General features: G+C 35.9%; 17 protein-coding genes, 1 non-coding gene and 1 pseudogene across 33 annotated transcripts; 10 read left to right on the top strand and 9 right to left on the bottom strand.

Annotated features, from left to right (window-relative positions):
• Positions 1 to 8630: 8630 nt before the first annotated feature.
• Positions 8631 to 42554, top strand: LOC105210682 (uncharacterized). Of its 10 annotated transcripts, none has more exons than XM_054233027.1 (9): positions 25058 to 25241; positions 32501 to 33057; positions 35019 to 35264; positions 36781 to 36911; positions 36978 to 37221; positions 37279 to 37393; positions 38375 to 38516; positions 39469 to 39542; positions 39726 to 42554. In XM_054233027.1, the coding sequence occupies exons 2-9, from the start codon at positions 32868 to 32870 to the stop codon at positions 39922 to 39924; spliced, it is 1341 nt and encodes a 446-aa protein (XP_054089002.1). In that variant the 5' UTR covers positions 25058 to 25241; positions 32501 to 32867; the 3' UTR covers positions 39925 to 42554. The 10 variants fall into 10 exon arrangements, with proteins under 10 accessions (XP_028895148.1, XP_054089002.1, XP_054089006.1 ...); XM_054233031.1 differs by having other exon boundaries at positions 25058 to 25311; positions 32566 to 33057; XM_054233029.1 differs by having other exon boundaries at positions 25058 to 25311; positions 32506 to 33057.
• Positions 42555 to 48655: 6101 nt separating this feature from the next.
• LOC105210681 (sodium-dependent nutrient amino acid transporter 1) lies at positions 48656 to 57142 on the bottom strand. 2 transcript variants are annotated; one of them, XM_011181778.3, is made up of 11 exons: positions 56947 to 57142; positions 52954 to 53130; positions 52577 to 52889; positions 51806 to 52034; positions 51635 to 51750; positions 51413 to 51567; positions 51247 to 51350; positions 50189 to 50418; positions 49836 to 50072; positions 49484 to 49755; positions 48656 to 49417 (listed from the first exon to the last, which is right to left on the bottom strand). In XM_011181778.3, the coding sequence occupies exons 2-11, from the start codon at positions 53062 to 53064 to the stop codon at positions 49271 to 49273; spliced, it is 1914 nt and encodes a 637-aa protein (XP_011180080.1). In that variant the 5' UTR covers positions 53065 to 53130; positions 56947 to 57142; the 3' UTR covers positions 48656 to 49270. The 2 variants fall into 2 exon arrangements, with proteins under 2 accessions (XP_011180080.1, XP_011180079.1); XM_011181777.3 differs by having other exon boundaries at positions 48661 to 49417; positions 52954 to 53133.
• A 2131-nt stretch (positions 57143 to 59273) lies between these two features.
• Cgnl1_2 (ELKS/Rab6-interacting/CAST family member 1) lies at positions 59274 to 64579 on the bottom strand. 5 transcript variants are annotated; one of them, XM_011181773.3, is made up of 16 exons: positions 64332 to 64579; positions 64047 to 64249; positions 63856 to 63906; positions 63567 to 63792; positions 63155 to 63502; positions 62944 to 63095; positions 62449 to 62550; positions 62240 to 62383; positions 62042 to 62178; positions 61640 to 61916; positions 61517 to 61575; positions 61069 to 61135; positions 60771 to 61016; positions 60502 to 60704; positions 59735 to 59876; positions 59274 to 59658 (listed from the first exon to the last, which is right to left on the bottom strand). In XM_011181773.3, exons 1-16 carry the CDS (start codon positions 64381 to 64383, stop codon positions 59641 to 59643), a joined length of 2427 nt encoding a protein of 808 aa, XP_011180075.2. In that variant the 5' UTR covers positions 64384 to 64579; the 3' UTR covers positions 59274 to 59640. The 5 variants fall into 5 exon arrangements, with proteins under 5 accessions (XP_011180075.2, XP_011180077.2, XP_011180074.2 ...); XM_011181775.3 differs by having other exon boundaries at positions 59747 to 59876; XM_011181772.3 differs by having other exon boundaries at positions 59274 to 59876.
• Positions 64580 to 65934: 1355 nt separating this feature from the next.
• On the top strand, positions 65935 to 71120 carry LOC105210683 (spondin-1). Its single transcript, XM_011181785.3, has 8 exons — positions 65935 to 66110; positions 67711 to 68005; positions 68061 to 68452; positions 68520 to 68726; positions 68792 to 69046; positions 69108 to 69279; positions 69343 to 69707; positions 69768 to 71120. Exons 2-8 carry the CDS (start codon positions 67837 to 67839, stop codon positions 70920 to 70922), a joined length of 2715 nt encoding a protein of 904 aa, XP_011180087.2. The 5' UTR covers positions 65935 to 66110; positions 67711 to 67836; the 3' UTR covers positions 70923 to 71120.
• Positions 71121 to 72766: 1646 nt separating this feature from the next.
• Positions 72767 to 76081, top strand: LOC105210685 (spondin-1). Its single transcript, XM_011181786.3, has 7 exons — positions 72767 to 73191; positions 73265 to 73644; positions 73820 to 74020; positions 74072 to 74329; positions 74381 to 74546; positions 74608 to 74945; positions 75009 to 76081. Exons 1-7 carry the CDS (start codon positions 73020 to 73022, stop codon positions 75960 to 75962), a joined length of 2469 nt encoding a protein of 822 aa, XP_011180088.2. The 5' UTR covers positions 72767 to 73019; the 3' UTR covers positions 75963 to 76081.
• An 849-nt stretch (positions 76082 to 76930) lies between these two features.
• Positions 76931 to 81744, top strand: LOC105210686 (spondin-1). Its single transcript, XM_011181787.3, has 6 exons — positions 76931 to 77168; positions 78847 to 79238; positions 79300 to 79512; positions 79575 to 79829; positions 79886 to 80048; positions 80112 to 81744. Exons 1-6 carry the CDS (start codon positions 76988 to 76990, stop codon positions 81623 to 81625), a joined length of 2718 nt encoding a protein of 905 aa, XP_011180089.2. The 5' UTR covers positions 76931 to 76987; the 3' UTR covers positions 81626 to 81744.
• A 71-nt stretch (positions 81745 to 81815) lies between these two features.
• LOC105210687 (uncharacterized) lies at positions 81816 to 82959 on the bottom strand. Its single transcript, XM_011181788.3, has 3 exons — positions 82655 to 82959; positions 82536 to 82601; positions 81816 to 82478 (listed from the first exon to the last, which is right to left on the bottom strand). Exons 1-3 carry the CDS (start codon positions 82951 to 82953, stop codon positions 82178 to 82180), a joined length of 666 nt encoding a protein of 221 aa, XP_011180090.1. The 5' UTR covers positions 82954 to 82959; the 3' UTR covers positions 81816 to 82177.
• Positions 82871 to 86816, bottom strand: LOC105210689 (protein HID1). The gene is made up of 2 exons (XM_011181791.3): positions 85288 to 86816; positions 82871 to 85231 (listed from the first exon to the last, which is right to left on the bottom strand). The coding sequence occupies exons 1-2, from the start codon at positions 86603 to 86605 to the stop codon at positions 83958 to 83960; spliced, it is 2592 nt and encodes an 863-aa protein (XP_011180093.2). The 5' UTR covers positions 86606 to 86816; the 3' UTR covers positions 82871 to 83957.
• A 484-nt stretch (positions 86817 to 87300) lies between these two features.
• Positions 87301 to 97155, top strand: LOC105210688 (Golgi-specific brefeldin A-resistance guanine nucleotide exchange factor 1). Of its 2 annotated transcripts, XM_054235015.1 has the most exons (10): positions 87302 to 87702; positions 87794 to 87992; positions 88062 to 89179; positions 89247 to 90218; positions 90288 to 90496; positions 90889 to 91115; positions 91793 to 93098; positions 93177 to 94282; positions 95472 to 95722; positions 95800 to 97155. In XM_054235015.1, exons 1-10 carry the CDS (start codon positions 87601 to 87603, stop codon positions 96898 to 96900), a joined length of 6591 nt encoding a protein of 2196 aa, XP_054090990.1. In that variant the 5' UTR covers positions 87302 to 87600; the 3' UTR covers positions 96901 to 97155. The 2 variants fall into 2 exon arrangements, with proteins under 2 accessions (XP_054090991.1, XP_054090990.1); XM_054235016.1 differs by lacking the exons at positions 95472 to 95722; positions 95800 to 97155 and adding an exon at positions 94365 to 94609 and having other exon boundaries at positions 87301 to 87702.
• Positions 97156 to 101556: 4401 nt separating this feature from the next.
• LOC105210763 (uncharacterized) lies at positions 101557 to 103248 on the top strand. The gene has a single exon (XM_054232759.1). The coding sequence runs from the start codon at positions 101557 to 101559 to the stop codon at positions 103246 to 103248; it is 1692 nt and encodes a 563-aa protein (XP_054088734.1).
• Positions 103249 to 103548: 300 nt separating this feature from the next.
• On the top strand, positions 103549 to 104997 carry LOC128922418 (uncharacterized). The gene has a single exon (XM_054232758.1). It carries the CDS (start codon positions 103549 to 103551, stop codon positions 104995 to 104997), a length of 1449 nt encoding a protein of 482 aa, XP_054088733.1.
• A 1486-nt stretch (positions 104998 to 106483) lies between these two features.
• Positions 106484 to 107365, top strand: LOC128922417 (uncharacterized; annotated as a pseudogene).
• A 2038-nt stretch (positions 107366 to 109403) lies between these two features.
• LOC128922735 (uncharacterized) lies at positions 109404 to 111443 on the top strand. The gene has a single exon (XM_054234274.1). It carries the CDS (start codon positions 109420 to 109422, stop codon positions 111259 to 111261), a length of 1842 nt encoding a protein of 613 aa, XP_054090249.1. The 5' UTR covers positions 109404 to 109419; the 3' UTR covers positions 111262 to 111443.
• Positions 111444 to 111894: 451 nt separating this feature from the next.
• LOC105210764 (uncharacterized) lies at positions 111895 to 112953 on the bottom strand. Its single transcript, XM_054234275.1, has one exon. It carries the CDS (start codon positions 112913 to 112915, stop codon positions 112127 to 112129), a length of 789 nt encoding a protein of 262 aa, XP_054090250.1. The 5' UTR covers positions 112916 to 112953; the 3' UTR covers positions 111895 to 112126.
• Positions 112954 to 114621: 1668 nt separating this feature from the next.
• On the bottom strand, positions 114622 to 116508 carry LOC105210765 (uncharacterized). Its single transcript, XM_011181907.2, has one exon. The coding sequence runs from the start codon at positions 116506 to 116508 to the stop codon at positions 114622 to 114624; it is 1887 nt and encodes a 628-aa protein (XP_011180209.2).
• A 2859-nt stretch (positions 116509 to 119367) lies between these two features.
• Trnah-gug (transfer RNA histidin (anticodon GUG)) lies at positions 119368 to 119439 on the bottom strand. Its single transcript has one exon. It is a non-coding gene; the product is annotated as a tRNA-His (tRNA).
• A 2989-nt stretch (positions 119440 to 122428) lies between these two features.
• LOC105210766 (uncharacterized) lies at positions 122429 to 124294 on the top strand. The gene has a single exon (XM_011181908.2). The coding sequence runs from the start codon at positions 122429 to 122431 to the stop codon at positions 124292 to 124294; it is 1866 nt and encodes a 621-aa protein (XP_011180210.2).
• A 221-nt stretch (positions 124295 to 124515) lies between these two features.
• On the bottom strand, positions 124516 to 126354 carry LOC105210768 (uncharacterized). The gene has a single exon (XM_011181909.1). It carries the CDS (start codon positions 126352 to 126354, stop codon positions 124516 to 124518), a length of 1839 nt encoding a protein of 612 aa, XP_011180211.1.
• Positions 126355 to 140163: 13809 nt separating this feature from the next.
• LOC105210769 (uncharacterized) lies at positions 140164 to 142470 on the bottom strand. The gene is made up of 4 exons (XM_054232757.1): positions 142144 to 142470; positions 141907 to 142074; positions 140634 to 141606; positions 140164 to 140177 (listed from the first exon to the last, which is right to left on the bottom strand). Exons 1-4 carry the CDS (start codon positions 142468 to 142470, stop codon positions 140164 to 140166), a joined length of 1482 nt encoding a protein of 493 aa, XP_054088732.1.
• Between the last annotated feature and the right edge of the window lie 293 nt (positions 142471 to 142763).

Raw genomic sequence — 142763 nt, 5'->3', positions numbered from 1 at the left:
GAGTTAAAATAAAAGGATTTGAGTAGTTAGAAATGAAAAAACAAAAGCAATTGATTGCCCGTTGTATTCGCGGTTTTTACTGTGTTGTATGAGCGTGCTCTGACCGCTGTTTGTTGGTGTTGTTTGGCAGTTGCACACGCGCATGCGCACAACGAATTGCATTTCAGACGCATAGCAACAACAACTAAATATGCCTGAGAAGAGTGTGATTAGTGTGAATTTTCTTTGAAATTTAGCAGATAACACGAAAATTTATTGCATACCTTAAGGCGCTGAAGCCGCAGTATGCACCAACGCCACCTAAAAATTGGTTTCATTTAGATGCAGATGTTTGTGTGGATTGATTTGTTGTAAATTTAATGGAAAATATGTAAATTTGTTGCATATCTTAAGGCGCTGACGCTGCTTTGTGCTCGAACAGCGCCTGAAAATTGGTTTTATTTAAATTTATTTTGCAGCCACTGATTTTTCAGCGTCAGCATACATGGAATTGCAAGCGATTGTCGGTTGCACGCCTAAAAGTAACCAACACACTTAAGTATTTTTTCAAAATTGAAATTGAATTTTAAAATTAAACATTTGTTTTCATTTATAGTGCGTGCGGCAAACTACCGAAAGCAAATGGCGTTGATTTTTTTTCGTGATTGGACAACTAATTTAATGGCAAAAACAAAAGCAAAATCCAAAGTATATTACTGTTAACACAATCAACAAACGCTTGCGACTGCTCTGCGCTCGGCATAGAGTTTGTGTGGGTGTGTGTGGGCAAGTGGCATGTTTCGGACGGAGACGCCGACTTGGACGACAGTTAAAACAAATACTAAACAACAACAACAGCAGCAAAAATATATGTACATTTCCCATTGTACCTACATAAAAATATAAAAAAATGCACACTATATATTAAGTAATACATAAATACTTATATATATAAAAAAGTATGTATTCAAAGCAAAGCAACAACAACAAAAGGCGAAAACAAAACAAAAAAATTCAAAAAAAATTAATCAAATGTGTGCTTTAGACAGCCAGTCTCAGTACTACAGTCTTAGTCTGTCGACAGTAATAAAAACAAAAACAACAAAATATATGTTATAAAAAGAATTATAAAAATCATAAGCAAAAAAATTATAAATTAAATATATACATATATGAAGTAAACAAAAAGAAAAAACAGAGAAATCAAAAACGACAAAAAAGTCTCAAGCAACAGCTGTCTGTCATATGCGTTTCTATTATTAATATTACTACAATTATTATTTATAAAAATTCTTATTTAAAAAAAAAATATATAAATATTGAATATGAAAATCCATAGTTTCTTTAGATAAATGATAATTAATGATTTAAAAATAATGAAAGTCAAGACTCTTTGTACTCAATTGCTAAATGCATACATACAGACATACATAAATAAAAAATTAATTAATTATGCATTTGAAGTAAAGTGTGGTTTATATATGTACATATATAGCAACACAGTAATACATATATATTTTACATAAATATGTAATTGAATTAAATTTACTAAGCAACTCTGTAATGCTGAGTTTTTTTCCTCCACTGCGTATAAAAAATACAATTTAATTTGCGAAGTAAGACAACAAGCGCTCGAATGTAGTCTAAAATGCTGTCGCATAACTATAGCTTTAATATAAAAAACACTTTAAGCGCAGCTTTATATGAGGACGCTGCAAGCAGCGTGTGTTTTTGCGCGCTTTTTAAGCCGGCAAGCGCGTTTAACAAGCAGCTTAAACCGCTTAATAGCGTTTTCCAAGTTGTATAGTACAACATAAACACGCAGCTGTTGCTAGCGGCCGCACATAACGGTTGAGTAGCGCTGACAGCTTTGTAGATGACAATGACTTTTCGAAATTCCAAACTGAAATGACACATTAAAGACTTGATGTAGTCAAAAATTGATAGAAAAAAATCATTGTGGCTACTACTTTCAAAAAATACCGCTAAGGCACTAACACTAAAGTTCAAAATAAAGTTGTCAGCAGCAAAATAATTTCCATATAGTGGGTTTTCAACTAGTTTGTCTTATGTGAAAATATATTTAATATTCCTAAAAGCTTTAAGAATTTCGTCAACAACAATGACATAGCAACAAGTATAAGCAGTTTTCGAAATTAGATTTCGAACTTCGAAAATTATATTTATTAATTAAATTACACATCACAACATTAAATTCAGAAAAATATAAAAAATATATTTAAAAAAATCACAAAATCTTCGAATACACACGCTGATGTTTCAACAATTGTTGAAGTTTTTTTTAACAAAATTTTACCAAACATATTAATTAATAGAATTGCCAACATGAATTAAAAAAAAATATTAAAACCAATTTTTCATCATTATAATTACGATTCATCCGGCTTCTTATTTATGTATGTAAACAAGAAATATATGTACAGTAAAATTCTTTTTTTTTTAACTCTCCGACGATAAAGTGTGTTTCTACGTGGCAAAGCAAAAAGAAAAAGAAGTAGAAGAAAAAGCAAATAGTGCAAAACCTAAAATGTACTTCAATGCCACAAATCTGGCTTCCGTTTAGCTGGATTTCCTCAACCGACTCGTGCAATTTGTGTTGGCGCCTACATAAAAATAAAAAAAAATAAAAACAATTTTTGAGACAAACAATTTCAAGTTACACTCACAAAAAACACATATTACAGTTTATATATAATTAAAAAAAGATATTGTAAAATTTGCAAAAAACAAAAACTTTCTTTAAAATACACAAACAGTTATTTAAAAACTGAAAAAAACAACAACTATTTGATATGTCTTTTATTTTTCAGAGGTTGGGTTTTAATTAGGGCGTTAAGGTTTGAAAGAAAAAATAACTTTAGTATGGTATGTTGGAAGTTCGAAAATCGTAAACTGAAAATTAAAATTCGAGTTTTTTGAAGTAAACAAAATTGAATATTTCTTGCTTGCCAATTGAAAATTCTAGTTTTTGAATACACCTTTCGAAATTTTTAAATTAAATTTTGGGTTTTTGAAATGTCAATCGAAATTTTTAAATAATTATTTAATTTTCAGAATTTAATTTCTAATTTTTTTTTTAATAAAAATAAATATTTGTAACAAAAATATTTTTTTTAATACTAATCGAGTTTCTGAAATGAATTTGAATTTGTAAAAAAATTCGAGTTAATGGGTGGAAATTTCGAAACTTTTAAATAATTTTTGAATATTGTTATTGAATTTCGAAATTATATATGTGACCCGAAGAAAAATTTTTGTACATATTTTTTTTCACTGTTGGCTTTATGCATTCTATCGTTCAAAATTAACATTTTGTGCGAAAAGCTGCCTTCCTTCAAAACTGTAAAAATAAAGTTTTGCCAATTATTCCCTACCAAATTTTTCAACCTAAAATGCTTCGTCAACAAATATATAATAAATACTAGCAGCTCTCGATGATTTCCCTTGTGTGCTGAAATGTATGCTACATTTTTCATTTTTTACAATTTTCGAAGTAAACAGACAACTTTTACACAGTTTTTATTTGTGGTTTGAAAGATATGTATCAGTTATATATTTTTATGAATGCGACTTGCAAACATAATTTTCATAGTCATTCAAGTTCATCCCTCATAACAGTGTAAGTATTTATATTGTTTTTCGAATTTAAAAATAAACTGATGACGTAGAGGCCTTCAGTTCAATGCGAATCGCGTGTCAAAGTATGAACGTACATATAAAAATCAAATCCAAAATAAACAAAGCAAAGTACTGAAATGCTAATTTATATTGCTTTGCTTTATTCAGTATGAGGTACTCAGAAATATATATATTAATATATTTCTAAATATTTACACATAGATATTACATCTGCTTCCACCTATTCGAATATATTTATGTATATTTATTTATATCTGTGTGCAATTGAACTGCAAAACAAAATTGACGAAACTAGAATGCAAATTATCGGGTGGGCGGTTGAACGAAGCGCGTGGGTGCCGGCAGACAAACGCGCCACTAAAATCTAGTTCACTTGCACGTACTCGTATATCATCTATCTTCATACACATCCGTTCGTATAATAGTTTTGTTGGCATCGAGAAGCAATTTATGAAGCGTTGAGTCGAAGAAAAAAAAAACTTATATCTAATTGCTTTGGCAACAATAATCGATGATTAATGTGTGTAATCAACAATTTAAATGATGTGATGAAAGCGTCGATTGGAAGACCTACGAGTGGCGGTAAAGGCAAATAACAACAACAACATATTGTAACAAATTGATTTGAAGCAGCAATAAACAGATAAATTGATATACGAGTTGGCGGTGTGAGATCGCTGCAGTGTGAGCATTGTGTTGCGGAATGGAGGAATACAATATCGTAAATTGGACCTAGTGATTGGGAGAAAATCATGGCATTACCGGAAGAAATTAAGTTGAACAATCCTCTCAGCGAGGTTAGCTTCGAATCAGAATCTCTCTTTTCTATTTGTTCTCAGGTGTAATCTCAGTTAGCCGTACTAAAGGCTGATAAAAGTATGAAGATAGCGGTATTGTCTTCTTAATGGACATTTCTGACAATTTCAGTTCAGTTTTAGATTCAACAATGTATCGTTCCTAATGATCTGATCTAAGAGAAGAAGTGGAAAGATTTTCCATAAATAAATAGTCTTTAAGCTCCGGTTTTGTCTCCTTAATCACTATTAAAAACAATAACATTGGGGTTAGATTTCGTAGCTTCTCTAGGTTGGATATTCATAGCATCTCTTTCAGACAATTGAAGCTAGAATCTTTTCTGTAGACTGAAAAAAGAAGAGAAATAATTCTAACAATTTGTTAACTGCATCCTCCAGACCCAGAAGTATTTAACTGCCGATTTTTGATATTCTAGATTATAGATTTGATCTGGAATCGTTTATATATTAAGCCTTCTTTCAACAACATTTCTATATTCATGTCTCTCTCGTGAAACTCATGTGAATTAGTTTCGTCCAGGAAACGGTTTTGTTTATGTCGGATCTCTCTAAACCCTCGAAAGCGAGGTTTGTGTTCCTAGGTCAGTGGGATGTTTTAAAAGTGTAGGTCTTAAAGCAATATACTATGAAAGGGCCAATAACGCAGTTTATTTATTTGTCTGTATTCCTATACATTCGTTCGGATCATCACGACTCCCTGAAGGTTTTGGATTTATGGTTTATCGATTACTGTACGGATCATCTCAGAGTGCGAATTCAAAAAAGCGATTTCGATTAAGGTATATAATAATAGTTAGCGAAGTTTTGACTTTCCTTCCTTAGATTTCTTAATGATTAATCTAAAATATTTTAAATCTGTGTGATAAGTAAGTAATGAAGTTTTGACTTTAGTGGAAGATTCCTTCAAATTCAATATTAAACCATTCAAACCTGTAAGCATAACTGCCGTCGCTATAAAAGTTATTAAAAGCTCTCCACCAGTGTTGTTAAGTGACAAATCAAATCAAAGCATTCATAACGAAAGCACCGTTAAGTTTGCCGGTAACTCACCAAGAAAAACAAAAACTACTACAAAAGCACTTGTCACATGCTTGCAACCACAATAAACCGCAATTTCTCAATGAACTGGCTGCTCGGCTGCACAACGTGCTAGCCGCAGCCGAACGCTGTTGCTCGTGACTAGTGTTTTTTTATTTATGTGTAGTCATCTGTAAGTGCTCACAAACATGACTGCAGTCCGCGAAAGCTCTGTGGCACGCCAACGTAGTAAGCTTTTTGTGCATCAAACACTTGCAAGCGGCTGGCTCGTTGACTGGCACTTTGTTGACTTTAAAGCGTACTTTTTTTAATTCGCTTGGCTTTGCACGTGTCCTATACCGCTTTGGCGCTCGTGTCGCCAAACGCCGAGTGCCGCCGCCAGGACTCCGATGCATATTTCGCGAAGCTGCTGTCGGCAGTTGGTGACAGGACACCGAGGGCAGCTGCTGTGCGCCTTGTTGAGAGTGCTTTGTGCGTGCAGTTAGTGGCTCTACGTGGAGTATCGTCGCGTGTGTGTTTGTAGCGTCCGTAGTCGTTGGATACTAGTGGCAACAACTGCCACAGCGTTGAGTATAAAGGGTCATATAATATTTATAGTATTTTCCTTTCTTTTTTCACAACTCTTGCTTTCTTTCGTCGATTTTTTGTTGTTTGTCTGCTATTTGCTTAGCACGAGATGGCTGCATTATGTGGAAGGCCAAGTGAAGTGTCGGCAGTTAATGGTGTTAGTGTATTTTAAGCTTCACGGCCAAAAGGATGCAAATCACTATGCGCCTATGCGAGTCGGTCCTTTCATAGTGTTTTAATAAAACAATCAGACGCGTCGCAACCGTTACATTGTGTTCGTTTGTAGTTTACCGTTTGAATGCGTGTTCGTACGCGGTCGTGCCTTGGCATTGCCAGCACACACGATATGTACGTATCGTGAGTCGTGTGAAACGTGTTTCAAATTTGCACGTGTGTCCTTGTGACGCTTCCGTCGCATCTGTTTTCACACAGACACAACGCGCTTTACATATATGTTTTGGTTTTTGTGTAAGACAGACATCACAATTGAAACATTTGTTTTAAATTCATAAAAATCGTCGCGTTGTGGAATTGTGTTGCGTTTTGTGCGGAAAAGAATATGTAACCGTTATATGGTGGGATATAACAGGTCGCACGCGATTTAATTCTGAATTAAAATAGTCGTTAGACGTGTAGATAAATGGAAGTGACTGAATGAAACGATGATCGAGTGGCATTAAAGAATAGCGGAGTTCCAAAGAACTTTCGTTTTGCTGAGGAATAAAGTTTATGAGCTTAGAGTAAACTTTGGCTTGAAGCTTTGGAGATTTCAAATGTAATTTCTTAAATATGCAGAAACGGCATTTAAGAGTGAAAAAAATGATTATCTGAAATGATTATAATTCGCGTCGGTTTTCTGGGTCTCATTCAATATTCTCATTTGAAGCAGAACGAGTATAAAAAATAATACGCAAGGTCTTTTCCATGTTCGTCACTACTTTGGAGAGTGTGCGGTTTAATTACGATCATTTAAAAGCTCTATTCTACTAATCAAAATTACTAGAATCCGGTATAAAGCTCGCATTCTTGGTATTTTTGAAGTCTCAAATATCACATCAAGTCCGAAAATGGGTACACTAGCCATACTAAAACGATATCTGCAACTAAATAAATATCGAATGAAATATCTGGAATTTCATCGTACTAATACTTATATGAAACTATCGGTTAGATTTAGTTTATTAAATGATAAATTTAGAAATCAGATTTAGAATCTAGATATACATGTTTAAAGTATCAAAGCATAAAACATTAATCTTCACCTTCAAAACAGAAACTCAAAGAGTTGATATTGTCTTATATGAGAGGTTCATATTTCTATTATTTTCCATATGATTTTTTTGACTTGCGTACTCTCTATGATTTCTTTTATATTCTCCGACTGGAAAAAAAACTTCTAGAAATTTTTCAGCCATTTGGAGGCCTTTCTGTCAAATTATGGTATAATGGCATCTTCTAACTTGGTCCTCTTAGACAATCGTATCCGTGGATCTAGCATATCTATCATTTCTACTTGACCCCTCTATATCCAAAGATTAAAATCCGTTTTTTTAAAGAATTTATTTAATTCTATACACAATCGGCAATCCAAAGTTATATAGCGTAGTAGCCTGAGTAGCCTTCAGTTCTTTCTGTGTTGTGGAGCTTTCTTAGTATACCAAACAGAATCTGTGTTATATTCTGAGCCATTTAAAGTATTCACGTTATAAGCAACGTGCAGAGTTGTATTCGAAGAAAAATGTTTCTTATAAATATTCCGGAAGTGCTACTTCCAGCCTGTCGAGAAGCATTCACAATAACAATCCGATCGGTTACAGCGATTGGAAGCTCTAGGGCAGCTTTTACTTCTGTGGATTGATATTAGAACGACTCTCTGGTACTTTTCTGGTTAAAATTAATAATATTTTGACTTTGTTAAGTAAATCCAATGTTGGCATTGGAACGTATCATTAGACGTTCTTCAAACAGATTAAATTAGATTAAATGAATACAATGACATACGAGACACTTGTTCGAAATTATGTTTACCTTACCAGCTATAGAGGAAATTTCCTTGATTATTTTTTTCAATATCTACCAGGTCATAGCATTAATAACCCCCAACCCCCAACATAAAGTAGCAAACAAAAAAATTTACTAAGTCAATTATGCAGAGTCATTTAAAACAATTTCTTTTTGAACTTGTGCTCCCGTTTGGCCACTCAAGGAAGCGCACAGAGTGACTGTAAGCCAACCACGATAAAAAAAGGATATCGCTTTATCGTCTCTTTGGGCAAAGAGCCAACAAGCAATCAGCCACTGCAATTTGGTTGGCATTTAACACAATCATTAAATAATAACTCGCTGGCATATGCATTTGCATGTCACATTCCTGCTCACTTCCCTCTCTCTACACATTTGAATTTCGTAATTATGCCAGCTGGACTGGACTGAACGCACAATGCAGAGTGGGACAATCGTTAATGAGCCGCTTAGTGACAGCACTATCTAGGTATCTACACAACCGCAGAACAATGAGTGAATGCGCCTAAAAGTGTGCTATAATATTTGTGAGTGCGTGCATTTATTACGTACAAAAGTGTAAATTGCACATAAATAAATCGATGTTCGCGCGTGTGTTGCGATAGCAATGGCAGCACACAGCATCCGCGCGATTGCATATGTGGCACAATTAACTCGACTCGCCGCTGTGAGTGGACCAAAATAGACGTGTGTCGCGATGGGTGAACGCTTAGCAGCAGCAGCGGCGACGGCCGTGAGTTCTGGTGCACGCCACTCGCGCATTAGTCCAACACCCGGACGTGGCAGTAAGGTCGCCTATACGCTGTGCCCGCGCATGGAGCCGCCCGATGAGAAGGCAGCATTGCAGGTGCAGCGACGCACGTCGGCCGCGAAGGCGCCACCAAATTGTATGGCCATACCGATGTCCTCCATACAGACCAACTCAAAAGGTGAGTATCCATTTCGTATTCTATAATGTTCATGTTAATAAATATTTATTTATTTTTAAATGGGTGGACTGGATGGTACGAAATGCTTGTAACGCCAACAAAGTAGACCGTAGAATAATAAAAATTAATTGCTTTTGTAAGTTGTAAATTCAACATGTGGAACACAATTAATAGTTTGTGTTGTAGTTGTCTAAAGTCTCATTGATTTCCGATACCAGAGTGGTTTGAGTAGTCCGTGGTATTGTATCGACAAGTAGTATCTTTCAATTCTAAATCTATTTTTTTTCTCTTCGATAGATAACATTAAATGCCTCTTCATTTTTAACTTCCAAAATCATTAGGCCGAGCTGATAGTCACATCAATACTATAAAATCTCCTTAGGTTACTCAGGCTTTATAGCCACACTATAAATGCAGTATTTGCCCAAAGTTCTGTTCCGATATCTTCATTAGTGATTACTTTATATATTGTAAAGTAAACGATTCAGATCGACTTCAAAGTTCTGGTATATAGGAATTAGGCGTGGTTGTGAAAATATTACAAACTGAGTTTCATTAATATTGGTCGATTCATTCAGTAAGGAAAACGAACAGAAGCCTTAAATTTCATTATGAAGAAGGCACAGAAGAGCTGCATTGAAAATTGTACACAAAATTTTAAATGGGCCTGGTTCCGCCCACTTATGGGTCAAAAACCATATCTCCGAAACTACTCGACCAATTTCAATGATTCGTTTTGTAATATTTCCCTTGCATCCCAATTATATGTTGTGAAAATAGGCCAAATCGGTTCACAACCACGCCTACTTCATATATAGCAGAACTTTGAAGTCGACCTGAATCGTTTACATTACAATATATAAAGTAATCACTAATGAAGATATCGGAACAGAACTTTGCACAAATACTACATTTATAGTGTGGCATCGCCCTTCTAAAAATCGTCGAAATCGGACCATAAATTTTCAAGGCCCCATGTATCGAACATGAGGACCTCAGGGCTTCTAATTCTTTTTTTTACCGAAAATATAGGTAAGTCTCTCAGATATTTTCAAGAAATTCGGAAGGAATATGTTTGTTATATTAATATAATTAAATAAATAAATTGCGGGAGTATAAAATTTTCGGTTACACCCGAACTTAGCTCTTCCTTACTTGTTATAATCCTTGCGTGGTTATAATCCGATTTCTTCCATTATTAAACTTTATAAGGAAGTAGCTAAAAGAAACTACTTTAGAGAGTTTATCACTTAGTTACGTCACTTTATGTGTTTTCGGTTTTCGCCATTTTGTTGGCGTGGCTCGAAAGGTGGAATGTCGATCGCTTTCCAGGGAAAGTGTGCCGAGGTAATGAGGGCCTTGGCTGAGAAACTCTGAAAGACAAAATAATTTAATGTATTTTCTGAAGACTACACAAAGTCTGGGTCTTTCACTAGAGAGGTCCCATATTACATTATTGTTTTTTGCGATGAGGACACACATGCCTTTGAACGCCCATGTCTATTGCATCAGTAGGGTACCCAGATTAACCGAAATGAACCTATCCGAGATGACACCCGACGCTGCCATTGCTCGATGCAGGTTCACCAGGGCTACAGTCATATGTAGGCTTCTCTTTGTGGAGTGGTTCCTCTCCTACGCACGACTAATCGTCTTTCGTATCAACAGGGGCCAATACTTCCAGGAGTTCTAGCTTTTTGGACATTATTAAAACTACCGTATTGGCTTTCTCGGTAGTTTTCATAGGAGACACGCTCACTGAGATAGCTGGTAGGGAGACCTCTTTCTTCTTCTTCTTTTCCTCTCCTTGTGCCTTGTGTTTCGCCATTGACTATATCGCTTCTTATCACACTACATCGTATATATAGTATGTTGGCATGTTCAACATACCGTGTAAATAACTGTAGACCATATTATTTACTTCAACCAATTTCCACTCAAGTCTGCCTGAGCCATTGACGCCACATATTGCGGTAAAATGCTGCATTTACGGTTGAATTTCAATGTCGCACAATAAAATAGTTGAAAATGAAAAATAAAAATAAAAACAAAAAATAAATACACAAGTGTTCGAATAAATTGCAAGTGCCAGCAATAATACAAAACAAAAAATGAAACAAAGAAAAAAGTAAAAGCCACTAGGCATTAAGTCAAAGCTCCATAAAGTATCCATTTGACAGCATTTTCATTCACTCGTTTTCCTTCATTTGGCAAGCGTACATTCATTTTCTGAAATAAGTACTCATCTGTGCTGGGAGGATCACCGGGGAGTGCTGCGGCGGCGTGGCGGTTTGTTTGCCATATTTTCTATTGTTTACGACTCGGTCACAAGAAAGGTTGCATCTTGGCCAAAGATACTTAAATGCGCCTTTGTGTGTGTCTGTTCTTATTCATTTCTGTGGCTTGCCCTAAGCGCCAACAGGTATTTAGCCTTGAGCTTGTGGTTAGATAGACAAAGACATGATGCTTACGATAAAATCGTGGTTGCACATATATTTATGGGTTTAATGCGTGTTTTTAAAGGTGTGTGTGTGTATATATTGCTCCCGAGGAGAATGTACTCTTATATAAGTAGTACATGTAGAAAGTAGTTTTGAGAGCATAAACTGTGTGGCTCAAGAAAGTTATTAAAATCTGTATGGCAACATATGAGTTTTATGTTTTATTGACTGCCATTGTAGTATCTTCTATCTTTAAGTTGGCGTAAATTCTATCACGTGTAGATAAGTGTTTTTAAGACACAGTTACAAAATTATTAAAGAATATAGTGATTATAGATTATTGATAGATTTTTCGAGTTATATTTATTCGAATAGTACATTCTTTACTTGTTATCTGGAGTATCTTTATATTTACCAATATCTTCAACTGTTCATCAGCTTTTAATTCAGTGAGGTACATTCACGTTCGCTTATGCCATTACTTAGGTCGTCTGCCAATACTAAACTTCACAAGTCCATGATCCATACATATTTTCATCAAGATAGTAGTTCGAGTAGTAGTACATTCATATCAAGATTCTAGTTAATGTGGAATCGCCCACGTTCGTTTTGTAAAATTCGTTCGTTCTAAAATTTATAAAGTCTCATATTGAGGCACTTTTGTGTTCAAAACAATGGATCGGTGGTCCAATTTTCAATCTATGCTGGAAACGTACGAACAAATAGCTCACCTGAAAAATTCTTCAAATATTGTACTTGCGGAGCTCAAAGGCATCTTCAAAACAGTTTTATAAAACGTATCTCGATCTTATCTATTAAATGTAAATCTTTCAATATGTTGTTCTTCCTGTGTTCGAAGACAAACAGTTTTTTTTTAATTTATGGCGAGATCTCGATATTTTTGTTCACGAAAATTCTTCATAAGCTAATCATTATTTTTATATGGTAATGCCCTGAATTATGCCTGAAATATCGGATATACATTTATTAAAAATTCAGATCCTGAGGTGAAGTGGACCCAGAGAGCATCCTTAAGGTCATGGGAAAGGAAAAACTGTAAAACGAAATTAGATTAAATGTAATATGAATGGAATACTTTTTCTCTCTTAAAGAAGTAATTAAAAAATAAATATTTTAATTTTTAGATTTTTTTTGTTTTTTTTTTATGTTTTTTGATTTCAATAATATTTCCAGATTTTTTGTATTGAAAAAGTAATCTACATTTGAACCGCCTTGTATATGTGGTATTTTAAATATTTTATTAATTTTTCCGAATTTTCCTTTATGTTCTTATATCTCTAAAAATCACTTGATATTTGTCAATTAACAAACATTTACGAAATATATACTACAAGCATAACACAGAGCTGTCGGAGTATCCATTTGCTAGCAAAAATTATATTTCATCTTTTCTCATACATTTTTATTTTATTCACATTTGCTTCTAAACGGCTTGGAATATTTTATTGCTCAGAGTTTGAAATCTTTTCAAATAACAAATAAAATTCTTTGAAGAGTTTAACGTACCTGAGTTATTAATGGTGCCATGGGGCGTATGAGTAACCTTTTGGAGCTATATATGTATTGTTGTAACTTGTGGTGTGTCTATGGTTTTATAAATTATTTCGTCTTATTGTAAAGTTTGGTAAAATTTATTGAAATTCATATATATACACAAATATACATCTCCCTATCTACATACACTATATACTATCCCTATGTATAGAGCTTTGTCATTATTTATATTAACTATTTCGCAACGATAAAAATGAATTTTAATTGTCCCAGACAACAAAAAGAAAATTGAACAGGTTTATAGTTTTCTTGAAATTTAATACGGATCACATAAAAATAATCTCAAATTTTTTTTTTTTTTTTTTGTTTATTTTACATTGCAACTAGTTCTAAAATATTTACAAAAGAAAGACTAACAAGCAACTTGAGTATGATATAAAATATTACAAAATTACAAAAATACTCTGAGAGTATTGGCTAGTTTAAAAGATCGCTGGGTTTTATGCGTTTGAGTCGTCTTGGTGGTCCATCTCTAGAAGTTAACATGACTACTTCTTCGTTACAATGCATTAGCAACCTGGCTTCATGTGTTGCTGCAATTTTTAATATTTCAGCGTTAACTGAGTTTACGTTTAGATCACGCTCTATGTCAGCACATCTACAATACCAAGGCGCTTTGACAATAACTCTTAGTATTTTGTTTTGGAATTGTTGGATGACTTTCTTATTATTTGCGTTAGTACATCCCCAGAGTTGTGCACCATAGCTCCATATCGGTCTGAGTACTTGTTTATAGATAAGTAACTTATTTTCGATGGATAATACTGATTTGTTACCAATTAGCCAATTAATATTCTTGAGTCGCATGTCTAGTTCTTTCCGTTTGTTTTTTAAATGAATTTTCCACCGTAGCTTAGAGTCAAGTGTCATTCCCAAGTATTTAACGGAGTTGTAGTATGGTATTCGTACACCGTCTATGAAAATTGGCAAGTACTGTATTTTATTGTACGTGAAAACAATGTGTACAGACTTAGCTTCATTGAGTTTTATCTGCCATTTCTTTGCCCAATGTAGGACTTTATTTACAGCTTCTTGGAGATTATTAGTTGACTCATGTTCACTGCTACCAACAGCAAGCAACGCGGTATCATCTGCAAATGTGGCTGTTGTGTAATTGTAGTCTACTGGCAGGTCATGCGTGAACAAAATATAAAGAAGAGGGCCCAACACACTACCTTGTGGAACTCCTGCTTTTATTTTCTTAAGACTAGAATACTCGTCTCCTTGTTTAACACGGAAGTAGCGATCTGACAAATATGATTTTATGATATCATAATACTGTTTCGGTAAAATTAGTTTCAGTTTCGAAAGCAGTCCTTTGTGGCAAACTTTATCGAACGCTTTTGCAACATCCAAAAACACGGTAGAACAGAATTTCTTTTCCTCAAATGCTTTTTCTATAGTATTTGTAATTCTATGGATTTGATCAATCGTAGAATGGTTAGCTCGAAACCCAAACTGATGAGCTGGAATTATGGCTTTTCGTTCTATGATTTTATTGAGACGTTTTATGAGAATTTTCTCAAAAAGTTTCGATATTGTCGGTAGAAGTGATATGGGCCTGTAAGAAGATACATCATATCCTGGTTTTCCTGGCTTTTGAATCATAATAACTTCCGCAATTTTCCAATAAGTTGGCACGTATTTAAGATTAAAAGACGCATTAATAATGCTGGTAATTTTTACTATACCTACGGGAGGAAGCTGTTTTAGAACCTCGGCAGTAATCAGGTCGTAACCGGGGGATTTTTTGTTTTTCAGGTTTTTTATTTCCTCACTTAACTCACTGCTTGTACAACTTGAGATTTCCTCGCTTTCCTGACTGCAAACAGTAGGATAATCTACATTTGTTTCGTATGGGCAGAATATTTGAGCTAAATAATCGGAAAATACTTCCGCTTTTTTTGAATTATCTCTGGCCCAAGTATCAGCGCCTATTTTAATGGGACATACATGAGTTTTTGGTGTTTGTAGTCTTTTACAGCTTTTCCAAAGAGAGTAATCGGAATTTCTTTCATTGGTTAAGGACCGAAGATATTTTGCGAAACTTGCATTTTTGAATCTCTTAATTTTCCGATTAAGATCTTTTGACACTTTATTTAGAATGGATTTATCAACAGGGCAACGAGTTTGATGCCACTTACGTCGTAGCTTACGCTTTAATTTTATTATTTTTCTTATATCATTGGGATATTGAGAGTTCACAGCAAATTTCCTTACGTTCGGTGTACTTTTCCAAGCGGCATGTTGCACGCTTGTTGTAAAATGTAAAATTTCAGATTCCAGTTGGTCTATATTTGATATAGAGTCATTTTTGCTTTCATAACATTCCATGATCTTTCTGAAGTATTCCCAATCTGTACGTTTATTGCACAAGGCCGCTGTATTGTCTTTAAAAATTACAGTTTCACTATAGGTTAAGTAGATTGGCGAATGATCCGAGTTTAGGTCATAACCCTGATTAATCGATAGATAGTTCCGGGATATTTTCCCGACAATGAAAAAATCTATCAGGTCTGGAATTTTTTGACTATCTGTTGGCCAATATGATGGTAGGCCCGTCGATAATGCATAACTTCCGGTTGACTGCAGTGCTTTATAAAGTTCTCGCCCCTTTGTAGTCGTAAGCCTCGAACCCCAGTACGTATTCTTTGCGTTGAAATCTCCACCCATTATGAATCTATATCTGTGTCTATTTATTAAGTTTTGGTACTCTTCACATTGGATTTGATGTCTTGGTGGACTATACACTGACGTAAATGAGAGTGGACTTTTAGCTCCGTAAATAGTCACTGTTGTAGTTTGAAACTTATCAGTTGTAAGTTTTTCTTCCTCAACATGTTTAATCGTATTTTTAATTAATATTGCACTTCCGCCGCGTGCGCAATTGCTTGGATGAATTGTATGGTAAGTTTCATAGTTTTTAATTTTAAAAAAGGTTTGTGACGTAAAATGTGTCTCCGATATCATACATACGTCAACATTTTCCGAGTTCAATATAATTTCGATTTCATCCTTATGATTGATTAACCCATTTGAGTTCCATAGAAGAATCTTTATGGAATTAGACATCTTTGTTGTTAAACAGATATTTTTCAAGTCTACATAAACGACTTTGTAAGGAGGTGTTGAATTCCTCTTGCTTATTGAGTTTCTGTAAGATCTGCGATAAAATGCTGTTATTAGAAATATTCTCGTTATTATTAGCTTTTAAAACATGAGCAAAAGTAGATTTTTTCAATGTTTCAGCTGTAATTTTAGGTCCTTCCTGTTCATTGGTTTTCGTTTTGAAATCTGCAGGATCTTCTACCTTTCGAGTTATACCGTCAGTTTTTTTGTGGCCAATTGTTTTTGCTCGTAGCTTTTGTAATTCTTTGGCGACAAGGCACCCTCTATAGTTGGCTGGATGCGCTTCGCCACAGTTGCAACATTTAGGCTGCTGTTGCTCTGGTTTTGAGCATTCAGAGGTCTTATGCTTACCGGAACACTTAACGCATCTTGGTTGTTTACCACAATAATTTTGTGTGTGACCAAATGACTGGCAATGTTTACATTGTGGTATCAGCTTAGGCAATTTGACTGGTTCAATAGAAACAATTGAATTTAATATAGTTTTGGTCTCATAGATCTTTTTTATATCTTCCATGGGAAGTTTTGGTCTCATAGATCTTTTTTATATCTTCCATGGGAAGATTTAATTAATATGGATATATGCATATTTACCTCTCATGTGCACTAGGCATATTTTACCATCCATATATGAGTATACTAATGCATATGCATTTATTTATGTTATTTTGTGTTAAACTGTTATCTGCCACATATGTGTTTTGTAAATACTTAAAATTTCTTATAAACACATATACACATATGCTCACATGCTCATCTGCTCATCTGCTCATAAGCTCATATAGTCATATATAGATGTTTACACATATGCATATTTATGCGCCTCTATGATTTCCAGTAATTGTCTGCATTGCAAATATTGCGGCCTCATTAATATCACATTCACATAAATCAGCAAGTGTTTCCTTTATGACTAATAAAAATGTATTATATCAGCACATTCGTGTGTATGTGTGTGTGAGAAACCAGTAATGTGCGGTTATTAAAGGTGCTCCATAAACTGAGTAATGTTTACAACAGATATCGATACGAGTTTTCGGGATTACGTATAAACAAAATCCACTTATATGAGAACTATAAAATATGAATATGTTATAAGAAATAATCTCAGATGGAAGTTGTTGTAGTGAAAAGGTAGATGTCACTGTGATAAAAACTAGATAAAGACCAACAAAATTTGGTTTCATAGTGAATATGACTTATAGAATTTTTTATATATTTGATTTGATGATTGATTTGAAGCCGAGATTTTTTCCTTCGTATTTCTGCAATTTTTTTAAATCTATGCCAAAGTCCATTGATGAGAAGAATTTTCCGAAAAGTTGTAACTTACTCTCTTTTTGAATGATTTTTCGCGAATCCAATTCTCTAGACACATCTTAAGATTCATATAGCAAAAGAAATATGGGACTGTTCAGCTTCTAGAGCTTGATAATAAGGGAAGAAGGCTGTATACTTTTCTTATATAGAGTCTTTTACCGACCGCATAAAATTTGGTTTAGACATGCCGAAAACTAAAGTTAAAAACCTCATTAAATCATTTTGCATTCAAGTGTTACGAAAAGTTTACAGAGAGCTTGATATCACCTAGTTGAATAGTATCTGATCAAATACTATATAAAAATACCAGAGACACTAATTATAGAACCACTCGATATGAAACCACTCGTTATAGAACTACACTTACAGATGCTTTCGCTACTGAATCATTCTTTATAGAACAACTCGTTATAGAACTCATCGTTGTAAAACCAATCGTTTTAAAGCCATTCGTTGTAGAACCACTCGTTATAAACCTACACTTACAGAAGCGTTACCTATAAAATCATTCTTTGTAGAACCATACGTTATAGAATCCCTCGTTGTACAGCTCGTTATAGAACCACCAGTTATAAAGCCATTAATCATTCGTTATAAAGTCACTTTTTACAAACCCGATCAATTCGTACACAATCCCGAAAACAACTGATTCTCTTCAGAATTCCGAAAATAAAAGTAGTAGCACAATTTATATACACACGCCCCTACAGACACATAACGATCCACATATAAAATTTTATTATCATATGATTAAATATTTGCACCGGAATTTATTGTGTGCTCGGCAGCGCACCGCAGCATCAGCAGCAGCAGCATCAGAGATTTAATCACATCAACAAATGCACAACATATATAATATAAAAATTATTTGTTTGTGTCGTTCGGCTGCTTGTTAGCGAAAGCAGCAACAATGTAACGAAATAATTTTGTAGGCCTCACAACACACACTCACAAACACTCTACGGTTTGCAAAAACGACCAACCGCGAATCGGCAAAGCAATATAAATTGTAAGAGTCACCTGACATACTGTGGGAAATTGAATAAATTCTCGGCGCAAGGACACATTTCTGTTGTTGTTGTTGTGTAATTTTTGTACTTTACTCTCGTTTGCCTCTTTTCTTTTACTCCTCAGCATCCTTTTTATGGTTGTTTGGTTTGCAAAAGGTAAAGCAAATTGCCGAAAAATAGGCTTCTTTTATTTGTGCTTGGCAGTATTATGTTGTTGTTGTTTTTGTAATTTTTATGATGCTGATGAATGATTTGTAGAGCTTTCTTTGTATTATATTGCATATGAGGTAGTATAAATGTATGAATGTATAATTTGACTGGCTTTTTATGGCAAACACTAAATGAGGTTAGTCAAAAAGGAGTTGGATACGTTGAAGGGGTTTTGAGTGATCTTGGCTAGTATTTCAAGATTTGGAAAGGCTTTTTGAAACTTCTTAGATCAAGCTTTGGTTAATTTTAACTTTTTTCTTCGAGATGTCGATAATTACATATGTACATACATATCTTTTTTTGGTCGAGCATACTCTTAGTGGTATAAGTCTCCTCAATATCGCATATAAGGTTTTGTCGAGCGTATTGTGTGAAAGAGTAAAGCCCACCGTCAACGAACTGATTGGACCTTATCAGTGTGGCTTTAGACCTGGAAAATCGACAATGGACCAGATATTCACCATGCGCCAAATCTTGGAAAAGATCCGAGAGAGAAGAATCGATACTCACTATCCTTTTATCGATTTTAAAGCTGCCTTCGATAGCACGAAAAGGAGCTGCCTTTATGCCGCGATGTCTGAATTTGGTATCCCTGCAAAACTAATAAGGCTATGTAAGCTGACGTTGAGCAATACCAAAAGCTCCGTCAGGATCGGGAAGGGCCTCTCCGAGCCGTTCGATACCAAACGAGGCTTCAGACAGGGTGACTCACTATCGTGCGACTTCTTCAATCTATTACTGGAAAAAATAATACGAGCTGCAGAACTAAATAGAGAGGGTACAATCTTCTACAAGAGTGTACAGCTCCTGGCGTATGCCGATGATATTGATATCATCGGAAGCAACAACCGCGCCGTTTGTTCTGCGTTTTCCAGACTAGATAAAGAAGCGAAGCGTATGGGTCTGGTGGTGAATGAGGCGCTGAAGCGTGGACGATGACAACATCCGATGAGACGACTCTTGGGGTTTTCGAGAGAAAGGTTTTGCGCAAGATTTATGGTCCTCTAAACATTGGCAACGGCGATTACCGCAGACGATGGAACGATGAGCTGTACGGTTTATACGACGACATTGACATAGTTCAGCGAATAAAAAGACAGCGGCTACGCTGGCTAGGTCATGTTGAACGAATGGATGAAAACACTCCAGCTCTGAAAGTGTTCGATGCAGTACCCGCTGGAGGAAGCCGAGGAAGAGGACGACCTCCACTCCGGTGGAAAGACCAAGTGCAAAGTGACCTGGCTTCACTTGGTGTTTCCAGTTGGCGCCAAAAAGCAAAAAGGAGGAACGAGTGGCGCGCTCTGGTGGATTCGGCTATAATCGCTTAAGGCGGTTTCTACGACAAATATACACGTTTTTGTGGCTAAGGTATTCATTAAAGTAAGTTGGTCCAATCTTGGCTTCGGCGACGATATTGATTACTCGAGGCTGATTTATGTTACGCAGCATGATGACAACTCACACTACTTTTAATTGCAAAGTGCAGGCAATTTTAAATAGTTTGGGCTAATTGACTACGTCATCCTGGTTTGTAGCTGTGTCAACTCTCTTGCACCGAAATTGTCACATTAAGATCATCGATATCTTTTTTTACCACCAATATAGGTCATTCAATCAGTCATTTATGGTTATCATATTGAGGTTTCATGTCAGGAAAACTTCTCTTTCGAGTCAATGAAGTGACAGAAATCTATTGGAAATGCTACTAATCCATCGAGGTGTCAACTGCCAACTGCTTCTACAATCGCAATTTGATATTGTTGGAAAAACACTCATATGTTAGTTGTGTCGCCACAAATTAAATGATGCGATTAGCCCGTCAGTAACAGTTGATCCAGGAATAATTGGAAGAGGCTGGCGTAAATCGCCTGCTAACAGAATCCTGGCTCCACCAAAAACGTTCATCGACAATCAAGATCTTTTAAAATTCTGTGCAGTACCTCCAGCGACTTCTTTAATATTTGGAAAATCTTCGTTAAAGCGCTATTTTTGGCGATTTTGCCGATTGGTGTTTCGTTCATTTACAATTTAGGAGTAATTGTTTGCTTACTAACAGGTGCCAAATTGGTGGTGAAATTTAGTGTAATTGGTTCTGGTATTACATCGGTCCTCATATACTATATACGATGATTTTATATTGGACTCTATGCCGAATATATAGGTCAAATTGTGTGTTATCTTAATAAAATTTCATCAATAAATTGCGAGAGTAACAAAGCAACAATGACAACCTTCAAAATATTATTTTTTGCTTTCTCTTTTTATATTTTTCTTGTCAACTCGAATAAAATTCTCTTATTATTATCTTCCTCGCAATTTTTCCATATTTACTCACTTTCTAATCTTTTTCTGGCCTTCCACGAATATTTCAAGACTCAAATTAGCCAGATCGTTTTGGCCGTTCTCGGCGGATATTTTTCAAATTTTTTAACTCGTGATATCTTTTGAATGGAATGTCAGAATCTAATAATTCCAAAAGTTATATGAAGGTTTTGAAGCGATCTTAAATAAATCATTTATTAAGGATTTATACTAAGGTACAAATAAAGAGCCTTTTCAAGTGTGGTATTTCAATTAATTTTTTATATAAAATCGCTAATTGTGACAAAACTATAATAGTTGGAGATATGATATGTCATATCTTTAATCGTTTTTGCCGCATTCGCGATTAAAGAAAGTTTTTTGGTATTTTTTTTATATTATCGGAGTTTTGGTAAGGAACCCTATTTTTTTTTATTGAAAGAATTTTTAAAATCTTTACAGTAGTTTCGGGGCCTATTCGAGACAAACAAACAAAAAATCAAACCTTTCCTCTTTATAATATTAGTATAGATATACGCTTATTGGATGGTTCCCCAAATGAATTACTGTAATGCAATTATTTGACTGGACATAAAATGGGGGACGTAAATCGGACTTTAATGAGGGAAGTTGCTTAAAAGTCTGACCATATAGCTACCATAGCTGACAGACTTGATCATAAAGGTCTTCCCAAACTTCTTGAACAGGTGACACTCGAAACCGCTTACTAATCGAAGTTCTTTGTATGTAATAATTTTAAACCCAATTTTAAATTTTAACCAAATTTATTGAAAACTGTTCTGAAGAATGAAAGCCAGGGCTTCAAAATATATCAGGCCTGAGAAGAACTCATTATTGAACTAGCACAAGTTACAGAGTCAAAAGTTAGAGAATCATTCATTATTGAACCACATTTTACATGGCAATTCATTATGTGATCTCTCGTTATAAAGCCACTTGTTAGAGAACCACGCATTCGAAATACAATCATTAAGTAGTTAATATTTGGAAAATATGGAATGAGGTGTTTTTAAATTCGTTTTGTGGTACTTGTAGGCAAGGAAGCATGTTGTTCAACTATTTCATTGATATCTGTTTACAGGTTTCTCTAAAGCTGAGCTAAAGTGGAAGTTTTAGCTACATATGAGTCATCTAGATAATAATCAATGTTGTCTAAAAACTACTTTAAAAAATGTAAGAGTGGGGATTAAAAACTTTTTTAAGCAATTTAGCAATAAGCTGCACCTGGGAATTATTGATGATAATATCAGACTTTCTACATAATTTGTACAGAGCATAGACTCAAAATTCGACTTCTTTTTATCTCTCATAGCGAAAAAAAACCGTTTTACTTCATCCTATTACTAAATCTTACCAAGGAATTAAATTACCTTAATGAAATTAGTGAGTATGACGTGGCGTATGAGTAACCTTCATCATTCTAATTCATTCTAATGTTAATACTCCGTTGTTTTTTCATTCAAATCAGCTTGAAATTACCTTTTGGTCTATAACAGCTTGGAAAATGCTTGTAAATTTTATTAATACACCATTTGCATTTTATTTTCAACGAACATCGACTACTTTCTAAAAATAAATAAGTAAAAAAGTATACGAAAACAGGTACAAATAAGAACTCAAACAACAAATTTACATTAGTGAAACACTCAATTAACATTTCGCCGGCAAAGCATTCCAATATAAGTGGCTAATGCTTATGCATGACGACGCCGCCCTTGCCCCTGCGAACCAAAGCGACAAATAAACAAACAGATAGCAGTTGAAGCAGAGAGGCATACTTTCCGGCGCTTGTGCCAGGCAACATATGTGAAGGTGCACATCTGCATTAGTACACAGAATTCTATGCACGATAGAGTGTGTATGTTCACTTTTATTTACTTACCTTAAATCGATGTCCTTGTCTTCTGCGAGCGACCTTAAAAAGTCGAGGTAAACAAACAACGGCACGAATTGCCAGCGTAACTTAGCAAGTGGCTGTACATGTGATTTTGTATTCGCATATGCTCGTATATAAATGTGTGTGTGCTGATATGTTTACTATGGGTATTGACGCTATCGGTACAAGGAGATAATAAAAAAATATCACGACATTAACGACAAATAAATGCAGTCGTCGACTTTTAGTGTAGTCGTTAAGCCCAAACAAATGAGAAAGTGACAATTAAAATTAAGAGAACAGAGTCCACAAATAAAATAAAATTGATTAGTAATTTATGTTTATATTTTTAGATTTTGAACATTTCTTTCTACTTTTTGAATTCAATGCAATCGAAATGTTTTCTTTTTCCTCTTTTTTGACGATTATTTTTTATTGTGGAAAAAGTGAGATCTCCGATTTTGTTCGTTCTTCGAGATTAAATTATTACAGATAGACAGATAGAATAGTGTTTGATATAATATTAGTCCTTGCTGTCTTCACTGATATTTATATGAGATCCGGATCCAGTGAAGCAGGGAGCGCCACAATTATGTATTGGATAAATCCCGGGAAAACAAAAAAAAAGGGACTTCAGTTTAATCCTTTTGGCTTGGTATTCAACGACCATTTTCTTAATCAACAAGTAATTTAAGGATTTATGATAAGATACATACAGAAAAGTTAAAGAAATATATTCCAAAGAGGTTTGATATTATTGTCTGAAAATGTAGTGTGTCTGTGGTAATAATAAAAATAATAAATACAGAGTTCGATCGAATAATAACATATCCCTACCTACCGCTCTTTTCTGTAAACTTTACCGATGTAGATGTCACTATTAACAAGCCACGATGAGATGACGTTGATATAGATGGAAAGATATATTTAATTTGAAGATTACACTTCGAACTTTTGTCTATTGCGTCCTCTCATGAAATCTACAGCAACTTCATTAGCCAGCATTCTGACCTGTGATTAAGGAAGTGGATGCGCTCCTCGGTAGGAAATGAAAGCCCCAAAAAACTATTCCATAAGTGTTTATTGAGCTTTCAGTCCCCAGGATAGAGTCCAACTATTATCCTGAGTTTACTACTTGGGAGGTTTGTTAGAATCTTAAACCATTTGGTATTATATAGCCCAGTAGCCTTTTCGTCTGTAGTAATGCAATGCCAGGGTCTTTCTCGTTTCGTTCGCTTCTCCATCCGGAACGTCTCCTTGATCGTGTGTGGTCCAACTGCCAAGAATGGTTCAGTACCTAGTCGTGTTCCTGCTGCGATCGGGCTAATTCGTCTGCTAGTTCATTCCCTGCCTATCACTTATGTCCCGCCGCCCAGATTAGGTGTATCCTAATGCATTGATAGATCGTTGATGTACAAATATTTCATGGTTCGTTGTAACGGGTGATGACTCATTTTTATTTATACGACAACTAAAGCTTTACTTCAGAAATTATCTACCGTTATTTTTGAGAACATTTACGGCAGTTATTCTTGAGCTGTGAACCTGGAATGATTTCGAATTCTGTAATATTTCCTTCGTGAAGCTAGTTTGCCTCTAAAAGATTACAACAATATACGTATTAGATGACATGAACTGAAACAAATGTGTGACTAAGACTCAAATCTTCCAACGACATATTTTAAAAACCAGTGGCCTACAGACGGTCCAATTGTTGAGCCAGTAGAACTTTGGAGCTTGTGAGATTTTAGGAAATGCTATTTTATGAGAAAAAAATATATAATACTTCTCATCGCTACCCTGATTATCAGATGCAGATGACCCTGATTTTATAAACTCAATTTTTTTATAACTTAGATATTCGCAGTAAATAACAAAACCAACTACTAACGTGTACATACATACAAATCTGTTATTAAAAATAATTTAAGTGATTCTCAATAGACATACGTGTCGTATGAGTAACATTTCACTCATTTTGATATTGTTAATTATTATACTTTCAGCATTGAATCTACAAAGAAAAAACACAACAAGAAAATAAAATAGAGTAAAAAATGAGAATAAAATAAAATCAAATAAGACATATGAAAAACCACAACGCTCTTTCGTTTGCTCGATCAGCTACGTCAAGCGTCTCGCGCTACTCGTCGGCTGTTTGTCCACACTCGCAGGCAGCTACCGCCACGATCAGCTGTGACAGTTTCATGCCAAGTGCTCTGCACGGCACTTCGAAGAATTTAGCCAGATTTTCGAATGATCTTTCTTCAACAACATTTCGGTCGTTTGGGCATTTCATTCGTTTTGGGCCAGACGTAGCGGACACACACAAGCGAAACAAGACGGGCGTGTGTATTTATAAAATAGAAAATTTTCAAGGCGTACGCACGCGAGTGTCAATGGCAGACCTTTGACAAAGTCGGTGACGCGCGACAATTTTACGAATGTTTGCTACATACATACATATAATATATAGAGGCAGTGTGATGCGCTGGGCATAATTGTTTTGGTGTTTCGCTTCGCTTGATTTGAATATAGAATTGAATTCTGCAAAATTTTCAGTGAAACTAGTGTATTTAGTGTTTGAGTGCAGAATTTTATGTGTGACGTTCCGAGAAATTTATGTGACATTTGGGAAAACAAGTTATAAATCAGCATAAATGTGTTTGCAAGTGATAAAAATAGCGTTTAATTGCATAATACGGAAATAAAATTCATTAATACTAAACAATATATACGAGTATACAAACGGGATAATTGCATAAATGTCAACTATAGTTCGCGTGTGGCATAGTAATAAAGAAGAAAGGCTGACAAACCCATTCAATTGCAAAAACAAATCCTATTAGTTTAGCACTGTACATAGTTGAGATTTGACTATTCTCTACTCGCCACTCTTATCCACACCGCTTCTTCTATCCGTCCGCCTGTTTGATATTAAAAAAAAAAAATTGATTTATGTATAACTATCTATCTGTATGTATACATTCTTGTGTGTTTGTTATGTCATTAAAATGCAGAAACAAAACCAAAAAACAACAACAACAAATATAACATTAATAAATATGATATATTATACTTAGACACCAACATACAAATTAGCAAGCAATAAAAATATGCAAATAAGCAAATAATCATTATATTATTGTTAGAACAACACAAAGAAATAATTAATAAAATATATAAATATACATATGAAAATAATAATTATAAAAAATAACAAAATATGTATAAATATATACAACTAAAATTATACCTTTTATGTGGAAAAGTTTTAACAAAATATTAAACAATAGCTAAAGAAAAATAAAACTTGGTATATGGAGCAAATTAAAAAAAAACAAGTAAGGAAGGGCTAAGTTCGGGTGTAACCGAACATTTTATACTCTCGCAATTTATTTATTTAACTTTATTTATATTATATAATACACAATTTGACCCACATATTCGTCATATATATTGTATAAAGTCCATTGAAAGTTGGAAACCATAATATTAGGTTAGAAGCACCGAGGTCCTCGTGTTCGATATATGGGGTCTTAAAAACCTATGGTCCGATTTCGGCGATTTTTAGAATGGAGCTGCCACACTATTAACATAGTATTTGTGCAAAGTGCAAAGTTCTGCACCGATACCAAACTTTCTGCAGTCGTTTTTTTTTAGCCACTTCCTAATACAGTCCAAAAATGGAAGAAATCGGATCATAACCACGCTCACCTCCCATACAAAAGTTAGGTTGAAAATTACTAAAAGTGGGTTAACTCACTAACGAGAAACGTCAGAAACACTAAATTTCACATAAGAAATGGCAGACGAAAGCTGCACTCAGATTTTTTTACAAAATGGAAAATGGGCGTGGCGTTGCCCACTTATGGGTCAAAAACCATATCTCAGAAACTACTCTACCGATTTCAATGAAACTTGGTTTGTAATAGTTTCCTCACATCCCAATGATATGTTCTGAAAATTGGCCAAATCGCTTCACAACCACGCCTACTTCCTATATACCAGAACTTTGAAGACGATCTGAATCGTTTACATTACAATAAATAAAGTAAGCACTAGGGAAGATATCGGTGCAGAACTTTGCACAAATACTACCTTTATAGTGTGGCAGCCCCATTCTAAAAATCGCCGAAATCGGACCATAGGTTTTTAAGGCCCCATATATCGAACACGAGGACCTCGGTGCTTCTAACCTAATATTATGGTTTCCAACTTTCAATGGACTTTATACAATATATATGGCGAATATGTGGGTCAAATTGTGTATTATATAATATAAATAAAGTTAAATAAATAAATTGCGGGAGTATAAAATGTTCGGTTACACCCGAACTTAGCCCTTCCTTACTTGTTTTAAAATAATTTTTATTAAGAAAACATCTACGTGAAAATTAAAATGTAAAAAATGCTGTTTATAAACGGAGGGAATTCCATAAACATTAATAACGAAAAGAAAATGAAAAAAGTAATATTTTTTAATAAAATAATATAAATAAAAATTAATAAAATTTGATAAAATAAAAATACAAGAATTAAAGAGAAATTCTTCAAAATGAAATTTTTCTTGAATTAATTAAAATATTTCCAAATGAAAAAAATAAATTAAAACAATTATTAGAATAAAATAATAGGATTAAATTAATATCGTTTATTTTTATAAATTGATTTTATATAAACTTAACTTTAACAATTTTAATGTTAAAAAAATAAAATATAGATATACCTATATTTTCTCCACAAGCTGAATACGCCTAATCAAAACAAAAACAATTAATAATAAAAATTAAGTTTACAAAAATATTAAATGTATACACAGTTGAACTACCCTAACTCGAATCACTTTACTCCACAAAAAACCTTCTAGTTAGAGAGACTTCGAGTTATAGAATCTCTCCATTAAGCTATAAAATATAGATTTATACACGGTTTTATTTATTTACTTTGCACAAAGTTTTATGTACAGACGATAAAACCTGTAATCTGTAATTGTGTTTGTTGCAGTTTGCTATTGTTTGGCTCTTGACGTCTGTATCCTATGCCTTTGTTACATGATTTATGCAATCCCTGAGCGTCAAATCATATTTTTTGTACGATTCCAAACGATATAGGGACTCTTTTAAAATTCAAATTTTTGTATTATGCCCTGTTCGAAAAGTTCGATTTATGGAAGGAAATTTGAATGAAATTGGACTTCTATTGCCAATTCAAGAGTTCGAGTTAAGGAAGTTTATGGACGTTCAACTATATATATAATATTTATACATATGTACAAATAAATGAAATTGTTTTCTCATGTAATGGGCAAAGGAATATTTTGCACATTCGCTTATGCGCCATTTCGCATCCGAAAGCTGGTGGGTGGTATTATGTAATATAATTACCTATGCATTTGCTTTATATTTGTGGTACTTTTTGTTGTTGCAGCATTAGAAGTTTGCCAAATTATAACTTGTAATATAATTCAAAAAGCTTTACTTTACCGAATGTATAATCACTTAGTTTTTATGCGTATTCCGTGCAAATGTCGAGATTCGGCTCAAAAAGTGACATTTTTCAGTTGAGAATAAGTTTGGAATGCAAACAGATCTCTACAAATATTTTGTTGGGTTAATGTCCAAGATCGATATAAAACGATTTAATCGATTTAATCGACTAGTGCTTGACCCTAGAGACACCTATTGGAAAACGGCGGAAGCAAAGTTGTTGTATATAAACTTAAAAAAAAGTAGATACGTCTTATAGCTAGTTGACATATCAGTACTTTCGTATCAGTACTTGGACATTGTAATTGATAACTGCTAGTACAGTAAAATTTGCTTTATTATTATCAAATAAAGCTACGATTTTTGTAAAAAAAACTTAAGATATATAACTGCATACAAAAATTTCATACGATATTTTCTTGAAATATACAATTGATTTAAAAATTGTTTAAAGAAAAAAATGCATGAAAGATAAGATCTTTTACAACTTTTTTTTGTAATTTCAACCTTTTTAATTCGTAAAATACGCATTCTACGAGTACGTGTTAAAAATTTCTCTCCATTAAAAATTTAATTGAAAAAATTAAAAATATTTTTTTTTGCGCGTGGTGTTAGCGTGTTGGCTTTTCTATTTTGGTCACAATGCGATTTTTCAAGTGCCATTTTCATTTTTATACAATTTTTCGTACGCATTTATATTATACATATACATATGTACTTATATACATATGTATGCACCGAGTATGTGCATAGCAAAATATTTAAATTTCTTTTCTTTTCTTTTGTGCCTACATATTTAAATTGGTTGTATTTTTGAATTGTTTTTGCTTTCAATTTGAGTTTCTTGACGCTTTTGCCTCATTGTTATTGTTTGTAGACGCAATTGGAATATTCGTCGAAAGAAAGAAAATTGAATTTAAAGACCGCAATGTTTGGACTGCATTTAATTGGTCGCTATTTTGCCTCTAACTTAATTAGCTGTAAAATATATGGACTGCTGACGTATTTTTGTCGCAAAGCACTAAAATTTTAGTAAACCAATAAAATTGTACATACATACATATACAGTCTACATACTCTCGCCGTTTCCAGAGATGACGTGTACTATATATAATATTTAATAATATTTCTCCTTAAAATATGTAAATATTTAACAGTTATATTAGATTTTACAAGAAAGAATTCGTCGGAGGTATTAAGTAAATTCCACTTATACTTTGCTCGATGGATATGAGTCAAATTAGTCGTTTTCAGAACCAAACATTTACAGTATGAACTCAGTCTTGAATATATCTGACACCATTTTCGCTACGAGCTCTTGATTGAGACGATCTATGATAGAGTAGTATTTTATCTTGGCTGTGGAAGAGAAGTTCCTCCAAAATATCTTAGTCTCTTGTCACATGTCATTTTATCTCCAAACAAACTACTATCGATCTTAAAGCAGTGTTGTTTCAACTAGACTCTCCCAAGATAGGAACACTTTGTAGTTTGGATACCCTCCATATATATTTTTTTATTATCAGCGCTATTCCAACCTCACAAAATATCATGGTATGTAAAAAATATGTGAAAAAAATTCAATAAACTTCCATAATAAATAATAAAACATGTTACAGTCTCAATCCTTTAAGCTCAAGTTCATAAATCAAAAATTTTGACACGCTTCTTTTTTCATTGTCATAGTTTTACTCGCCTCGCCTTTTTTGTGCGCCATAAAACCATAAAACCACAAAACCCAATTTCAATAGTACAAAAGCTTTGATCTGCATAAATCATGGCATTCTTTGTTTACTTGTTGATAACCACCAACAACCAAATGCAATACTCACATCCACATGTTTTCGGTATGGAACTGCAACGTATGTGCTCGTCAATGTCTACATATGGATATACTCAGACATATGACCCGTAGGAATGATTTTATAAGATGGTAGAAGTACTTTATACTTTGACTATACAGTTGATCTCCTTTTTACACGGTTTATTTTTGCACGGTTTTTTTTACACGGTGTTTTTGAACACTTCCCAGTTACCATTTTTACACGGTTTTACTTTTTTTACACGGATTTTTTATTTTAATTGTATACATTTTTGCAATAAAATCAAAATTCCTTACGTCAATACGTCATAAATCTATTGCTGTTAATAGAATTTAATAAATTCTAAATTAGGTTTAAACTAAAAAATTAAGCTGTATGAAGAAGTAAGAAAAAAGAAGACACAGCGATTAATGACGGAACTTTGAAAATTATTATTTTTTTACCATCCCCAGAATAGTTGTTGTTTGTTCCTTCTAACAGTAATATGTACATACATACAATACCAGAAAAGTCTATAACAACAACAACAGTGAAAATTCTCACTGTACGAATAGATAGATTTTCATGTAAAATTAGATCTTTTTTACACGTTTTCTATTTTTTGCACGATTTTTTTCTTAAATTGGTCCCAATAGTGAGTTTTATATAAAAATTTGATTTTTTTTGCACGGTTTGTTACACGAGTAATTTCCTGTCCCAGTTAACCGTGCAAAAAGGAGATCAACTGTATAGTACATTGAATGCTGGGTTTCACTCATTAAAATTGAGATAATGCCGGATATAGAAGTCGCTTTCTACATTCAGATGTTTGAATGATATATTATATAATGTTATATACGGTAAAAAGAAGAACCTCTCTATATGCCCTGTGACTTTGCTCACATTTGCTCACTTAGTGCATTTCCCTTACTTGGTAATAGACTGCTAGACGTCGCAAATCAGTTTCGGAAGGAAGAAAGTATGAAGATATCCAGTTAAAGTAGAACCTCGCATAGATAATGATATAACGTTTCATAGTCCTCGTTAGGTTTCCAGCCTTACAGCTGTCCCAGGATGTGAGTTTTTGCTTGTATTGTAACAGTACAAAGTACTCTCCTTCTAGTTAACAGCCACTGCTATAGAGGTCACCATGTTTCGCCAGACCGAATCCAATTCCATACCATCAAGTTTTCTTACAGGGTGCGTATGCGTATATGTAGTATAGTTGTGGGAGTCAATTCACACACCCTTCCCTAAGCGTTGAACCAACATGCACATGCTCAGAGTAATTAAAATGGATTGCGTTACATTACTAAAAACATAACACTGGATAAAAATCTCGAGTGGCAACACTACTCTTATGGCAAAAGCAAGGAAAGGCGCAGGAAAGGAAAAAACAAAAACAAATTAGAAACAAATAACATTGTATAATTGCGGAGTAAACAGGCAAAAAAAAGCTAGCAATTTATCGCAAATGCATACGCGTGCTAAGATTGCGTGTCTGCAGGCGTACCGACGACGCCGCTCAAATGTGCCAATTTGTTAGTTCCGCTCTAACATTACCGTTAAAGCGGAAATTTGCTATATCCGCCGCGGGCTAAATATTGATTGTAATTGAGCAAGAGAGTGAGGGTGAGTTTGAGTGAGTGTGGGTAGCTGAGTAGGGAAATGAGTGGGTGGACGAGTCAATGAATGCATGAAAGAGTGAGTGTGAGAAAGAGAATAGAGAGAGTGTGGGTGTGAGTGTGAGTGGGAAATAGCGGCGGTAGATATGGCATTCTACCGCGAATCTGTGTGGTTTGAGTGTCCGTTTGCCTCACTTGTGTGATTAATGGTGCCTACAGCGCCCACTTGCCGGTCTTTAGTGTCTACTTTTACTATGTTGTTGTTGTCGCTTTAGTTCTTTAGTTGTTGTTTACTTTTCCCAAGCGTGCACGTAAAGTTTTGCGCCATGCATCAAGCTGCCTTTTAGTGTCCCCTGTGTTTCTACCTCCTTCTCTCCTTCCCTATCTCTCTTTTTTACTCTACGCCACGTGCCTGTTTGCTGGCAACAGTTAGGCAGCAGCGTTGGTTGAATGCCACTTTGACGCTGTGGGCAATTCTCGGTCGCCAGCATTGTTGTTGCTGGTGACTATTGAAATGAGATGCATTTGTGTTGAATTTAATTGGCTGCAATTATTTGCTGCTTTTTCAGCTAAATTAGGCGGCATTTTGCGTGAAATTAAAATTCATTGTCTGTGGTTGCCATATTTAAAAAAAATTAAATTACAATAAAAAAATATATAAAAATAACAATTTTGGATTATAAACTACTAGATTAGATACTTGCATTTACTGTTAAACAAAATATTCTACAACAACAAACACACGCAATGCTGCAGTATTTATAAAACTGGAAAATTGTCCGTGAACGACAACAACAGCCAAACACCAAACAAAGAACAACTACAATAACAAAAACAATAATAATAAAAACAAAAACAACTCCGTTATTGTCACCAAAAACATTAACAACTGTGAACGAATGAAATCGCACGGATAATCATAGGTTACTCATACGCCACGTCACACCATTTTTTTTTTTTAATACTACAACAACAACGTATTTACACAAACACTCATACAACAACTACTTGGCATAATTAAAAAAATATATTAAACCAACAACCACAAAGCACTCAAAATGAATTTAATGTTTCGCAAGCATTTTCGCGAAGGTGGAGGTGGAAAGTCTGGTGGCGGCGGCAGTAAGCTGCAACCGAAGGCGAATCGCACGAAACGCTCACGCGACATGGGCGCCCAACAGGAGGAGATCCATTATCGGACGCATTTGTTCTTTGCACCCAGTCGCCCGGGCATGGATGTGGGGGAAGGTAGGCGTATGCATAAATGTTGTTGTTGTTAGAGCTGCACCATTCTGCAATATGTTCGCTTTTTGAAATAAAATTCGATAAATTGGTTAAATTAAAAAAAAATTAAAAAAAAATCATTACCTTTTTTCCAAAATTTAGAAACAGAAAATCGTCTCAAATTCTTTAGATCAAAAGAATCTTACATTCGTTCACAGCACAATTAACTCGACTTACACACTGACGCACCCGTAGTGATTTGGGTTCGCAAGCGGATCGCTAAATTGCACTTTTTTCATTATTTTTTTTTTTAGGTTTTTAGTCTTCCATCCTCTATGTGTGTCTAGCATACTCATTTAACGCGCAGATAATTAACATTTTGCATATAAACGCATATTAGCTGTACTAATACGTAATATTTTTAAGATTAGTCTGTTTAGATATAGAAACATAAACAAAAATTATACAAAATCGGCTCTCCAAATAATTATGATTATTTAAAATAGTAATTAGTATCAATTCCCGCAGAATTTATGCATAATTACTGCTGTTTTAGGGGAGAAGCTTTTGTATTGTTTCACTTATTTTACAAAAGCTATGAATTCTATAGATAGTCATATAGAAAGTGTCTCAAGACAGGATATCATCCAGTGGTATTAGCTTGGATAACAAAAACACGGATCAAATCAATCTTTCAATCTGATTCGAGTACTATCCATAACCGTACTCAACTTCGGTACTCGGTTAGTAATCATTTTCATAACGAACCAAAACGAACAAGATTTATTCTTCCTAAATTCGAATATTAAACCACGTAATGGAGAGCCTCGGTGCATGTGCTAACCGTTTGGACAGTATAAAGCGAATTACTGCTTGTTTCGGTTGTAGCTAGGTCTACGTAACCCGAGCGCACTTGGATGCTAATGATAATCAACTTCGGATCATTAATCAACAACAACTGTTAATACTCACTGTGTTAGCCGATTAAGATCTCTAGCCGAGACATATTCCAGACTGGCGAATAGTTATAGTTATTTTCAGTTCATAGCCCAAATAAAAACTATTTATTTTAGAACCGGAAAAACAAATATCTCTCTAACCGAAGTGCCATATTGTTAATCGCTGAATTGTAATTCCATTTCCTTTCCTTGTTTTTACCAGGCCTTTATATTCAAACTCTAATAAAAGATATGATGAGGTCATTAAAAATATAATAATTCACTATTTAACTAAACAAACCCCTTTGGACCGGAAATTTTTGATCTTGTATATGAGAAATTATTTGTAAGCTTTCAAAGACCAAAAAGTGATAAGGAAGGATTTCTATATTTGGACTTTTAGGGTAATAGTTGGAGTCCAACGGACCTTTTAAATTGTAACGACATTTCGTCTGGTCCCGAATATTAACATACCTATATTTGTTTTCTTTATTACTGTACTTTAGGTATATCAGACTGTTAGTGTTTTTCAGACATTGACATCTAAATTTTGCCTATTAGTAAATTGTCAATTAGCAAATAGTCTATATGTAGGAATATAGGAAATTATGTTGATTTACTAATTGAGTAAAGTGAATTGAGTAAATTTGCATATTTCCATATACTTTAAAATTAATACTTTAAATTGAAATAATTAGAAAAAATTCTATATGTAGGAATATAGGAAATGAAAACAATTAAATTAATTGACTCAATTATTCTGATTTACCCAATCAAACTATTTGGCTAATACTAATTGACTCAATTAAGTGAAGTCATTTGATGTAAATAAAGGATATACGATAGTTTCTTAATAATTCGCTAACAAAAATATACATTTCCTTATGTAGTACTATAACTTAAGTAAATTAAGCGCATTACTAAGCCACACGCTCACAAACACATACATACTAAAAAGTAAATAATAGAAACAGAACACAAAAACAAAAAAACACCAAAAACATAAGCAAATTGAAAACCACAACAAAGCATCCTTTAAATCAACAGAACTCATTGCAGAAAGGTGCACTGCCTTATCGGGTGCGTGCACACAGTTATCGACCACCACAACATCACTTTCACTTCCACCTCAGCAATATGAAGTGGATGCGCCGCAGCCGCTTGTCGATCGCAAGCCGTCCATATCTCTATTAAGATGGAATAATAGTGTTAGAATACGGAATGGTCAGGTTGCTACGGTACTATCGAATGCAGCAGCAACAACAACGGCGCGTTTTCAAGCTGCCAGGCAAGGTTTGAATATCCGTTTCCTCTATTACGACTGACAAAAAAATTAAAAATTAAAACAAAAACAAAAAAAAAACAGCAATAATAATAATAATACTGAACATAAAAGTACAATGCAAATTAAATTAAAAAAAACTGTAATTTAAGTAAATTTGTTTGTCATTAATAAATATTTCTACCAAAAGCCATTGCTGCAAAACTAATTATTTAGCGCAGTTGTTGCAAAAAGTAAAATAAACCATAAAAAAATGTGTTTGGAAAATGTATTAATTTGTGTTAATGCGCCTATTCTTTAAGGAAATAGTCCAACCTTTACTTCCATCACACCGACCTCCTCCACACTCCCACTATCCTTACCGCATACAGCTGCCTCTCCTTCCCGATGTCTAACATTGCCCTGAAAGCTGGATAAGCAAAGCTGAGCATAAATCACTTCACACAGGGGAACAATGGCCAATAAAAGTACATTTGAGAGAAATTCCATTTTCTTAAGCACTATTAAGTTGTTTTTGTAAATGTCATGCAATGCATAAGTGACCTTGAACTTACGTTTTTCCGCACAAAATGACCTTGAAGTTGTTTTTGTATTACTTTCATACTGTTTTGAGCTTTTCTCACAAAGCTTCTTGGTCCGTCTATAAATATTAAAGTCTTTGATAATGTGGTTAACGGTCTACGACTCTGCGATGTGTTGTTTTGTCGATTTATTGCTTTTAGAAAATATTATTACTATACGTCTTTGGAGCTTTCAAATAGTAAAATTTGGTTTCCTGTTTCCCCTGTGCTGTTAAAATAATTATTGCAGTTATTTAACCGGAAAATATTATTGTATTAACTTGAAATTAATGAGAGCTTTTTTAGGAACTGAAAATTAACATTGCTTGAGCTTTTTAGAACTAAATCTAAAGCTCTGTATCGCTTTCTATATATTGTTTTCGTAAAAAACCTTTTACCTAAACTTTATTTATGATGAACGTCTGAAAGAAGATCTTTTTTGGAAGGATCTTCATAATTATCATGATAAACTTTTCAAGGAATGTGATTCAAAAGTCATATGAAATTCTCTATTTAATGTTCTTTATTACATAAAGAAGCTGTATGTAGCTTTTCAAAACTCAAAAAGCTCTATATGTATAAACAGTTATTTAAGTTTGAGAACTTAAATAACCTGGTTTCTAAATATTTCTAAAAGCTTCGCCTAATTCTAATTAACCAAATATAGTAAAAGTACCAGCAGTAGCTTAAAAAGCTCTAAGTAGCTTATCAGCTCACAATTCATATGTGTAAGTCCTTTAACAGTGAAAGCTTTTTATACTACTGCGATCAATGGTATTAAAAATGTACTAAATCTTAAAAAAACTGAAAAAGGTTTGCCAAACTTTTAAATAAAAGCTTCATTAAGCTTCCGTGCTTTTTCGTAACCAACATGTTTGTACTAAATTTTTAAGCAACTCTTAAACTAACTCATTTACAAAATTCACACAAATAAACACTAATTTGTCAACCAAAACATGTCTTCCAGTGGGTTATGATAATGCGGCCGGCACATCGGCTGCAGTGCGCTCCGAACCGATTTCGCTGTCAGCGCTGGATCGCGATTGCTTCATTATACCAGTACATAGCGTCGATCGTTTTCTGCCAGCTGGTATACCAGTAAGTTATATCCATATAAATTCCACATAAAGTTACAGTAATAAAAACTGAACAAATCTCTTGCAGCTCCCCGCCCCCTCAGCTGATGGTAAAACTAATAGTCCACTCAGCATACTCGAGGTCTCCGATCCTAAGTTATGTATACTTGTACACTTGATGAGCCCTTTGGAACCGATTGATCCCATGTTGGAGTCACCACTATCGCATCCATTGTTGAAACAACGCGCCGTTGCATCGGAGCTCGTCTCGGAGGTGCAGCAAGCGAATACGGCGGTGGGTGGCATGCTGCTGGCTAATATGGAGAAGAATGGTAGGTTAGATTACAATTTGTAGAGTGTAGAGTTGTATGTTTTGGTTTTCTTCACAGCGGACTTCCCATTCATATCGTACTATTTAATTAACACCACACAAACGGATCCATCGCACTTTTACTCGGGTATACGCGTCTCATCACTATCGAAATTCGAGCCGAAATCACTAAAGTGAGTATGAAGGGATTTTATTTTAAAGTCTCTATATTCATGAAGTCTACATATCTCTACCTTAAATCTGAAGTTTTTAAGTTAGCTTTGGTAAGACCAAAGACCTTTTATGTACCAGTAAGAGTATCGTCGGTAGTAAGAATCTCTAATTGAAACTAAAGATAGTTATTTTATGAATTCTAACTGAGGCTGCGTCTTCGGTGTCCGCCGTACTGGAGTGGTTAGGAAAGCATACTACCTAAGTAGTACGGAAGTTCTCATAAATCATCTCATTAGCCGTTAGGAATTCTATTTTATCTCGAACAACATCAAGATATATGTGCTACGGAAATGGGAGAAGAGCTCGTAAAAGTAAAGAGACAAAAACTAAGATGATGGTCTTTACTGGAGAAATCGATAGACAAATTAACCTTCATTCTTAAATTATTGACTGAGGAAGAGATAATAGAGATTAAGAGATAAGCTCTATTAATTGATCAGCGCTAAGGATGTTTGATAAAAACTAGTACTTTCAACAGAATAGATAATTAATATGTTTGGAGGTAATCCTTTCGTATAGTTTCGTTTACCTCGAGTTAAAGAGACCTCGTACCTCAAGTTATCTGTAGAGTACAGTACAAATAAATAATAAATGTTCCATACAAGCGTTCTCAACTTCCCTTCCTACATTCTAATCCAAATCTACTGTCTCTCCAAACACTAAGAAATAATTGAAATCATGTTCTTACCCTTATCATAGTCATGTAACTTTAGACGAGTACATACATATGTCCTTTCACAAAACATGTTAGAAAATATATATCAATATTGGCATTCTAACAAAAGCTCATTGTGAACCACTTGTCACTAAGTTGTAATCCACTTCGCTTACTGCCAACTTACGAGTATATCTGTTTCATTGTAACCCACAACTTTAACAATACGTTCTAACAGTTTTCATATTTTATCTGACATTATTTTCATTTTTCACTTTGAGTCTAGATATACTGCCGCTCACACCTTGGACTTATACAGCGAAGTGGCTGCCATTTGCCGTCCGCCATTGGTGTTGGCACCCAACGAGAGTGGTAGCTTCAAGAAGACACAAACGCCAGCAACAGGCTACATAATCAGTGTGTTTAAGGTGTGTATATACCGTTAGATGTGTACTATATATATCCGTATTTATATATAAATTGATATTTAACGTGCTTGAGTCTAGTTAAATATTTATATGAGTTAGCTGTCACAGTACTTTAAGAGTAATCACTGCAAGAAAATATTGAAGACGAGAAATAAAATGATATCGGCATATATTACTCGCGGATCTTAATTGTTTTGTATGAACCCAAAAAAGAAGACTTTGCATAATTCGGAGCCATACCAATAGTTGACATTCGTTCCATAATCTAGGATTCCTTACTACAATACCTCAATATAGTACGGAGGTTTTTAATTATTCACGGAGATCCCCAGAAGGCACTTCCCAAGCATTGAATACAGCCGAGTAATACGTCAGCAATTTTATTTGAAAATCGTATAGGGGCTAATAAGCTCGGTTGGGAAACTATTTGGTCGAAGCTAACTACTTGGTCTTCGTCGCTAACGTCTTTGAATATCAACATAGGTTCGGACTCTCTTTTCTCTCAAGTTAATTGTTAGCTTGTTGACTTAATACATTTTGAAGAGTCGGACCGAAAACGTTGGACTTTTGAATTAATTTATAATCATCATCCTTATCATATATAATATGTATACCTGAAAGACGTTACCCGGAGGTATTCGGTTTGGGATCGCGAAAACTGTTGGTAATTAGTCTCGTTTGAAGAATATAAAAGATTTCTCGTACCAGCAAACTAATTTATGAAGCTGAGTTATTCTTTATATTCAGTTCAATTTCCTGCAGGGTATACTCAGTTGAGTGCTATTCCAGTATCTACAGTTCAATCAGAATTTTAAATTAACCATAAAGGGTTGATATTAGAATTTCCTAGGCATTGGAGAAGACTGTGCATAGAGCTAATATACTTTGCATAATTTTTTGCACTCAAGTGTATAAAATATTTATTTTCAATGAATTTTATATATGCGCTTAGGTGTTTGAAGGCGATGATGGTGAACGGTTTGAGAAGAACTGGTTGTATTGGACGGGAGCGCGTATGCTATATCGGTAAGTGGAGCATGAAAATTATTGAGATAGAGAGAGGGAAATTAGTTTGAAAGTGGGAGTAGTTAGACTGTTAGCAGTCAAATCTACAACTTTTGACTTGTTATTATCTAAACGGCACCATATTATCAAAATAACTAATATTTTCTTCTCTAATATTCTTTCTTTTTCACCGCTCAAAAACAGTTATTTACCACGCGCCGCTGGCCTACGTCGTATAGCGCTGCATAAGAGCACCTCACAACGTGGTGATAAAATGTATTTGTTGGTGTGCGAGTGTGCTGACTTGCTCAAGGATATCTCTTCTGCTGCCTTTTTGATACCCGCATTGCGAGCGCGCCTCTGCGGCTACACGGGACTCTACAAGCCAATACAAGTGTTCTAAGGTTAGGAGAAATCAAGTAATAATAAAAAAATTTAAAATAATAAAAACAAAAAAGCACAATAAAAATGAAATTCAAACAGAAAGCAACAGATGTATACTGTTCTGCAATACATACATACACACGTGTGATAAATTTATATTAAGTTTAAAGACTACGTTCGTAGAAAATAAAAGAGAAATGAAAAAAATTTAAAAAACTGTTGCATTAAATTGAGAATTGTTAATTATTTATAGAATACAGATTTAATTAGGAGATTGTGTGAAAAAAAAATGCTTAACAGTTATTGAATTATCAAAGTATGGCAAGCTCAAAATATTAGTATTTAGCAAAATTGTGGAAAAGTGCAAAAAAAAAAAAAAAAAAAATTAATAAAATAAAAAAATTAATTAATTTACTTAATAATTTAGCTCAACAACCGTAAGCAAATAACGTTTTTGAACAATCAGCTTTTAGAATGAAATGATATGGCAATAATGGCGGTACAATTTTTGCATATGATTGAATATTGGCAGGAAAATACAATAAACAAACATGTGTATATAAATAATTACACATATGTTTTTTAATTAATTACCTCTTAAAAAAAAATATATAAAAATTAAATATTAGCCAAATGAAGCATTAAAATACATATTCATTATGCATGAATTCTTGCATACATTTGTATGACTTTTTATAACTGCTTGAACAAACCGAATTGTATATGAATGCCTTTAGAAATACAATCTATTAGTAAAGCTTTAGTTACAATTTCAATCAAATTTTTCATCACACAAATCATGCGTACATAAACAAATGCAATTATCAATAACACTGTCCAACAGCATTTTTGGAAAAGAATAGCGGCCCTATAATTCTGAAAGGGTATGTTGAGTAGATCATTTTTGTAGAACAAACTTATGGTCCAGCACGTCTGAGTTTTTTTTTACAGTGGGTCAAAGTTTAAATTTTTTGGTCGAAGGGAGCATTATACTATATGAAAAAAATGTTGTAAGTTAATGCCTGAGAGAATTCTTATGGTTAGAGTTGTATTGTGGAATTGTATGAGGATTGTTTTTGTGGAAGATCTTAACCCTCTAACTGGTTTCTTTATGGGTCAATTTGACCCTTTTTTCGAGAAAATCAAAAAATATCCTTTAAAAAAGGATATTTAAGGATTAAAATATTCTACGAAAATGTTTGGCGGAAAATTTCAGTGGGGGTCACCAAAGACACCATTGTTGTAAATAAAGCTCTTTACGATTGATAAAAAAAATTATAATTTTGTTTTAATAGTGGTTTATTATAGTATGTACATATTTATTTTTTTGCTTCAGCAGTAGTAGGACAATGGATTAAAGATTAAACTTAATATGCTTTCCTGTATTTAGCTTGACGTGAATGTTCCGATGTGTCAAGGTTTCTGTACAAGCCCCATACGTATTCAGCAAACATTACAGTTTGGGATTTCCCTTTGAATCTTTCTTCCAATACCTTTATATCCTGATGAAACCTTTCACCGGTTTCATCTGAAACCGCTCCAAGGTTTTCTTTAAAAAAATTGAGATGAGAGTGTAGAAAATGCAGCTTCAGTGACATCTTAACGCCAATATTGTTAAAACCGATTAGCATGCTTTCAATATTTTCTGCATAGTTTTGTGCTTTTGAGTTTCCCAGGAATTCTGATATAACCAGCTGCATAAAGTCAAATTCTGTCTTTTGCATATCCGACAGATGACCATAAAATTCTTCATCTTGTAATAATTTTCTTATATCGGGTCCAACGAGCATTCCTAGAAAAGGTAGTTTACATTAAATGAAATAAATTATTTCTTTAAACCGTATTTTACCTTCTTTTAATTTTGCTGCAGATAATCTGGGGAAAATTGTTTGAATGCGTTTGAAAGCATATCCTTGTGTATTTAAGCTTTTAATAAAATTTTTCACCACGCCCAACTTAATATGCAGCGGTGGAAGTATGACCTTTTCTTTTGGGACAAGAGATTCATGGATTACATTTAAGTCACCAATAAAGTAGCACGTGAATCCCATTTACAAAGAAAGCACTTATATTTTGTGTATCCTGTTTGCATTCCAGTCAATATTGCAATCATTTTGAAGTCTGCGCGGAAGAGTCCAGTGGAAGCTTTAGATATTTTAGAACCTCTTCAATACTGCACAGTATACAAGTTCTTCTGATTTTTTAAAATAACTTTCCAAATCGGCGTGTCTTTTGCTTGGCGATGTAACTTTTACATCGGCTTTTATCAAATTCCTGTTTTTCAATCTGGAACATAATATTTCAGCTTTCTCTTTTGTTAGTCCTAAATCTCTTACAAGATCTTCAAAATAAGCTTGGTCTATCAAATTAGGACATATGTATGTTTAAACCACCAGGAGGCAAGTAACTTATATCTGATATGTTTTCAACCGCCGCTGTTATTTCTGTATTGGCGTTTGTCATACCGGAACACCTTCACAGCGCACTTCTGGTAAAATGACATTATTTGTTGCTTCGTATGTCATCATCGCGTAGTGCCTTTGGCTTCTACTAAATTTGTAATTTACGCAGAAATAGCATGTATCTGATTTGTGATTTTCAGGTTCAATCCATTCAATAGGCGCAGAAAATGGCAGCGCCTTAGTACCGCCTTTGTACCAGGTCAAAAAACCGCTTTAGTAGTACATACAGTTTTTGGTATCCAAGCTTCACATAGAAATCGTACTCCAAAGAAAAGAAAATATGGTTCTTCAATTGTAGGGAAAATCTTCAAATAAAACAAAACCAATCTCTTAATTTGCAAACAGAATCCGCCATGCTTATTTAAGCTTTAATTGTTCTTTTTTTATATTAATTTTAGTAAAAATCACACCCGATATGTACTGCTTAGTAAGTCAATTATGATTAATTTTATCACACCCGATTTGTAAGTCACAGCTGACTTGACGCGAGAACTCAGTGTTTGGCCCGGCCGAACTTGACGTTTTCACCTACTTTGTATATGTTGGAGTGAAATTTTGCCAATTAATCGTAAAGAGCTTTATTTACAACAATGGTGTCTTTGGTGACCCCCACTGAAATTTTCCGCCAAACATTTTCGTAGAATATTTTAATGTCCTTTTTTAAAGGATATTTTTTGATTTTCTCGAAAAAAGGGTCAAATTGACCCATAAAGAAACTAGTTAGAGGGTTAAGATCTTCCACAAAAATAATCCTCATACAATTCCACAATACAACTCTGGCCATAAGAATTCTCTCAGACATTAACTTACAACATTTTTTTCATATAGTATAATGCTCCCTTCGACCAAAAAATGAAAACTTTGACCCACTGTAAAAAAAACTCAGACGTGCTGGACCATAAGTTTGTTCTACAAAAATGATCTACTCAACATACCCTTTCAGAATTATAGGGTCGCTATTCTGTTCCATTCAAAAAGTCTTCATTTGTTGGACAGTGTAATTAGTATTAAAATAATTATTCAATGAGAATAGAAAAGTGCAATACAACAACATTAAATTTAGTAAGCGCCATACAGGTATAGAAGCACCAGAACAATAGTTTGTCGACAAAATTTATTTAAAAAATTAATTTAATTAATCAATTTCTATTTCTACCTAAAAATTAATTAAAGCAATTTAACGATTAATAATTAATTAAAATACCTTGTCGTTTAATTTAATTGATGAACTCAATTTAAAACTAAATTAATTTAATTAATTAGTTATAATTTTAATTTCTTTTATAATAAAGTTTTCAATTTAAATTCGCTACTTGTGTTAGTTAAATTTGTAATTTAAATTAACTGTAATTTAATTTTAAATAAATTTAATTGCAATCGATTTTTATTAATTTAAACAACATTTATTATATAAAAAATTATGTATTTAAATAATTAATTTATTCAAATTGAATTAAAATGTTTACTATTTTAATTAAATAATTATGTTTTCATTTCAATAAAATTTTATATTTTTTTATATATATATTTTATAGTTGAAAATTTAATTGAACTAATTTATATTATACAAAATCTAAATTCAACCAATTTGACACAATTTCCACAAGACTATGGTTGATGTGCTGCATAACTCCTATTATTTAAATAATTGTAAAATTCACATTAATTTGATTAGTTAAAGAATTCTTGTTTCTCCTATTCATTAATTTAATGGTATACTTGGAAATTTAGGCACTAAAAAAGTTTTACATAATTTTACATTTCTTTTGATTTAGTAGCAAATTAACTCAATTAGTAAATTTAGTTAATTAATATTTTCCAAGAAATATTTAAAAAATATTAACTACATTTTACTTCGATATATAGATTATATTATTGCAACTATATTATATTAATATAATTATTGTATATCATCAATAATTTAAATTATTTTAATTTTTAATTTTCATGGTTTAATTATACTTATACAATTTATTTGATTTTTAACTAAATTGATCAAATTCAGTGAGCATATAATTATTTTTATTTCGAAAAAAGAAGCAATAAATCACCTTCGTATAGGGTCCACCATCTTTTATGTCGGCATGTAAATACTGGAAACTTATGAAATAAAAAAATTATATATTTGAGATATATTTTTCTAATTTTGAACTCGTTACAATGAATTTAGACTATTTTCTGCAAGCAACATTAATCAAAAGGATATTTTTATTGATTTCAGCTAAATTAGCTTTTTTGTTTCACTCTAATTAGTGTTCACATATTTTTATACTCTCGCAACAAAAGTTGCTAAGAGAGTATTATAGTTTTGTTCACATAACAGTTGTTTGTAAGTCATAAAACTAAACGAGTTAGATACAGGGTTATATATATCAAAATGATCAGGATGACGAGACGAGTTGAAATGTCTGTCCATCCGTCCGTCCGTCCGTCTGTCCGTGCAACGGATAACTTGAGTAAAAATTGAGATATCTTAACGAAACTTGGGAAACGTATTCCTTGGCACCCTGAGGAGGTTGCTTTCAAAAATGGGCAAAATCGGACCATTTCCACACCCACAAAAAAAAACCAAAAATCTATAAAGTGTCCATGAACATAATTGAATTCGGATAATAACCCCGCGCACCTCCCATACAAAGTTTAGGTTGAAAATTACAAAAAGTGCGTTAACTCTCTAACGAAAAACGTCAGAAACAATAAATTTCACAGAAGAAATAGCAGAAAGAAGCTGCACTCAGATTTTTTTACAAAATGGAAAATGGGCGTGGCATCGCTCACTTATGGGTCAAAAACCATATCTCAGCAACTACTCGACAGATTTCAATGAAATTCAGTATATAATATTTTCCTGACACCCTGATAACACGGATAAACTACGACTACTTTCCATGTAATGCAATTTTGAATTCCATCCTTCACTTTATAATGTATACATAAGGAACCAATGAAGATAGCGGAATAAGACTTTACACAAATAGTACATATCATCTCTGGCTTCACTTGTGAAAAGATTGTCGAAAACGGACTATAACTTTTCAACGCCCCAGATATCGAACATGTTGAACTCAGCGTCTAAGGGTAAATTTTAACCGAAAATGCGGGTAAATCTCTCAGAAATTTAATGTAATTCAGAGGAAATTGTTTTCTTCTAATAGTGAGTCTCTGTTCCAAAAATTATGAAAATCGGGTCATAACATCCCCTAGCTCCCATATATCTAATTATAGGCTTTATTCCGCATATATGTATTGGTTAATATTTGAGATATCTTAGCAAAATTAGATGAGCGTATAGTCTTGGATACCTTGCTGCTGAAAATGAATGAAATCGGTTCAGGAATTACCTCAGCCCTCATATCTATATATGTCGATTTTCGTTAATCTATTAAACTTTATTTATGGGTAAATTTGTGTGTTATTTTAATAAAATTTCTTCAATAAATTGCGAGAGTATAAAATATTCGGTTGCACCCGAACTTAGCCTTTTCTTACTTGTTGTTAAATGATTTGATAATGAACACTTAATTTGAATTCAATCTACTAACCTTAGGTAATTAAATCAATATATATGCAATATTCATTTACTGATAAAAGCACAAGTCATAATAATAATTAACTGCTGAGATAACAAGGCGCCGCTGTGGGGAAATATACACACATATGTATATACTATAAGTCAATATGGATATTATGTGTATAGATATACATATGTACATATGCATTTAATATAATATAATTTTTCATTTTCAAAACAATTCAGTTTAATGCATTCACCGGCACAGTGGATTATTTTGCGAAATATCTTGAACAAAAGTAATGGTGTTTTAAAGAAATACGAACTACAGCGAGAGCATATAAAAACATATAAATAAAATTCAGGAAAAATTCAATTAAAGTAGAAAGATGTTAACCAAACTTGAACGATATGAATGAGTTTTGACAGTAGCGAACGACGCGTGCGGAGAACCCGAGCAATCTAATTTAATGTGTACCAAATACAAATTATTGAAATCAAACGCTTAATCACTTTAAAGCCGAGAATATATAATATATATTAAATATGTTTATACTGAAATCGATAGATAATCATATCAAAATTTGGTGCTCTCTTATCATCAAAGCACTAAGTATGGAACAGTTCTAAATATTAAAACATAAATTATTGAAATAAATTATAGATAAGTAATAAACCGCTATTTTGAATTCAGAAGAGGTTTTGAAGCTAAAAGCTTAATATCATTATTTTGAACTCAGCATTGATTTGAGGCGACTTGAAATATTAATTGGTAAGGGAGATAAGGAGGTTTCGTTAGGAAAATAGATTTTTTAGGCTTGTATATTATATAAAATTCACTGAAGTAAAATGCAAAATGAAACACAAAAATATTTCAATACCAGAAGATGTACATATAAAAGCCATAAAAATAATTTCAAAATCTGCATTTTTTAAATTAACGGTACCCGCTTGCTTGAAATTAAACTGCAGATAGATTTCGATTCGCTTATTTAATACATTTTGAAATCAAAAAGGTTAGCGAGTATTAAAAATTATGAAACTTAAGTTCATAAATATCAAAACAAAATTAAATAAATAATTAAAGTAAAAATAAGCAATAAATATAAATATATAACAATAAATATCGATAAATACTTGCTAAATCAAAAATGCTGTGATAAACAAAACAAAAATCAATTACGCAATTAAATGCGAGCAAAAGTGCTACACTCAGTGAAAAACCATTATGCTGCAATTAAAGTAGAAAAAAAAACAGTAAATTTAAGCAATTTTAAATAGTGAAACAAAAAAAATATAATAATGAGTAATTAGACACAATAAAATACCGCTTTAAATTTTATAACTGAAAGTTACAAATGTAGTAGTTCAAAGATAGTAGGTAAAATTGAGAAAAACTAGAGAACAAAACTTAAAAAAATATAGTAAAGATATTAAAAATAAACAATTTATTAAAATAATTATACTACATTAATACATTGAATTAATAGAATCAATACAATATCATGTTGAAATAGTGTATTTTATAAAATTACAAATATTTTTAGTTTGGGAATCACTATGTTTTTGTTCTAATTTCATTGTTTTTCTCTTCTTTTAAGCAATTTAAAATATTTAAAATTCTGCTTATTGGAATAGCTTTCTTTTTTTCTTTTGGAGATAGCTGTAAAACATACTTCAGCCAGATATAAGACACAAGAATGGTCCTCCAAAGAGAATGCTTAGCTATTCGTTGTTAAAACTCTCATAACAGAGCCATAACTTCAGATTTAGAGAAGAAAAATATTTTCGATCTTTCGGTTATTCGGTAATTCCGTTTTCGGGTATACTGAACGCATAATGTCGTTTTATATACGGGTTTCGTCTCGACAATTTCTACGATCTTTCTTAAACTGATCTGTTCAATCTCCATATGTGAACTAGAAAATAAGTTCAAATAGTCTGATTTCAATAATTTAATATACAGAAGCATGAGGATCTCAGGAAGCAGTAAAAGCTGGACTAAGCAAGTTCTACTGATTACTGAGTTATTAGGTTTACACAGGGAAATAGATTTTGAATATCTCAGTACACAATTAATTACTGGTTTGTTGTTGGGCCTTAATGCGAATAAACAGTTTTCTGTACATAAAATCTCGTCATATTTTTTCGAGCCGTACGGTTGAAAGCTATTTCTGGTAAAGGTTGGACATTAATTGCGATTCTGTAGTTCTTTATAAGTTTGATTTAGCTTATGAAAAAACGACAAAATAACTCTTTATTAAAAAAAAAATCTTTCTATTTATTGCATAGTTTATTCAAAATGAATGATCTCTAATTTGTTGATCTTCTTTAGAGCGTTCTCGCTTGGATCAGTTGATCGTTTTGACTATAGCTTGGTATCTAGTCTACTATCTTTAGGTAATATAGCATCTAAACTCTGAAAAATAGCATTCAACACAATTTTCAAGCGATGAAACACTTATTCTTAAATCTCAGTGTAAGCTCTCTCGGCAATCTTTCGAGATATTAGATATTATTTTATTTCCAAATGCAAGAGGTCGTCTCTCTTGTGTGAATGACATTTGGGATAATGCCCGAAGAAAATTTACTAATCGACTTTCAAGGCACTTGGTATACAATATGCTGTTCTCCAATACTTATTTTGTTGTTTATTAAAAAAATAGTCTTCATAAGTATTTTATCATAATTTTTTCTTCCATTTATGAATTTTTTAGGTAATACGTATTTGATACACGCATATATTGCTCAAGAAAAAGTCGCAAAGATTTTCTTTAAGGAAATTATAAAATTATAATAATATTATAAAAAAGTACGTACATATTTACAAAAATTTGAACATATTAATAAATAACGGTATTTGAAATATAAAATTTCGAAAATTCGTGCCTCACTCCTTTCGCTAGAAGTAAAAACAACACCATATCAAAGATTAGATAATAAAAACAAAAAAATAAAAATATTTTAAAATATTAATAAATTTACCACTTGCCACTACTGCACCGCCTGCCTACACTAGTTAAGTAAGTGAGACACATGAAATTTCTAAAAAGCACAATTTCTTCTTCCTATTCTCTCTCGACTTATTCTCATGCGACTATATACAGTAACTAACAAACTAAGATATTGACGGTAATATGAACTACCAGAAAAAAAACATCAAATACTTAATATTTACAAAATTGTAGTGTAACTAAGTACTTTCTTTATTATAAATATAAAAAAACCTTAAAGCAGCGAAATTAACAAAACAAAAAATCTAAACTAAAACCAACTAGGAAAATAAATTTAAAGCTAAAAAATATTTTTGTTGTTTTTTTCGCACTTAAAAAGTTGCGTAAGTATTTATAAATGTAAGTAGTTAAGTACTTAATGCTGAATTTCACCTAAAATTAACCGAAAATATTGTCATATATACGCGACGTCCAACCATTGTCCGTTCTCAGCTGTGAATTCTTCATGAAAAGTATATACTTTTCGTATTTGTCAGCTGACGCTGGACCCCAATTGGATACAGGTTTTATGGCTTGATAGAATTTCTGCGTGAAAGAATTAAAGATATATTTCAATATATATATTTCATATACCGTACGGCATATACACACCTCCATGAACGTACCACCCGGCTGCTTGTAGACCGTATATAATGCCCAGAAAGGCAATTGGCCGACACCAATGAACCATAAGAGCCATGCGATATTCATTATATATTCAGGGTAAGCGACGTCCTTATATTCCATCGGTTTATAAGTAACTAAAGTGTAGACGAGTACTAGAAACATGAGTCCTGGCGTGAAAATGGCCCAACAGAGACGCCAATATATACCAGTCTTGAGACCACACATGAATTCAATGTCCTTACAGAAGCGCTTGACGCCTGAAAAAAGAGAGAGAGAAAGAGAATTCATAAAAAACATTTCTCACTTTAAAAATACACCGTTAAAGAACACTACTCACCATAAATCCATGAAATAGTCACTATCTCACCAATGGCCAGAAATAGTGCTATAAATGAGCAACCAAAGAAATCGATTAAGTTGAGCAGAAATTGTCCACCAGGTGTCGTATAGATGAGACCGCATAGAAAGCTGCATATGGAAAAGCCGATTGTTATCACCCATTGCGGTATGTGATTGAAACGATCCTTGAATACTGTTATCACGCAGGAAGACATGCCGATATTGCTGCCAATGCCTTGTCGATGGAGGGAGAAAATTTATTTTTTATGCTTCCAGCATATGCTTTCTACATCCGACATTCACTTTCTTGTTCTCTCACTCTCTTCTCTCACACTCTCTTCTCTCACTTACCTAATACGAACAGCATAAAGAAGAAGAGCACCGCAAATAATTGTGGTAACAATTTAAATTTCGCTATAGCTTCCGGATACGAGATGAAGGCTAAGCCCGCACCACCCTTTACCACTTTCGATATGTCTGTGGTATTCGTTTCAAGCGCCAGATTACCAAGTATACCGAAGATTACACAACCAGCGAGCATTGAGGTGCAGGAATCTATTGTGGTTACGATTATGACGTCTCTGTGGTGCGAGAGAGTTTATTTTAATAAATATATTTTACAGGTTTAAGATTTATCAGAATTCATATAGTCTTAGTAGGTGATAATCAAGCGGTTAGGAAATTGCTATATATTCTTTTATGGAGCCTGAAAGAACTCTTCCCTTATAACGGAAGGGAATCAGCATTCGTTTTTTTTTAATCACGGCTTTCCCTTTTTTAAAAGCAGCACCCTTCATAAAAAACCTAACATAGAATCCATATCTCATTCATAGTTGACGATGAGCTAGATGGAGTCATTGACCGATACAAACGCAGACAGCTTCAGACATATCTCAAACGTCATTCATAGTGGAACTATTAACACCTTCCTTGACTCTCTCCCAGTGAATGCTGTCATTGTAGTCAAACCACCGCAGGCGGCGAGTTCGAGTTGCCGCGTGAACCAAGAGTGACCCTCGCGCAACATCGTTCTGTATATTATAGCCGATTAAACTCCTACTTATTTAGATTAGATCCTGTCATATCAAATATATGTATGCCCTGCATACAATGAGTCTTCGCATCTCGTTTTCTTGGACTCCGGTTAGATGACCTCGATTAGAACTAAATTTATGATTTGCGGTCCAAACAGGCTTTGAATAATCATAATAACACCATCAACAACGGATGTGAACCAGACATCGCTAAAAACTGGAAGGTTCCTAATTTGAGCTTATCTACCCCCTCTTCAGAAAGAACAAGTGAAGATCTTTGCGTCATGAAATTGTATTAAGCTAGAATTCCACTATTAAAGATCTAAATCCAGTTTGTGCTTAATTTCAGCAGTAATTAAAATAAAAACTACTCACTTGTGTACCCGCTTATGGAAGTTGTTGAACGAGGCATACATGATCAATGTGCCAAAGCAGATCGCTAGCGAAAAGAACATTTGTGTGATCGCGGCATACCAAACCTGGCGGAGGAAATACGAAATGGATAAGCAAAGGTAAGTTATAAAAGATTTGAGTCCCTTACATGCGCATTCAACAGCTGATCCCATTGCGGTTTTAAGAAATAAACAATACCATTCCAGGCACCGGGCAAGGTTAAAGCGCGTCCAAGCAATATAAATAGTATGACATAAGGAAACAAAGCCAGAAAATACGAGGCTTTGCCGGAGCTGTGTATGCCTTGAAGAGGAATGAAGAAAACATTAATTGTATTTAAATTTAATTCCAGAGAGTTTCTATTGCTTACCCTTAATCAGCGTTATCGAAATCATTACCCACACAATAAATAAATAGAACACCAAATCCCAACTCGGCGCGCCAATCCCATCCTCGATATTGTCCTTCTCGCGCAGCACCACTTTGCTTTTGGAAAGATTTATTTAACTATCCGGATGTGATGAGTTTCATTACTACTCACGTGAAATACAATTCAGCTGAAGAGATCAGCTTTCCTTCTGTTACATTGCCGGTGGCACTGGAATTGTAGCTTGTAATTGATATACAACCGTCACCCCATTCCGGTAGACATGTTGCCCAGGGTAGTATTTCAGCAAATGAAGCAACTAAATATTTGATGGTGAGCGCCATAATGGCCGCGTAATAAGTGGTTGCCAAAGCTGTTGCATAAACCTGCCCATACGCAATGCCTGTGGGTTCAAAATTATATTCATTATTAAAGGGAAATGTAATTTTTTTAAAGCTTTGCGACCGGATTTATTTTGGGGAGACATTAACTGAGGTCCCTTTTGTTTTTACCACAAAATATTGGCTATAGGCTTGGCTTCGCTCCTATCGCTTGTGTAAAAAGTGATCTTGTGGATCGGTAGATAGATAATAAATGAAAGATTCCCAAAAAAGTCGATGAATCTTGGTATAGTAGGATCTCATTAGATCTTGGTAGTAGACATTTTGATCTTAGAGATAGACATGGTTGACTATCATTTACTGGATCTTGGATTCAAAATAAATCCATCAGTTCCTTTGAATTTTAGCCCTAACATCTATGAGACACTCGAATAACATTCGAAAATAAAAAATACCATTGATCCTTACCATCCTAGAATATATAGACTTACTGTCTGTATCTTCTTTAGAATACGCATAATGAAGAATTATCATCGGTTTCACGCTCTCATATTATTGGATACAGAAAAATCCATATATCTAACCACTTCTTAAATTAAATTACCTTTCATAATGGGCACCATATCGAACACGCCCACCGCACCACGACTGGCAAATTGTCCGATCAGCACCTCCATATAATAGACGGGTCGGCCGATAAGCAGCAATACAATCACATAGGGTATAACGAAGGCCCCACCGCCATTCTCCAATGCAATGAACGGAAATCGCCACACATTGCCCAGCCCGACAGAGAGCGCAATGCACGAGAAAAGAAACTCGATTTCACGACTCCATTTTTCACGTTCAACGCCAGCAGCAGCTTCCACCGCCGGCGCTTCCAACGAATCGCTACCGAGTTCGATCTGTGACGAGGACTACAGAATTGAAATATATCGTTATTTTTTTTTTTTCGGTAACAGGAATTAACCGTTTACTCACCGCTTCACTGTGTCCACCGCACATATTCGGCGCACATAAACCGTCGATTATGGAAAACGTGTCCTTGGCGGTCATTAGGTTCTTACGCGTATGCGGCTGTGACTTGGGCATGTTGAAATTTAAATGGTGGTGTGTTTGTTGTTAAGTGATTTCCAGTATTATAATGTTCAACACGTGCTGCTAATGTAATATAGATTAAGAAAAGGAAAATTACAAATGATTAAAGACGCTATTTGTTGTTGTGAAACATAAAGCAAGGTCAATATTTGCTATTGAACTGTTACAAAGAAACTTGTTGCAATTCACTGATTACGCATAGAAAAAAGTATTGCATATGCATTAGGTTACATGCAAAAAAATAAAAAAAAAACGTAAACATTTGCATAGTTACGATGTAAGCCCCTAAGTCTAGATTTTTGTTTGTAAGTATGTTTGTTAGTATCTATTAATGAAATAGTATGTTTCCAATCAAATATCGGCATCAATCAAACATGTGCGAAATATGATATGAATATGTGTAATCGAATATAATATGCGTTATTAACCCTTAGGTGACTGATAGCAATTCGATTGTGCTAATTATAAATTATATTAAAGCTACTTCCTTAATATATCTGATGGGATGTGCAACCTCTATTCACATATCTGATCAAAATCTACTAATGATAAAATTTAATGGAGCATTCGTCATGAAAGTATCCACCGAGGCCACAAAGGTACACGACGAGTAGAGGAGTTAGTTTTCACTATCTTCGACATAGCAACGGATTCCATAGCCAAAAAAGTTAGTCTTCACTACCTTTGACATTGCAAGCGATCCCTTTGGGAAACAGCCTTACAACCTAACCTAGCCTAACCTAAGGGATCGCATAGACCCCTTCGAAAGATACTACAAACAAATTACCTTTAAGATATCGAATCCAATGGCTAGTATAGGCAGTTGAGTCTATGTTGGTAAATATAATAGAGAAACGAACGAGATTGACTTCACTGTTGTTGGCAACGCAGTTATTAACCGATCCCTAAGCATCTTCAAAATAATTTTGAAACAATGGAACATCTATAAGCCTGATAAACAACAAGGGATGGTTAATACTGACACTAAGTAAAAGAACAACTTCGATCTCCTTCTTCTACTGACCAACCAAGGCACGGTCAGATAGTACTGCATTTGAACTTGATTCCAAATTAATTTAAAGAGAAGTACAGAGGAGACTATCTTGCATGGAAGAAAATAAATGCCCCAAAAGGGGGCTAATCAAGTTGAGAGCACCTTGAGCAATCCCAGCGACTGCACTTCGATTAGATGCTTTCAATCGGTCTTATCCAGTACATATAAATATGGGTCCTTAGAACCACAATTACATTCAGTTAATCTAACAACAAAATTTCGGAGACGGCTTCTTTTATTTTTTTTTCAACAGTTAAAACGAAAAATAGAGACCTCGACTTCGTTTTTAGTGTAAATGACCTACATCCGTCAATAAAGCTATCCGCAGTGATATCAAAATCACGAAGAATACTCTAGTGACCCTGTTCGTAAGCAATACTCAAGCATTAAAGTTTAATCACATCACGAGCTCTGAATTTGCATGTAATACAAATATAATGGTACTTTAATAAAATCATACAAATTAAATAAAATCATAAAAAATAATTATGAAAGGTGAATAAACGCACTGTGATCATTCATGGAACTGGCATACACAGCAGACAACCGCCTTTAACTTGAAATTTTATCAATAAAATATAATTTGTTTTCATATACATATGTATGTCTCAGAGAGTGTTTCAGAGTTTAAAGGCCGTATAGACTGTCGTTATTATCGATAATATAAATAATGAGTGTCCTATCACAAATCATTAAAAAAAAAGTGATTTTCGATTGTGAAATTTGTGGATTCTCTTGAAAAAAATTACAATTCTCTTTAAGAAAAGAAAATTTGTAGGATCTATTATAGTTGTAATTTTGAAAAATATTATTATACATGGTTGTTTAAGCGATTTACTTCTTAAAGATAGTATTTTAGTGTATACTTGAGTTATTCTAAATATTATCAATATAGAAATTGAATCAAATTTTAGACGTTTTAATTCGTATTAAAATTTGATTATTCCAGTCTATAAGGATTATGCGAGTTGTCTGTTCGTTTCACCGCTCTTCAAGGTTAGACAAATGATCACTCCTAACTCTATATTTATTTTAGACGAGCTGTTGCTTCGATTTGGTGTTCACCCAGTAACCCAATTTAGTTTAAGTAATAAGTTAATTAGAGGAATGTGTTAATTAACTAAATTAAGGTGCGGTCTGAACGCCTAGCAGTGTTCTTGTATTTGGAATTTAAGAAATATATAAAATCACAGTTATATCCGAACTCAACTGTCGTCTTGTGTTTTACAGTGTAATTCACTCGCTGTTGTTTATTAAATAATATTAATATAGTTATAAAAAATAAAATAATTGTCTAAATTTACTACGTTTATTATAAATGAAATATTTGCATATAAATTTAAGTGTGCCAATAATTCTAGTGTAAGTTTAAGAAATGTAAACACATTTATTATTTAAATGATCTTAATAGTCTTGTAGGCATAAGCTACAAAAAAAATTGTTATTCAACATTTACATAAAAAAAAATTTCTTAATTGACAACTATTAAATGATTAACTTCGAGCTCTGCCATTCACGGGGTTCAAATTATTAAAACAAATACATATTTATATAACTATAAAGACTTGAAATATTAAAAGAATCGAGTGACTATTGAAATATATAAATTTAAAACTTTTGTTTGATATATAGTATGATGGAGGGAACTTGTAATCGTATGTAATCGGTTACATTGAAATTGGCTCTGATTTAATCCTGCGAATAGCTGTTACTTCGGCGATTTAACCATATATGGATCAGTTGATTTTAAGTTTTAATAATGCATGGATCTGTTAGTTATATTAGTTGCTATAACAACAAAAATAAATGCATCTGGAACTCCGAAGGACGTACTGGCCTAAACAACAACTCTTAATCACTTTCGTTAACAAATTATTCCAGAATCGGCCACAGATATTTCAGAGAATACCTTAACAGGCAATAAATACTCGTTTTAAAAATATTTCGGAATCGGTCTGACGACATAATGGGTTCACACTTCACATATATGTATTTCAGAGAAGACTCGTTAAAACTCGTTTTTTCCGAAATCGGTCTGTCGAAATAATAGGTTCGCTCTTCATATTTCAGAGATGTTCTTAACATGAGAAATATTCCGGAGCCGGCTGTCGACATAATGAGTTCACACATCACAGAGTAGTCCTTAACACCGATAAAGACTAGTTTAAAAATATTCCGAAATCGGTCTGTCGAAATAATAGGTTCACTCTTCACATTTCAGAAGTGTCCTTAACAGGCTCTTTATAAAACACACTACACAGAGTAGTCATTAACAGCGATAAAGACTAGACTCGTTTAAAAATTATTTCAGAATCGGCTTGTCGAAATAATAGATTCACACTTCACAGATATTTTAGAGAAGCCCTTAACAGGGGATAAAGCTTCGTTTAAAACATATTCCGAAATCGGTTTGTCGAAATAATGGTTTCACACTTTACCTATATTTCAGATAAGTCCTTAACGAGGGATAAAGACTGTTTAAAAATATTCGAAATAATGGATTCACATTTCATATATATTTCCTAGAAATTCTGTGCAGACCCCTTTGACTTGAGAATTATTTTTTATTGGTGAAGACCACCACTCAATCTTATTAGTAACTTCACACCACTGAGAAAAATATATGTCTACCAGTAGAGATTCGACAACACAATCTATCTGATTTTATATGCTTCAAAAGCTTTTAAAACCTTTCAACAATCATTTAAAACAACAGCTAATCTTATATGTTTATGTTTTTTTTTATTTTTTTATAATTTTTTTTTTTAATTAAATTGAATTTCATTTAATCAAATTTCTGAATCACTTCAAACTGAATTTACCGCGTATCCGATGTCCTCAATTATCCTTAATCGTTTCGGAATGCTTTAAAGGACACTGTTAAGTATCCTGTTATCGCTCTGTACAACTTGAAACACAATTCTACTTAATCATCCGCGCTCATTAGCTCGTATTTAGCCTACTCGTATTGCAACCGCGCATATGAAGTTCAAAATAACGACTAAGTTGTATACGAAACGACGATCCAACGAAATGTACGATCTTCTACGAGTACATTTGCACTTCTCAATTACTGCATCTGAGCATCTGAGGTATAAGTGAATTGAAGAAAGCAACGTATACTAGCAAGTTGTAGATCTTTAAAAGACATCTCTCAAGAATTTCAAACATTATAAGCTGCATGCAAATACCCACAGTTGCTTATCTAGCATAGAAATTATTTGATTGCCAGCGTTACTGTTAAAGATAACAGTGCCTCTTTCAATCTGATATGCGTACCTTGAAGGTCGTGCTGTGGTAGAATACCAAACTCTACTCTCTATTCTCTAATCTCTGTTTGATATTGGCTTAGCGCATCAACTATCTTGGATGTACAAATACTATGAATGTAGATTAGGAAAGATATAAAGGGATTAAGCAAGTGAAGTGCGTAATGCAGCTTTATAAGTTAAAATAAATTTTTAAAAGTGTTCTATAATAAATTATATAGTACATAATAACAAAAATCGTAAATTTACGATACATGTTTGGATGTATCGAATAAAACAAACAACTCGCTTAATAAAATAAACTGACATACAGACTAATAGCGAAATAAGAACTGAAACTTCGAGTAGAAAACCTGAAGAAAAAAATTATCGCTTATCTTCTTACTTCTCCACATTTTACTCCTCGTGATGTTTTCTTATTGTCTAATATCGTATCAAGTAGTCAACCCGACTGAGATCTAAGTGTATGGCAATTTGTTTAATCACTGTAAAGCTTCTAAATCAAAATCTGTCTACGAAACAGAACATTACAAAGAAACCTTTGTTTTTTATCGGTGATGTTCTACTCGAATCTCTGATTCTATTTTTGATATAGCAAAGTGTTCCATTCTAACCTATTAAGCGAAAGTATGGGACTTTAAAATAGAATTTACGATAATACTAACATATAAATTGACAATGAGTTTAGAAGGAAGAATAATTAAATTAGATTTTTTATTATATCCTCGGATTTGTTGATTCTAATCACTATATCACATATTCTCTATTAAGAATTCGATATAAAACGTCATCTTCAAAAAAATCTCTGCAAAAAGATCTCTTCATACAAGCAGGATGAATTCGAGCATCTTTCCAATTGGTATAATGCAATGTAAATGTTTGTATTTCCTATGTGAAAATTGTAAGATTTATAGATAGAGATTATAGAGAGATTTTGGAGACACCTAAATATCTTCAAAACGATCATTTAATTTAGGTCAGATATTCGAGATAAATTTCTTGTTTCATGATGAAATCAGACACGGGTTCGGTAGTTCCATTATGTTACCATTAAAGACTAATAAATATTTGATAACAATTATTAAGGTTTCCGAGTTTTGTGTCGTGCTCTGTTAATCAAGAAAATCACAGATATGTCAGTAAAAAATGTGTACATGCAATTGTTGAAGCCTGTGGCCTATCAATAGAGCGAAGCGTAGCTACTATATACATATGTATGTATATTTTAAAAATATGTATAGTCATATAAAAGCTTTGTATTATGAGACCTTCAACCTGGAGATATATTGACTATTCTTGATTTCCCTAAACCAGAAATCAATATATTTGAATAAGAGCTGGGTTTTAGTTTCAAATCTACGAGTGCTCATTTTAAGAATTCTATATGGTTTCAGAAGTAATTTAACGCCGAATAATTGATCATTTAGAGGACTCTACTAAAGCCACTACAGTTTTATGGAATGCTGTCAAGGTTATCAAATGTACCGGCAAACTATCGAGAGATCGCTTCCAAACCACTACCTCACATTCATCCATTTTCTATCGCAGAGGTCTTTTGCTGAATATTTTTGAGCGCATATTCGCTAAACTCCACTCCACTGTACGCCCATTTGCGGCAATCTATAAGCCCACACACGAACACACCACACACAATGCAACATAATCGATTCGGCATCGCTTTGTCACATCATAATTCGTAGTAATTATCATTTGTTTGATCTATGTACGAGTAATCATGTTTATAAATGATTTCAATTGATTGCGCTCGTTTCCACAACGATCACAAATCAATCAAGAGATTTATGTGATTCAATCGCGAAGATTATTGCCGGCGGTCGCTGCCGGTTGCTACCGGTTTCCGTAAGAAAAATACGAGTTCATCAGAGTTGCATTTTAAAGATTTTTATTTATTTTTTAAATTAATTTTGTATTACAGGTAAACTTCCGGCTCTGCCTTCAGTTATTAATAGCTCTTGTATATATAGCTACATATATTGTATATACATATATAGTACAACAAAAGTATTTAATTGTTTTGGAGCACAAAAGTTCGTCCTGACTTTCAATAGCGCTTCAACATTTGTTACATATATACAATAATTCACACTCTCATATATATTGACAGTTGTTTTTTACAGTTATACAGATATTGAAGCATAAATCAAACAACACACGACATCACATCACACCTCCATTCATAATACTTGAATAACATTCCTTGCGTGCGTTATTCTCTCCCAGCATGTTCTATTTCATTTGCAGATCCTTAATATTTTTGGTGAAATATGTTTTTGTAATATTCTTTTTGTTTTTGTTCAAATTAGACTTCATATTTCTTTACATTGATATCTACCTGCCGTTTACGTCGCCTCTCACTCGTATAATAGTAGAGATTCTCATTGTAGTCATCGGCGCCAACGATCGGTTGATAGATCAGATTCTTACAGCCGGCATTCCCGAGTACATTGTGTTGATAGAGAGCGCTATTGTGGGAGCGAAAGGGGAGATGATGCAATAGATTAGGTTTAACAACACTTAAATATATTTGAATTGAATATAGAAAAAATTTTAGTATGTGCTTAAAATAAAGAGAAAGCACGGGAAGAAGTAATGCAGTGAGCAGTGAATCTAGAATGTGAAAAAACTTGTAGCTAGAGACTCTTAAAATTATTCAGTGTAAGCCGTTTGCTACATAAATCATGTTGTACGTCTCTTTTGACTTCGAAGACTCTACAAGATAAATTTCGGAGTCCTTACTGACATGAAATTCTCATGAAGTCTAAGCGATCTTCAGCTGTGAAACGATATCACAACTAGCAACTGTTGCTCAGTCAAATATTCAAGCAGAGGGTTAGATACAATCGGTTCTCATGAGATATGCATAACAACTGGTTTGATATAATATAAAGGTTGCAGAAGATCTCATGAAACTTTTATAGATATCCGAATAACGTTGAAAAAATATGCTTTTTAAAGATGATTCGATATTAATCCCACGATAATCCGATCTAATAAACAGATAAGGTTTGGAATTTAATCCGATCAAGCCATACCGGCCGAACTTGGAACCCTTAACTATACTATAAACTTAATAACACTCACACTTACATTGTTTGCTTCAAACGCGCAATTTCCTCCTCCATGCGCCCAATCTTCTCTTCCTGTTTAACACGCAACATCTGACTACGCTCATTACTCTCCTCCAGCAGTTTGATCATATGCTCCTGGCGCGACAACTCCATCTGTTTGTTGCTCAAAGTGTTGAAGAGATTTTGGAACTCCTCCGATTTTGTGCGCAAATCATTATTTAACTACAGACAGTTGGGAAAATAATAGGCATGAAATGTGTAGACCCTTATGTACGTCGGTAGACTCACCCATACCTCATTGATGGTATTATTCTTGACGCCAACCTCGGCAAATATCTGATCCAATTGTATGCGTTGTGTATGATCGTTCGTTTGCAGTGAATTGATCAATTCGCTACGCACCTCCAATAGCTGTTGATCGCGTCTGATTTGCTCTTCCAATTGTTCGATATTATAGTGTGCTTTGGATAATTGGATTTTAAGTTTTTCAATTTCACGCGCTTTCTCAGACTCTGACTGACGCAGTCGGACGAGCTGGAAGTGGACGATCACAATCGGTTTTACCTATTCATATCATGGAACTTACCTCTGCTTGAAACTCTTTCGGTAACTCTACATTTTCCAAAGCCGCCTTCTCGCGTGCCAATAAATCCCTGATATAGGCGTAAACATACAAGATTAGAATACGAATTTTAGTTAGATTAGAACTCATTGAATGAAGTTTTTAGTAATTTTTTCTGGCTATTTACGAAAAAATTTGTGGAGCCACGTTTTGCGCAACAAAACATGAAATGTGTGAAGCCAATATTTGATTTTAAATCTCACTTCATTCATAAGAATTCAAAAGAATTGAGCAGAGAGAAAGAGAGAGAAGAACACTACCGATTATCATTCAATTACGCTCTTAAATCGCACAAACTCATGACTTATCCCAGTGGATAAATTAGTAAAAAAGGCAGTCTCTTTCGGGCGCTAATATTCTCTACAATACTGTTTGCGATTTAATATCCCAGAATTAATTTACGCTCACTCACCGATTCTCTTCCTCCAGATCATGGATCTTGTGGCGTAGTTTATCCATTACATTAATTTCCTGTAAAATTTTGAGCATTTATTGAAGCACATTATTGCAAAAGATGTCTCATTCACTCGCTTACCTCTTGCAGTTGTTCAACCTGTACAATAAATTCTTGCTTCTCTTTTTCCAAATTTTCGACTTTTCCCTTTAATTTATGCACTTCCTTTTTCAGCTCTTTCTCATGATTGTGTTGCTCAGGTGTTGGTTTCGCTTGGAGTGCCTCTTCTAATTCCTTTTTGCACTTTTCAAGTTCAACTTCAAGTTTTTGTATGGTTTCGCTCTTCTCATGTTTATCCTTCTTATCGTGATTCAATTGGTTCTCAGCGTGTGTCAATTTCTTATTGAGTGTTTGAATGCTAGAGCGAGAGAGAGTGTTCGTGAGTGTAATTTGAGTGATTTGAGAGTGATAAGGCTGAATTGAGTTTCTCCTCAGCGTTCTAGCTATCATGCTTATAAGCACGACAAAGCTCAATTTACTCACTTATCTTTACAACTTTTGAGTTCATCAAGTAGTTTTGCCTTCTCGGTTTGTCCATGGCTGCACTCTTCGGTGTTCTGTTGCAATGTGGTTTTCAATTTATCATGCTGCTTTTCCAAATTACGTAATTTTCGGTTCATCTGTATGACAACAAGCCAAGTTAAAAAAGTAAAAATAATTTGAATATATTATTTAGCCAACTTCTGAGATTTGGGTTTCTCGCTTCATTGCGTCGGCATCGGTTTTCTCCTTCAAATCCTTCTCCAAAGCTTCTAATTCACTCGTGTGTATGGCTTTTATTTCGGTTAATTTTTTCTCGGCCATCTGTAAAGCCTTTTTACCATCCTAAAGCATTATGAAAAGACATTGTTCAGTCGTTTCTTTCAGTATATACTTTATATATAAGGGACCTGTATTTCTTTCTGCATCCTAACAATTTGCGCATCCATCTCCGTATCTTTGGCATTGGCTAACGCATTCACGCACTCGAAAAGATCTTGTATTTTTTTGTTCTAGAAGGGAGAAAGTTGGAGTTCAGGTTTGATTGGGTTAAATAAAATGAATCAATCATTCATAAATGAATATATGGCACTAAATCGATAACAGTTCGGATCTACTATTCTACTGAAAGGAAAGAAGAAATCTACATATGATGAGCTTCCAAGACCATTCTTAGAATACAAGCGATTGAAATATTGTCGGGCGTGATCTCTTTGATTGGAAAGTGAAATCACAGTCCAGTGTCCCTAGTAAACATTATCGCCTCTTTGAATAAATCAGAGTAGTCTGAGATGAGAGATTGAATAACCGAGATCACACTATAGTCGATTGTTAAATCTTCTCTAATCTTCATAGCTTTCTACTGAGCACATTTCGAAACATTACACTTTATATCGACTACTCACCTGCTGCTTATCTAACAAGTTGTGAGGATCCTCCAGATTTAAAATACGGTCCGGATCACTTTGTATCTCCTTTATATTACCTATCACACTCATTATCGAACTTTCCACTGCATTTCGCACTCGCTCTTTGAAGTCGTTTACAGAATCCGTGGCTTCGGGTATACAAAAACGCTTCGGTTAACTGTTTTGCAATAAATTAATGCATACTTACGCAATTTCTTGGGCATCTTAACCAAATGATCATCCTTCAACACCAATTTATATTCATCATTTCTAACCATAGTTATAAATTTATAGTCCGCCTTCAGTTTATCAGGCGAGCTGCGTTTCAGTGTTTCGAACTTCTGCATGAAGTCCGTTTGCATATCCTGCAGTTTGCGCTGTAGACCCTCGAACACCTTCATCTTATTATTCTCGACAACACGTTCGCGTGCGCTGAGTACTGGACCACCTCCACCGCCGCAGGTCTCGTGATCACCCGCAGAAGAACTAACTTTGGTGAGTTGCGATAGCGTATCTTCGGTCCTACGATTATCGCTGCGGCAGGAAATTGTGCTGGCTGGAATAGGATATATACAGTTAAGATTGTAATGAGTCCAACATTTAATGATTTAATCTCGTACCGCTGCGTTTTGAGCCACCTGCACCGCGTGCGGTCTGCGCTTTCGCATGCGGCGCCTTCAGATTCGTTGAAGTATTGGCTTTGAAGCTCAGTTTTGACATATTCTGCTCGAGTTTCTTGTTGGCTGCCACCTCTTTGATGGTCAAGCTGATTTTCGAGGCAGAACGCATATGCTGGCGATGCGTGAGACGTGGCGTAGTCGCCGACTTTGTAGTTACATTGGCGCCCTGTCGGATGAAATTGTTAAAGAAATAAAATAAATTCCTTCATGACCCCGTGATCTTACGTACCGCGCGTTTCATTGGTATTTTCGTTTGCGCCGAGTTTTGCGTAGCCGCCAACTAATTATATGTTTAAAAAATTATACGAAAAATAAACGAATAGTGTAAAATGCAGAAAAAAATCAAAATTTATTTGAATTTCAATGAGCGCTCAGGCAAAGCACTCTTTGTCTTCGATTTTTTTACACTCCGCTACTTACAGTTTTCGCTCTGGCGAAGTTGGGCTTGTTCTCCGCCTTGCTGTTGGCTGCAACACTGCCGACAGCCATATTTTCGATTGTACTGTCTGGTTGTGGTGCTGGTGTTGGTTTCGACTCGACCTTTTGCTTGACAATTTGTTCACCATTTAATTTGGATATGGATCTCGAAAGCTCCTTGCGGACGGGCGACAAAGAGCTTGGTACTAAAAAATTAGTTTTTTTTATGACTCTGTGTCTCATGTAACCACATCTTAAGTTAAATACACTCGTATAGTTAAGGCTTACCGTTACGTTTGCTTCCACTGCCGACACTATTTCTGCTGGGCGAAACATCCATTTGGCAAAAATTTGTTTGGTTCGTATTTGAATTTCGTATGTTTTAAACTAAGTTTCGCTTTCAATTTGGCTTAAGTAGAAATTAATTTAAAATATACGCTTAGTGAGAAAAATAATTTTTTGTGTTGTAAAAAAAATATAATAAAAATTTTTCACTGACATTCAATTGATTTTTCTACAAACGAATACTTTATCTTTTCATAATCTGCAATGTGAAAATTTGTTTCAATACAAAATATACAAGTAACATACATATAAATATCTTTATTAAGAATATTGGTCCCCAAAATTATTCTTTTTAGTTGAGCTTTCTTTAATTTTCGACACTTTCCAGGTCCTTGTGTCTTCAAGTCAATGCGACAAAATGTAGACAATATCGATAGATCATGAAGGCAGAGAACTTTTTTTCCGTTAAATAGAGTCGGTTTTTTTTTGTCGAATCGATCCAATAATTCCGCATGGTAGATCACTACCTCTGAATCCCAGATAGCGGCGACCATCACCTTTCCCATCGAAATCGAATCTTTCCGACAGATTCACCAGGCGTACTTCACTGTTTCGACTACTCTTTGTCCTCTGCAGCAAGTCAATATATCAATGTTTCGTCGACTGTCACGAAAAGTCTTTCGGGTTTCGCTTAAACAGCGTCAAGCGCTGATCTCTCGGTTTCGCCATGTTTCACGTAGGTTTTTTTTAATGCCTAGTGACTCAACTGTATCATGCACAGATGTCTGACAATACGAGAACGTAGACTTTGTAAAATCATCTTTCGTGATAGCCATTTTCGAAGCATTTGGAGCATTTTTTCACTGTGCTCTATATGACCGGTCGGTCCATTTTATGGGGACTTCTTTTGAATTTTAATTTAATTTTACACATGGCTTATAGATATTTCCGATAGATTAGGTTAGGTTAAGTTACTCTAGTAGGCTATAAAGCTACACATCGACCAGTTTTTGTCCTTTAGGATGCCTGCGCTTGTTGCGAATTTCAAAAGGCTTTATGGCTTCACTAACGAAATCCCTTCCAGATTAAGGTAATGTGTAGCCCCCAAATTTCCGATAAAGATTCATAAAAATCTTTTAGACACCTCCGTCTCCCTTAGAAGTGTCGCAATTTAAAATGTATAATTGTTTGAAATCATTTGATGAGTTTGAATACCCCTATTGAGAATATTAATAAATGTAAACAAACCCTATACTAGCAACTCACTAACATATGCTCTCAACTTTCTACATTGCGCGTTTTACTAAAGAGAGACTCACAGAACAAGTGCATCTCTAAGGAAATTAGAGAGAGAGAGAGATAGTGATAGAGGATTGGTTTACTTGGCATATGCAAATCTGGAGCGCCATAGTATTTTATATTATTTAACAAGTGTTTTCATTCATTGAAGTCTCCCCGACTAGTACTCAATGGGTGTCTGCCACTTGGACACGATAAGGTGCGGTATGGTGAGTGGTTTTATTTTTAGAGCGCCTAACACAATTGAGTCGCAGGGAGCACCCAGACAGCAGCAGCATGCATGCCTGCAACGGTCAATTGATAGTGCAATAGCACCTTAGTTGCGGTTCAACTGGCGAGCGGACGTGTAGAAAAACGCGGAAAAATCGCAAAAGTGACAAATTGCGGAAGTGACAAAGTGAAAGTGTGAATTTTTATTTAATTAAAAATACTTATATTTTTTTTTTAAAAAAAAGTAATTAAACGAGGCATTAGTGTTACTTGGTAGGTTATCAATGAAGAAAAGTAAAATCAATTCTAGTATTCTGTGTATATTTATGTTATGTATTCTATGTTCATGGGTATGGCTCACGGAAGCCACACAAGTAACAGGGGTGCATCGAAAGATTGAAAAGTGTCAAATTAAAGCCAAAACAAAAACAAAATACGTAGCAGCGTTATAAATTCAATTGAATCACACTTAATCAATTGTAATGTGCTAGTAAATAGGCGTCAGCATACTACAGAATACATACTTATATACATTTGTATGGATGTATGTGCTTAGTTGGTGATTAGTTTCGAAATTTGTTATTGCTAAAATTTATTGAAAATACTGTATTAGCAAAAATATATATGATATTACAACACCACGTGCATTGTTGACTAAAAATAAACTTTTTAAATAATTTCATGCTCAATGCAGGCATCGAGATGCTTCTGGAATTACAATTAATTGATAGCATTTAATTAACGCGAATCCCATTGGTTGGATATAAAGGGTCACCCATTCGTTCAAATTAAACTCACGATCTAGCGAAATAAACTTTTTGGTTAACCGTCTACCACATACAGTCTTCACATCTTTTCATGCCTATATAAGATGCCATCATTAATGGATAACTCATAATTACCTTGCCTTCTCTGTAGAAATAACAGTTTAAGTGAAAATTCCAGTCCAAAAGGATACATTTTTATTTAGCAGTGTTGTTACAGTATCTGGCGTGTATTAACCGTCCCAGAAGTACTGCTCGAAGTTCACTAAGTGTTGCTTCCTGAAAACATATTAACTTTCAATGTTTTCAAAAACTTTTACGGCAGTTTTCCGAAATTGCTAATCCAATGAAAGAGAGACTTCAAAATGTTAAATGCGAAGCTTTAAGAAACCTTATGAAAGCATATTCGAAGCACTAAGAACTGATCCAGGCGTTTATTACTTAAATAGCTCTCCGAGAGAAGTCAGAGAGAGAGTGAGAGACAGAGTAAAGTCCACTTTCAGGGTTTATTTAAAATCTCACTGCCATTCGAATAATAGAACCATCAGTTCAGCCCAAGTCCATAAACAAGTTAATCAAAGTGTGTTTGGAAATGAATATTTGGATTCTCAGTGAGCCACAAACCCGATAGCTCCTCTTCGAAATAGAAAATTCATAAATTGATTCACAAATTTTCTATGACCACTGGGAAGGTTGACTGGTTTCTACTCACTTCCTCATTAGTCTTGAGTCTTCAATTAGTTTTTGGGCCATAAAGTTTTAGTCGTCCAGAGATTAACTTAGAACAAACAGTTTATTGAATATGACCAAGTGTCGGACCACCGGTAGGAGAAGAAGTACAGCTAAAAGCCTGGTATTTACTAACCACTTTTAAATAAATAAAACCCAATCAAATAAATCCACAATTAGTCGTTTATATATATACTTATATTATAGGATCCGACCCCTCCAACTCTTACTCGTCCGTTCTTTTTCTCTCTCGAACATGTTTCACACCTTTTTCGACAATTTTCTCATCCAATACAAGATCACTTCCGTACTGCTGAGCTGATCCGAATAAGTCACCCATTATATATTTACATCTCTAACAACAAAATCTATTGTTTTAGACTTGAAACGCTGCACAAAACATTGCGGATTCTATAAGCAAAATACAAACGTTGCACAATAACCGGAAGTATCTGGTAGGCAAATCGAAACCCGTTGCTACTCAATTGCGAATCAAGTGGAGAAACATGAATTGGTTAGCATTGATAATTTCCATTTCGGCGACAATTGATATAGCGCTCGGCTGTAGTCGCGTACCGCCAGGCACAACATCGCCCAAATCCCCAGTCGACGAGAGTTTCATGGTGTCATTAGCCGGAAACCCGCAATCATATATACCGGGGCAGAAGTACAATGGTATGACAAGTAGAAATTGAAAATAAATAATAAAACTAATAGCTTATTTTTCCAGTCTCGCTCACCGCCTACAATGATCTGTCATTCATCAGTTTCATATTGGCTTTGGAGAGCGCCGGTGAAGGTGAGGGTCAAGCGGACTTTGGTAGAGTGGGTTATTTTGAGATAACCGATTTAGCTGAGACACGTTTCAGTCCGCGTTGCCCGAATCTGGTGGAGAATACCAATACGAATGTAAAAACACGTGTGGAAGTAACTTGGGTGGCGCCGGCAACTACCGGCAATGGTTGCGTACTCATCAAGGCCACTGTGACGCAGCATCGGGATGTCTGGTTTATGGATGATGGGTTTCTAACGAAACGGATTTGTGAGGAGGAGGTCGATGATGTGGACACACAACCGAGTATAGTGGATCCTTGCTGTGCATGTGATGAGGCGAAGTATGAGGTGAGTGGTTGTGATTGAGAATAGTTTCTTGGAAATCTCATTTAATATTCTTCTAATTAAACATTAGCTCACTTTCGAAGGCAAGTGGTCACGTCACACGCATCCTAAGGACTTCCCCGCAAATAGTTGGCGTACCCGGTTTAGTGACATCATTGGCGCATCGCACACCATCGATTATAGATTTTGGAGCTACGGTGAAATGGCGAGTGAAGGTCTGCGCGAAGTAGCTGAGCATGGTTCGACCAGGACGCTGGAGAGCGAATTGAAGGATCAGGTAATGCGTTAAGTTTGTTTGAATATCTTGTAAGTGCGAACCATTCACCATTTTCTTTTGTACAGAGCGACCAGATAAGGACTATAATTAAAGCACGTGGTATCTCCTACCCCAATGTGACAGGAAAAACCTTCGCAGTTTTTCGTGTGGACTCGAAACATCATCTAATATCACTGGTATCCATGATAGATCCATCCCCGGACTGGATTATTGGCATTTCTGGATTAGAGCTTTGTCTACCAAACTGCTCTTGGGTTGAGAATAAAGTGCACAATCTCTATCCATGGGATGCGGGCACAGATAGTGGACCTTCTTATATGGTAAATTACAAATTTACTTTTTAAAACAGTATTTCAAAGCTAGATAATTGCTTACTTTCAGTCTGCTGACCAGCCACAAGTACCGCCTGATGTGATCAGACGCATAAAATCCAATTTTCCAAATGATCCACGTTCACCATTCTACGATCCCACTGGTACACCAATGAAACCGCTTGCCACACTGCATATAAATCGGCGTAGATTGTATGAGAAGACTTGTGTAAAGCCCGAAGGTGTGTATTTTCATGTTATCTCATTTCTTAATAACGTACTGAAAGCTAAATTTAATGGAACAGAGGATGAGTCTGAGGAATGCGCCACCTATCCTTGGGGTCATTGGAGCGAGTGTAACGCGAAATGCGGACCAGGTACACAGCAACGTACGCGTGAGTATAAACAACCCTCAGTGGCCAGACGTTCGAAATGTCGCAGCGCTTTACGTGAGGAGCAACCCTGTAATGGACGCAGATGTGGCGGTACAAATGAAGACAACGCGGAGGAAGGTGAGAATCCAAGTGACGTACAAATTGGTCCGCATGAAAATCCGGAATGCGCGATTTCGGACTGGAGCGAGTGGTCCTCATGTTCGTCCACTTGTGGTGCGGGCGTCATAGTACGTACGCGTCATTATCTCAATCCGCGTGCAAAAAAGAAGTGTCAGGTTAGTATTAATATCATTTCATAGAAGAATAAATTAAACTAATACTATATTATTCAACAGAAAGTGAGTAGAGTGCGTCTACAGGAAACGCGTAAATGTGAAGGTCCCGAATGTGGTGGCGATCTGGCGAATGGTGGCGCTGAAGCAGAGGCTAACGGTGAAGGTGGTGAAGCTGCAGGAGAGGAAGCCAATGCTGTGGAGAATGAATTGGGTGAAGGCACAAGTTCATTTTATGGCGACAACAACAATGGTTTTCGCCAGTTCAAAAGTTATAGTCAGAAGCGCGAGGACTATATACCGCCCGAATGCGGCGTCTCACCTTGGTCTGACTTCTCGCCGTGTATAGGTCCTTGCGGTAGCGCTGGTTATCGTCAGAGGCAACGTAAAATCTGGAACAACGATGAGGTTTACGGCGTGGTGAATCCCAAATCGGATGGTAGTAATCCGTGTCGTCATATTAAACGTGAGGAAATCGTTAATTGTACGAATCCCGCATGCGATACAATCGTGCCACACTTTTGTTATGCCAGTCTCAAGATTAGTCCATGCCGCGATGGCGATGTTACCAACTACTGGTACTACGATTATCCCACCGATCAATGCGCCATCTATTGGGCTGACAAATGCGATAAGAATCAGAATAAGTTTCCCTCGAAAGAGGAGTGTGAGGAAACCTGTCGACGACCGCGACAAAAAATGGATTTACAAAGTGAAAGTTTACGTTTAGAGCAACAGCCAGTCGATTGTATTGTTTCCGAATGGGATGCGCGTTCATGTAATGTGACCTGCGGCGAGGGTATACTAATAAAAACACGACGTGTGCTGCGTCGCGCTAAATATGGCGGCAAACCGTGTCCCAAGCATTTAGTGCGTCTGGAGAAATGTTATCAGAGCTGCGATGAAGTATACACAATCAGTGGTGGCATTAATTTCGGCAGCAACACTGCTGATGCCAGCGACTTTGATGCCATCAATCGTAATCGTGGTAGTTATGTGAGCGCACGACAGGTGCCTAAGAAAGACGATTGTCGCTATTCGGAGTGGTCGGTTTGGACGCCATGCACCTCGAGTTGTGGCGACAATTCAATGCGTCAGAAGACGCGTACCTTGCTCAACACCGAACTCAGCTACAAATGTAAGGATCGTGTGCGTGTCGAGAAATGTACCGTAATGCCGTGTCTCTTGGAGAGTAACGATCAGGATAGTGAGTGGTGAAGATGCGTGTTTAAGAGAAGAAAAAGGTTTGAAGAAAAAGAAAATTCTTCCAAATTATTTGCCCGAGAGAGCTATGAAATTTTATATTTAATCAACATGCTTTTTACAGTGCTCATGCGTAGCTAGTTTGTATTAATAATATAATATGTAGTTATATGAATATCTTACGAAATACTCAAATATATAGCAGAACCCATAGATCGGTTTTTTGTCTAACCTACCAAAATGTTTAATTTAAAAAGAATTCTTGGTTGTGTAATCGTAATATCAATCCTAGAAGATATGTTCGAGGACTTCCCGTGCTGCATTGATTCTCTTCTGTATTTCATATTGTTCGAATACGATGGATCAAATCGGTGGTGGACGAAAATATATTATATATAAATATTATTTATGCGAACCTCAAATTATAGTTTTTGTATAGATTTTTTCATCCGGTGTGTAACTTGATTCTTCGCTGTGAACTTGCCTGGTCTTGAATTAAATTCATTACTTCTTTCTTCAATAAATTAATTTTCAGAAATGATATTCTGACTACTATAATATTTTTTAAAGGCTTCGTCTTCGAGCGCTGTTATAATGTTCAGTTCAATTGCGCTTCAATTTTTTTTTCTATTATTAATATACAGAGTCTTAGCACTTCATTAATAACATCAAATTATGTCTGTCATCTTAAAAAAACATAGACCACCGGAGCTTTAATGCTGGAAGCCGAGCTTTTTAGCCATGATGCTCGTTATAATTGAATATTTACGACCGCTCAATTGATGTAAGCGCCGCAAAATAATTTTCAACAATGAGCGACTGATGGGAATTAAGTAGCACGGAGCGCACTGATGGAACGCGGTGTGAGTTTAAGCGCGTGACTTACACTCGGTGGGACGTTAGTTCAACTCCCGTTAGTGGTTTTCGAAGATCGTTCGCCACTTGGTCAATAATTCTGCGAGTCTATAAATCTTTCAATATAATTTCGATAAGAAAATGAAATGAATGAAATGGTTGATAAAAAATTTAGATGAAAACTCTATGAAATGTATTAGTTTCATGCAGAATGGACAGATTTCAGCTCCCAATTGTGATTCGAAATCTTTTTCACCGCTGATAGCCCTACGAAGAAATTAAGGATTATGCTACGGTAGAGTTTCCTAACTCGTGCTTTAGATCGACATGATCTTGGTTCTGTAGTAGCGAAGGGTTCCAGCCGTTATTGTTAATTCTCCAATGCGCGCTGATCGATACAGAGTTTCTGTCAATTTGTGGAACTCTACCTAAAAAACTCTTCGGTTACTAATGTTCCTCAAGAATTGAAAAAAAAAATAGGCCAAATGTGTTTCAAAACTGCACTGGGCGATATTTTGTTTCAGCGATAAATTATTATCCAGTTTCAGAATTCATGACCCACAATGTCCTATTTACATACGTAATTCCTATGTAAGATCTAGAACAAATTCAACTTGCGCATTCAACACGTTTAGAGCGATCGTGGTCTATAAAATACTCGGCGCCATTAAAGCTGCTGTTAAGGCTACGCCACTGGTCGTAACGCATGCCGAAAATATGTTCGCATGCCCACAAATTCATTTAGGCGGCGCGATCTTTTTATTATTATTATCATTAATTATTTATAAACACTGGACAAATGACTGCTAGGGGCTAGAGGACTGTGTGAGTAAGCTGAAACGCAACAAAGACGCTACTAAACTATGCTTTCTTATATAGTATTGTATAGTATATATGTGACAAGTGATAAGCTGATGACACAAATTCGGACGCTGGACAATTAAAAGCAAAAAATCATTTTTTTTTCGTCAACACACAAATGGCCGTTGTACCGAGGCGAGGCGGGATAGAACGCGCACGACAGACGCTCTCCCAAGTCACAACAATTTGGGCCTATCTCAAGACACTATTCGCAGCAGCTCATCATTTAGCACGGCGCTTTCACTACGAGCGGAACAAATAAATTTCGGCAAGTCAGTGGCATTACGACATTACGTATACACTTCCGTTTCTGGATGTTTCTGCATAGTGTAACATAGTGGCGCCTTGAAAATTTTGGAAATTTGCTTGCGGCACTAAGGTGAATTCGTGTGCGTCATGTTAACGTGGTTACAGTTGTTGTTTGTGCTACTGATCGTACGCGATTCATGGGAAGCCTGTGATCGCACACCGCAAGGTGCCACTGGTGAACCTTCATTGGCCGACGAGAGCTTTCGTGTGTTAATCCAAAGCAATCCAACGACTTACATACCAGGACAGACCTACAATAGTGAGTGAAAAATATGGAAAATATTAAAAAAAAAATAAAAAAAATTGTCTTTTTTATCTACAAATCATTGTAGTCACCTTATCTTGTGACGCCCCGCTCAATTTTCTGACCTTCACTTTGGTTGTGGAGAGCGAAGATGAAAGTATACCGCCCATACCCGACACGGTCGGCTACTTTGAGCTCAAAGACAAGGCTGAGACGCGTTTCAGCACGCAATGCGAGAATATGATCGAAAGTACAAATTCGAATACAAAAGTGCATATCAGCGTTGGCTGGGTGGCGCCAACCGGCGGTTGTGTACTCATCAAGGCGGCATTGCTGCAACACCGTTTGGCATGGTATATGGACGATGGTTTACTGACGAAACGCATTTGTGCGGAAGAGATTGATGAGGTGAACAGCCAGACGCCGCCAGTGGAAGTGTGTTGCGCGTGTGATGAGGCCAAATACGAGGTGGGTGGTGGGGACAAAAAGCCAATAGCAGGCAAATAGTAAACCGCGAGTGTGAAAAATAAACAGTGATAAGGCGTAATGAGAGCGCACTTCAAGCTCAATGTGACGCAAGCGACTGTTGTAAACAAAAACTAATCAATCACTGATTGTGATTGCTTTTTTTTCTGACTTGCAGCTGATTGTTGAGCGCAAATGGAGTCGCAATACACATCCGCATGATTTTCCGGAAGAATCTTGGCGTACACGTTTCAGTGAGATTATTGGCGCATCACACACGCAAGAGTACCGTTTCTGGCAATATGGTGCGCTCGCGAGTAGTGGACTAAAAGAGATGGCGGAACATGGTGCCACACAGCTGCTGGAAATGGAAGTCAAGGTAACACTTGGTAAACCGTAGAACTGTAGTCACTTATCCGGTTTGTTGCAGGCCGGCGATGTACGTACGATCATCAAGGCGCCGGGTATTATGTATCGTCAGAATGTGGTGAGTACCACGTTGGCTAATGTGCGCGTAGATCGTCAACATCATGTCATCTCGTTGGTTTCGAAAATTGAACCGTCGCCCGATTGGATTTTGGGCGTTGCCGGTTTGGAGTTGTGCTTGGCGAATTGCACTTGGATTAATGAGAAAGTGTTAAACTTATATCCTTGGGATATTGGTACCGATGCTGGTCCATCGTATATGGTAAGTATTTTAGTCTGACAGCATTAATTTATGTTTGAAATGTGTTTGCAGTCTCCAGATCAGCCGCAAAAACCGCCAGATGTGGTGCGACGCATAACATCGACTTCGCCGAATGATCAGCGTTCGCCATTTTACGAGGAGACTGGCAAACCCATGAAACCGATGGCTACGTTGCATGTACGACGCAAGCGGTTATATGAACGTGACTGTGATTCGGGTGTGTTAGCAAATAGAATTCTTCTAGAAAGTTTATACAAACTGATAAATTGTTATTTTAGGTGAAATCATGCCGTTAGAATGTACAACACACCCATGGAGCACTTGGAGTGAGTGTGGCACACGTTGCGGATCCGGCATACAGTACCGCACACGCGTATTTAAAGATCCCGACTTGGCGGACAGTTTTAGTTGTCAAGTAGTGCTGAAGCAAACACGAAAATGCATGGGCGAACAATGCAACGTAGCCGATGAAGAGCCCGAAGAAGACGAAGACGTAGCTGCCGGTTGTGAACTAACAGCCTGGGCGGCATGGACACCATGCTCACGTCATTGTGGACGTGGCTACATGACACGCAGTCGTGAATATGTCAATCCCTATGAACGCGAACGTTGCTTGGTGAGTTGGTTGCATGTATTGGAGACTGGAATTTGGTTTTTAGCCTGAAGTATGACATTTTAGAACGACAACCCTGTAGAGCTCGAGCAACGACGAGATTGTGAGGGTCGCGATTGTGGGGGCGGTAGGCGAACACAGCAAAGCCGCGAGGAAGACGTTGATGGAAATGAGGATGATAATACAGCTGTGGAGGACATTGAACACAATGAAGAGAATGGTGATGACAACATAGCAGAAGAAGAAGAAGCGGTTGCTGAAGATGATAGCAGTCGTAACCGACCGGATTTTTCAAACAGAAATTCAAATTATAATGGACGCCAAACCGATTGGGGTGATGACGGTAACTTTGATCATGCAGCCGAAGGTAAAGATGACGAAGATAATACGCAAATTGATAAGTCCGAGCAGGACGTTGAAGAAAACGATAATGAACTGAATGCTGGTGATACATACATTCGTCCATATGACAATCGTGGCGACTACGGGGGTGGCCGCGAACAATATAGTAATCGCGACGATGATTCTTACGATCGTGACAACGAGAATGTTGATGAAGACAACAACGATAGTGAATTCCGTGAAGTTTACGATGAGAATGGACGTAAAGCGATATTCGTGGCGGCCAGTGATCCAAACACTTACGATGTGCTACAACAATTCTGTTTTGACAAACCCTATATGCGCGGAACGAATTGTGATCGCAATAATGTAGGTTATCGCAATTTCTGGTTTTACGACGCGGATGATCGCCAATGTAAATTATTCACCACCAATGGTTGTGATGATAATAAAAATAAATTTAGAACGCTGGAGACCTGTGAAGGTACCTGTCTCTTACCGCACAGTTTGCAATTAAGTAAGCGGTTGCGGTATAGGGAAAATGAAGATGGTTGGAGTCGACAATTTGGTGAGCCGGAATCGTTGGTGAAAAAACCGAAAAGAAAGAGCAAACGTAGAAATCGTAAGCGTAAGCAAAAAGAACATGTCGGTAATATCAGAAACTACTCGTTTAAGTGAATAACGGTGGGTGTATGCTTCTATATACGGGTGTATAAGTAGAAGAGCTTATTTTATGTACAATATATATTTGGTACTCGGTTTCAGAAATGAAATAAACACAGCAAAATTACAAAACATTTCGTGTTTGTTTATTTTAATAAATTTCCTAGTTTTTATGTTAGAGATAAGCTTTTTCGCGAAACATCTTCTTTTTTTTCTTTTTGTGAGCTTCCGAATAACACAAACACTCACCCGCTTTCGATTAAAACTACCGCTTGGTGGCGCCATTCATTGATATGCAGAGCTTAGCTATCGTCTTATCAGTAATATTGGCCCCTTATATTTTGTAGACGATTTCATTTTTATAGTACAGTGGTGGGTATAATTGTGGAACTTAATGCTTCTCTCTCGCTAAATCATAAAGTCTTAAAAAGAATCGTTATAACTATCTAGAAATAATCACAGTCTCAAACAACGATGAACTCGTAAGACGGCGGAACTGTGCTTATAGTTCCCACAACAATTGTATCCATGTAACCGGGGAACAGAACCGGGCTTGCATCTGATCAAAGATGATAATTTCAGCTACCAGTCAAAAAAATTATTTTTTTCGGACAACAAAAACTTTGGGAATGTTATAAAGGCTTGACGGGGACAGGTCTTTGATCTAAAATAAACTTGGATATCTAATTTAACAACCAGCAAACGAACTTTGGAAGGGATATACAGCGATCCAATGTGCTTAATCCGGCTGAGCTCCGCATAGTTTAGTGCCAAAATCTAATAGTGGATAATATCGTTCACATCGACTTTTCATTACTTCGAATTAAGCTTCAGCTACTCTTGACCGATCTCTTTTATGTGCTTTGGGACATTTTTTCCAGTTAGTCCCCATTTCTTTAGTCACGACTGTATACATTATGACTTTTTGTTTTCGCAAACACCACAATCTTCACTCGCAACTCGCTCTCAGCAGCATCCGATCTCAGCTTAACGTTCAGTTCACTTTTCGAATCGATCGCATTAAGAACAGTTTTAGAAAAATGCTGTGGCTCAAAGCCATTTACGTTCTCTTACTTAGTATTGCCGTCATGCAGTCGGCGGCAACGATATGTAGCCGTTATCCCGCGAATACGCTTCATCCGAAATCGCCGGTAGATGAGAATTATTTGGTCACAATTAGTAACAATCCGCAAACTTATATTTTAGGACAAGAATATAACGGTGAGTGCGAGTTGTGAAAGAAGTGTTTGCCAAAGAATTTCCGGTCGAGTCATGTGTTTAGCAAACAAAAAAATCAAGAGAGCAAATTCAATGCTGAGTTTTTGTGAATGTATTGAAACTTGGCTTTGGCATTATCAGTTTTGATGGACGCACATTGAACTTGAAAAGTGCGGCATAAAAATATTTTACTTATATACAAAAATGGTGCACCGTTATATGTGTTTCAAAACAGTCTCCCTGTATGTTTTTTGTTTGAGTCTAAACTTTGGCTTATCAAGCGTTTAGTGGAATCGACTAGCGTAGACGCCGCTTGTTTGATACAATGTAAATTGCTAGAAGGTTTTTAAGAATTTATTGAGTTATACGGAAAATAACTGCGTCTAGTCAAAGAAAGCTTTAAAAAATACAAAGTTTTGTTGAGTTCTGAAGTTACGGAAGTGAATACGACTAATTGAGTGGAACTCGGCCATGAGTTTAACAGCGCGATATCACATTAAATGACCGGCTAGTGCTCTTCAACAGTTATCTAAAGGAGTACAGATGGCATGGCTAAACCAAGTAATCGGCTAAGTTTTAAACATCATAGGATCTCAAGATAATTTTCTTCTTTGACACCACAACCGTGGGTCGCTCAGAGCCAAGAACAGAAATCTTCGTCAATTGCCTTTAAAATATATAATTACACATAAACTTCCGTAAATCCGTACTTATATACGGCTAGGTAATCATTTAATTATTACATATGTTTCTGACGTCTGGCACATCAGAAAAATCAAGGGCGCTTAGTCAAGTCGATTGATTACAAACAAGATTATCTATGTGTGTATTTTGTGAGACGCGGATTGTTTGCTTAGAGACAAAGTGTTTTCTAGATCTTTACTTTCTTCATTGGAGCTATAAATAACTGAAAAATTATTTTCTGAAAAGTCGAATACGTGTATGTAAAACTTCCGCATCCTTCTCACTAAACATTGATTCCCGAAACTAAGTGAACTCAAACACTTTTGCTTCTGGATCCTCCCTCTTCTTCCTTCAAGATGAGAGGATTTGTTTAAATTGAAGAGGTCGGATAGAAGACGCTGCCGTGAAGAGTAATCGCATCCATAGACCGAAACGATGGTCATGGCTTTAGTTTGAATATTGGTCTGCATATTTTGTGAGACCGTTGTTTTTTCTTCGGACTTTGACCTGATCCCGAGAGAGTATATTCTGAAAACGCGAATATCCGTATGAAAGTCCAAGTGATCTTCAAGATCTTTTTTCCCCAAACTTGTTTTCAGAACCTAAGAGAACTTAAACACTCTTACTTCTGGACCCTCCCACTGCTCTTTTTCCTTTAAGCTAGAGAAGAAGAAGAAGGATAGAAGAAATTGCAGTGGAAGTAATGACAGTCAATGATAATGTCTTCAGTTTGAATCTTGGTCTGCAGAGTTCGTGAGACCGTTGCTTTCTTCTTCTGACTTAGGACCACTTCATTGTGCTATAATTCAGAACATAGCTAACGAAAGGCTATCAATAACGTCCAACGCAGTCAAACCAGGAGTACGACGATTTGAAGCCTTAATTTTTCCAATTGATACATTTATAATTGAGTTTACTATTATCTCTCAAGTGCTCTAACTAGTAGATACTAATCTAAATAAATAACTTACTGAAATTTCTACTTCTCATTTCCCAGTCACAATTCAAGCCTACAACGGTTTACGTTTCATTAGCTTTAAGCTCGCACTAGAAACTGAAGATGGCGTACAAAATTTTACACGAGATCTTGGACATTTCGAGCTGATCGATCCGGTGGAGTCGCGCTACAGTCCGGATTGTATAAATATGGTGGAGAGTACAAATACGAATCCGAAGACGCGCGTCGATGTCACATGGGTGGCACCAGAAAAGCCGGGCACCGGTTGTGTACTCATACGCACCACACTGTTACAGCATCGTGATGTTTGGTACATGGATGATGGTGGCCTAACGCGTGCCATTTGTGAAGAAAGTGTAGACGAAGTGGAGAGTGCACCGCTCAGTGAGGATCAAAATAAATGTTGCGCTTGCGATGAGGCGCGATATGAAGTGAGTTCTAACCCACTACGAATATGTTAAGTTCCTAAAGTTAGGTTATATTTTCCGTTAGCTCACCTTCAAGGGAACTTGGTCGCGCAATCATCATCCTAAAGATTTTCCAACACAAGGCTGGATAACACGTTTCAGTGATATAATTGGTGCCTCGCATACGGAAGATTACCGATTTTGGGAGTATGGGCAAATGGCCAGCCAAGGCATGAGAGAGTATGCGGAGCATGGTGCGGCGCAAACGCTGGAGCGCCAGTTCAATTCTAACTTTAAGGTGAGTAAAAGTTGTACTTACATACATATATAATTTGTGATTTATCATTACAACCATCGTAGAAAGGTAAAATACGCACCATTATTAAGGCGCGTGGTCCGGCATTTCCCAACTTGATGGGTCAATCCGTGGCTTCTATACGTGTAGATCCACAACATCATTTGCTTTCATTAGCTTCGAAAATAGATCCATCACCCGATTGGATTGTGGGTGTCTCAGGCTTAGAACTCTGCATGAGCAACTGTACGTGGTTAGAGCAGAAAACTGTTACATTATATCCGTGGGATGTCGGCACCGATGCCGGCCCGTCTTATACAGTAAGTCTACCATTAAGTATTTCACGAAATATTTCTGTATTTATAACCACTTCTAGTCACCAGATCAGCAACAGATTCCTGCCGATGTTATACGACGTATGCGTCCCGATTTTCCAAATGATCCGCGTTCACCATTTTACGGCGCGCCAATGAAACCTTTAGCAGTGTTACAGATTAAACGTCAAAGACTCTACGAACGTTTGTGTGAGGATGAAGAATGTAAGTTTGTAAACAGGACTAAAGAAGAACTATTTTAATAAATTAATTTTGAATTACTTGCAGCGAACAATTTTGAGGTGGCACGTGAATGCTTCACACATCCTTGGACGGCGTGGAACGAATGCTCAACCAAATGTGGGGAGGGTCGGCAATATCGCACACGCGTTTACAAACAGCCCTATTTGGCCAAGATCTACAAGTGCGAAGTTGAATTGCGGCAAGATCGCGATTGTACGGGTGAAGAATGTGGACGTGACGAGCAGCGGCTTAATCGTATGCGCGACCGAGATGGGTACGGCGAGTATGACTTTGATGAGATAGAGAAGGATGAGGACTCAGAAGGCGGCATTTCGCGTGCCGATTGTCAATTGACCAGTTGGGGCACTTGGTCCACTTGCAGTCGTACATGTGGTGAGGGCAGAATAATGCGACGACGCCAATATGTGAATCCGGAGTTGGAAGAAGCATGTCAGAATATGCAATTTATACGATTAGTAGATTATCAGAAATGTATAAGACGCGAATGTGTGGAAAGAGCGCGTGGTGGCAGCAAGAACAAGGTTTCAGGTGAAGATGGAAAAGAAACGGAAGACGAAGAGGAGGAAGAAGAGGGCGAAGGAGGCGAAGAAAATGATAAAGAAGAACAGGAGGAAAATGAAGAAGGAAATACTGAAGCTGAGGATGACAAGGACGCTGAGAAAACAGCTGAAAATGAAAATGAAGAACAAGAAAAGCAAGAACGTCCTGGATTTAGTAGCAGGCAACAAGGACGTGGTCGTAATCGTTATGGTTACAGGAGGCCCAACAATGCAGATGAACAAGAACGTGAAAGGAATGACGAAATTGAGGAGGAGGAGGAGAAGGAAGAGGAAGAAGAGCAGGAAGAGGAAGAAGAGCAGGAAGAGGACGAAGCAGAAGACGAAAAAGATGATGCAGATGAAGAAGATGAGGAAGGCAATAATGAAAGGAATACTTTCGGCAATCGTTATGGTTACAATAACCGTTATAACATGCCAGCACGTCGTAAAGGTACTTCAAATGAATTCCGTGAAGATGATGAAGCCGGTACGAATGAAGATGAAGATGCTGGCAACCGTACACCAGGTCGATTTGGTTACAACAATCGCTACAGTGGCGCTGGTAGACGACGAAATGACGAAAGGGATGAGGAAGAGGAAGATGATAACGGCAGATCGAGAGGGCGTGGTAGAGCACGCCGTCCATCTGCGCGCAGAAATCCGGGTGATAATGATGATGATGAAGAACCTGACAATGTGGTCGCCGAAATACCATATTATTGCTTTCAACCAATCAAAGTTTACAACTGCCCCAAAAAGATAGCGTTGAAGAACTACTGGTTCTATAATTATTGTGAAGACTTATGCATGCTCTTTACAGCGGATACGTGTGATAAGAATCAAAATAAATTCACCTCCTTGGAGACATGCGAGGAGACGTGTCGACCGCCGGGAAATGAACTCTTATTGCGACGCAAACAAAAACAAAAGTGTTTCAGACCAAATGCATTGCGACAGGACCAACGAAGAAAACCATCTACATACATAGGTTTTAGTTAAGACACTATTGTTTCGTTTGTTTTAGTTGTAAGAATTGTTGATTTTTGACGTAGTAGCTGATTTTCGAATGCGATATTTTCGAAATTCATGCAATAAAGTTTCACACCATGAGTATCCAAGATGGTAAATTTTCAAGATCGTCCGACCGATAGTAGTTTAAGTTAGTTTATAATAATTTAACACTTTCACATGCCTTTATAACTTTTTCACTTTACTTCCTTGAACATAATGCAATTTACAATTTTGAATATAAACTTAATAATAATTCCCAATTAGAATTTTCCCGAGCCGTTTTAACAACAACATTTTCTATCTGCGCGCATTTCCACCATTCTTCAATTTGAACCAATATAGATATTTGGAAACTAGTAGCATAACAGTAAAAATACCGAACACAATAACTGGCTTTTTGTTCTCATCATTAAATGATGAACTAAGACTTTTAGTATTAGTAATGTCTAACGATGTTGGCGCAGCACGCTGCGTAAGTAGCTGCGTTGAGTAGCACCGTGCACCGGTCAATGTTTGGCTCCGAGGCACGGGCATTACTTGTCATGCTTGCGTCACTGTTTCGCTGGTTGGCTTCGGTACTGGCAAAATATTAAATTTGATATGTGAACCTTTGATGCGTTTCTGCACAATGCGGCCGATGGTTTCCGGTTCCTTAACGCTTTGTTCGATTGTTTTCAGTATACGCTCGCATTTACCAATTTCATCGGCGCTACCTTGTATGAGTACGCAAACTTCATGATTTTTCGCCAACCATTTGGATATGTGTTTCAAGCGTGATGCTAAATCATGTTCGGTTATGCGCGAACCGAGCGTGAGTGATTTTTCAGATTTCTTCTCAGCGCTGTAGATATAAAACGTATTTAATATTTCTATAGTTTAGTATATTCATAAGCGCTACCTGTGCTTCTTATCCACTGCGCTTTCGTCCACATCCTCTGAAAGCATTTCGGCAGCAGTAACCAACCTATAGAAAGGAATTTATATATTTCAATATTATTTTTATTTATTTTTTCATACTTGTAAATAGCGCGTTGAGTCTTTGTATCGAAATCCTGTTGCTTGATCAAATGCAGCTCACGACGTTTGGCCAATTTTTGCGCCTCCTTAAATGTGGTCACCATCATAGTTTGATTGGGTTGAACGAGTGTAATTTTGGACAAAGGATTTGTGTAATGTTGCTGCGCAATTGTTTCACCACCAGCAGGTGTAGTGGAGGCAGCCGTCTTTTTAGTACGCACACAAGCTGTTAATTGCACATTCTGGTGGACAAATGAGTAGAGTAAGGTTCTTGTTGTTCGCTGTAGTAATTGATTCATTTTTTTTTAATTTTTTTGTATTTAACAGAGAACTCTATCACAAATGATAGATTTTTGATTTTCACTTTTGTTTTGTTTTGTTTTTTATTTCTTTTCAACTAACAGCTGTTGACAACAGCTGTCAAAGCGGTTCGCAGGCAGAATTTGCAATCGATTGTTAACATCGATAAATCGTATATTGATTACAATAAAAAAAATTTGAAGTGTGCAAAAAAATTAGTTGTTAAATTTGAGTTTAAAGATAATGAAAAATTTCAAAAAATATAAAACCACATAATTTTTTACTACATTCATTTCACTAAAGAAAAAAATTAAATTCTTTCAAATTTGCGGAAAATCTTGTTTTTATTCGTCATATTGGGGATTTGCATTGTAGTTATAATTATTGTATATATTTGTATATATTTAGTAGGGAACTGCATATTTATAGTTATTTATAGATTATACGTGAATTATACTTTGCATTATATATGTATATATGTATTAACTTTAGTATAAATTCAATATGTGTATTGCTAACATAATTTTTTGTTTAAATAACTTTTAAATCTCTTTTTTTTTATTCTTTAACTTCGTTTTAAACAAAAGTAAATAAACAAATACAATATATAAAATAAATTAAAAGCACATCTAGCGCTAGCTTCTTTGAAGATATTTTTACATACTTTCTGCATAAACATAAACATTAAACGAAATTGTCATTTTTACTTATATACAAAACTTTAGCTTTAAGGAATCCTTTAATTAGACACATATTATTCACTATAAAGCTTCAAAATAATTGCTTAAACTAAAAAAGTACATTTTTTCAAACTTTCTTCTTAAAATACTAATAACTAATAATTACTATAGGCGCTTCCTTATAACTCAAGCATTTTTGGAATGCACAATTTTTAACATATGTTTGCACAATAAACAAAACAAACAAAAAGTAACACCTGCTATGCTAATTGCACCTTCAAATAGTTTTATAGACGTTTAGTAATATTTAATTTCAATGTAATTTATACCCGCTGAATTTCGAAAAGTTTCACTTGCGAATCATGCCAAATGCACGGACCGACATTACGCAAATAGATGACACCCCAAATGTATGTACGGAACCAGGCGGTGGTGCCGAAATTCGCCTGATATCTTCTAATAAGTATGGGGTGCGGTACCGGCAGCAAACCGACGAGTGTACCGTGTTGTAAGAATTTCAATATTTCCGACTCATCTGTCAAACCCTTATCGATACAAATCTTCTCCACTTGTGGCACGAGCACCTGTAGCAAACGCATAATTGTTTGTAGTGGTAACTTTGAACGCCACGATACAATCCATTCGGGTGTTGGTGTCCAGTGCTCAGTCGACGCACTGGGTACCATACGTATGCTGCCACGCGTGGCCACAGATAGACGTGTCTGATTCTCTTTCGGTATGGCATTGCTTTCGATTGAATTGAGCGATGTATTGCTGCGACGCGAGACGTCATTACGATTTTGACTAGTTGGCGTGCGTCGTCCTGTCTGTTCCAATTGTGTAATGTCCGAAGTGCCATCGATAATGGGCGGTTGTAAGTCGTCGAAACTTGGGTGTGCAGTTTCGCGTTCTGTCATTTGATTAATGGCAGGCGTTTCCAGCAAAGATGTCTTTAACGTGCCCGGTTCAGCGGGTAATGCTGACATTACATTTTCAACTTGTGTTTCACTTTGTTTATCGTTTGATTCAGTGTCCGATTCACAATCCTCGTCATCGCCATCAGCATCTAATTTGCGTCCACTTATTTTGGTGAGATGCGCGGTCTTTGAATGTGGCACTGGCGGTATGCTGTACTTACCGACCTTGCGGCCCCTTAAACATTTCGCGATACCCGCCATATCGGATGGTAAATTAGCCATTGCATGGAATACGTGTCGTTTACGTATGATGGTGTAGACTAAATTGGAATTACCATCGAATTGGTATTGTATTATGTTATTGAAGATTTCCAATAAGAAGAAAACTAAATGGTGGTTATTTGGTGACGACAACAGAAACCATGGCGTACTAAAAGCCTCTAACAAATGCAACATCTTTACACTAGCCACCATGGATAAAGTCTTTAGATATGGTGATACATTCACCAGCACGGTGAGCAGACAGTCGAATAGCGACTGCAAACGTTGATGGCCAGTGGCGATGATTTTATGAAAAACTGTTATGAGCAGATCAGCGTGGGTACCAGTGAATACGGGTATATCCATGGGTACGGTAGCGGTGTAGGGTTTATTAAGGCGTACACCGAAATTTCGTTCACCTAAAAATATTATTAATTTAATAGACTATTTAAACATGACGAACAAAATAATATACCTGAGAGTAATAACAGTATAAAAACACCAATATGCATGAGTCCCACTTTGGATTGATCTGCGCGCGAGTAGTTCAAATGGTATAATATTGGTATAAGTATATCCAAAACATCGGAGCTCTTCAAAACAAAGTAGAGAAACTTCTTATTAAAGTCGCACACTTTCCAGAATAGTATAAGCAACTCTTGATGACAGTGAAGACGTTTAGTCGAGTTGGGTAGGTAATTTTGCAGCAGTGGATTGTTAAGCAAACGTGTTATGCCTTTAACTATGAAATGGAAATCCTCATCGCGATGCACACGAGATAAATAATTAATAAACAAATTGTCACCGAAACCATCGTCGTATGAGTTGGTTGTTAGACCTTGCATTTGACGACGCAATTCTATTTGTTGTTGTTGTTGTAAAAGCATATCGTGATCTAATGTAACAATAAGTATCTGCAGACAAACTTCCACAAGCGGTTCAGTGGTATCTTGAAATAGCAAATGATTATACGGTACACCCAAACCGACGGGATCGTAGGCACAGACCGTATTCAGCAGGGAAGTGAATAGTGGTAACGCATGACGATTATCAGCCGAAGTGAAGTAAGCAATCCACCTGTTCGGCTGATCAGTTGTCCAGTACATAGTTTCCGAAAAGCAGGTGAGTATAAGTTTTAAAATTTCTGTGCGTCGTTTTTCCATATTTGCATTTTTGGGTGGCGAATGGGCGAATCCCACGCCCGACTCCCAGATGTACTCACAACTATCGATATTAGCCAACTCCTCCGCCTTATCGGGTCCGGCACGTCGAGTTGCAGTCACCGTGAAATCGGGACAAAATAACAAATCACATAAAGCATTAATTAAAGATTGTGCCAATGGCACAGTTTGTGCGCCAGTGTGGCGGGGCGAGTTTTCGCGCAAAACTTCACTTGCGTCTGCAGGTGTGGGCGTATTTCGCGTGGGTAGACTACTCCAAAAAAATTCACGCCATTTCTCATCTTCAAAAATAAACGGTAAAATTCGTATTAACAATCGCACACAATTTAACACACACTGCTGTTCGACATGAGTACGACAACTGTTATCTACTGCTAGGGCCAACTTCTCAACGGCCTTGTAACACAACGTCGCCAAGTTGGCCGGATTATCATTACGTATATTCCGTATTTCTGCTGCTGTAATTAATGCATAAACATCTTCGAGCGTAGTTTGATGACCATACCAAAACTGGTCCCAAAATTGTGTGTCAGTGTCATCAATTTTCTGGTTCTTTTGTGTAAGCTGAACTATAGCTTTTCTGAAGTTCAATTTTGAGTCAGAATTTCCCATATTGCGTGTCCAAAGCGCACTTTAAAATTTAACTACGACTCCAAATGGTCAAAGGACGTTTGGGAAAATGTTTGCAGGGAAGTGGACTGGTATAATTAATTAATAAAAACCTATATTTTAACAATATTTTCACTTTTCACACGTTTATATCCACGAATCATTGAAAACACCAACGTAGAAAAAGAAATTTTGCTTTCATCTATTATTTTTTTTAGGAATGTTGCCAGACTTGTTTGTCAGTTGCGCTAAAGACAAAACTTCTTATAATTGTGATGAAAAATAATTTATTTAAATTTTATTTCATTATTGAAAAAGATGTTTGCTTGTTTATAGAGATATTAATTTCAATTCAATTTTTGTGCTAACAAAATTAAAACTCCTTTAAAAAATATTGAGTTTTAGTTAAGCACTGAAACTAAATTGTTTAGAGTTTTTGAGGCATATTCTCTTCCGTGATATATAATTCATATTAAATTTTTATTTTTAATATATTACAAAAGCTTAAATATACATATTTCAAAAGATTAATATTTGGTAAGTAAACAATTTCCCACAAACATTTCTCATGAATATTAACAAAACTTAGAAATCGCAGCTCAGTAGGTGTGTCGCCTATGCCGCTGCTAGTGAGCATTTCGCTACCCTTCAGCATTGCCATTTCACATTCTAATACATCAATAAACAGCTGTCAATTATATTCTATTCGAAACGTCATCACTTATTTGTCTATCGAGTAAAAATTGTCGTGGCTGTGTGGAAAAATTGTATATTTTCAATATTATTAATTTGTTGTAGATTTGCACAATGTTAAAAACTAAATAAGTGTCGATTGTTGTAAAGCAGCAGGCAGAAAAAAGAATATTATACACAACGATACTAATAGATAGCTAAAGAAGAAGTGTTTTTGTTTGTGTGTGTGTGTGGTATTATTCCACTGCGGGTATTTCCGTGGCTGAGCAGAAAATCGTAATCAATTTATATTTTATGCTATAAAAATGACGTTACCCGGTAATGGAATCTTCGTGGTGCGCGAGCAGATGTCCACGCTAATGACGGCGATGCGCCGTGGCACCCGTTGGAATGCGGCCGCTTACGTGGTAAGTGGGATTGATTTGTATATACTATATATGTAACAAACATATGTGTAATATTAATTGTGTTGTATTTTCGTGTTTCTACTTTGTATAGGATGAAGAAAAAGATGGCTTAATGAAAATGTTCGTTAATCTTAAAGAAATATTGAAAAGTGTGGAAGATTTAAGACTAATTGAGCCCAATACATTTCTGGCACCATTCCTGGAAGTAATACGTACAGATGAAACAACGGGCGCCGTTACTAGTCTGGCGCTGGAGGCGATCAATGAATTTCTATCATCAGGTTTAATCGGTATGCATGTTTTTTATACAAATACTTATTGTTACTAATTCTTTTTGTTTTATTTATTAATTCATACAGATCCCACCTCAACCAATCTCGCCGTAACTGTAGAGAATATCGTTGATGCTGTCACCCATGCACGCTTCATGGGTACCGATCAATCTTCAGATGGTGTTACACTCTTCTGCGTTGTGGAAGTTCTACACACGCTGATGCGTTCACCCGAGGGTTCAGTGCTGAGTAACGAGGCTGTGTGCGAAGTAATGCTCAGTTGCTTTAAAATATGCTTCGAGCCACGTCTCAATGAACTTTTGCGCCGTTATGCTAAAAAAGCGCTCAAAGATATGGTTTATCTACTCTTCATGCGTCTACCACAATTCTCCGAAGATCGTAATGCCGCCAATGTATTGCGAAAATTCCAAATGATAGCCACTACAATGGATAAAAACAAAAACAAACAACGCAAGAAAGTGTCAAAAAGTGGTCAGGCACCAACAACAACAGGTAATACGCTATCGCGTAGTAGTAGTGATATTGCAAAACCAGAAATGGAACGTAAGTTATCAACAACAGCAACTGCTGCTATAGATCCACAAACACCACATTTACAAGTGTCACATACGAAAGCGCTACCTTTGGCCACAACGCCAGCCACACCGGCGGGCAATATACTCGATATGCAGGGAAAAATTACACAAACACCAACAACAACACAAGGCATTGTCGATGCGGATGCTACCACAGAGCCGTCTATAAATGTAGAGCATTGCGAAGAGCAAGCAGACGTCACTGAAGGCGCGTCACAACCGTTAATTGCTGCCGAGCAGCAATCAGCTGATGCTGGCGTTAGCATAACAACAACGCCTGCAGATGTTGAAGAGAACGGCTTGCAATCGAATAGTGGCGGCAGCAGTGAGTATATCAATTCTGTTGGTGTGCGTTTTACACAACAAAATTCGTTGGATGGATCGGAGGGCGCGGCATCGCTGCTGCCTTATGGCCTGCCCTGCATACAGGAGTTATTCCGTTTTCTAATATTGCTGTGCAATCCATTGGACAAACAAAATACAGATACCATGATTCACATGGGCTTGAGTTTGCTCACAGTGGCGTTCAAAGTGGGCGCCGATAATATCGGTAAATACGATACGTTGCTGGAGTTGGTGAAGGATGATTTGTGCCGAAACCTCTTCGCTGTAAGTTGTTGAAATAAATAATGCATTAAATAAAATATATTAATTTATTTTTAATATATTTTTACAGTTACTCAACTCCGAGCGTCTTACAATATTCGCCGCCGATTTACAACTTTGCTTTCTGCTTTTCGAATCGCTACGCGGTCACTTGAAATTCCAATTGGAAGGCTATCTAAAGAAACTATCCGAGATTATCGCTAGCGATAGCCCGAAGACACCTTATGAAATGCGCGAACTGGCGCTCGACAATCTGCTGCAATTGTGGCGCATACCCGGTTTCGTCTCCGAACTCTATATTAATTACGATTGCGATTTATACTGTACCGATCTATTTGAGGGTCTTGTGAATTTGCTCTCCAAATACACACTCTCCGCCACGAATGCTGTCTACAGCACCCACATCATCTCGCTGGATACGTTGTCATCGGTTATTGAGAATATCGAGCAAAATTGCATAGCTTCAAAGCTGGTGAATAACGAAGATGGTAGCGCAGGCGCAAGCGTGTTGCCAAGCGGTCGTCATTCACGTCATAACTCCGAATTGGAGGGCATAATTATCGATGGCAGCAATGAAGACAACAAATCGGTTGTGGAGAATATCTCCAAATTCATAAATAGCTCATCACGTTTGCGCCTTGGCGCCGGTGGCATTGCCAATGCTGGGCTGACACGCGAATATCTGGCGAATGTTAAGCAGAAGAAACGTGTACTCTCACAGGGCACAGAGCTGTTCAATCAACGTCCCGATAAGGGTATACAATATCTGCAGGAACATGGCATACTCAGCGCGCAACTCGACCCCATGGAGGTGGCGTTGTTCTTGCGCGAAAATCCCGGTTTGGACAAGAAGATGATTGGCGAGTACATATCGAAGAAGAAGAATGTGGATTCGAAGATTCTGATGAATTTTGTGGACTCATTCGATTTTGCCGGCTTGCGCGTGGATCAAGCGTTGCGTTTGTATTTGGAGACTTTCCGTCTGCCCGGTGAGGCGCCGCTCATTTTCCTCGTGCTCGAACATTTTGCCGACCACTGGCATGTACGTTTTGTATTGCTTGCTTGATTGAGTGTGTTAATATTATATTGATGTCTTTCGTTTTACTTGCAGAAACAAAATAATGCGCCATTCGCCAATACCGATGCTGCTTTTAGTTTAGCTTATGCCATCATCATGTTGAATATGGATCAGCATAATTCGAATGCGAAGCGTTTGAATGTGCCTATGACACAGGAGGACTTTCTCAAGAATTTGCGTGGCTTGAATGGTGGTGTGGATTTTGATCAGGAGATGCTTTCGAATGTCTTCAATGCAATCAAGTGCGTGTTTTAATATTTTTAATTTGTTGTTTTTTTCAATGTTTTTTTTTCTATTTAAATTTTTTAAAAATATTTTACTTTCATTTATTTTTATATTAAAATTTATATTTTTTAATACAAATTTTAATTAATTTTTTTGTATTGTAATTTATTTTTTAATATATTTTTTAATTTATTTCATTTTTTAATTTTTAATTTTTTTCTATTTTTTGTTTTATTTTATATTTCTTGATTTATTTTATATTTATTTAAATATTTTTTTAATATTAAAATATTTTTTTTTTAATATTTTTTTTTATTTTTTGAAATATTTTTTTTATTTATTTAAATTTTTTTTTAATTTTTTTCTTCTCTTGGAAATTGTTTTTATTCAATTTCTTTTAATTTTTCAGAAATGAAGAAATCGTCATGCCCGCCGAACAGACTGGTCTGGTGCGTGAGAATTACTTGTGGAAGGTGCTACTACGTCGCGGTGTTGGTCCAGATGGCGTTTATAAATATGTACAGGACGCAGCCTATGATTTGGAGGTATTCAATTTGCTATGGGGTGCTTCGTTAAGTGCGCTGAGTTTCATGTTTGACAAGAGTAGTGAAAATGGTTATCAGCGCATACTGAGTGGTAAGTAGTTTTTTTTTATTGAAATTGTGTTTTATGAAAATATTTTTATTGATATATTTTTTTATGAAAATATTTTAAATGAAATAGATTTTTTTATAAAAATGATTTTAGTGAAATAGTTTTTTATTAAAATATTTTTATAAAAATGGTGTTTTTTGAAATATTTTTTTTAATTAAAATATATTTATTGAAATTGTTTTTTCTTTATAAAAATATTTTTATTGAATTAATTTTTTTTATAAAATATAATATTACCTTTTATTAATTTTGTATATTTTATTAATATTATTAATTTTTTAAAATGAAATTGTATATTAAAAGTTATGTTATTTAAAAAAATATATTTTCTTAGTTAAAACTTTGTAACATAATTTTTTGAGTAAATTAATTTTATTTATTAAATAAATAAAAACAATTTTATAAATAATATATTAACACAAATTATTTTTTTGTAATATTCAAATATTTTATTTTTACTTTCAAAAAAAAATTTACAAAACATTTCTTTCAGAGAAATAACTTTTTTATTAAAAAGAATAAAACATAACTTTTATATATTTTTTAATTATAAAAAATTCATAATTCATAATTTTTTATTAATTAGTTTTTATTAGGTTATTTTCTTAAACAATATTTAATCGAAAATAATCGCAATAATTCCCACTCTCTCCTTCTAGGCTTCACCAAATGCGCCGGCATTGCCGCACACTACAATCTGCACGCCAATTTCGATGCGCTCATACTGACGCTCTGCAAATTCACCACACTTTCGAATTTGTCACAACCCGAGGCGCCCACCGTCGCCAATAACGAACTCACACAATCGGTTAGCTTCGGTTTCAATGCCAAAGCGCAGGCGGCCATGCGTACAGTCTTCGCGTTGGTGCATGATTATGGTGATTGCTTGCGTGAAGGTTGGAAGCACATACTCGAGTTATTCCTGCAATTGTTCCGTTTGAAATTACTGCCGAAATCACTCATTGAAGTGGAGGACTTCTGCGAGGAGAGCGGCAAAACGCTATTGAAATTGGAAAAACCGAGTCAGAAGCAAGAAGCCGGACTCTTCTCCAGTCTCTATTCGTATCTCTCATCGGAGGGGCAACGCGAACCGACCTACGAGGAGCAAGAGTTCATTAAGCTGGGCAAGAAATGCATAAAAGAATGTCAATTAGATCAAATGATACAAGAATCGAAATTCGTGCAGTTGGAATCGCTGCAAGAGTTGCTGCGTAACATATTAGCGCTAATTAAACCGCCGACAGCGCCTAAGTACGACGACGGCGGCACACTGTACACCGAGGATGTGGTGGTCTTCTGGATGGAGTTGCTGGTGAAAATCGTCATACAGAATCGTGATCGCATGGTGCAACTGTGGCCGGATGTGCGCGACCGCATCTATCTGCTGCTAATCGGTGCCACCACCTACAACTATGAATATCTGCTCAATCGCAGCATTGTCGCTGTGCTCAAGTTGGCCATTTACCTCATGCGCAACGAAGAGCTCTGCCCCATCGTGCTGCAGTCACTCAAAATGCTGCTCACGCTGAAATCACCCGTTATTTTGCGTATTTCACGCCAGATTTCCACCGGCGTTTATGAGTTGCTCAAGACCTCAGCGCAGAATATACACTCCGAACAGGATTGGCAAATCATTTTCACGATTTTGGAATGTGTCGGCGCTGGCGCTGTGCCACCCGAGTATGTGGATATTGTTTTGCCGCAGTTGCCGCACGAGGGTGGTGGCGCTGCCAATTCCGAGGGCACTTTGAGCAGCGAAGAGGATTCGGGTTTACCCGATCGTGGTTATATATCCGATACAGATGCGAGCGTCAAGTCGCAGCAGCAACAGCAGCCAGCGCAACAACAAAAACAACTACAGCAACAACAAATACATTCGAACACGAGCAGTCCATATGCGTCGAGTCCGACCGCGGAGAATTGGATTTTGGTAAATAAGGATAGTGATTTGTCCACGCAATCGCGGTAAGAATTATTTTTAACTGTAATTTTCCATTTTTTGTAATTTGCTAATTTTTACATTCCATACATTACATGCCACAGTCCACAATCACCGCCCACAGCGAATGCGGCAGCGAATTCGACGCCAACCGCCACACCCACAGCCACGCCGCTCATCTACAATTGCCAACTGGGCGAACACTCGCCCGTTGCGCTCTTCAAGTGCTGGGACTCGCTGGCCTTCATCGTGCGCAATGTCGCACACATTACACCCTACAACTTTGAGTCGTGTGTGCGTTGCATACGCACCTTCGTCGAATGTTGCCGCGATGGTGGCATTGCACAGCGTCGCAAATTCGCCGCTGAGCTCGCAGCACGGACGGCAGGCGCCGGCAATAACGCGGCAGCGCAACGACGCAAGGCGGCCGCAAAGCGTAATGAAAGCTCTGCGCAGCGCAAATCAAATACCGCCGGCGATTACTACGCGCATGAGCAGCGTGGCGGCGACGCCAAGGAGGAGGACTTGCGGCAACGCTACGAAACGCTCTCCATACAATTGATTGACCTCATGTACACGCTGTACACGCGCACCGCGCAAATCTTTCGCTGGTGGGCCGAGGAGGAGTGCGCCGTACCGCAGTGCTCGGCGCTGTGGGCGCAAGGCTGGTGTCCGCTGTTGCAGGGCATTGCACGGCTTGCCATGGATCGGCGTCGCGAGGTGCGTACCTATGCCATATCGTGTCTGCAGCAGCGCGCGCTGCTAGTGCACGACTTGCAGACACTGTCGGGCGGCGAGTGGGCATCGTGTTTCCAGCAGGTGCTATTCCCGCTACTCAATGAATTGCTGCCGGAGAGCGCTTCGGTGGCGCATTTGGAGATCGTGCTGTTGGAGGAGTCACGCATACGCACCGCGACCATTATGTCGAAGGTGTTCTTGCATCATCTAACACCGTTAATCGAGTTGGGCGCTGCCTTCAATCAGTTGTGGATCGATATACTGGATTACATCGAGAAATTCATGAAGGTCGGCTCGGATATGCTGTCCGAACAGATGCAGGAAATACTGAAGAACATGTTGTTGGTGATGCATTCGGTGCGCGTGTTCCACAATGATGACGGCACACTGCAGCTGCCGTTGTGGGATTTGACGTGGCAGCGCATAGGCGAATTTTTGCCGAACATCAAGGATGAGCTGTTTCACGATGAAGGTAAGGCGGTGTGTTAGTGTGCTGTGAATATCGGTAGTTTTCTTTTCAAAATTAATTTATCTTTTAACCAAAAATAACTTAGATTTTCCATACGAAAATACCAGTCAAATAAATTTATTGATGGCCGATTTAGCCAATAACTGTCATGACTTTCATATCGAAATAAACGAAGTGCTTCGGCAAGTAAGCGAACCGCCATTGCCACAAAGTTCTAAAGCTCCAAAAAGCTCAATGCAAAGAAAGCTAAGAAAATTATTGAAACTCAAACGTCAAGTGTCTCCTTTGGAGTAGTTCTAATTTTGCACAACAACAACAAGCAGATAACTACATTTTTTATTTATAATATAATTTATTTTTGAAAATTCGTTTAAAAGGAAAAGAGTAGAGATTTCGTTAGCTCTACACCACAAATTTAGTTAATTAAATTTTATTTTTTTTGTTATTTTTTCTAAATGCTTTTGTTGAAGTTTTTATTTATTGATAGTAAAATATTTTTTTGTTCCGATTTTGTTTTTATGCGTTTTATTATTTTCAAATTTGAGTTTACGTCACCTCCTTTTGAGTTTTTGTCAAATTTAATTACAGTTCGAACGTTAATTTTGACGAGAAACTACTGTTGTGTTCATCCATTACCGTTGATAAATCAATATTTTTAGGTTATGGTAAACTTATTCACTGAAAATGTTTAATTACTTAATTTTTCTGATTTATGATAATTTTCTCTTAACACACAGAAGAATTCAGTATATTTCTTTTAGTTCTTCCATATCTAATTTCTTTTTCAGCTATTATATATTTTTTATTTCATTTTTATTTTTATTTTATTTTATTGTATTTAAGTTTTTACTGTTTTATTTCGTTTTATTTTATTATTATTATTTTTTTATTTAATTTTATTTTTTATTAACATTTTAGTTTATTATTATTTTTCATAAACCAAATATTTTAATAAAATAAGAATAATAATACATTCATTATATATGTGGTGTAGGGTATAACGCGTTCATTTTTATCGTTAATTTAGTTATCAAGTCATACGAAATTCGTATACGAGTAAGATGTCAGACTTTATCACAACCGCTTAAAAGAAATGTTTTTTGCTGTTCATTTTCATTGTTTTTCTTTTACCAAAATTTCTTATAAAATTTCCATATATTTTCTTGTGTCTCACTTGTCTGTTTCCTTGCAGATAAGCGCGCTCAAGTGATGTCAGTGACCAATGCGGCATCTCTAGCACCACCACCACAACAGCCAGCACAAGCAACAGACGAGGCGCCCAGCTCACCAAACAGCATTGCGACAAATGCAAAACCAACAGACGCACAGCCGGTGCTGTTGCCGCCCACACCGTTGGTGCTGCCAGTCGCCACACAAGCAACGCCTGCGTCCATCGCTGCCGTGGAAGTCACACACACGCAACGAAAACACTCCGCTGAGCTGGTAAGTTAATAATAAAAAAATCCAAATTTTAATGCGTTCCACTGATTAACGGCATTTGTATATGCTATAAATTGCAGTTATGCAACGTGCAGCGTCACACATTGGAGGCCACCTCGCCGCGCCACTCATTGGCCGCTTCGCCGATCACAACCAATCCGTTGTTATTGTTGGACGACACACCACTTTTGGTGCGGCCGGTGCCGAGCATTGTGCCACAAACTGTGGCAGAGTCAACTACAGCAGGCGTCAGCGCGCCAACCAGTTTACCTGATTTAGTTCATGACACACCACAGCCGAACGTGCAGTCATCTGCAAGCGCTCAAGCAGCTGATGCAACAACCACTCCAGCGGCTACACAACAATCGGCGATTATTGTCAACAACACGGTGCAAAATAATATTTACAGTAATTATTCGTACGCTATTGAGTTGCCGGAAACGCCACCAGCGGTCGCTGCTGCGCATACACAGTTGTTGCAACAACAAGCACAACAACAACAACAACATCAGAGTCATGAGCAACAGCTATTGCATCAGCAATATCCAGATTACATTGCTGCTCAGCAGCAGTACCAACAACTCTTGCTACAACAACAACAACAACAAAATTTATACAATCAACATGCGCTTGACGGCGCTAAGCAAACATCGGTCGGACAGGAGTCCATCCAGCAGCAAAAACAGCAAACACAACAGCTGCAACAGCAACAACAACAACAACAGCAGCAGCAAGAGCAGTCCACTTTAGACGCGCAGTCGTTCGATAACGTGCCAATAAACACTCAGCAACAACAACAACATCCCTACTACACCAGTGCACCATACATAACCGTGCAAAGTGGCAAGCAACCGCAACAACAACAACAACTTCCACCATTGCTACCACCACAAACGAATCCTGCCATTGTATCGAGCTACGCATCCAATATTGTCATGCAATATCCGACGCTACAACAACAACAACAAAGCGGCGAAAATGATATCTATCAAGAGTATCTGAAGAATCCCTACAATATATCAACAACACCAACAACAACCCACACAGGTCGTCACGCGGAGCTCACCACAGCCCCTACAACGTTGACCAATGTGTTTGCTTCACCAGCGAGCTACTTTAATGCCAGCGTCGATCCCAGCTCAATACCGCCCGGCTCGGAGATGCTCTATGGCCAGCCATAGAATTGTAGTTAACGAATTACATATACACATATACATATACAAGCATATATACATATATAAAACTAAGTATAGCAACATACATACACACATATATACCGTTAGCTGTGGCGCATTGTTAATTGTGACGCTTGTGTGTATGTGTATGTATGTGCGCGAAATGCAGTTTGCTACAGGCAAAAAATTTTGCAATGCAGAAATTGAGAAAAAGAAATATATTAAAAAAGTACCGTTATTGTTTAAGCGCATTTACAATTATGTCTGTGTAACTTCCTTAAGAAAAGTAGCATAAAAGGGTATGTGAATGGTTATGGTTTGTGTTATTGTAAACAAATAAAAAGTAAAAATAAAAGCAATGTTGCAATTGTATAAGGAATTTGTGCAAAAAAAAATCCGAAAATTTTTGAAAAATTGCAAAAAATTTTAAAATTTTGAAAAATTAAAAACTAAAAAAAAATTAAAATTTCTTTTTTTCTAAAAATTTTCAAAGTTATTTTTTTTTTAATGTTTAAATTTTCATGTTAAACATTTTCAAAGTTAAAAAAAAATGAAAATTTAAACATTAAAAAAAAAATTAATTTTGAAAATTTTTAGAAAAAAAGAAATTTTAAATTTTTTTTGAAAAATTGCAAAAAAATTGTAAGTTTTGTAAAACTAAAAACAAAATAAACATTTTAAAATTTTGAAAAATTAAAAACTAAATTAAAAATATTCAAAATTAAAAAATAAATGAATATTTCAACATTTTTTTTAATTTCAATTTTGAAAATGTTAAGAAAAATTGCAATTTTAAATTTTTTTTTTGAAAAATTACAAAAAAATTAAAAATTTTGAAAAACTAAAAACAAAATAAACATTTTTCAAAATTGGAAAACAATTGAAAATTTGAATATTTGAAAAATTTTAAGAAAATTTTTTTTCAAAATAGGAAAGTAAATGCAAATTTTAACATTATAAAAAAATTGCAATTTTGAAATTGTTTTTGAAAAAATTGAAAAAAATTTGAAAATTAAAGAAAATATATTTTTTTCAAATTTGGATAGAATTTGAAAATTTTGAAAAATTAAAAATTTAATTTAAAAAAAAATTATGAGAAGTTGTGTGTAAAATGCAACTACTGCTTTTTCAGTGTCAAAATTTTTATTTCATTTTTGGAATTTTTCATACTAAGTATACACACATATATTATAAATATTTACACACAATTTTTAAAATTGCTAATTTTTTCGTATTTTTTAATTTACATTCCGTAATTGTTGGTTTTTAGAAACACACACACACATATATACAAATTTGTTTTCTTATAAAATATTGAATGTTATTTTTTAAATAGTTGAATGTTTAGTGCAAATGGCAACAGCAAAAGCTTTCTTTGTCTACTATTACGAAGCAGGAGTGGAAAATAAAACAAAAAAATATATATAATATATATCTACAAACATAAAGCTAACGATAATTTATTATTAAAACTATTATTATTATTGTGTCTGTGTGTAAATCTACTGTAAATACATACTACGTAACAAATAAATACATCATATATAAAAAGTGAAAGTAAAAATATAAACTTTTTTTTTAAGTTTCGAAGTCGCATTTCGAAGATGAATACAAAATATAAAAATAAATGCAGCTGCATGTTGTTCGAAGTTTCGAAGTCGAAGTCGCATACGAATACTAGGTTTCTTAAAATCAATTCCGTTATAATTATTTTGTTGTTGTTGAAGCGACATAAATTATGTGCCAATTTGTAATTTTGAGTAATTTTGTCGATTTTATAGTCCTTGACCAGATAAAACATCCGTGTTCTTTCTGGTTACGTGTCTCCGACTGGTTTGAGTACGGTACATCTAAATTATTTTAAGGGTCAAAGCCTAGACTGTAGAATTTTTGAATAAAAATCTAACCTCCACATTATTTCGCAAGAATGTACACTAAAAATCTCTCGAAAAAACTAGCGGGAGGCGACAAATACATAAAAATTTAGCAATTCCATTCTTGATGGCTTAGAACCGAGCGAAAGATAAAAAATTTTAATAATTCTAAAATCTATCGGTACTGGATCCCGGTGTCCAAAATTATGTCAATTCTTGTTATCGCATTGGACATTTAGAACAATGCATTAAAATATCTGAGGTTGTCAAAGCATGTAAAAATCAGAAACTACCTCACAGTGAGACATAACCTGCAAAATTGCATGAAAATATCCATGAAAATACGAGGGCTGGGCGATGGTTTTATTGTTTTTCAAAATATTCTCCATCAAGATTTATACACTTTTGCATGTATTAATCTGGTTTGAACCAATTTTCGAAGCACTTTTTTTGAGCCTTTTTTTGAGCGATTGTCAAATTGTGCGGGATCCAACGAGAACAAACCGTTTTTACGGCCGGGTGTTCATGCAATATCGAATGTATGCTGGTGGGAGAAATGCATAGGCATGCCTCTATCTGAAGGTATGTTACATGACGGTCTTGCTTTATCAGCTCACGTAAGGCATCGATGTTTTCTGGCACAATGGTTGTTTTTAGACGACCTTCACGGAATTCGTCTTTGAGCGAGCGTCGGCCACGATTGAATTCGTTGTACCAGTTTTTCACTGTGCTATAGGATGGTGCTTCATAGCCATACAAAGATTTTAGTTCATCGATGCACTCTTGTCGCGATAATCCACGTCGAAAGTTGTGAAAAATGATCCCACGAAAATGTTCACGAGTTAAATCCATTTTTTGGCCGAGATGAATTTTTTAATTCCCTGTAAATAAAACAATTCACGATTAAATGACAAAACGTTCTGAGTGATGTTATGTTAAAAAATGTCAAAATTTCCAATGGAAATGTCAGATTGCTCCTGGCAACACTTAGTGTTGCCTAGGCCAGAAATATATATAGCAGCCCTCGTATCCGGCTGTGTGGAATATGAGGACTTACCGACTCGAAAACGTATTTATAATCTCTATGTATTTGTGCTATAGTTCGCAAGTCAAATTGACTTGAGATGCGAAAGTCCTCCTCAATTAATTTCTCTAAATAGTCTTTCTGCCTTCTGCGGTATCGAATAATTTGACAAAGTCGAAGGAGCTGACTATTTGAAGCCTTAGCAGACACCAACTTGAAGAGCTTATCAACCGACGTTGTGCAACTTTCGCTATATTTGAACCATACTTTTAAGTTCAAAGTTCTTCGAACTTTGGCTTCCGAAGTCGATTCTTCATCAATGCTATTGAATCAGGGTAATTACGCAAAAAAGTTCTAAGTTCTTTTGAACATTATACATGATACCTAATAAGTGTTGTATAACATTTGTTCTGTCCATCAAATAACGAATAATTTACAACGGAGACAAACATAAAGTTTGGACCTTTGAAGTCCTCTTTCAAATCCATCGAAGCACCGGTCCTCAAACATGTAACAATCATTAAGGTGTATTGTCAAGTGTGGACCTTCTTAAGTTGAGGCTTGTCTAAGTCAAAATGTCTGTGGTGGCCTTCAAATAAAAGTCGAAAAGAAATCTATCGTAAAAGTGTATGAGCTTCATTTTCAAAGCGATGAATTCGATAATAATGAGTCGAGTTGATAGATGTCGAAACTATGTTATACGTCCTGATCAGTGGTTTTGTTAAAGAATACAGATCAATTGTAAACGACGATATGGACCTTCTAGTTTTGTTTTCTTACATGACCAATGTTCACCAAAAGTGCATTCCAAATACGGAAATCGGAAACCAACAACCAGCATCTGTGCAGTTTCCCGTGGAGGTCCAAAAACGGTTCTTCCAGCTGCTGTCGCTTAGGAAGGCTCATCTCGCCCCAAACAATGGCTTGCTTACTGCGGTTAGATTAGGGATCAAGACAGACGCTAGTTACCAAAATTGTTTGGAGAAAGTCGAAGAGTAATCATTAAAGCGCTTTCTTCTTCATTGTCTAGCATTCGCTAAATTAATGTTAAAACACCGCGGTAGGTACACCTTTGGCAAACTCAACGAAATGACTGGAATCGAAATTAGCCGACTTAAGAAATTGTTAACAGAGTCCAAGCCCTTTGTCGAATCATAAGAGTCTTGGTGATCCGTCAGAATTATTTGGGTGTCACAAAGCACAGTGGATGCTGTAAATGCGGAGATCTACCCCATAATCTAACCTAACCTCCTATATATGTCAATATACAACACTGACAGAATATAATCACTTTCAAGCAAATAATATGAGTGGAGCTACGAAATCCACACAGTGTTAATTGAAGAACCTCCCTAATGTATGTTTATAATTGCAATACGGCGGCTATTTCCTGAAATTTATGCAATTCTCATCACGATCATATAATTTTATTACAATTCAAAGTCATTAACCTCGTTTCCACAAACCAAAATACAGTCAACGTGGCTGAGCTATCCAATAGAAAATATGACAAGTCTCTAAGGTCTAAGGCACCCGATATTAAACTAAATTTAGTATTTGCAATTTGACTAAGAAGCATCATTAACCAAATAGCGATTTCATTAACTTACTGTGGATCAAAAGTAACGGAATAACATGCAACTATATTTCGCAAAACCAATACTCTGGCTGTGCTTGGTGTGCCTTCAACAACCGCTGGCTGTGAGCGCCTGGGATGTAGATTACAACATAAACTTACTCTGTAAATTCGGTAAGATCGTGAGAATGCAAGAGCTTATCTGGTATGTGAGCGAACGCTTGGATACGGCGAATAGTGTTGGCGTACAGGAGCTCATCCTGACTGTCGATAAGTGTTTGGGTCTCTCACAGACAGTCATGACCAATCGCACCGACATACGCTTCAGACACACGACCATAAGGAAAGAGTCGTTAAGTGTGGTTTTTTGTACCGCACCAGATGATCCCATCTTGGAGGTGCACCATCGTACGCTCGTAGGACGTCATGCGTACTTCAGTCTGCTCATTATGGTGAATATCGTAGATGACTTTCAAGTGGCGCAGCGCGTGATGTCTGTCTCGTTTAAGCGCAATTTCCAAAACTCTTTGCTATATTACAAAAGCAGCAATCGCACGAATGCGCTCTTCAGCTATCTCTACTATCCGGAGTTTCATTATGTAAATTATACCAACTTCTTTGAGGCCTTAAATAAAGTGTTGCGTAAACATTTAGCTGGTGGCGTCGATTTGCAAGGCTACAAAATGTATACGCCGTTAGCACAAGGACTGCCGCATGTCTTCAGCTATAAGAACAAGAGAGCCCAAATTGTCTGGGGTGGTTCTGGCTATAATCTGTTGAAGTTATTTGCGGACTACTGTAATGCCACATTGGTATGCTTTGAAATGCCGAAAGATCATCTCGGTGGCAATGTAATCGATATGAAGGCGGCGTTGGATCTGATACGTCACAAGAAAGTGGACGTATTGGCACAAGCTTATGCTTTATTCAAGGCGGACGAAGAGCTTGGTAAGAGTTATCCACTCATGGTGGTGCGTTGGTGTCTCATGGTGCCCATTTGGAATAGCGTCTCAACAATGTACTACCCCTTACAACCATTTGATGGACTGGTTTGGTTTGGCATAATTTTTACTTTTGTGTCGCTGCTGTTGATAAGGTCGCTCTGGCGTTACTGGTTGGGCAGAAATTTGTCTGATGGTGTCTTGGAGTGTGTGTGCTGGAGTATTGGTTTTTCGACGCCGCAGAGTATAAATGCACCTTCAATTTTTGACTTCTTCATGTTCACCACCATATTCTTTTATGGTTTCTTTCTCACCGCTAATTATACCTCCTTGTTGGGCAGCATACTTACGGTCACCTTATTTCGCGCACAAATCAACACCATGGATGACTTGATAGCGTCGAATATTTCCGTTATGATTATCAACTATGAATTAGAGTTTCTGCGTTCCGGCGGTGATGAACTACCAGCGAATTTCTCACGTCTGTTGCTTCCAGTGGACCCGGCCACTTACAGTCAACATCAAGTACAGTTTAATATGAGTTTTGCCTATTTCATTACGGAGGAGAAGTGGCGTTTCCTAAACTTGCAGCAACAGTACCTGAAACAACGTCTCTTCAAGCTCTCCGATATCTGCTTCGGTTCCTACCATTTAACCTATCCACTGCAGCCGGATTCGTTTTTGCATCGTAATCTCGCCTACTTTATTTATCGCATACATTCATCGGGTCTGTTTTACCACTACGAAAGAACAGCCTTCGATTATGCGGTGCATGCGGGACTCGTTGAACGCACGCGAGATAATCCGGAGTTCATTGCGGCAGATATGCAACACTTGCTTGTTGTATTTGCAATGCTCTGTGTCATGCTTACCGCCAGCTTCTTTATTTTGGCAGTTGAGCTGGCGGTTTACAGATTGTGCAGACGTCGAATAATTTAAGTTCAATAAATAATGTAAAGATAAAATGTTATTAAATCTTCATGTCTTATTTTCTGTCATAAATATTAACTTTTTTTATTAGAAGCGAGTCTGATCCATAGTAGAAGAATAAAAGTGACATTTCCCTACGCTGTACGAAGAATATAGGAGATATTTTAGTGTTTTTTACGGAAATGGTTGCCAACTTGATAGACCATAAGATCATATAGATCAGAACATAAAAAACATATATATTTACGATCTATGAACTCTCTGCTAGCAATACTAATCGGACGTCATTTTTATTTCGGCTTAATGATCATGGTAAATATAGTGCAGGATTTTAATGTGGTGGAGCAGCTAATGCTGGGGCTGAAGGCACGTAATTTCCAAAATACCATGCTATATTACTACAGCAGTAATGGAACAAATGAGCTATTCACCTACACCTTATATCCGGAGTACAAACTTGTAAATAGTTCCAACTTTTTGGCATATTTAATGGAAGCTTTGCCAAAACGTTTAGCTGGTGGTATGGATATGCAGGGTCATAAGCTATATACACCGCTGCGTCAGGATATACCACATGTCTTCAGTTATAAGAATAGTCGAGCACAAACTGTTTGGCGTGGTTCAGCCTATAATCTGCTGAAGAAATTTATGGACTATGGTAATGCATCGTTGGTAAGCTATGAAATGCCGAAAGATCGCTACGGCGGCAATGTGATCGATATGAAGGCGGCGCTGGACCTCATACGTCACAAGAAAGTGGCAGTAATGGCACACGCTTATGCGTTATTTAAAGAGGACGACGAGGTTGGTAAGAGTTATCCACTAATGGTGGTGCGTTGGTGTCTCATGGTGCCCATTTGGAATAGCGTCTCAACAATGTACTATCCACTGGAGCCATTCGATGATATTATTTGGTTTATCATTGTTGTTGTTTTTCTCGCATTGGTGTCTGTGAAGTGTCTGTGGTGTTGTTGGCAGAGCACGCATGAGCTGGCTAGACGTTTAAGCGACACTATTTTGGAATGTTTCTGCTTGAGTATTGGCATTTCTACACCAAAATACTTCGGCGCACCTACTCTATTGGATTTCCTGATTTTCACCACCATATTCTTATACGGTTTCTTTCTCACAGCCAACTACACGTCACTGTTGGGCAGCATATTTACAGTAACTTTATTTCGCGCACAAATAAACACCATGGATGATCTCATAGCCACGAATATTTCCGTTATGATTATCGACTATGAATTGGAGTTTCTGCGTTCTGGCGGTGATGAACTACCAGCAAACTTCTCACGTCTGCTGATGCCAGTGGACTCGGCCACTTACAGTCAACATCAAGTGCAGTTTAATACGAGTTTTGCCTATTTTATTACGGAGGAGAAATGGAATTTCCTGGACCTACAACAGAAATACCTCAAACAACGGCTCTTTAAGTTCACAGACATTTGCTTTGGTTCCTACCATTTAGCCTATCCACTGCAACCGGATTCGTTTTTGTATCGCAATCTCGAGTATTATATCTATCGTATGCATTCTTCGGGCATGTTGGGACACTACCAGAGCACAGCCTTCGATTATGCGGTGCATGCGGGACTTGTGAAACGTTTGGCCGATAATACGGAGTTTACGTCGGCTGGCATGCAGCACTTGGCTGTGGTCTTCTTAATGCTGTTGGCTATGTTTTGTGTGAGCTTCTGTGTTTTTGTGGGTGAGCTTGTAAATGAACGTTTGAAGAACAAGCGTCGCTGGAATTGAATTCAGTGAAGGCAGTCTCCTCATGAATCAATAACGAAGAATATTACATAAAGATCCCAGCGGATTAACACTAGTTCTAACCCCTCATCCGAACTGAGCCGTCTTGAGTAAACGATTTATGCGAGTGGATCCAAGCGAACTCAAGACCTCTTCTTCTACCCATTTTAAGTTCTGGATTAACTGTCAGTTGGAGAGTGCTCTAGTTGTAAAACCATGGATACTTTAAAACATCGATTTTTTGGAATTCTTTTTCAAATACATATCTAGCGTCACAATAAATAAGACTTTTTCGTTTTGTGTTAATATTTACTTATTCTAGTGATTAATGTTTAATAGTTCTCATAATTTTGTGTTGCACCCTTAGTGTTACCAGGTGTACCAAGTGCTTAAATGTTTATGGACATACAATTCAATGACGAATACCATTGAGCTCAAAAGCAGACCCGAAGCCAAAACTATCCACGCAATTGTAAAGAAACGCAAATTTAAAGATTCTACCGGATAGGTGTCGCTAAATATTTGTGCATATTTAGCACGTACCGCTTCGTTGAATGCGCGCTCCTCCCATTGACCCCATAGACCCGACTCGCGTATAATTAAAGTGAATAGATTAAGCGTCTCAAACCAAGCGGCATTACGTTGCATCGGTATAGCCTTGAAGACGGTGCCGAAACAGATCTTCGAGAGATGAAAATACGGCTGTATAAGTATGCGTTGTTGACGATTGAGAAAATTCCATTGATCCTCGGTGACCACATAAGCGTAATTGCGATTCAATTTATCTAAGATATCTTGAAATTCCTGTCATGGCAACTCGCGCACAAACGCGATAGTGCGAGTATGTTTTCCACACTATTTTGCTTGATCTCCGCAAAGTCACCCAACGTGATCAACACATTTATGTTAGCATTCAGCAGATCGTCCACCGTATTGATGGGCGGAAGTTGATACCGAAGAATAGACAGGAATAGATGTAACGTCCGAAGGGCCTTACGATATACCAATACTTCGGCAACCCATCCTCCAGCGGTACCATTACGCAGCTCTTCACCCAATAGAGTGGATAACTGAATTGTATATTACGTCGCACATGATTGACCAACGTTGCACCGTTCATTGCTAGATTATACTCGCCGCTATGTATGCGCTCGTAGATCTCCGAGTAATTTTCACTCAAATCACGACAGATTTCCAAGAACATATGATGTTTGTTGGCGAAATTCCAGATGGTCTGTGCGTAAGGTCCAAAGAGCGTTGAATCGCTGATATTCTCACCACTACGTACAAACGCACGCGGCACATCATCGTAGAAGGGTGTACGCAATATGGTTGTAACCTCCAACGGCATTGCTGCTATTTTAATCGCCACTCGTTTACGGCGTCGCAATTCACTTCAACTGCTGCTGCTGGAAGTCGCCTACAAGGTATTGGCACAAGCTTATGCTTTTTCAATTCGGACGAAGAGCTTGGTAAGAGTTATTCACTCATGGTGGTGCGTTGGTGTCTCATGGTGCCCATTTGGAATAGCGTCTCAACAATGTACTACCCCTTACAACCATTTGATGGTCTGGTTTGGTTTGGCATAATTTTTACTTTTGTGTCGCTGCTGTTGATAAGGTCGCTCTGGCGTTACTGGTTGGGCAGAAATTTGTGTGATGGTGCCTTGGAGTGTGTCTGCTGGAGTATTGGTTTTTCGACGCCGGAGTGTATAAATGCACCTTCAATTTTTGACTTCTTCATATACATATATGGTTTCCTTCTCACCACCAACTATACCTCTTTGCTGGGCAGCATACTTACGGTCACCTTATTTCGCTCACAAATCAACACTATGAATGACTTGATATCGTCGAATATTTCCGTTATGATTATCGACTATGAATTGGAGTTTCTGCGCATTCCGTCGATGATGGATTACCAGTGAACTTCTCACGTCTTTTGCTGCCAGTGGACCCGGTCACTTACAGTCAACATCAAGTGCAGTTTAATACGAGTTTTTCCTTATTTCATTACGGAGGAGAAGTGACGTTTCCTAAACTTACAGCAACAGTATCTTAAACAACGGCTCTTCAAGCTCTCCGATATCTATCCACTGCAGCCAGATTCGTTTTTGTATCGTAATCTCGCCTACTTTATTTATCGCATACATTCATCGGGTCTGTTTTACCACTACGAAAGAACAGCCTTCGATTATGCGGTGCATGCGGGACTCGTTGAACGCATGCGAGATAATCCGGAGTTCATTGCGGCCGATATGCAACACTTACTTGTTGTATTTGCAATGCTCTGTGTCATGCTCTCAGCCAGCTTCTTTATTTTGGCAGTTGAGCTGGCGATTTACAGATTGTGCAGACGTCGTAGAAATTAAGTTCAATAAATAATGTAATGGAGCCGAGATGGAGTTCTACTCCTAATCAAACTGTCCACTTGACTTAGAAGAGTATATAAACTTCAGACTTTTCCAAATGCTTACTTTTCATCCAAAAGAGCGCTGTACGAAGAATATAGGAGATATTTTAGTGTTTCTTTGACGGAAATAGTTTCCAACTTGATAGACCATAAGATCATATAGATCAGAACAGAAAAAACATATACATATGTTTAATATCTGTGAATTCTCTGCTAGCAATATCTTGTTGGTCAGGATTAGTTTATCAATCCATCCTATAGAATAAATATCTTTACCGGGTTATGGTTATCTTAGTTATACTAAGTATTAGCCAGAGCGCACTTACTTGCAAAGTGAATAGGTCGCCATCATAAGTCCTCATGGTACAAATCTTGTTCGATAAAAACTGTCGTCTCTCGTCCCCGGAGAACGAAGTCTTAGTTACCGAAGCCGGGTATTGATTTATAACCTTTGGAATACTGTCAACATGATAGTATTATCAAAATGTATTTTATGTGACTACAACAAAAGCACCGCAACAATCATATCTACAGAAACTAAATTTTTATCGCATGAGAGAATATTTTATAGTGCTTATATTGAAAATAATTTTATTGCATGAGAGGAGTTTGAAGTTAAAATAAATGTCATTTGAGACTATCAAAGCACTAGTGGGCGTTTGAATGCAGTCCAATACACGCACATCCAATAAAGAGGGCACATCAACTATGCGGCATCATCTTGATTTAGCAGTTTTGAATGACAGTTGCTTTTAATTTCACCAGCAATTTGACAAGACAGTTTCGTATATGTGACACATGTGTGAAGAAGAGTAAAATATTATCAAGTATGTATGAGACGTGTTTTTTTATAAAATATATTACAAAAGTATATGTGTAAGCAAAAATAGTTGTCCAGATGGCGAGAAGGCGGTAAATAATACCGACAATAAAGAAGATCTCATTGAAATGTGACACTTTTCTAGTCAGAAGCAGGTGTTACATTTGTTTATGAGCAGAAAATGTTCGAAAGAATTAAAAAGTCAGATGTTAAGACTTCAGTTAATGGAGTGCCAATTAGAGTATTATTTTTGCTGGGATATCTTCGCCAAATATGATGGAAAAGGTCCTTCTGAAGTTAAGGTCCTTTATTGATTATAAAAACGGTTCTATTCCTCTTGCCGCCCCAGCTCTTTAGAATGTCACTCATTTGGTCACATATTTGTCGAATATGTAATTATTGCGCTCCTTTTGGTCCAATCAGTTGGCATCAGATCGAAAACTTTCTGTACCGAAAAAATCGGATTCATACGCTTGGCATGGACGAACTTAACTTAATCGCTTGAACTTTGTGAGAAAATTTTAATAGTTCACTTCTAGAGTTGGCTTCTATGGAATAACTTAAATACAGGCTCCTCGACTGCTACTACATCTAAAAGAGGATGACTCTTGAATATTTTAGTTAGGGTTACATGGTTAGCTATGCGTTCTGGGTTGTGACTTCGATGTTAGACTTAGACATTTTCATCAGCTAAACATTCAGAATCCTTTAGAAGACCGAACTATCGACGAGTTATCTCTGCCGGGACCGTTACCAAGGCCAAGGGAGAATGTGTTCTCTTCCACACTTTAGGTCAAAAATCGACTAGGTTCGACGAGATTGTCTGCCAGAATGTTAATTAACCTCACGTGTACGCTTGTGAGTAGCCGTTGGAATTAGTAGAACGAAAATTACGCACATAAGTTTTCGTGTGGTAAATTAATAGCTTAACGATTTTATTGGCAATTATTGTTTTTGGATTAATAAGTTTCATAAAACACACACAACGTCGTCACAGGTCATCGCATACAAAATGTGACAAATCCCATATGAATAGAATCTCGTTAATTATTTAATTAACTTGTTGACAAGGCACTCGTACTTGTATTCCCCATTGGCCGGTGTGGAACTTTATTCATTCGCCTTTAAAATGGCTGCAAACGAAGACGGCAGAGTTAATACGCTTGAATCAGTGCGGCATTGTGGAGTTCATAATGAAATTGAAGCACAGCGAACCACGGTTCGTTTGGCTCAGCTTGGTCTGCTGTAACACGCTGCAACCAGTGCAATCCTGGGATATGGAATACAATCTAAACTTACTCTGCAAACTGGGTAAGATCATACAAGCGCAAGAGATCATTTGGTATGTGAGCGAACGCATGGACGCGACGAATAGTGTTGGCGTACAGGAACTCATCATAACGTTGCGCGATTGTCTGGGTCTCACGCAGTCGGTGTTGACCAATAGTACCGATTTACGCTTAATACATTCCGAAAATAAGAAACACGGATTGAGCATAGTCTTCTGTACCGCCGTCGATGATCCCATCATACATGTACACGATCGCACACTACTCGGACGTCATTTTTATTTCGGCTTAATGATCATGGTAAATATAGTGCAGGATTTTAATGTGGTGGAGCAGCTAATGGTGGGGCTGAAGGCGCGTAATTTCCAAAATACCATGCTATATTACTACAGCAGTAATGAAACAAATGAGCTCTTCACCTACACCTTATATCCGGAGTACAAACTTGTAAATAGTTCCAACTTTTTGGCATATTTAATGGAAGCTTTGCCAAAACGTTTAGCTGGTGGTATGGATATGCAGGGTCATAAGCTATATACACCGCTGCGTCAGGATATACCACATGTCTTCAGTTATAAGAATAGTCGAGCACAAACTGTTTGGCGTGGTTCAGCGTATAATCTGTTGAAGTTATTTATGGACTATGGTAATGCCTCGTTGGTAAGCTATGAAATGCCGAAAGATCGCTATGGCGGCAATGTGATCGATATGAAGGCGGCGCTGGACCTCATACGTCACAAGAAAGTGGCAGTAATGGCACACGCTTATGCGTTATTTAAAGAGGACGACGAGCTTGGTAAGAGTTATCCACTAATGGTGGTGCGTTGGTGTCTCATGGTGCCCATTTGGAATAGCGTCTCAACACTGTACTATCCACTGGAGCCATTCGATGATCTTATTTGGATTATCATTGTGGTTGTTTTTCTCGCATTGGTGTCTGTTAAGTGTCTGTGGTGTTGTTGGCAGAGCATGCATGAGCTGGCTAGACGTTTAAGCGACACTATTTTGGAATGTTTCTGCTTGAGTATTGGCATTTCTACACCAAAATACTTCGGCGCACCTACTCTATTGGATTTCCTGATTTTCACCACCATATTCTTATACGGTTTCTTTCTCACAGCGAACTACACATCACTCTTGGGCAGCATTTTTACCGTAACTTTATTTCGCGCACAAATCAACACCATGGATGATCTCATAGCCACGAATATTTCTGTTATGATTATCGACTATGAATTGGAGTTTCTGCGTTCCGGCGGTGATGAATTACCTGCGAACTTCTCACGTCTGTTGCTGCCCGTGGACTCGGCCACTTATAGTCAACATCAAGTGCAGTTGAATACGACTTTTGCCTATTTTATTACGGAGGAGAAATGGAATTTTCTGGACCTACAACAGAAATACCTCAAGCAACGGCTCTTTAAGTTCACAGACATTTGCTTCGGTTCCTACCATTTAGCTTATCCACTGCAACCGGATTCGTTTTTGTATCGCAATCTCGAGTATTATATCTATCGTATGCATTCTTCGGGCATGTTGGGACACTACCAGAGCACAGCCTTCGATTATGCGGTGCATGCGGGACTTGTGAAACGTTTGGCCGATAATACGGAGTTTACGTCGGCTGGCATGCAGCACTTGGCTGTGGTCTTCTTAATGCTGTTGGCTATGTTTTGTGTGAGCTTCTGTGTTTTTGTGGGTGAGCTTGTAAATGAACGTTTGAGGAACAAGTGTTGCTGGCATTGAATTCAGTGAAGGCAGTTTCCTCATGAATCAATAACGAAGAATATTACAGAAATAATGATCCCAGCGGATTAACACTAGCTCTAACCCCTCAGAGGATTTATGCGAGTGGATCCAAGCAAACTCGAGACCACTTCTTCTACCCATTTTAAGTCCTGGATTAACCATCAGTTATAGAGTGCTCTAGTTGTAGAACCATGGATACTTTAAAACATTGATTTTTTGGAATTCTTTTTCAAATACATATCTTGCGTCACAATAAATAATATTTTAACATTTTGTGTTAATATTTACATAATCTAGTGCTTAATGTTTAGTAGTTCTCATAATTTTGTGTTGCACCCTTAGTGTTACCAGATGTACCACTTAAATATAGAAAATAAAGTAGTACTCTAGTACCAGATCCACACTACTAATAGATGAAACGTTGGTAGTCTTGTGGTTTGACACTGTAATGTTTATGGACATACAATTCAATGACGAATGCCAATGAGCTCAAAAGCAGACCCGAAGCCAAAACTATCCACGCAATTGTAAAGAAACGCAAATTTAAAGATTCTACCGGATAGGTGTCGGTAAATATTTGTGCATATTTAGCACGTACCGCTTCGTTGAATGCGCGCTCCTCCCATTGACCCCATAGACCCGACTCGCGTATAATTAAAGTGAATAGATTAAGCGTCTCAAACCAAGCGGCATCACGTTGCAACGGTATAGCCTTGAAGACGGTGCCGAAACAGATCTTCGAGAGATGAAAATACGGCTGTATAAGTATGCGTTGTTGACGATTGAGAAAATTCCATTGATCCTCGGTGACCACATAAGCGTAATTGCGATTCAATTTATCTAAGATATCTTGAAACTCCTGTCATGGCAACTCGCGCAGCAAACGCGACAATGCGAGTATATTCTCCACACTATTTTGCTTGATCTCCGCAAAGTCACCCAACGTGATCAACACATTTATGTTAGCATTCAGCAGATCGTCCACCGTATTGATGGGCGGCACAAATACGGGCTTCATATTATACGCGGTCAAGTAGGGTGCATGATAGGCGGCCAATATAAAGCCGAACACGAAGAGTAGCGTATAGAAGAACAGTACGCGTACGTGTGCATTCTTCAGCTGCACATTCATATTCGAGCTAAACAAAATGATGGCGCTGCTGTGCAGTATATTACGTGTTATGGAACGAGTCGGCTTCCTTGCATTAGTCGGATATTCTATGTAACGCATCAATATGGCTATATAGAAGATACCGAAGAGTAGGCAGGAATAAATGTAACGTCCGAAGGGCCATACGATATACCAATACTTCGGCAACTCATCCTCCAACGGCACCATTACGCAGCTCTTCACCCAATAGAGTGGATAACTGAATTGTATATTACGTCGCACATGATTGACCAGCGTAGCGCCGTTCATCGCCAGATTATACTCGCCGCTATGTATGCGTTCGTAGATCTCCGAGTAGTTTTCACTCAAATCACGATTGATTTCAAGGAACATATGATGTTTGTTGGCGAAATTCCATATGGTCTGTGCGTAGGGTCCAAAGAGCGTTGAATCGCTGATATTCTCACCGCTGCGTACAAAGGCACGTGGCACATCATCGTAGAACGGTGTACGCAATATTGTTGTGGGCTCCAAAGGCATTGCTGCTGTTCTAATCGCCAATCGGTTTCCACTCCGCAAATCACTCCATCCGCTGCTGCTGTTAGTCTACTGTTTTGCGACTCAACGGCGTAGCCACATTATATAGCCACTACAAAAGTGGTCTCTCTTGTGGTAGTATTGCGCCGTTGAAGGCCATTTTTGCAAAACTGCAAATTATCATTATTTGTGTGGGTGCTTCGTAACGTTGTCATATGTCGTTTACGTTTTGCATGTGGCTGCTTGCTGAAGTTGACCGATTGAAATCGATGCGGTAATTAAGATCGCCTATCGATTTGGCCTGCGCCGCGTGACAAAAAGGTCATTAGAAGGTGCAATTGTTTTTTTTTTTTTTTTTGCTAGAGTTGATTAAAGAGGAATTTTGTGTTGAAGTGCACTTAACTCGGTGGTTCAGGTGGTAAGGAGGTGAATGGGAAAATAATTAAATGTATTTAGGTATTCACTGCTGTTTTGGAAAACAGAAGGCTATGAATAATAGAAAATGTTTCCATCATTTAAGACTCTGGCTTACTCTTTAAAATCTAATTTGGAATGAGGAGGTCTTTCAGATTTAAACGATGATGATTCTGTCAAAGCTCGGTATCTGTGCGACAAATTGACGTGACAGCGATTCTGTATCTTCAGTGTGCGCAATTCTGAAGAGACGTTTTTCTCGCTTGCCTTCAAACCAGAAAAATTTACAGTATGTCAGGTATCGTTCATTTAAACCGAAGATGGAGCCAAATTTACGATCCATCGCGAGTGACAGGGGAAAATTATTCCCGACCTTTTGGTTCATCGATTCTGTATCAATCGTCTAACATTTCAATAATTCCAGCTGAAACGAAAGAATTGTCTAGATAAGATACAGCCCCAGAGGTCACATGGCTAAAATTGAAATGGGCCGACAGAATTGTCTTCATAAAATACAGACTCAGGGGTCACATGGCTAAAATTGAAATGGACTGACAGGATTGTCTTCATAAAATACAGTCTTAGAGGTCTTAGGCCTAAAATTGAAGTGGACCGACATAATTGGCTTCATAAAATACAGTCCCAGAGGTCACATGGCTATAATTAATTGCTTTGGCCAAAATACTAAAATAAGTCGCATTAGTTTTTCACTGTAAAACAAATCCAAATTATGTTTTCTATATCGGCTGTACCAATTGGGTGGATTTCGGATCTCTTGGCGAGTTGGAAATGTCCGGTTTGTGGACTTGCGGTGCTTGACCCTCTAAAAATGATTACTCTCTTAATTCAGAAATATCAAATTATTATATTCAATGGGTGTAAGTAAGTGAAATGTTCTTAGATAACTTATTCGTTAACCAAATCGCAGGACTGTTAACAAAGAGGAGCATTCTTAGAATTATATGTCTGGAAAAAAATTCTTCCAGAAATATAAAATGTATTACACAACTTAGTTACTTCTGGATCAACTTCGGGAACTTGAATTTCTATAGGCACACATTTGAAGGTCGTTCAGTTCAGCCGATTTCTAAACTAACAAACCTTTGAAATAAAAGATGCAATAAGAAAAGTAGTAAATCCCATACCAAATCTAACTTTATTCTTTTTTTCTTTTTTAATAATTTTAATTTAAATGTAGAAGCTTTTGAGGTGCGGTTGAGTCCTGTAACAAAACAATTAAACAAAAAACAACACGAACCTGAAAAAGACAATACTGCGTTTTCATTGGTCGGCGACTACTTCTTAACACACTCTGCGGTACTCCTGAGTGAGAGCAGCGCACTTTTCTGTAAGACAGTGCTCTCGATGAGTCTATGACATAAACGTTCAAGCAGAAAAACAAGCAAAGCCACCGCATACATCGTAATGAGCATGAGAAATACGACAGTCAAATGTTGCATGCCTGCCGAAGTGTACTCCGCATTTTGAGCCAAACGCTTGACTAGACCCGCATGTGTTGCATAATCGAAGGCAGTACGCTCATAATGATGCATTAAACCAGAAGAATGCATGCGAAACGTATAGTACTGTAGACTGCGATAGAAGAGCGAATCACGCTTCATGGGGAAGGCCAGAAAGAATGAACCAAAGCAAATGTTGCTGAACTTGAAGATGCCTGGCTTCAGATACTGTTGCTGCAAGTCGAGAAAGTGCCATTTTTCCTCGGTCACAAAGTACGCAAAGCTCGTATTGAGGTCGTACTGATGTTTGATGAATGTGGCCGCATCCACTGGTTGGATGAGACGTGAGAAATTCGCTGGTAGCGCTAGGCCACTTGAGTGCAGAAACTCCAATTCATAATCGATAATGAGCACAGTGAGATTTGCCGTTATAAGATCATCCATCGAGTTGAATTGCGCACGAAATGAAGTGACCGTTAGTATGCTGCCCAGTAATGAGGTATAGTTGGCGGTGAGAAAGAAACCATAAAAGAAAAATGTGGTAAAAATGAAAAAATCCAAAACATTTGGTGCCGCCATCAAGCTGGGAGCACTCATGCCCGTACTCAAGCAGAAGCTACGCAGAATGCCATCACTTAAACGTGCCGCCAACTCATGTGTACCTTGTAGAAGACAACATAAGGTCTGCACCAACAGCAAGGCACCGAAAACCACAATTATACACCACCAAGTGAGCTCATCGAACGGTTCCAATGGATAAAATATCGTTGTAACACTATTCCAAATCGGCACCATCAGACACCACCGCACCACACCTATGGGATAGCTCAAGCTAATGTCGTCATCCTCATAGAATAAGGCGTAAGCATGCGCTAGAAAAGTAATCTCATCGTGACGCAACAGATCCATGGCGGCCTTCATGTCGATGACATTGCCACCCAGCCGATCTTTCGGCATTTCATAACTCACCAGCGTCGCATTAATATAATCCGCAAAGAGTTTGAGCAAACTGAAAGTGCTACCCTGCCAAGTCGCGATTTTGCTGGATGCGTTCGGAGCATGAAATACGCCCGGCAAATCTTGCCGTAGTGGAGTACATATTTTGTATCCAAAGGTATCCAAACCGCCAGCCACAGAGCGTGTATAATCTGTTGACAATTCCTCAAGGTAGTTGGCACGATTTATAATTTCAAAGCTCGGAAATACCGTATAACTGTAAACGTGATTGCGTCCATCATCGCTGACGTAGTACAGCAAGGGATTTTGAAATTTATGTCGCTCGAGATCTTGCAAAAATTGTACAACAACACCAAAATCTGGTATTTTCTCCAACATAATGACAAAGCTGAGTGTGTTGTGACGACTTAGTAGCGCACGATCGTGTGCGTCCATAATGGCATCATCGGGTCCGGTGGTAAAAACTATAGAGATTATAGTTTTCTTCATTTCTGTTGCGACAAAAGGCTTGTCGGCGCGGTGCGTCACTACCGTTTGCGTTAGCTTGAGTTCGCCATCGAAATCCACTATAAATTCTTCGAGATCAACGTATATCGATTTGCTGAGCTGTTCGCTAATGAACCAAGCGATTTCCTGCGGTTGTACGTACTGCATGATTGGCAGTAAAAAGTTCTTAATGTATGCGCGATCCCAGCTCTGCGCGGCCGTGGCGCGGTAAAGCAAGATCGTCAGTAGTGCAGTGATCAGTAGCTGTGTTGTGGACATTTCGAGTTTTCTTTTGGTTTCAATGCGAATTTTAAGGCACAGTATAGCCACTCAACTGTGCCTTTATCCATTGAGTAAACAACTGAAGTTTACCGAGTGTCTGCAAGCGCTCGTAAACTTTTTCTATTTAATTATAGACTTCATCAAATTTACAACAATATTTACAAGATTTTCGTGACCACAGACGATTAGTTTGCGAAAATGTTTACATTTTGTTGACAAAAACGATTGAAGCTGATAGGTACGTATCTCCGTGTCTTATCGATGCCTAAATATTTAACGATTACTTTAAATGTGGGCGCCTTGATATGGGACTACCATTGCAGGATTGAGTCAGTCGGATCCAAGTGGTTGCTGGTTTCCTACTGTATTTTAAGGAGAAGCTTTTGCTGTACTGATTTCATTTTTTTTCATTCCATCTATTGTAGTTGGAAACAGAACACAGCCGGATGCAATAAACTAATCCATCTTTCCGTCTGAGGTGTAGGAAAGCCGCAAGCGCTTAATCCCATTCCAGAAAACGAATCCCCATCTTATGGAGGATATGCATCCGGAGTTCATATCAAAAAATCTTAAGTTCTAACGTTATGAACTCTTTAGACATTTTAGCAGTTATTCCTAAAATGAACTCGCCCGTTTAATCGTCGCGTTTTGCACTGCATTTAAGCGCCAATAAAAACCAACCACGCGACGTCGCTCAATGGCGGACAATTTTGCAAAACAAATTACCAGCACACATAATTTCTCAGTATTTATTTAAAGAATTTTTATTTACTATTTACAGTTTGTATGTGTAAACTCGTTGAAGTGGACTGATTGCTGTAATTGCTAGTGACCAGTCAAAGTTAGATGTCGACGGCTGAAAAAAATTATTTGTATTTTTAGCACTCTACAATTGGAGTCGACATATCCTTCGTTACGAAAAACTACGCTTGCTCCTACTTTCGGCATTAGAATTTTTTATGGTATCTTCGAAATTGACAAACATCTTGGTTGCTGTCTCCGACTTAAAGAGCTCCACCGATACATATGTAGATGCCGATAGATCTCAATTTTTCGTGTAGGATATGCTGAAGAGAGAGAGAGTTGATGAAGGTTTTGGCAAAGCCCGAAAAACCTTATTCGATTAGTCTGGCTCCGTATGATATTTATCTGCCCGGGAACACGGTCTGAATTGATATAGTCGACCTAGACTGCGGATCTAGAAATATATTTATTTTGGTATTTGTATTCGTTCATAAATTTTATGTTGAAAGTTTCGGTTATAGAGTGTGACCTGCTACTCAGTTATTTCAATGTATTCGTTTATTCGAAAGCTTTAACAGATATTTGATAGTTTATTTGCATACAAAAATGACTTATGGAGAGTTAATTTAAAAATTGAAGACCTACACTTTGAGATCACTTATATTAGGTTAGGTTAGGTTAGTACGCAGATCTCAGCATATGCAGGAAGATCTCACTTGGTCAGCTTTGAGTGCTGTCCTTTATGATACCAAAAGACTCCTGGATTTGAAAAACACTTATGATTCAGCAATGCGCTTTGAATATATTACTTATCGAGTCCGCAAATGTCAATTCTAGCCTAATTCTTCATCAAAAGTGAGTCTACTAAGATATTTCAACTTGAGTCTAGCAAAAGCTGGACATTGGAGGAGTAAATGCTTAGCTGATTCCACTTCGTCTTCCACCAAAAAGGTTTGGCAACTTGCCTCTGCCAGGATCCCTAGTCCAAATATAATCCCTTGATATTAAAATATTTAAACCCAATTTTTTTTCAAAATTATTTGTATTTTTCAATTAATATTATATTTTTGGAATTTTATTTTTTTATACTCTCGCAACAAAATTGCTAAGAGAGTATTATAGTTTTGTTCATATAGCGGTTGTTTATAACACCCAAAAGTGATCAGGGCGGCATGGCGAGTCAAAATCCGAATGCCCGTCTGTCCGTTCGTGCAAGCTGTAACTTGAGTAAAAATTGAGATATCTTAATGAAACTTGGAACACGTGTTCGTTGGCACCATAAGAAGGTTAAGTTCGAAGATGGAATCGGACCACTGCCATGCCCACAATATGGCGGTAACCGAAAACACATAAAGAGCTATGACTAAGCCATAAATTAAGCTAGGATAAAATTTGGTACAAACGATTGTTCTAGGAAGGCGCATATTTGGATGAAATTTTTTTGGGATAGTTGGCGTGGCCCGCCCCTACTAAGTTTTTTGTACATATCTCGCAAACTACTGAACCTATATTAACGAAACTTTCAGTAGTCGTTTTTTTCAGGCATTTCCTTATATAGTCCAAAAATCGGATTATAACCACACCACCCACGGTTTGTAATATTTCACTTGCATCCCAATTATATGTTGTGAAAATAGGCCAAATCGGTTCACAACCACGCCTACTTCCCATATACCAGAACTTTGAAGTCGATCTGAACCGTTTACTTTACAATATATAAAGTAAGCACTAGTGAAGATATCGGAACAGAACTTTGCAAAAATACTACATTTACAGTGTGGCATCGCCCTTCTAAAAATTGTCGAAATAGGACCATACATTTTCAAGGCCCCTTGTGTCGGACATGAGGACCTCAGGGCTTCTAATTCTTTTTTTACCGAAAATATAGGTAAGTCCCTCGGATATTTTGAAGAAATCGGAGGGAATATCTTTCTTTTAATAATATGTCTCCGTGTTCGGTTACAACCGAACTTAGCTCTTCCTTACTTGTTTTTTTTTTTTTAATTTTATATTTAATTTATGTATGGCATATAAAACAGAAAATTATAATAATGAATAAAAAAATAAAAAAACAAACGCTTTCATCCGTGACAATGTCTCTTTGACGAGCATTGCCGTGACCAGGATTCGAACCTGGGTTACTACGGCCACAACGTAGGGTCCTAACCACTAGACGATCACGGCTACTGAAAGCTTGTGATTATGCTGGCAAAACTACCAATATGAACACAACACACAAACAAAGCAAAAAGATTAAACACAAAGTGAGTACAACAGCAACAACAACTAGTTTTTTTTATATATATGGGTTTGTAGTGTGTGTGTGTGTGTATATAAGCGTTAGCGAGCGATAAGCGTTTGATTTGGTGGAGGAAATAGCCGGTGGTAAGCATTTTATGAGCGCTAAGCAAAAATAAAGTAAAAGCAATACGCGATGAAATACGAAAGAGTAGCAAAAGGCAAGCTATATATACAAACTTGCATAAATACATACATACATGTATATACATATATTTCGTAGTATTTAAATAAATGCTGTTGCCTGTTGAACCAGCTGATTATCTAATTCGATTACTCCTAAGAAAGCGTCGAACTCGAACGCTGTCGTAAATAGCATACAACAACAATAAATATGCAAATAAGTAAATAATAAAAATCACCGACGCAAAGAAAGATAAAAATAAATGTATAACAGTGAATATAAAATCAACGAAAAGTTCATTGTTAAGACTATGGCCATCTCAAAAGCGCTATAGTTTTTGACATTTTTTATGTTTAATCTAATTTTTATACTTCCTTCGATATTTTTAAACCTTTCATCTAAACCTTTTTGTCACAAGGCTTATCAAGAAATAACAATTAGATCTAAAGAGCACAAACATTATAAGCCGATGTTATATTCAGGGTGCTCCATTTTTGATTTCCATATGAAAGCAATATATGGAGAAATTTTGAAGAAAAAAGTGAGTTTTAAAAAATGTAAAAATTTCCTTATTTCTTCGTTCATTAATTAGATTTATCCATATAATATCGAAATATTAGGTTGGCAAACATCTCCCTTCCGATTTTTTGTCGTTTGAATTTCGCGGCTATGTATAAAGCGTTACAGAGCTCGTATCTGGCAATTTAACAAGTCTTTGCAAGGTCTTGACATAACCTACAAAACGACGCTATGCATGATTAGTTTGGATATTACGTTCAACAATTATAGACGTGTAAACATGGAGTTCACTAACGCCGAAATTCGCGCTATTTTAAAGTTTTCCTTCGTTAAAGGCAAATCCGCTAGAGAAACGTTTCGTGAGATTAATGGTGTTTTGGCGGATGGTACTCTATCATTTCGAACTGCGGAGGAATGGTTTCGACGACTCATACACAAAAAAGCTTTATGTTTGGGTGCCGCATAATTTGACGCAAAAAACCTTCTGGACCGAATGAACGCCTGCGATATGCTGCTGAAACGAAACTAACTCGATCCATTTTTGAAGCGGATGGTGACTGGCGGCACATACGACAATATCAAGCGAAAACGGTCGTGGTCGGAGGACGGTGTATCGAAAAGTGTAGTGCTCCACCAGGACAACGCCAGACCCCACACTTCCTTGATGACTCGTCAGAAGCTACGGGAGCTGCGCCAAGGTCGGGTCTTGTCCATGGCGAACGAATTTGGGGGTGTAAAGTTGAACTCAAAAAAGGGTTGTGAAAAAAGGCTGACCCAGTCCCTCGCAAATAAGGAGAGGGGGCTTCTACGAGGTGGGTATTATGAAGTTGCCGTCTAGATTGAAACAGATTATCGAACGAAACAGTGCATATTTGAACTAAATCCGATCACTGTAACACTTTTTATAAAGAATTGAATAAAGAGCAAAAAAGCGGAAGGGTGATATATATTTTTGGTTTACAGACTTTTTTGGATTATGAGTTGTTATGATGTCCACGTCAAGTGGATAATTTTTGATGATTTTGTAGCAAACTACGGCGAAGTCACTTTTTAGTGATTTCAGATGCGGATTCTGGATACTTTTGTGATGGTGCCACCCTATATAATCACAGAGCTATCTAAACTGACATGGTCAAAATTCGAACTGATGAAAGCTGACGGTTAAAGATTTAGGCATCACAATTGAAGGGAGTTCGCATACTTTATGAGCTCTATGATGATTTCACATTGCTCAACCGCAATTCGATCTTACGTTTATGACATTTGTCCTAAGAATACTACAAAACACTATAGTTGAAAATAAATTAATTGAACTAAATCGTGTAAAAAATTTTAATAATCTTTGGCTTATCTTGCTTTGAACAGTTGGATAGATTTAGGATGACGCAAATAAATTTTAATATTTCATTGGTTGCCGTCTAAAAGGAGAACTGATTCTTAACCTTTGAAAAGGAAGAGTCAAACGCCTAAAGTGGTTTGAGATTATGAAGTGCGTTGGTATTGAAAAGCTTTAACAGGATGCGTAGTCAATAAAGCCACCGAAAGAGAGTCAGGTGCTCCGGTTTTCATTGTTTTATATGCAGCCATCCTGCAAGTTCCTTTAGAATATATTTAGATCGTCAATAACACATTACTGGAATATACTTACAGTGGACAAAGAACGCGGTAGAATTGATCCAAACTATTTGCCGCAACAATAACATAATGACAATTAGAAATATCGTCTATCTTTAGCGATGGCAACTCTGTTCGAACATTTAGCGCTCATTGCGCAGAAAGCCCTTAACTTCTCGCCGCCTTTATTTTTCAAAAGCAAACAATTTAAGGTTAACAAATATTTATGCGCCCTCAAATGAGCCGTTTGCTGAAGTTATTTTATTTATTTATATTTTCCAAATTACATGCCAAGCGAAGGACCTTTGCGTGAGGTTAGAGTACTAAGAGCACTACTATAGGTGGAAAGGAAAAATTCAAATACATTTTTCAACGACAGTTAGTGAGATAGTAACTTTATTGGCGGCAACAATGTGAAAATTACTTAATGAGTTTAGGGCTTGATTGATTAAACTTAATTGACATCAAGCGAGTTAATACGCTTATTACGTTTAGCTCATATAGTATATAGTGCACAGTTGGGCGGATAAATTAACGTAAAATAAAGTGGTTTCTAGACACTGCGAAAGAGTATAAAATTGGTGTAGCCTGCGCGGCAGCCATTATTCGTCGTACAGGATGTTGGCGCTGTGGACTGCGATGCTACACTGCATGCTAATTTTAGGCGCATGTGGCGCTTACAACGGCACCAATTTGGATGCTACAAACTTTGACGTGGTCTTGGCCCACACTTTACGGCATCATCGTATAGCGAATGTGGCGATATTTATTGGCGCTAAAGATGAGAATCACAACTCGCGCAAAGCCATAATCGCGAGCTTAGATAAACAGCTGCAGGCGCCGCGCTACATCTTCACTTCGGCAGATATGTCAACGCCACCCGGTAATACGTTACGTCATCACATAGCGAACGATGTGCTTAGCGTGGTTTTATGCGCAACGGCAGAGGACCGCATTTGGCATGTAGTGGATCAGCGTTTGCGCAAGTTGCGTCGTACAAAAGTCATCGTGGTGTCGACAAGCACGTCACTCATGCCTGTGGCAATGTTCACCAAACTCTGGCAATTACAATTTTTACATGTCGTGCTGCTGTACAACAATACCGTTTTCCGTTACACGCCATTTCCACAGCTGCATGTATATAAAGTGCATAATCACAGCGCCGATCTCTTTCCACCGGCGGCGACCGATCTGCAAGGATACACGCTAGCCACGCCCGCCGAGAACGATTTGCCGCGCATATTCTTTGTGCGCGAAGAGCGTGACAACGCCACCAAAATACGTGGTTTTGCCTATCAGATTTTCGTGAATTTCGTGCGTCGCATGAATATGACGCTGCGCATCAGTAATCCGAATCAGGTGCATGATATTACGCGCAGCGTCAATATGAGTACAATCGTGCAACAAATCGCGAAGCAGCAATTGGAGATGTCCATGCATCCGTATACGAGCATTGGTGAGCATCAGGGCATTATGAGCTATCCGATCTTCAAGTTGGAGTGCTGTCTCATTGTGCCGGTACAGAATGAGATACCACGTTGTTTGTATCCGGTGCGTCCGCTCACATTGGGTAGTTGGCTGGTGATATTCGCCGCTGTAGTCTATATCTCGTTGACGCTCGCGTGGACGAGTCCGTGTGTGCCGCCGGATGCGCCATTTCTCACTAAGCTCTCGCGCACATTCCTCGAGAGCATTGCTCAGGTGGTATTTCTGCCGTCTACCTATCCTAGTCATCAGCCATCGTTGCGTTATCTGTTGGTATACTTACAGTTGGCGCTTTTCGGTTTTCTGCTCACCAGTTGGTATAATAATTTACTTAGCAGCTTCTTCACCACCATCTTAGTGGGTGCACAATTAGATACATTCGAATCGTTGATTGACGCGCAGTTACCGATATTAACTAAATTCCATGAGATCGATATGGTTTTGGAGCAAGTGCCACCAGAGCTGGTGTCGAAAGTGAAGAAGTTAATTGTCGGCTCGAATTCGAGCGTGCAAATGGCTCATCTGTTGAACTTCAATAGCTCCTACGCCTATCCGGTGACCGAGGAACGTTGGTCCTTTCTTTCGCTGCAAGAACAGTATGCAAATAAGCCGCTTAATCGGTTTTCGAAAATCTGTTTGGGTAGTCCATGTATCAGTTATCCAATGCGGTTGGACTCACATCTGGAGGAACATCTAACGCGTTTTATATTAGACGTGCAGATGGCTGGTTTAGATTTTTATTGGTTGACCTCGGACTTTAAAGATGCTTTGAAAGCGGGGTATGTTAAGCTGGTGAATAATGTTTTTCCCTTCAAAGCTCTGGATTTGTATACGCTCACTGCGGCTTGGGTTTTGTTGATTGGTGGACTAAGCATAGCGTCTCTTGTGTTTCTCTTGGAGATACGTGGCGGTTGTGGAAGGAGAACTTTGAAAAAGGAATCAAGTGCGGAGAAGTGGCTTAGTGGGCTGAACCGTGGGGACCGAGAGGAAATGAAATAACTTTAGAATTCCATCAAATTTAATAATGTACACAACTAGCCATCGGAAATTCAAAACTACTGCTCGGATTAATAAAATATAGACAAACTTTTCGAACTTACTATTTATATTACTTTGCTTGTTTGTAATGCTAGTCATTAAAAAGATAATAAGAAACATAAAAATATCAACTTTTCTTTATTACAATGATTTGTTAGTTGCCGGAACATTTCGACCGACCTTCAATGACCAAGGCTTAAAAGAAGCCTAAGAAGCCTTAGAAGCTTAAGCCTCATCCAATCAGCGCTCTTCAATTCGCAAAGGAAAACGAGGAAAGCTAGTATGAGACCCAACCACCAAACATACCAAATCGGACGAAGAAAACGCATGGATAACGGACGCGGATCCTCATGTAACAGTAAGATCTTCACCAGCCGCAAGCGCACCGCCTCGGCAAAAGCCGATTTCTGCCAATATGTCAGTAAACCCGATTGTGTCGCATGCATGATGAAGTATTTCAATGGTATCTGCAGATGTGAATCGGCATACATCGGAAAGACATGATGAAATGGACCCATGCAAATGTCCGACAGACGAAAGAGTGGTTTTTGTAGAAATTGTTGTTGCATATTGAGAAACTCCCAACGATCTGTTTGTATGCTATAACCGTAGCTAGTATTCATTATATCGCGATGCTGATCCATAAATTGCTTATCAACAATATCGAGTTGTTGTAGAAACCGTGGTGGATATTGTGCCGGCATAGATTCGAGACGATCATACTCATAGTCGAAAACTTTAATGCGTAGATTGGCACGCACCACATCGTCCACAGTATCTATTTGCGCCGAAGGCAATGAAGTCATCAAATAACTAGCGATCTTGGTGCTATACCAATTTGAAGTTATGAAACCCAACACAAAGAGATAAAAGAACAAGAACGACATGCGTAGATTTGGTGTGTTGAAAAACGTTGTGGGCGCAATGCTGAGCATTGAACAAATCGCTTGCAATAAGGCGTTACTATACTCTCTCGGACGTTGTGGCGCGCAAAGCCAGAGGGCGAATGAGATATAGATGACCGCGAAGAGCACGAGTAGCCAAGTTGAATTCTGAAAACTACGCAGTAAGTAAAGATGCTCCGGCGAACGATTATAATACGGCACCATAATGCACCAATCATTTATGCCAATCGGATAGCTTGTGCCCACATGATCGATAGCGAAGAGCGCGGTTTGTGAGTGCGGACTCAACTCGATAGTTCTGTTCACGATCAATTCAATGACATCACCCATTACCGCGGGCTCAAACGGTGAACTCGCTACATCCGAATCAACTAATGTGGCATTGATTGATTTCAGAAAGGCGGTAAAGAGTTCACCCGAAGTGCCGCTGATCTTTAGTACCTCGTTCTCATAACGACGATCGAATACACGTGGCAAATCGTAACGTATAACGGTATTCAACACATAACCCTTGAGATCGTCGTAATAGTCAATAAAAAAGTCTTTCACAAGCCAATTTTCCGTTTTGTTTACGATTTTCAGTTCAGGATACGGTTGGAGTATGTAGATATTATCACGTACCGTTAATAAAATCGTGCTCAAAAACTGTTCACGCCAAATCCATGTATACGTTTCATTTATCATATTGGCGTAATCGCTTTCGGCGCGCTCGTCGTACGCGTCCAACTCCATTGTCGTCGTGAGTATGAAGATGGTTTTTAATATTCGTACGCGTTTCATGCTCTCTGCCGCCATTGTCATAACAGAATCGTTCGGTCCTGTGGTAAATACCAAACTTAACGCCGGCTTGCTAACCAGTACATCCACATAAAAGTCCTGTGGATCAACGCCATCACTGCTCACCACAATTACACTTGGCACTAACGGAAAGGCGGCGAAAAACTCGTCGAAAAATTTTACAGCACTCTCAGTGTGATCGAATTGCTCACTTATGTAGAGCACGAAGTTCTTGAACAAATAGAGTTCGTAAATTGCGTGTATTAGTTCAATGACGAATGTGGTATTTAATTGCAGTGTCGCGGTGGGTCCGTCAAGCTCAGCTGCCTCAAGCACCATTTCTGCGTTTTGTGCCAAGTTGTTGAAATTACAGATTGCAGCAGAATGTCATGGTTTTCAAAAGAGACGCGGCTTTTAAATGGTTTGTGGTTTCTGTTAAGCGGCCTGTTCTGACTTTTTATTATTTTATGGCGCTATAAAAGTGCGGAAATTCTATACAGATTTATGGCTCAATGAAATAGTTAAACGAGATACATATATTAATATGTCGATGTCAAGTGAAGCGGAATTCTTCGGCTTTAGATTGTCAAAAGCAGTGAGTTTTTCTGTTTGCCATAAAGTTTACCACATCGGGGCTCCCTACCCCACGACAGTCTTCTGTTCTACGCTGGCCTTTTGTTCGTTTGCGGAAGTCGTCATAAAAAAATGGAGTGCTTATCTGAATCTTTATTGGACGTTTCGTTGGATCTTGTTTTACATGGCGCATAGTCCTGGTTGGGGAGTAAACTTGTTTTTACCACGTTCTGATATTTCGGAGACAGACATATAAGACAGCCTGAGATATCGAAAAATATCCTTTAGATTGACTGACGCTTCAGACTTGGGAGTTTGAGCTCCAGTCAGATGCTTGAGTTGGACACAGGAGTAGGAATTGAGGATGTTAGATTAAATTTAACGTCTGCGTATTTAGAGTAGCTACCACATCCCATTTACACACCTCACTTTTTCTCACGCTGATTTGTACCATTACACCAATACAGCGAATACACCAGAGCCTTTATTATCTGCATTGTTTATTGTTACAACTCCACAGTGACTAGGTGAAGCGTAGAAGCCGAACAGAGTTCTAAATGCGCATCAATCGGCAATTCGCACGCAAATATGCTATTAGCAGTTCATTATTTACGTAAGTAACAAATGACTAAACTCATTTCCCTTAGTCACCACAAGTTGAAGCACTCGGGTGAAGAGATAATTCGGATATATTTATAGTCGGGCTTTCAGAAACTGAAAATGGTATTATTGAACTTGTGAAACGCTTGTGTTTTTTGACGGTCGAAGCCAAAAAATATTGAAAAAGCTTTCTCATTGCGCAGTGGTCTTATGTAGGGCGGACACAGCTCTTGGCAAAAAATTGTCAATCGTTCGAAGGACTGTCCACTCCATTTCGCTGAGCGACTGTTTTCTACTTGTTCATCACTCAAAAATTACTTAAAATTTTGAACTGCCCTCGTGATAAAACATTATATACGTGGCGAGAATATGAAAAGGCAAATTTGGCTGGAAGCGGAAGCAAATATTCATGATTTTTAAATTTCTTTAAAAAGTAAACAATATACTTGAAAAATGTCATCGCAGCTTACGTTTAAATATAATCGCTTGATCCTTATTAATACATAATTGATGTTCTATAGGTATAATATAAAATATTTGTATTATCACTCATCTATCTCTATCACTATCATTAAGGCCAGAAAATTTTCTGCTGTAGCATGTTTCGTGTCAAATTAAATTGAAAAATGATTTTTCGTTATGGTTGATTTAATGCCAACCAAGTGGATAATAAAATGCTTCAATGCTTTCACTCAGCTGCATGAGCATTAAAAAAATAGCTTAATAGAATCAATGATAAACAGTTTTTATTATTATAATTGAACATTAACAATATCGTACAAACAAGGGTTGTGAGCATGTGTTGGTGTGGAAATGATATAAACATGTGTTTATAGGTATGTGTGAGCAGAAGGCCCTGTAGGGAAGCGATATATAGAGAGCCAGGAAAGGATTATTGAGCAAAACAATACAGCTGAGAAGAATAGTTGAATTAGCTTAAGGCATCCCAAAAGTAGTTCCAAAAAGGTCGGTCCATAGGAAACTTATATACAGTAGAACTCCAATTATCCCAACTCCGACTATCCGAATCGCCGATTATCCGAATCACAAAAAATTGTCCAAAAAAGTCTAAGTGCGCTATTATTCTTCCCTCCGCGAAGCCAGTGTTTGCGCGTCAAGTCTTGACTTGACTTGTCTTAGCTTGCCGTTGTGCCTACACTGACTTCACCCCACGAAGTGGAAGTGGAAGAAGAACTTTCTGCTGATGTTGAAGTAGACGCTGGACCATCAGCTAGTGAAGCATTTGCCGGCCTCGAGACTGCTTTGAAGTGGATGGAGCGTCAGCCCGAGTGTGACCACTTGCAACTGCTCACCGTCAAGCGAATGCGTGACCTGGCTGCCCGAAAACGGTTGAAGACCGCAAAACAGATTACATTGACGGAGATTTTTAAAAAACAATGATTTTTATTTCTAAACTTGTACATAAGTACATTTTATTTATATTTAAAACATGTGAAAATTTCATGTTTCTTTCATTTAATTCAATCAAAAAATTGTGTAATATCAAAACGTAGCTTTTATTCTCTACAATGGCAATTTAAAAAAAAAATCCGATTATCCGAATATTTGATTATCCCAATGGGTCCCGGTCCCCATTAATTCGGATAATTGGAGTTCTACTGTATTAAGAATCGCATTTGTCTTCTTAGTTCGAATAAATATGTAGATTCCGAATGTGATAAAAGGACGTGGTTTAATTGACGACTGACTGAGATACCAAAAAATATCCGTTGCTGTGCTGATCAGGTATCATGCTTCAGAAAATGTTTGGTTCGGATCGGGTATTTGGAAGAACGAAGGTAACATGGAATACAGTTCAGTATATCAAACTATGTATGTGTTGAGCAAACGTATTGGGATTCGTAAAGAAATCTTTTTTCCTCCACAAAATACTATACATTACAAAATAGTCAATGAATTTGCAGATCATAAGGTACACATGCTTTCCTACACAGCATTATTTTATTCTTTACTTATATATAAGATTACAAGTATCATATTGAATACTTTCTAACCGGAACTTATTGCTATGATAGTATATTCGAAAGGGGGAGTTGGTGGTTGGCGGGGTTTTGTGCGACATAATTTTGCTTTTCACAGTTATGCATGGGAAAGTCACAGATGTTCGACAACTTAGTGTGAATAATAAATAGAAAATCGGGTGGGGTAAATTGGTTGGAAGTGTTTAAGGTGAAGGCATTTATTCATTTCAAGTACAGTACAAATAGTATATGCTATTGTACTAATAACGATGGTGGTTCAAAAAATAATTAGTAAATTTGATGTGTTTCTAAATTTGGATCTTCAAACGATATTTTTTTCTTTAGTTAATTAGCTAGTTGGAGAACATAGTATAATATCTACCACCGGACCCTATAGAATTTTTTGTTTGAAAACATAACATAATATTAGAAATTAATTATTTCAGGTGCATGTTAGACTTTTCGAAACGGGACAATTACTTTAAGAAAGTTTTCTATTTGTTAAGGATCTCGGCCTTAATTGCATTTTTTATTTTCTAAAACACAAAAGGGTAAAATTCCAAATTAGTATCCACTGTTAAAGCTTTCACTCGAAATAATTGTAATTGTATAGTGTAATTTTGGTTTTGACATTCGGCCAGTTTTTTTACTAGTTAATTTCGAGAGGATTTTAACGACTCTTATTGATTTTACTACATCATCAATGAGAAAATCGTAGAAAATCGAAATTTTTTTTGCGGAAAAAATGATATTTACGCGAAAAAATCGCGAGAACGGAAATAGTAAGGGAATAAATTTGATGTTTGCATTTTAATTGGAGTACCAAGGTTTTGACATCGTTTTGTAACACCATTCTGTATTATTTTGTAGTTATGCAGACAAGGATCTTCAGTGTATGAATTCTAAGATATATTGGTTTCAAAATTTGGATACAATGTCATACACACATACATTTCCAAATTTGGTAACCCATTCCGTTGACTTTGGTTGTACGCATTTTTTCCACAAGTCAAATACAATATAAAGTTTTATTCCGCTATCTTCATTGGTTTCTAATGTATATGTTATAAAGTTTACGAATCAGATAGAATTCAAAATTGAGTTATATGGGAAGTAAGTGTGGTTGTGAACCATGTTCACCTATTTTTCATCCATGCCATCAGGGTGTTAAGAGAATACTATCGGTCGACTAGTTCCTGAAGTATGGGTTTTTGACCCATAAATGGTTTATATTTACATACATTTTTGATTAAAAAATTCTCTCCTCACATAATTTATCTTTTAGAACCACCCACCGTCCGATTATTTTAATATCAACATACCCGTATAAGTTGTTAAATTTAATGACACGTTATTTATGCTTGTTAATTTGCTTAAGTTTATAAGCGAACAGCTGCTGATTTTAAGAAAAATAAATTAAGCGAATTATTTGGATTAACGTTAATTGGATGACTGGATTAATTTGGACATTCAGTTAATAATTTCAATAGTTTAGGAACGGAACTGTATTGAAAGCTGCATCATATTTCGTTATATATTTGGAAGTTAAATAAATTAAGTGAAGCAACAAAAGCCTTTTTATACATCCATTAGAATATAAATGAAACATTATATATAATTTTCTACGTTTCCAATACAACTGGGGTTTCCAAAATAACCTATATTCTTGAGTTCTAGTAATTTGCCAGATATATTCGCATTTCTTCGCCATCATCTCAAGAGAAATAATAAAAATCTTCGGTAATATCTTTTTTATATAAAGCAACAAAGAATCGTACGACTGTTACATACTTTCATGTGCCTCAGTACAAACGTAGAATCCCAACGATTTTTTTCTGGTGCTGATAACGCCGACGTATTGCCCAAAATCAATTTATAGTATTCAGTTTTAATTTTACGACATTGAGAACATGTAAGATTAATGACGGCGATAGGTATCATTCCATGCTCACTCAGGTCTATATAATCGGTTCCGGTTGGCATATACCTATTTCATACGATATACTGATTTCAAATTATAAAAGAACTTTTGCTTCAAGAATCCGTATAAAGGCGAATTTAGCAAACCAAATTTGTGGGAGAGATATGAAAAGCATGATCTTTGAATTTGTTTACATCATCTTATAGGTTTCATATTATCGTCAATAAGTACAACAAAATTCTTTAAATCATTAATCCTATCATAGCTTTTTGGAATTTTGATTTTTATAGTAATTTTTCTTTAATGCATAATTTACCATATTGTAATTGCAAGAAGTTTTATACAACCCATTAACCCTATTATGACTTTGGAATGTTTAATTTTACTACTTTTCCATTTCTTTCTCCAAGGGATATCTGGTATGATAAATGCTTCATGATTTTTAGATCTGGATCTGGAACATGGGTATCTTTTTTATGAACCTTTATTTGATACTTTTCGGAGATCGTACGGAATAGTAAAAATTAAGTTGTATACTTACGACTATCCAAATTATTAACAATTTTAACTCCTGAACTCACCAAAAACGACAAAATTAAAAAATATCGTTATTTTTGTACGTATAATCTCTATTTATTTAAATAGCTTTCTTTCTCATTTGGTTTATATTATGTATTTGTTTGTAATTTTCATTTTCTTTATATCCACTTGTTGTTGTTGGTATAATATTTAGAATTATTTATATATATATATATATTTATATATAATTATGTATAATTCTGGTTTTCCATAGTTTATTTATTTAAATTTTTTTCCTCATTTCTTATTTTTATTTAATATGCTTTTTTAGTTTCTTCCTACTTGTACACAAGTAGTCAATAATAAATTTAATAATAATTATAAGAAATTTTAAGACGCATTCGTCCAATTTACTTTTTCAATTAACATTAAATAATTTTTTATAACTTTTTCTAGTTTTTTTCTGTAATTTATTTCATATTTCGCTGCAACGCTGCCTTTTTAAAGTATTACATAATGTTTTTTTTTTAATACTCTTATTTTGTTCGTTTTCGTTTGAAATTGACGCATTTTTATTTTTAATATTTTTTATTGGTTTTCCAATTTTAATTGCACACATCACCTATAAAGTATCGTTTACACTATTTAACGGGATTTGGCGTCGAATTTAAACATTTCGTTTGTTATTTCAAATGAAAATAATTGTTTTTTAATATTATTTAATTTTTTTAATTATTTTTCTTTCTTTGCAACTATTTTGTATTTTTTTTTTCAAATAAATTACTTTTAACAACAACATATAATTTTACTGCATTTCTTTGTTGCATTTCTTCGTTGGTTAATAATTATTATTTAGTTATAAATAGTATGTCTATATATTAAACAATTTGGCTATTTCTCTATTATGTAGTTTTATTTTTTTTAAATATAATTTTGTTATTTATTTTTTATTTATACAAATATTTGCTAACATCACATCGAAAGCATTAAAAATATTAATGCTTTATTATTTTGAGTTGAAAAAGTGCAAAAAAGAAAAAGGAAACAAATTATATAATTAAAGCAAGCATATAAAATTAAATAATTATTTATTTATATAAATTTTAATTAATTCTTATTAATTTCAATTTAAATTGTTTTTTCAGTTTTAGTTTTTTGACTAAAAATTTTTCAATATTTTTATACTTGTTGAAAGTTTTAGCGAGTGTATACATTTGGGCGCATAAATTGTCTATTTTTGAGCATTTTTTGTGGCCACTAGTTTCGTAAAATTTATTTAATTGTAGTTTTCATATTATTTGTTAAAATTTTATTTTTTTTATTTTTATTCATATTTTTTAAATATTTTTTTGAAATTATTTTTTTTTTTATAATTTTTTTGAAATTATTTTTTTTTTTATAATTTTTTTGAAAATTTTTCAACTTAATTTGTTATTTTTTTTAAATATTTTTCATTTTTATTTTTATTTGTTTTTCCGCTTGCACATGTTTTTATATGCCTGTTTATATACAGTAGTTTTCCGAAATAACGAACACATTAATTGTTAGGCCTGTTCGTTATATCGAATTTTTCGTTAATTCGAGTACTCACTTAGAGGTATGTTTTTCTATAAAAATTAGTTAAATATCCATAAATTGCAGTTTAATAAATTATTTTATTAATTATTTGTTAAAAAATAAAAAAAAAACATAACAAAACAATTGAAATCCAATAAATTCTTCCAAAAGGGACCAATTCTGACACTTATACTTATATTTGGTGCTGACCAATAATTTTATGCTTTTTTATAAAATTCATAATTTTTTCAATTTTCACATTTTTTTTTTTTAATTTTTTCAAGTTTCATTTTTAATTCTGATTCGAAGTTATTTGATGGTTTTCTCTTTCTTCATATGTCTTCTTCATGTTGTTCGTTAAACCGAGTACTTACAAATCCCCCATGTTCGTTATTTCCGGTACTCAAGGTAACAAATTTGCTTGTTCGTTATAAGCGGTTTTCGTTAAAGCGAATATTCGTTATTTCGGAAAACTACTGTATATATTTCCACTTTGTATATATGTATTTAGGGTACCATAAAGAGCATAGAAATTAAAAAATAGACACTCAATAGCTGTAGAATTGTTTTTTCTCCGCTAACACGTACAATTATTCAATTAGTTGGCTTATTTTTTGTATTTATCATTATTTATATTGTTTACATTTTTGCAAATTTTTCAGAATATTTGTGAAAGTTTCCTGTTTTAGGGTTTAGATATATATATATAGTATATGTATATATGTAAATATTTTGGTGGTATATTGCAGTCAGCATCTGTTTTAGAGAAAAATTTTCCATCAAATCTCTGTAAGTATGTAGTTGTGTGTGTGTTTTTTAGCTTTGATATATTTAACATCCAATATGCAGAAAAAGTAAGCTTTATTGGATTGCTGTAATCACATTTAAAATTCCTATAGGGCTATACAGTAGTTCCTTAATTTAGTCCAAAACAATATTTTTTGTTTCTTTTTTTTTGAATAATTGTGCTTTTGAATAACGCAAATTATTAATTGAAATTATAAAATATTTAAGTAATTTTTTTTAAAACTGAATTTCAATTAAAAATAAAACATTATTATTTTTAGCAAATATTTTTCTTTACTTTATAAGTTTTAAATTAAAAAACAATAGTTTATCATTTATTTCATTATTTTAAATTTGAAAATATATCTCAAATATCTATTAATATTTTTTTTCGGTGTAATTATTCATTTATTTGCATAAAAAATATGTAAATAATATTTTTGATAAACGTTTTTGTTTTATTTACTTAAATAACTTTATTTTATTAAATTATTATTCTTTAAATTATAAAGCAACTTGTATTACATTTTTTCCACTGTAATCCTTTATTTATTTGCATAAAAGTGTTAAATTGATATACTTATATGAAAAAAAAAAAACAAATCCAAAGTCACTGAAAATCCTACTTTTCAAATTTACTTGAAATATAACAGTTTTTTTTAACAATAATTTTTTTTGTTTTTGAAATCGTAAGAAAACAATTTTTAATTTTTGAGGCTAGTGTTTGAAATTCTTTAGATTTAAACAAATCGCTCATTTATATGTCATAACTCAAAAAATACGATTTTTGAGTTGAGTATGCAGAAATGTGTGCAGTTTCATCGTCCATAGTGGATAACAATTTCATTCTGATGCGTAGAAAAATAAATCGTGAAATAAGAATCTGCCGTTATTAAACTTGTTATGTTGTATTATTTTTTAACCGCAACAACGACACGTTTCAGTTGTACCAGAATTAAGCATGCTTTTTCCAGAAAAAAAGACATATTTGTGTTAGAACCAGAGAACGGCATTTGCTGAATGAAAAACAGTCGTACGCGCTCAACAGCCGAATAATCACACTGTTCGGATCAGCCGATCAAACTGGCCTGAGCTCACATTTTCGTTGTTGATTTTAAATTCACTCGTGTGTGTGCGATTTTTTGTTTTACTCCGAGTTTGTTCGGCTCGTGTTCAATATAATGATTTCGGGCGCTTGCTCATTCGGTTCAGCAAACATTGTTTTGAACAAGAACAACACTCAACTCGCAAAAATCAACTCGTATGATTTTACTCATGCGCGCAACAAGCGGCACTTTTTCTGCAGATGCAGATGAAATGTGAGAAGAAGAACAAGACAAGCTACAACAACAAACTGCATAGAAATTGTTACGGGTTGAAGTCTTCGCTGTTGCCAAATTAGAAATGTTTCTAATTTTGCCGACGACAATGGCCGCTGTAGAGCTGCCACTAATATGTGAAATGTAAAATTATTCAAAGTTCTAACAAGTATGACGTTATTTTGCCAGCAGAAGCGTAAAATAGCTTTGATATATCATTTATAATAACAATGGATTATTTAAAGCAAATAAATCGATATATTTTTACATTTTTTGCACAAAAAATTTCACTTTAATCTAAATATGTAAATTTTATTGAAGTGAAAGATTTTCGTACGGCAACAATGAAATTCCTATTCGATATGTCGCTGCCGTCTTCAAAATGTTCACGACGCTGGCTTCAAAGCGACATTTGTGATCAGCCGTCGCTACGTCGTGTCGTGTCGTCGTCTTTGTGTTCAGCACTTGATGTGTACGGCAAATTGAGATGATTTTTACTCATCACTCTGCTTTTTCAGTGAGTTGAGTTGAATGAAAAAGTTCGTGTATGAGTAAATCAAGAAAATTGTGATTTTTGCAGTTCTCTGAGTTAGAACGATCTTTGTGAAAATGGAATTAAATTTTTCATGTTGCTTTTTTCAGAAATAACGACTCATTTAACTCATGACAGCGAAATTGATTTATATTTTTCACAAATAACGGCGGCTATAATCGCTTAAAGCGGTTCCTACGCCAAATATATATATAACGACATAATTCAAAAAGGGGTCACGTATATGCCTGCAAAGCTTCATTACACACTCTTTAGTCCACTTATGCTCATCATTTGATTATATACATTACATGCCACTAGTTTATTTAATACACTTAAGACATTTTTCTAAATTTGCTAAATAAGAGACAATTGAAAACTTTAAACCGCTCTCCTGAAAAATTCATGTAAAATATTTTTTTATTAAAATTAATTAATTAATTTTTTTATTTTGTTTTTAAGTTTTTCAGTGTAATTTTTTTTTTCAAATATAGTCATAGTAGTCATAAAATTACAAAACATCTTCAACTAAAATCTCTTATGAATTCTTAAATTTTGAGAATAGTTTTTGAAATTTTTTAAAATTTGTAAATATTTTTTTATTTATAAAATAATTTTTTTTAGTGTTTTTTTTTTAATTTTTAATAAAAAATATCAAGAAATTATTATAAATTTCCTATATCCTTTCATTTCTTTTGCATTTATCATCATGTATTTCCCTCTCAAATTTGTCGTATTTTCGCATAACCATTTCTATTTGCAAGCCTAAAGTTTATCCATTCATAAATGCTTTCAATTGCCTTAGAGCAAAATATACTACTACATACAAGTGTGTATACAAGTATATATAATATTTAATAAGTTGTATTAGTGGTAAATGGGCATATTAAATAGGCAGAAAATTCACTAAATTGGTTGCATACTAATCGTATTGTATCCTCTTAGATAATATTTTTATGTGTATGTATGTGTGTATATAATATACGTTTAAATGTGTGCTGATATATAAGTCTATGTAAATATGTATGTACATACACCTACAAGTAGTTGTTGCTGTCAATAATTTCTGTGGCGCATGTTTCATAACTCTTCGTATATACATATGAAGATTATGTGCAATCGGTAGCATGTTTGTTTGTCTGTCTGACTATTGCATTACTGTATAATATTTAATTAATATATTTATATATATTTATGTATGTATGTGTGTAGTAAACTACTTCCCATTTATTAACTTGTGGTAATATTGTTTTCAAATAACTGCGTGTCTATTAAATCTAACATTGATTATAATCTTAATTAAATCTATAGCTATATCTATGTATATGTATATAGTATGTGTATTATTTGGTTCTATGTAAGTAGGTGGTAAGTAACTGTATATTGATATATGTAGATATAATTACTAGAAATATTTACGCTGCATTCATGTATGTATGTATGTATTTGGCCAGGATTGGATTTGCACATGTGCATATGTGACTGGTTATACTTTATACATATGTACATATATGTTATAATTCTATGTTTATTATATGTTATACTTATGTATGTATAATTTTATTTTTTCATAGTAAGCATGTATATTTTTATAAGAAATTGATTCCCAATAGAGCATTCAACGAACAAAGGTATTTGCAGTATTTTTTTTTGTATGTGCTTGTTGTATATGGAAAAGAATAAAAACAATCAATAGGGGTTAAGTTAAAATATATATACATATATATATAATTATATAACATTTTCTAAAATTTCTAAAAATAAAATTAATAATTGAAATTAAAATAAGTAATCATTAACAAATTAATTAAATTTAATAAATTAAAATAAGTATTAAAATTTCAAACATTAAATTTAAAAAGTGAAATTAATTTATATAAAAAAAAATTAAATAAAAAATGAAAATAACTTTCAAAATTAAAATTAAAATAAAAAATGAAATTATATATATTTAAAATTGAATATTTTTAATATTAAAACGAAAGAATTAAAATTAAAATGATAATTATAATAACAATTCAAAAAAATTTATTGAAAAATATTATATTAAAAACTAAACTTAAATAAAAATAAATATTTAAATTAATAAAAAAATTTAAAGTTAAAGTAAAATTAAAATAAATTTAAAATTAACAAATTAAATAAAATTAAAATTAAAAAACGTAAAACTGAAAAGTAAACTACACATATAAAATTAAAATTAATGTTTCAAATATAAAATTAAAAAATTAAATTAATTAAAATTATAATTAAAATGGAAAATATAATAAAAATTTAAATAAATGTATTCAAAAATTAAGAGTAAGATTTAATATTATAACAGAAATAAAAATTACAAAAAAATTAAACAAATAAAATATAAAATATTTGAATTAAAATTAAACAATAATCAATTTAAATTAATTATAGCTTCATTATCCCCTATTTGTAATTACTACAGATTTTTACTCCTTTTTTACAACAAAAAATACTACAAATACCATAGCTTATGAAATGCGTTAGCAATTTCTGTGTTAATAAGATTTGTTTTTAACAGTTAGTTGTATGAGTTTTATTTTCGTAGAAACATTAAAACGTTTTGAAAAATATACGCATGTATAAATATTCATTCGCATATTAAGAATGCATATTATATTATTACAAATAGGCGGTGGCATTAGTTTTGGACTCGGTTTTCTGTGTGAGTTTGCTTTCAGATAGCTTTTCTTGCTAATATTTGTATATTATAATTTATTGAAAAATATATATAAAAAGCACAGGTTTGGTGGACAGTTATTTTTACCAAAAATATATAATTTGCGCAGAAAATATTATGAGTAAAAGGTAAAAAATCCTTTATAAAAATTTTACTACTTGCTTACTACTAAGGTGTCAAACGACAGTAGTTATTTATAACGAACTTTTTGGCGCAGAACAGGAAGTTACATTATAACATAATAAAAGTAAATGAATGCAAATTGTTTTTTAGCTATTTTAAATTTTTTATTATTATTTTTTCAATTTAAACAATTAAAATTGCCAATTGATTTAGCGTTTATTACTGCATATAATTATTTTTTTTCAAAAGGATCTACAATTTAGTAGATATAATCGCAATTCTTTTTGCTTCATACACTACTATTTATTTGGCAAATGCCTTATATTCGTTTATTTTTTGTTAAATTTTATCATAATATTAATTTCAATTTTTATTTTCATTTTTAATTTGTTATTTTTTATTTAAATATTTTTGTAAAATATGCCTCTCATCGTGTCGATAGTTGATTGCTACTTAAAAAAAATATCGCATGAGATTTTTAATTTTTCTGCAATATTTTTAAATATTTTTTGCATATTTCATTGCACGATTTTTGTGTTTCTGCATTTAATTACATGCGAGTTTTTAAAAATATTTTTAATATTTTCATGCTATTTTCTTGAAATAAAATATTGGTAATTATCTTTTTTCTACTCTATTTTGTGTACATTTATTTACTTTTTTATTATTTTAATATCAATACAATTTTAAATATTATATTATTTTATTCATCATAACGTTTTTATTATATTTTTCCAACATATATTTTTAGTATAAATCGGTTTATTAATTTTTAATTATGTTTTTACACTCACTCTTTAATAAAACTTAATTTTTTTTGGAAAAAAATGCCAATTTTTAACTATCGTTTTTTAATTTTATAATATTTCTTTGTTTATTTTGTTACAATCTAAATAGATATTTTTTTAAATCAATATTCTATTTTTTTCAAACTTTTCATAAAATCTATTTATTTATAATTCTGTGTTTTTTTTGTTTCTTTTTCTCTTCCGTTTATTTTAAATTTTTGCCTATTAGCTAAAGTAACTCTTGTCTCAACAACATTTCCCTTTAGGTATTTTAAAATTATTCTATAATATTTATTTTTGTTTATTTTAAATATTTTTTTGGTACTAAATTTTTATTTTACAACTATTTCTGCAAGTTTCTTAATTTTCTTGTTTCGTTAAGTTTTACTTCGAATTGACATTAGGATCGCAATTTCCCCGACAAGGAGGAAAAGTAAATACGCTTCGTACAACATCTAAATACATATAATGCACAGATACACTATGCTGCATATACAATGTATATATGCGAATAACAATCGTATAATATTTCTACAACTATTTTTACTATAAAAAAAAAATTAAAAATAAATTATATATGTATATCTAAAAATAATCTAAAAAGCTTCCATATTTAAAAAATAAAAAGTTTATACTCTCGCAACATGTTGCACAGTGTATAATAGTTTTTTCACATATCCATTGAAGGAAAAACGAAATTAAAGTCATCTAAATCGGTTATATAAAATTTATTTCAAATGCTGCTTTAGAAGTTTACCGTCGATCAGCTAAAAATAGTACAAATAGGACTATAACTTTTCAAAAAATCTTTGAGTTATTTTACTGAAAATAAAGGGGCGTGTTTTCATGATAATAATGTGCTCTTGCGTTGAAAATATAAAAAATTGAACCCATACTTCGTCTAGACCCCATATAGCTAGCATCCGGACTTAGACCTTCCGTACTTGTTCTGTTCTATCCTTGATACAATTTATTTTCTATTTTGTTCTTTTCATATTTTTCTCTTCGATTCCTTGCTTCTATATTCCACGTCATTCGTGCCATTATACCTACTTAATTCCACCTCCAAACATTTCTAAGCCACAAAACCGTCCTCGAAGCGAAGATCTCGCGCCGTCTCGAAATAACCAACTCGCCCACACAAGTCACCAACGCCAGCAACCAACCTACTGCCAGGATATAAAACGCCAATGTAAAATGTGCCAAACTCAAAGGCAACTCACACAAGCCAGTCTCGTTGCTTAGTTGAAGTCTGCCCGCAGGCGGCACCTGTGCCAACCAGTGCTCGATAAAACCGAATTCTTGCAATTCTAGGAAGAGTATCTTTAATATACCCTTGAATGGCGATTGGTTTTGCAGCGCGAAAAATTGAAGCATACTGGGCGTACACAATTTTTCATTGGTTATACGAAATACCGGATGTTGTAAGTGTTTTTGTCGCTTCTCATACCACAACCACTTGTCAGTGGTCATAATGTAGGCAGACGAAATATTTGAATTCGTACGATCAATTGCTGCTAAGGCGTTTCCCATATCATATAGACGCGGCACGAGTTCCACCGGCAACAGTTTGGTGTCGAAATAAAGCTTTCTTTCGATTTCTGTTGCCATTATCAACAAATCGGTTTTAAGAAAATCGTCGGGGGTGTGCACGGCTGGCATGCGAATGCGTGTACTGAATAGTGAAGTCAAACTACCCTCATATACACTCACGATTACTACGAAAAGCCCACTGAAATAAAATAGAAATAGACCTCTTGACATGCTTCTAATACCGGGCAGCAGTACTGGTTGTGCCAGAAACAATTTCAACACGAATAAAACATCCAGCACGATATCGCGTGTACAATTACAATTTCGAAAAATCACGACGACAAATAGCACGAATATAAAAAAGGTAAAACCCAACATTTTCCATGTGCAAATATCGAAGTTATACAAGAGATACCAACTTAACGGTATGTTAGACTCAACGGGTAGCATTAAACAAACCTTTGTTAGGAACACCGGGTAACTGGCCTCCATGCTACGATGGATTAGATCGGTTCGTAAGACTAGATTAGCGGTCATATCGATTGATTGTTTCATCGTCTCATTCATCGGATAACTGAAAACAGTGAATGTGCCATTAATACGCTTCATGAAGATGGGTAGCAATTGTCCAGTCAGACCGCGGAGTACAGTGCGATTGTTCGTCTGTTGACGAAGTACAATAAATCGATGTTGTATTTTTTTCAATATCCATAGTCTTATGCTAAGCACATAGTGAAGCGTGTGGCGAAAATGATAAAGATTGGAAGAGCTGAGCTTAGATCCAGTTAAATCGAATACCTTTGGACTCAATAACTGCTCCTCTTAGGAACAACTGCTGTCAGAGACTTTTCGAAAAAGTTGACTTCGACCCTTTTTGTTATTTCGGATTCTTTGTTCTTCTCTCTAATTCCCATGCTTCGCTTGGCTCACAATATGTGCTTAACTTAAGTTGGATATACTTACCACTTCTTTGTAAGCTATCGGTGCATCTTCGAAAAGACTAAGACGAAAGTTATAACCAAACACATTCTGATATTTTGGCCAGACAAATCCACTAAAATTCCTTGGATCTACAGCGTTTATCTGTAATTTCGGATAAGCTTTATCCGTACGTACCATCATTATGTCATTCTGACGAAACAAAACAACTGTATTGAGCATATTTAGTTGTCTGAAATAGTTGAAAAAATGCAACTGTACATGCGTAGGTGGCACAGCTTGGCTGACAAAAACCATCGGTATAAAGGGATGCCTATGTAAACTCTGTGAGATTATCTCCCACGTACGAGGTTTGTCGAGTTTTTCCATTAAGACCAAAGCAATGCTTCTGACATTCATAAAGTTTTGTAGATTTGGTGTTGCTATATTTTTCACAATAACCTGCGGTAATTGCAAACGTTGTTGCAGCTCACGTTCTATGCCGTCACCAGAGAATTTATTTGTTCGAAAGATTATTATGCCATCCAAGGGCTTTACACTATGCCTATATGCCACAAAGTCGATGACGAGGCTATAGTTGGTCACCATAGTGGTGAGATATATTAGAAAATTGCAGTGTTGCATTTTGCCCGTGCGAATGTCGTAGACTAACTGAGTGTGGAACCTTAAGCGTGGTCTTTATTAATGGTACGTCTTGTACACCGATGGATTTAATTAGAACATCAGATATGTGTTGAGCTGTCAGGTGTATTTGAACGTCGAGCGATTGTAATCGGAGCGCAAATATTGGTGGTAAACATATATTAAGGAATGTGTGGAGTCTTATTTTTAAGAGAAACCCTTTTATTATTGAAAGAAGCTCAGTCGTGTCAGTGATTTTT

The sequence above is a fragment of the Zeugodacus cucurbitae genome, chromosome 6, assembly GCF_028554725.1.
Source record: "Zeugodacus cucurbitae isolate PBARC_wt_2022May chromosome 6, idZeuCucr1.2, whole genome shotgun sequence".
Taxonomy (NCBI): Eukaryota; Metazoa; Arthropoda; class Insecta; order Diptera; family Tephritidae; genus Zeugodacus; species Zeugodacus cucurbitae.
This window is presented reverse-complemented; position numbering and strand designations above follow the sequence as displayed.

Excerpts from the sequence above, each read along its gene's own strand:
- LOC105210682 (XM_054233027.1), top strand. The coding sequence starts at position 32,868 with ATGAATTTAATGTTTCGCAAGCATTTTCGCGAAGGTGGAGGTGGAAAG. Across the intron at positions 33,058-35,018 it reads GGGCATGGATGTGGGGGAAG|AACTCATTGCAGAAAGGTGC; the intron begins GTAGGCGTATGC and ends TTAAATCAACAG. Across the intron at positions 37,222-37,278 it reads GGCTAATATGGAGAAGAATG|CGGACTTCCCATTCATATCG; the intron begins GTAGGTTAGATT and ends TTTTCTTCACAG.
- LOC105210681 (XM_011181778.3), bottom strand. The coding sequence starts at position 53,064 with ATGCCCAAGTCACAGCCGCATACGCGTAAGAACCTAATGACCGCCAAG. Across the intron at positions 51,751-51,805 it reads TCAGCTGAATTGTATTTCAC|CAAAGTGGTGCTGCGCGAGA; the intron begins GTGAGTAGTAAT and ends TCTTTCCAAAAG. Across the intron at positions 49,418-49,483 it reads CGGGTGGTACGTTCATGGAG|AAATTCTATCAAGCCATAAA; the intron begins GTGTGTATATGC and ends TCTTTCACGCAG.
- Cgnl1_2 (XM_011181772.3), bottom strand. The coding sequence starts at position 64,383 with ATGGATGTTTCGCCCAGCAGAAATAGTGTCGGCAGTGGAAGCAAACGT. Across the intron at positions 63,793-63,855 it reads AAATACCAATGAAACGCGCG|GGCGCCAATGTAACTACAAA; the intron begins GTACGTAAGATC and ends TTCATCCGACAG. Across the intron at positions 63,503-63,566 it reads AGGTGGCTCAAAACGCAGCG|CCAGCACAATTTCCTGCCGC; the intron begins GTACGAGATTAA and ends ATCCTATTCCAG.
- LOC105210683 (XM_011181785.3), top strand. The coding sequence starts at position 67,837 with ATGAATTGGTTAGCATTGATAATTTCCATTTCGGCGACAATTGATATA. Across the intron at positions 69,047-69,107 it reads ATAGTGGACCTTCTTATATG|TCTGCTGACCAGCCACAAGT; the intron begins GTAAATTACAAA and ends GCTTACTTTCAG. Across the intron at positions 69,708-69,767 it reads GTGCAAAAAAGAAGTGTCAG|AAAGTGAGTAGAGTGCGTCT; the intron begins GTTAGTATTAAT and ends ATTATTCAACAG.
- LOC105210685 (XM_011181786.3), top strand. The coding sequence starts at position 73,020 with ATGTTAACGTGGTTACAGTTGTTGTTTGTGCTACTGATCGTACGCGAT. Across the intron at positions 73,192-73,264 it reads ACCAGGACAGACCTACAATA|TCACCTTATCTTGTGACGCC; the intron begins GTGAGTGAAAAA and ends AAATCATTGTAG. Across the intron at positions 73,645-73,819 it reads GTGATGAGGCCAAATACGAG|CTGATTGTTGAGCGCAAATG; the intron begins GTGGGTGGTGGG and ends TCTGACTTGCAG.
- LOC105210686 (XM_011181787.3), top strand. The coding sequence starts at position 76,988 with ATGCTGTGGCTCAAAGCCATTTACGTTCTCTTACTTAGTATTGCCGTC. Across the intron at positions 79,513-79,574 it reads AGTTCAATTCTAACTTTAAG|AAAGGTAAAATACGCACCAT; the intron begins GTGAGTAAAAGT and ends CAACCATCGTAG. Across the intron at positions 79,830-79,885 it reads ATGCCGGCCCGTCTTATACA|TCACCAGATCAGCAACAGAT; the intron begins GTAAGTCTACCA and ends AACCACTTCTAG.
- LOC105210687 (XM_011181788.3), bottom strand. The coding sequence starts at position 82,953 with ATGAATCAATTACTACAGCGAACAACAAGAACCTTACTCTACTCATTT. Across the intron at positions 82,602-82,654 it reads ACTCAACGCGCTATTTACAA|GTTGGTTACTGCTGCCGAAA; the intron begins GTATGAAAAAAT and ends TCCTTTCTATAG. Across the intron at positions 82,479-82,535 it reads GCAGTGGATAAGAAGCACAG|CGCTGAGAAGAAATCTGAAA; the intron begins GTAGCGCTTATG and ends TTATATCTACAG.
- LOC105210689 (XM_011181791.3), bottom strand. The coding sequence starts at position 86,605 with ATGGGAAATTCTGACTCAAAATTGAACTTCAGAAAAGCTATAGTTCAG. Across the intron at positions 85,232-85,287 it reads TATACTGTTATTACTCTCAG|GTGAACGAAATTTCGGTGTA; the intron begins GTATATTATTTT and ends TAATATTTTTAG.
- LOC105210688 (XM_054235015.1), top strand. The coding sequence starts at position 87,601 with ATGACGTTACCCGGTAATGGAATCTTCGTGGTGCGCGAGCAGATGTCC. Across the intron at positions 89,180-89,246 it reads TGTGCCGAAACCTCTTCGCT|TTACTCAACTCCGAGCGTCT; the intron begins GTAAGTTGTTGA and ends ATATTTTTACAG. Across the intron at positions 94,283-95,471 it reads TGAGCTGTTTCACGATGAAG|ATAAGCGCGCTCAAGTGATG; the intron begins GTAAGGCGGTGT and ends GTTTCCTTGCAG.
- LOC105210763 (XM_054232759.1), top strand. The coding sequence starts at position 101,557 with ATGCAAGAGCTTATCTGGTATGTGAGCGAACGCTTGGATACGGCGAAT.
- LOC128922418 (XM_054232758.1), top strand. The coding sequence starts at position 103,549 with ATGGTAAATATAGTGCAGGATTTTAATGTGGTGGAGCAGCTAATGCTG.
- LOC128922735 (XM_054234274.1), top strand. The coding sequence starts at position 109,420 with ATGAAATTGAAGCACAGCGAACCACGGTTCGTTTGGCTCAGCTTGGTC.
- LOC105210764 (XM_054234275.1), bottom strand. The coding sequence starts at position 112,915 with ATGCCTTTGGAGCCCACAACAATATTGCGTACACCGTTCTACGATGAT.
- LOC105210765 (XM_011181907.2), bottom strand. The coding sequence starts at position 116,508 with ATGTCCACAACACAGCTACTGATCACTGCACTACTGACGATCTTGCTT.
- LOC105210766 (XM_011181908.2), top strand. The coding sequence starts at position 122,429 with ATGTTGGCGCTGTGGACTGCGATGCTACACTGCATGCTAATTTTAGGC.
- LOC105210768 (XM_011181909.1), bottom strand. The coding sequence starts at position 126,354 with ATGGTGCTTGAGGCAGCTGAGCTTGACGGACCCACCGCGACACTGCAA.
- LOC105210769 (XM_054232757.1), bottom strand. The coding sequence starts at position 142,470 with ATGGTGACCAACTATAGCCTCGTCATCGACTTTGTGGCATATAGGCAT. Across the intron at positions 142,075-142,143 it reads AAGCTGTGCCACCTACGCAT|AATGACATAATGATGGTACG; the intron begins GTACAGTTGCAT and ends TTGTTTCGTCAG. Across the intron at positions 141,607-141,906 it reads CGATAGCTTACAAAGAAGTG|ACGAACAATCGCACTGTACT; the intron begins GTAAGTATATCC and ends CTTCGTCAACAG.